The following is a 129,032-nucleotide window of genomic DNA, read 5'->3' on the forward strand; positions in this document are numbered from 1 at the left end:
CCTAAGGTGCAACTATAACTCCCATTCACCTGGTTTCTAGCCCAGCACCCTAACCACTATACCACAGGTCTGCAACCCGCGGCTCCGGAGCCGCATGCGGCTCTTTCAGCCATCTCCTGCGGCTCCCGGTCCTCTGCCATGTGCAGTCCAAAAAAAAAAAGTGGGACTAAAAAAGTTCAACCAATCAATTCAAATATGCAGGGTAGGTGCATATCTCACCTTGGCTCCACTCTTCAGTCAAACCCTGTTCTGCACATGTACGCGCATGTGCACACATTTTTTTGCGGCTCCCAGTTTTTCCTTTTGTGAGGGAACCGGTTCCGAGTGGCTCTTTCACTGTTTCAGGTTCCTGACCCCTGCACTATACAAAACTGGCTTATTGTTCCAACTTTCCACTCTAGGAAGAAGGCAGTGGTAAACCACTTCTGAAACCCTTGACAAGTGAACCGCGTGGATGTGAAAGCAACACACAAAACACACAGCTAGGACGATCGCCCACAAAAATGTCTCCCTACTTGTTGATTGCTCTCAACATCTCTTGGGATTTCAGCGACCTCGCTTTGAGACATCACCAATGTCGCATAAGATTGCTAACATCTCGTGAGGGTGGGCAAAGTTGCGAACGTTTCTATAATCTACACTTGAAATCAGAAATGCCCTGTGAGATTGGATGACCTCATAGATTCCAGCTGTTTTTAATGTTTAAAAAAACGGTTTCAATTTAATGCAACAGGGTAGAATACGTGCACCTCTTTGGTGATCAAAAGATCTTCTTGCAGCAATGGGCATCCTGCTGACCAATTCCTAGTCTAAATGCACACAAAGGAAAAGCTTTTTTTAAAATTTTATTTTATTTATATCCTACTTTTATCATTTTTATAAGCAACTCAAGGCGGTGATCATGACTAATATTTCATTTTCCTATTTTCCCCACAACAACAACCCTGTAAAGGTGGGTTGGAGAGAAAGAAAATGACTGGCCCAAAGTCACCCAATCCGGCTTCCATGCCTAGGGTTGGACTAGAACTCACATTCTCCTGCTGATTGGCCCAAAGTCACCCATCTGGCTTTCATGTCTAAAGTGGGATTAGAACTCACAGACTTCTGTTTTCTAGCCTGAAGTCTTAACCATACTAGAAAAAAAACCTGGCCCTATAAATACACCACTGTATGATGGTAACATATGACTCCATAGCTTTAATTTAGGAGAACTCCTCATATAGCTAATATCCTGGGCTACAGTCCAGGAAAGCATAGGCAGTCATAAATACGCTAACCTCGATAGTGTCATAAAACTCTTGGTCATTTTAAGCTAACATGACAACTCCTTTGAGAAAAAGGGGGGGGGAATGACCTTGAGAGCCATTGGAAACAGCCAACGGGGCCTCAGAGGCTATGCACATGCAAACATTCACACACACACACACAGAGAGAGAGAGAGAGAGAGAGAGAGAGAGAGAGAGAGAGAGAGAGAGAGAGAGAGAGAGAGAGAGAGAGAGAGAGAGAGAGAGACAGACAGACAGACTTGTATACCTCTGAGCAGCAGAAACATTTTCCCTCCATTTTCTGACAGTGCCTCTGCGTCTCTAAATGCAGAAGAGTGATGTGGGGGACTGACTGCCAGCTGGAGAGAGTATTTTTTGGCTGGGGATGGAAACTCTGATTTCCCAGCGGAATTATCTTTTTTGGGAGCGAGGGAAATGGGAAAATAAAGGCACTGCCACCTTTCTCTAGAATTCAGCTGGATGTCTTCTTCTCCACCCACCTGCAAACCCCCCCCACACACACACACATACACAAGCATACACAATCCCCATCTGCATCCCAGCCTACTTCTTCAGCGTCTCACAAGACCTGGGTAAGGGATCAAGAGTGAGGAGGCGACTGCTAGAAGCAGATAATTTATCTCTTGTAAAGCTTCATGTGGTTAAATATAGCTTAAGGCCGGGAGACAGAGAACAAGGAGAGAGAGGAAGAAGAAGAGAGAGGGAGAGAAAGAGAACTAAGCTCCCAGAAAAGAAAGGAGAGAGACAGTGCTTTTTTTGTAAAAGAAAAAGGTGCTGGAACTCACACATGTCATACAACCCGCCTTGCCTACCCTACAAGGTTCCATCCAAAAAAGGTGCCGGAACTCCGTTCTGAGCGTTCTATGAGAAAAAAAGCCCTGGAGAGAGATGATTAAAAAGACCACATGGGGGGAAAAAGCATTTAGGTGCAGGAATATATCAAGGAAATATATGGAATTATCATTATTATTATTGATATTTACATCCCGCCTTTATTATTTTTATTATGTCGTGGGCTCTGATGAGCAGGAACTAGAACACGCAGATGAGTACAGACAAACTCATACTTTATTTAAGCAGAAACTGTACTGAGAGATTGCAGTCACCCTGCTTCAATATATAGCCAGGCCCTATGGTATTAACCAATCGGATTGAAGCTATACTTGCCACCCAAAGTTGACCAATGGCCGGACCAGAGACGTCCTGTCTGGGTTGCTGGAGAGCCGTTAGTTCTCCAGCAATGCACCTGGTGATATTCCAAAAGCCCAGTACATAACAATTTTTATAAACAAGGTGGTGAACATACCTAATACTCCTTCCTCCTCTTATTTTGCAACAACACCGTGTATTGAACTGGCTGAGGGAGAATGGTAGGCCCAAAGTCACCCAGCCAGCTTTTATGGCTAAGACAGGACTAGAACTCACAATCTCCTGGTTGCCAGGTGCCGTAATCATGACTAGACCAAACTTTGTGCCCAGAAAAAAGAAGTTTCTGGAACCAGTATGTATTTTTCATCTCCAAGATAAGTAGCTCTTCACTCCACTTTGAAGTCAGCCATTCTGTCCTTCAACAAAATGAAACATTTCCTAGAGAAGAAGAAAAAATGGAAGAAATTTCTACCCACAAATTGTTCCACCAGCTGTTTGACCATCGGATTTCCCCAGGCGCGGCCCGTGAAACTCTCTCTCCTGTCACATACTAACAGCCCTTGCATGTCAAATGTTAAATATGGAAGATCAGGTTTCAGGGACTGAAATCTAATTGCTGTGGTTGTCAAGTAAAGACATTAATTTTATGATTTAGACTGATATCCTGCCTTTTTTCCAGGCCCTAAAAGGAGCCCTGAGAGATCTCCCAGAAAATCAATTGTAAGAGTATACTAAGCCAGCCACAGGAAAGGTAGTCCTTGACTTACAACCATTCATTTAGTGAGTGTTCGAAGTTACAACAGCAGTGAAAAAGGTGACTTATGACCATTTTTCACAATTATGACTGTTGCGGCATCCCCAGGGTCACATGATCAAAATTTAGAAGGTTGGCAACTGCCTCACAGTTATGACGGTTGCAGTCTCCCGGGGTCATGTGATCACCTTTTGTGACCTTCTGACAAGGAAAGTCAATGGGGAAGCCAGATTCAGTTAACAACCATGTTATTAACTGAAAAACTGCAGTGATTCACATATCAACTGTGGCAAGAAAGGTCGTAAAATGGGGCAAAACTCGCTTAACAACTCTCTCACTTAGCAACAGAAATTTTGAGGTTGGTTGTGGTAGCATGTCGAGGACAACCTGTAATCAGCTCAAAGTCACCTAGGCCAAGGGCAGATTCAAACCCAGCTCCTCCAGTCCCATCCAGTGTCTCAACAACTACAGTCACTGGTTCTCTTTCCAAGACTGAAATCAAGTACAACTGATATAGTCATTTAGGTTGTTCCTCCAATATTTTAAATAATTAAACCTTAAAAAAAGTTACACCTTATCAAGTTGCAGACCTGTACCCTATTCCAGATTGGTCCAAAGGGACTAGTAAGAAGCACTTTACTAGTATCTAGGTGTATCTGGGTGGTGTGAGGTCAAAAAAGTCAATATGGCAGCCAAGACCATGTGACTGAAGCTCCGCCCTGTTTTTACACGCATTGTGGATTTGAGATGTACAAAAATGGGGCCGTTTCCTTCTGTGACCCTGGATTTCATGATCTCAGCAGCAAACCCTTATGTCTTCTGACACTTAACAGTTCAGACACCCGTTTGTGCAGCTGTTTTCATTCTCCCTCATCTGAATCTCGTGTTTCTTGCTGATCCAGTTTTTCTGCTCAGATGAGTATTTGAGCTATAAAAAGCTCAAACATCAGCATATTCTCACGAATCGCCGACATTCATCTTCCTGACACACAGAGACAGTCAGGTATATGTAATATTTTTTTTCAACATGCACTCAACGGCATGGTCTTGATTGCTCAGTTTACCCTGTGTGTGTGTGTGTGTGTGTGTGTGTGTGTGTGTGTGTGTGTGTGTGTGTGATAGGTGAATAGGATGGCAACTTATATGCAACCCAACCCAACTCAACAATCTTTTTCTCAGCTTTTAAAGCTCATAGTCAGGGTTTAGCAACCTGTAGCTCTGAGGCTGCATCAGCCCTTTGGGCTAAATTTTGTAAAATCCTTGATTTATTTCAAGAGTCTTTTGAAAGGAATCCTGTCAACCCAGTAGCCAATCTGCTGTATGACAATTGGAGGGTCTCAGAGGGACAAGGAAAGTCAAAATGGTGGCCCCAACCATGCCATCAAAAGCCCCACCCCTTTTTATGTGTCATGGAGCATGTACAAAAGGTAAAGCTTCAATTTCATGGCTGTGGCTTCCATTTTGTCTTTTTTTTTGATACCCTCCCTGTGGACTCCCCCAATGACAAGGAAGAAAGGGGGGAGAAAAGCAGGGGTGAGCAAAAGTGATGGGGGGAAAAAGAGGACATTCCACCAAAAGTTGAAAAGGAGAAGTATCCTGACAGGAAACATGAGCAGGTGAGCTAAATCCTACTTTATTCTAAGGCTGCATTAACAGAATCTTGCAAGTGTGAAAGTACAAATCTCCCACTGTTAGGTTTTTTTTTTAATTGAAAAGTTTTACAATACATTTTTTTAACCAAACAAAACCCCTCCCAACCCCCTCCCCTCTCCCCAACCCTCCCCAACACCTCCCTCCCTTCCCCCTCCCCCGACTTCCCAGAGCTAAATACAGGGTATAAAATACAGGGTATACAAACAATCATAATCTACCTTATGCAAACAACAATAAGCTACTAAATCTATCGCACTTTAACTCTTATAAAATAACTACAAGCAATATCAATATCACATCCATACTTATTCAAATGCTAAATGAAACTTTTTAGTCCCATATTTATTCTGAATATAATCAATCCATTTTTTCCACTCCACAATATATCTCTGTTGCGAATGGTCTTTCAAGTACGCTGAAATCTTTGCCATTTCCGCCAGGTTGGAAACTTCCACTGTTAGTTTTAACAACCTTATCAATTAAGGTCGGTCCTTCCTAAGTTTCTTTCTCTGGCTATTAAGCAGCTATAGGCTCATCTTCCTTTTATCGGATTGTTCCCTAGCCAGTATCTCTTCCCCTTGTTTCTCAAAGTCATTCCCACCTGAGGCACGAAGAAAATTGGTTTGTAATACAGAACCCAGCTCTGATCATCCACTGGGGAAAAGTTACGGAGATGTTAAAGGTGATGTATAATCTCACCACATAGGGATAAAACTCTCTTTAGCTAGATTCACTAAATGTCAATAGGTTATTTTGTCCCTCAGGTATAAGCAAGGACTACTGAAGTCAAGAATAAAGATGGGTGTTCTCCAAACTTGGCAACTTTAAGACTTGTGGACTTCAACTCCCAGAATTCCCAAGTTAGATATGCCTAACTGAAGAATCCTGGGAGTTGAAATTCGCAAGTCTTAAAGTTGCCAAGGTTGGAGACCCCACATCAAATGGTTCCAGACCAGTTGCTAAACTCTTTCCCAGTCAATGTTTATTTGTTTGTTTAATATCCCACTTTTGTTATTTTTACAATTAACTCAAGGCAGCGACACATATCCAACACACCTTCCTCCTCCTCTTTTCCCCACAACAACCCTGTGAGTTGAGTTGAACTGAGAGAGAGTGACTGGCCCAAGGTCACCCAGCTGGCTTTCAAGGCTAAGAATGGATTTGAATTCATGGTGTCCTGTTTTAGCCCTTAGACCAGGGGTCTTCAGACTCGGCCCTTTTATGACTCAAGGACTTCAGCTCCCAGAATTCCTCAGCCAGACATGCTGGCTGAGGAATTCTGGGAGTTGAAGTCCATGAGTCATAAAAGGGCCGAGTTTGAAGACCCCTGCCTTAGACCAAACTGGCTCTCCCGGTTTGTGTTTCCTGAAGGAACTTTTATTCTGCAATTGCCAGCCACTATTGGCCCAGATCTAGCACTATTTGAACCCAATGAATTAAACATATGCTTCTCCTCGATGGATGGCCAATTGGCTGATAAACAACCGAAGGAAATGAGGTGTGATTTTCTTATCTTGAAATATTTTCGGGCATTCAGGGTGAGGGGGGAAAAAGGAGCAGAATTCCTTCCCTTTCAAACGGGTGAAGATTCACGGCTTAATCAGTTCAGGGACAGATGCAGTACTGAGACAAGCATGAGAGAATCACCACATGATCAGTTCACAGAGTCTCATGATTGTCTCATAAATGCCATAGCTTAGTGGTGTGACAAAACATTGGGCAATTTCCAGGGATGCACCTGCCATCTTCTAAATTTTGTCACCCACCCACCCACCCACCCACCCCACCACCGTGGATGACCATGTTTGACCCCCAGCTGCCTGCCATTCTCTCCTGTAAGAGAATAATATGTACACGGCATTCTTACTTTATTTACTTTATAAATCTCATGGCCTGCCACAAAGACACAAAGACTCCTGGCAGCCAACCAGTTCAACCAGTTCTCTCTCAGGGTTGTTGTGGGGGAAAGAGGAGGAGGAAGTGTGTTGGATATGTTCACTGCCTTGAGTTAACTGTAAAAATAACAAAAGTGGGATAGCATCCATAATAAAACATAAGCAATCCAACACAATACCTGGCATCAACCACGCCCACGCCCGCCCCCCACCCCCAAAGCTGGAAATCTTCAGATGTATCCAGAAGGTGGATAATGTCCGAGCTACTCAAATCTACAAGTCATTTAGGGTGGGGGAAGTGTTGGTCCCTCTGATCTCCTTAAAATGGGGGAGAATCAGCTGCTTCTCTCTGCATGATTGAAAAGACTGAGCCATATCAAGTGGAGAGATGCCTTTCTGCAGGCTGACTGGTGCCAGGGCATAAAAAGTTTTAAAGACTAAATTGCATTGGGAAGCTAATGGGAAAGAAGCTAATGCAGCACCTGCAAAAATGGTGCAAGGCTGCAGGCACTCCCTGGCAAATAATCTTGAGCCTGCTGGCCAGTATATCCAGCATCAACTGAAGCCTCCAGAGGGTGTTGAAAAGCAGCCCCATGCAGAGCATGTTCCAGAAGTTGTGTATGTGTGCACGCCCACACACGGACACATGCATACCTTCAGGTTTCTGTGGAGTCCTGGACACTGCCTAGACTAGCCCCTGCAGGGGTTTTTTTGGCAATGTTTTCAGAAGTGGTTTGTCCTTATCTTCTTCCTAGAGCTAAGAGGGAATGAAGCCAGTGGCATTTTATTTTACAGTATGCCAAGTTTCCTTTTATTAAAAGAAAGGAAGACAAATGGAGGAGGAGGAGGAGGGGGGGAAAGGGAAGAAGGGAGGGAGGGAGGAAGAAAAGGAAAGAAAAAGAAAGAAAGAAAGAAAGAAAGAAAGAAAGAAAGAAAGAAAGAAAGAAAGAAAGAAAGAAAAAAGAAAGAAAGAAAGAAAGAAAGAAAAGATAAAGGAGGACAGAAGAAGAAGGTGAAGAAATAGAGGAGGGAGGGACAAAGGGAGGAAGGAAAGAAGGAAAGAAAGAAGGAAAGATGAAGCAGAGAAGGAAGGAAGGAAGGAAGGAAGGAAGGAAGGAAGGAAGGAAGGAAGGAAGGAAGGAAGGAAGGAAGGAAGGAAGGAAAGAGATGAAGGAGGAAGGAAGGGAGCAATGGAGGAATGGAGGGAAGAAGGAAAGGAAAGAAGGAAAGAAGAGACAAGGAAGGAAGGAAGGAAGGAAGGAAGGAAGGAAGGAAGGAAGGAAGGAAGGAAGGAAGGAAGGAAGGAAGGAAGGAAGGAAGGAAAAGTGATGAAGGAGGAAGGGAGCGATGGAGGGATGGAGGAAAGAAGAAAAGAAGAGACAAAGGAGGAAGGAAGGAAGGAAGGAGTAGGTGAAGAAATGGAGGGACAGTGAGGAAGGAAAGAAGGAAAGAAGAAAAGATGGGAGGGAAGGAAGGAAGACTTTTAAAGTATGGTCAAATTAAGCACAGAGCATAAAGATTATTTGGGTACCCTGCTGCCTCCCCCACTCTAATTTTAGTCCCCCTCTTAAAGAGCAGGAGGGTCCAGGGCGTAGCAGGTGTCACGCAAAGGAAAAAGCAGAAGAGGCTTTCTTTCCCACAAACCCTCATTATTCTCCTCTGAAGGCGCTATCAACCCAGGCCTTTGTGCCTCCCTCCCAGCTACTCCCTCTGGGTCACAGAGGCGTCATTATCGGAGACTTATTCATTCATTATTCACCGCTGGGCTTATGAAACCCTCCCAAGCCCATCTGGCATGACTGGAGCACCGGGTGGGTGTCAGAGAGAAAATCTCCTTTTAAATTATTCAAATATGGCTCAGATGTGTCCCCCCCCCCAACCCAATCAATAGGCAGGGAGGGGGGTTGGGAGACACCCATGGATCACTGTCAGGCTGGAGTTTTCTAATCTTGCCCCATAAGAGCCCTCCAGGGCCTTCCCAAGCCTCACTGCCTCTGCCCGAAATCCAAGCATCGTTCTTGACTCCCGCCGCGAGGGAGGAAAAAAACACAAAACACTCTCTGCTGCTAGTCATGTTACCAAAAACTCAAACCCGTCTGTGCTCAGAGCATCTCGTTTTATTTAGTCTTTTCACACCACCCAATGACCAAGGCTGAATGGCTAGGAATCCATTAGACCAGTGATGGCGAACCTTTTGACACGTGTGTCAAAGGCCCTGGTATTTTGGGCGACCTGCCAGCACTCACCAATACCTGACAACAGCTATTCTGAGAAGCAGGCCCTCTTCTCGTGTGAGGCCAAGGCTGCAGAGGCCTGGTGAAAATGGAGGGTGCTCTTCTGTGGCCTCCGGAGCCTCTCAAAATGACGTATTTCATTTTGGTAATTATTTGATTTCTCTTTATATAATACATAGCACCACATAGGAGGAGGGAGGGAAGGAAGGAAGGAAGGAAGGAAGGAAGGAAGGAAGGAAGGAAGGAAGGAAGGAAGGAAGGATAGCACTTAGACCTATACTGCTTCACAGTGCTTTACAGCACTCTCTAAGCGATTATATAATACATAGCACCACATAGGAGGAGGGAGGGAGGGAGGGAGGGAGGGAGGGAGGGAAGGAAGGAAGGAAGGAAGGAAGGAAGCAAGGAAGCAAGGAAGCAAGGAAGCAAGGAAGCAAGGAAGGACAATAGCACTTACACATATACCGCTTCACAGTGCTTTACAGCACTCTCTAAGCGGTTTTATAGACTCAGCATATTGCCTTCCCAACAATCTGGGTCCTCAGTTTACCGACCTCGGAAGGATGGAAAGCTGAGTCAACCTTGAGCCGGTCAGGCTACTGTTTCCACTAGCACACCCAGAAACATGGTTAAACATTGGAACTTAGAATGAGAAAGAGAGTTATTTAATTCTAAAATAGGGCATTGCAATAGCATTAAGAGTTTCTACCTTGTTCTTCATTCTAACCACTGTGCCACCATGGAAGGAAGGAAGGAAGGAAGGAAGGAAGGAAGGAAGGAAGGAAGGAAGGAAGGAAGGAGAATTTTTTTTTAAAAAAACAAATCAATATGGAAAGAATTGTTTCTTTTGAGGAGGTGTGCATTTCCCAAATATTTGACAGGCCGAGCCAATTTGACGACCATTTTGAAGCCAAAAAAGTATGTAAGAGCAGGAATGGGTACATCTATTGCACAGGAACACCCCTGCACCTTCCAAAGCACCATGTTGGCTTTAGAGCTTAAATGGAGCACATCCCCATCTTGGCAATTTACAGTTAAAATATCCAGCCAAGTTAACCCGCAAATTAATAAAAAGAAATTTAGATGTTGTCGTAGAAGCTGTGCCAGCTGGAATCAGTTTTTCATCAATACCATTACAAGAGGCACCAGGAGCAACCCTCTTCATTTACAACTGGACATCCTACTAGGTAGCTGAGCTGAGCAAATGCAAAAGCTAAGTTAAAGTGGAAGGATCACCCCTTGGTATTTTTTTTTGGTTTTTTTTTTGCAAAGAAGGGGGGAAATAGCCACGGATGGACGCCGTTGCTAGAAGCATGACAACACATGACTTTTTAAAGTCGGAGGTAAATTTATGAAGGATAGGTTTCTCAGTTCTAAAACCATGCCTACAGATAGTCCTCAGCTCACAACCCCAATTGAGCCCCAACTCTGTATTAGTGCAAAAACCCAAAACTTCTTGCATAGTCTTTGCTTCAAATCATTGGGGGGGCCCGAAAGCCCTAATAAGCAGGCATATACATAGAATGAAGGCTATTGCTAAGCACATTGGTTTGTGCTTTAAATTGTAAGCCGCCCTGAGTCTTCGGAGAAGGGCGGGATATAAATGAGATTAAAATAAAATAAATAAATAAATAATTCAGCAAAAGGGTCCCCATCCTCTTCTAGACATATTGAGGCATTGATTCCTAGTACAGACAATCCTTGTTATTCATTGTCCATATTTGCAAATTTGCTTGTTGACAAAAATGTTTTTGTAAACCCCAAATCTACAAGAACTACAGCAAATAACTACAGCAAATAACAAGAACTGCCTGTATGCTCATTTTACAATGGGGCTACAAAACTTTGGATAGCCACTAGATGGCAGCAAGGGGAGGAGGGGACTGTATGCTTTTACTGCCATATAGTGGTCATTTAAATTTTTGCAACCCAGCTCTGGTAGCTCTAAAGTATGAAGAATTCAGCCTAGCTCCATCCATATAGTTCCGTGGTGGCGAACCTATGGCACGGGTGCCAAAGGTGGCACGCAGAGCCCTCTCTGCGGGCATGCGCACCGTCGCCCCAGTCCTAGGCCTTCAGCTGGGTTTTATAAAACCTTTTCGCTTTAGGCCTCCGCCGCCGTGTGCAAGAAAAAAAAAGTTTCAATCAATCAATTTCAACTTCTTGTGGGGGGAAAAAAAGATCTCGCAAAGTTGGAATTGATTGATTAAACTTTTTAGTCCCACCCGGTCTGCCATTACCACTGCAACCATGCCCACCCAAAGGGCCACACCCACCCAGCACCCAATGATACATAAGTGGTTTTTGAGTTGCAGTTTGGGCACTCGGATTCTAAAAGGTTCGCCATCACTGATATAGTTGATCTGGTTCATCTCATCAAATGAGTAAGCAAGAATTGACAAAGCACGTTAAGCCAAAATTAGAACACAACGCATCATGACTTCCAGCAATATGGGAACCCAACAATATGTCATGTGACTGATAATAGCAGCATAAACCTTATTCCCTCGACAAAAACTAGGAAAAACTGTAAGAGACAGATGTTACAAAACAGCATCACTCCTTGGCAAGTACAGACAATTTAGTTTTAAAGCATCTCTGAATAGATTAAACCATTTTAAGTTAAGTCACCAGGGGTTGAGCTAAGCTCAATGGCATCCACCATGACAAGTCTTTCTCCTGGAGAACCTTGGCATCCTGATGGACCCTTCAAATCTGGATAATTTAGTGTGTCATGTGCTTTAGAAAGGAAGAGAGACATGCATCAGCAAAGGCTGAATATTTGACCCCCAGCTGTGAAATGTTACAGGTTCCCTCCCTGCTGTAAAGCATACGGAGAGGCGTCCAATCACACTATTGTGCAAGTAATGTCAGAAACTGACAAGAAAGGTGTCAAGAGAAATCCCTCAGTTAGAAATAACATGGCATCTGGGGATTGAAGGGGGAACAAAGAGGTGGCATCAGGGAAACTATTCTTCATAGTAAGGAGAACAGTTGCAGTCAATAGGAATTATTAGAGGACTATGAACAAAAGTTCATTTAGAACAGTGTTTCCCAACCTTATCCATTTTAAGATGTGTGGACTTCAATTCCCAGAATACCCCAGCCAGCGCTGGCTGGAGTATTCTGGGAGTTGAAGTCCACACATCTTAAAATGGATAAGGTTGGGAAACACTGATTTTAAAAGGTAAAGGTAAAGGTTCCCCCGCACATGCGTGCTAATCGTTTCCGACTCTAGGGGCTCTAGGGGCTCATCTCCGTTTCAAGGCCGAAGAGCCAGCACTTGTCCGAGGACGTCTCCGTGGTCATGTGGCCGGCATGACTAGACGCCAAAGGCGCACGGAACGCTGTTACCTTCCCACCGTAGTGGTCCCTATTTTTCTACTTGCATTTTTACGTGCTTTCGAACTGCTAGGTTGGCAGAAGCTGGGAGGAGTAACAGGCGCTCACTCTGCTACGCGGCACTCGGGATTCGACCCGCCAAACTGCCGACCTTCTGATCGACAAGCTCAGCATCCAGAATTAAAGATTGTTGAAGACTTTACACAAACATTTCTGGATCTTATCAAGCTCACTATCCAGTTCTTCAGGGTGCCGAAATCTATGACTTTGAAAAAGTCTCAAAATGGCAGCACACTAGCTACGTTTCTACTCATGATCCAAGCAGATGGCTGCTTCCATTAATGTTGTCTTCTCACCCTGTCCTGTTTTTTTTCCTTCCATGTCCACATTCCAGGATTCACAAACTGGACCCAACGAGGTCCTGTAATTGCAATTGTTCACCCAGACCAGTGTAATAAATGCTGCAGGGTCTTCTTTCACCAACATCTCAGGATTTTGGTTCAGTAGACTAACTTCGTCCGAGCATGTTGGTTAGCAACCTACCAGCATGTATGCAAAGGTAACAGGGATTTTTGAAGGATTCCCACCTACCGAGCGTCATAAAGGAGATGCTGCTTCACGTTAATGCTGGTCTTATCCCCTGAGAGGTAGCCATAGATTGATCATGAAAGCCCCTAATCCCCTTTTAGACTTTAACTATGTTATGTAGGTGATGAAGTGCTTCCTTAGAGGAAATCTGGGATAATCCAATAAATATGAACTGCATTGCATTGCCTCAGATTTTAGTCTTAACAGAGAGGAAGAATCGATGTTTGTTTTTCCTTGTTCCACTTTATTCTCTGACTAATCATAATATAGTGTGGAGCAGCAACCAAAAAAGCTAATACAATCCTGGATTGTATAATGGGATTAAAATGGGATTAAAATATAAACAAAGGCCCAGAATCAAAATCACGCAACGTATTAGTACCACTTTATAAAGCCCTAGTAAGACCACACCTCAAATACTGCCACCAATTTTGGTCACCATATCATAAAAAAGATGCTGAGAGTTTGGAAAAAATTCAGAGAATAGCAACTAAACAGGGTTGTCAAACTGGTGGCCCACGGGCTGGATGCGTCATCCGGAAGCCGCGCCCACCCCATTGCCGGCAATGGCAAAACCGTCCCGATACGTTGCGCCATGTCACGTGACGTCGCGAGTTTCACTTGTCTGAACAAAGATGATCAAAGGCGTAGAGACCAAAACATACGAAGAACGGCTACAGAATTTGAGTTTGGCTAGTCTAAAGAAAAGAAGAATTAAGGGAGACATGATAGCAGTATTCCAGTATCTGAGGGGCTGCCACAAGGCAAAGGGGGCCAGGTTGTTCACCAAAGCACCAGAGGGAAGGACAAGATGATGATAACTTTATTGTCACTTTGAATGTACACCAATCAGCATACATCAAAATGAAATTTCGTTGCATACAGCTCTCAAAGGGTCACCACCTCCGATATATACTCCTTGTTCGGGGCCAGCTCAAATTTCAGAACGCCCATTTTAGTCTCTAGGGAGTGAATGATGGCAAACAGGACAGATGGAAATGGGGCTCCATGTGGATTAGCCCTCAAATTCGCTTGTATTCTGACAACCTTGCCTTCTTTCCTTTTTTCTGATCCTGACTCTTCCACCCTTTCCTTAAAGAGGCCTTGCTTCTTTTCGCCCCTGGAGTACGCTGCTGCCGCCGCCACCAACTCCTCCAAAAGCCTCTCTCTCTTCCTCTGGGCCTGCCGACAGCCTCATCCAGTTCCTTCGCTCCATAAGCTCCAGGTCCTCTCCTCCTCTGCCTCCTCTGGAAACAGCCCTGATTTGCAGTAGAATCCATCACTGGGCCAGCAGTCAGATCTTGCTGCTGGTAGAACAAATTCAAACAGTGCCAACGACTTTTAACGGTCTTACCAACAGTTCCAAAACAACTAGAAACTCGCCATGCCAGCAAAGATTGTCGGTCGTATGTCATATGTTACCTTAGTTCCACCATGCTGCTCAAACACATTAAAATCTTCCTGATCATGTGGCCTATAGCCCTTACTATCCCTCCCAAAACTATTCGCCTTCAAGAGCCAATGCAGCAGCAGCCATTCCAGGCGCCGCCATCTTAGAAACAATGGTTGGAAACTGACCACAGAGAGAAGCAACCTAGAATTAAGGAGAAGCTTCCTGACAGTGAGGACAATCAACCAGTGGAACAGCTTACCCCCAGAAATCGTGGGCGCTCCATCACTGGAGATTTTTAAGAAGTGACTAGATGTTCACCTGTCTGTGATGGTATAGGTTCTCCTGCTTGAGCAGGGGACTGGACTAGAAGGCCTCCAAGGTCCCTTCCAGCTTTATTCTATTCTAGTATAGATCTCACTCAAGGAAACCAGGCCATCAAAGAACATGGTGGCTGGGCACCATCAAAGCTAACACCAGCCAGAGCATAGAAAACTCAAAGAAATACTGCAAGATCAGAAGATGTGGAGAGATCTGGCCCATAGAATCGCCAAGAGTTGGACCTGACTGAATGGATAACATCATCAGATTCCATCCATCCATCCATCCATCCATCCATCCATCCATCCATCCATCCATCCATCCATCCATTTGCTCTCTGTAAGCCACTCTGAGGGTTAAAATAAAGCTGACAAGACAGTTATAAAATCAATAATAAATTGAAATAGTAGTAACAACACAAATTGGGATTTGTAATGCTGAAGACTAGCTGAAGGCTACACTGGTTTAGAATTTCATAACCCGTATCTGTTGTGCAGTGTTGAACTTCAGGGTTTAGTGACCCTGGTCGAGAATCAGATTTCCTGATGTTTTGCCGACAACTGTGCCTGGCACAGCCAGACAATCAGGTGCCAGGGCACCCGGCTATAAAGACAGGAGTCCAGTCAATTCCTGCTTAGTTTTCTGTGGTAGAAAGTCCACCTTGTCTCCGAAGATACCAGCCAGTTATACAGAATAACAGAAGGTGACCCTATACCATTCCAGATAAATGGCTGCCAGATATTTTCTTAAAAACCTCCAGGATCTTTGAAAGATATGGTTCAGTGGTTCTAAAATCTACATCTTCCAGCTCTTTCAGAACCCTGGGATCTAATTCATCTGGACCTGGTGATTTGATTTCGTCTAGAGTGGAGAGGTTTTCTCTTACCATTTCCTTGCCTATTTTGACCGGTATTCCTAATCTCTCTTTTCATAAAAAAATCATAATAGTAAAGTTGGAAGGGACTTTGGAGGTCATCTAGTCCAACCCCTGCTCAGGCAGGAAACCCTATACCATTTCAGACAAATGGCTGTCCAGTCTCTTCTTAAAAACTTCCAGTGTTGGAGCATCCACAACTTCTGGAGGCAAGTCGATCCACTGATTAATTGTTCTAACTGTCAGGAAGTTTCTCCTTAGTTCTAGGTTGCTTCTCTCCTTGACTAGTTTCCATCCGTTGCTTCTTGTCCTGCCTTTAGGCGCTTTGGAGAATAGCTTGACTCCCTCTTCTTTGTGGCAGCCCCTGAGATATTGGAACACTGCTATCATGTCACCCCTCGCCCTTCTCTTCATTAAACTAGACATACCCCATTCCAGCAGCCATTCCTTATATGTTTTATTTTATTTATTTTTATTTTTATTCCATTTATATCCCGCCCTTCTCCGAAGACTCAGGGCGGCTTACAAGCTTAGCAGTAGCCTTCATTCTATGTATATACCTGCTTATTAGGGCTTTCACACACACCCCAAGCGGCATTATTACAAAGTCAGCTTAATTGCCCCCAACAATCTGGGTCCTCATTTTACCTACCTCAGAAGGATGGAAGGCTGAGTCAACCTTGAGCCTGGTTTTAGCCTCTGCTTTTAGCTACTGCTTTTGATAGTTGCTGGTGAACTTCAAGAAATCTGTTGTTTAGATCCCAATCACTAAAATTCTGAAGTCCAGCAGTTCCCATTAGCCGAAGGCTTTGGGACTAGGGGTTCAGGATCCTATCTTACAATTTGGGGGGGAGGATGATTGTAAAGCAGGAGGGTGGGCTCTATCTCCCCATAAGTAAACACATGTGTCCACTTTCTTGATCCATCACAGACAAAGAATCTTGGCGCCCTAAACTTTAGAACCAAATCTAAGTCACTCAAGACTTCACATCAGCTTGGCACCTTCCAGAATCTTCCGCTCTTAAAGTGTATTTAATTGTGTTTTTAAAAAGCCAATTTGCTGCCATCTGGTACGTTTATATCAACTTGAGTGGCTGGCAATCCTTAGAAGCAATTCAAAGAATTGACATTGTTGAAAAGATGAACAAAAACCAGGCACAACTGCAAATAGAGTAAAAGCAGGCAGATAGAGGCACTGAAACAGGATATAGATTAAAACTGACATGGGTTATGGAATAAATGTCTTCTGAAATTGGAGAGATCTTAACCAGCTGAGGAGAGAAGGGGGGGGCAGAGGGAGAGAAAGAGAGAGAGAGAGAACCTGATCTGTAGTCCAGAGGCCAGGATTTCGTTGATTTAGTGGCAGCAGAGATTAGGTAGTCCTCGACCTACGACCACAGTTAAACCCAAAAATTTCTGTTGTTAAATGAGATCTTCGTTAAGTGAGCTTTGCCCCATTTCACGACCACTCTTGCCACAGTTGTTAAGTGAGTCACGGCAGTTGATAAGTTAGTAATCTGGTTTTTAAGCGAATCTGGCTCCCCCCCCCCCATTGACTTTGCTTGTCAGAAGGTCACATGACCCTGGGACACTGCAAAACCGTCATAAGATACGTGCCAGTTGCCCAGCATCTGAATTTTGATCATGTGACCATGGGGATGCTGCAAGGGTCATCATTGTGAAAAACGGTCACCAGTCACCTTTTCCCAGTGCTGTTGTAATTTTGGTCACTAAACAAATGGTTGTAAATCAAGGACTACCGTACTGAGATGGCTGCAGGTTCCTCCCTTCCTCCTCCTTTGACAGCCCTGCTCTTCCTTGGGTTAATCAGCCAGCCACCCTGGCTATCAGGTCCCAGAGTCACCTACCAGGAATGGGCTGCAGAGATTTGAGCCAGGGGAGGAAGAGATGAATGAGACATGACTAAATGTCTCTTTTCCAGCAATGACCTTCACATCTTCAAATGCAAACAAGAAACCAGAGAAAGCTAATAATACTCCGCTGGGCCAGCCGGGAGTAAACACTCCTCTGCCTTAGCCGGGGAAGCCAGGAGCTCGAGTGACACCCGCCTGGAGCCAGTGGAGGCAGCCAAGAATGTGCTGAGCACGTCTGCAAGCTGGGAATGGCTGCTGCCGCATTTGAAGCCTCAGGGTCTCTCGGTGTTCATTTTCTGCTGCTGAAGAGTTGGCAAACACACCGCAAAAGGCACCACGCTTCGGTATCAAACACACCGCAAAAGGCACCAAGCTTCGGTATCAAACACCGCAAAAGGCACAAGCTTCGGTATCAAACACACCGCAAAAGGCACCAAGCTTCGGTATCAAACACACCGCAAACGGCACCAAGCTTCGGTATCAAACACACCCCAAAAGGCACCAAGCTTCGGTATCAAACACACCGCAAACGGCACCAAGCTTCGGTATCAAACACACCGCAAACGGCACCAAGCTTCAGTATCAAACACACCGTAAAAGGCACCAAGCTTCGGTATCAAACACACCGCAAAGGGCACCAAGCTTCGGTATGTACATTGTCACTTATGGAAATAAAGACTTTGTATGATATTAATCAAATCCATGAAAGTTGAACCTCCATCAATTGTCTTCAGCTGCTTGCTCTCCAGCTAGGAGAGCATTTCCCAGAATTCCTAGGCAGCCTCCCATCCTGAAGAATCCTGGGAATTGTACAGGTGGTCCTTGATTTATGACCACAAACACAGGGCTTTTTTTCTCATAGAACGCTCAGAACCGAGTTCCGGCACCTTTTTTGGATGGAACCTTGTAGGGTAGGCAAGGCAGGTTGTATAACATGTGTGAGTTCCGGCACCTTTTTCTTTTACAAAAAATGCACTGCACAAACATATTAGGACTATATATGCACCTGTGTGATAATTGCATTAGATAACTAGCTACAGATAGCACTGGCTTTTTTCTTGCAGAATATGGGTAGTCCTTGACTTACAACAGTTTATTCCGTGACCGTTCAAAGTTACAACGGCACTGAAAAAGGGACCTAGGGTATTTTGCACACTTAATACCAATGCAGTATCCCCATGCTTGAGAACTGACTCACATTTATGACTGTTGTAGTGTCCCGGGGGTCATGTGACCACCTCTTGTGACCTTCTGATAAGCAAAGTCAATGGGAAAACCAGATTCACATAACAACCGTGTTACTAATTTGACAACTGCAGCGATTCACTTAACAACCGTGGCAAGAAAAGTCGTAAAACGGGACAAAATTCGCTTAACAAATGTCTCACCTAACAACGGAAATGTTGGGCTCAATTGTGTCATAAGTCAAGGACTAACTGTATTTTGCAGCTTTCCGCTGAGGTCTCTTATCCTTAGCCCAGAGGCAGCACTTCCCTTCACAATGTTAAAACCACTTCCATTCCTCTGGAGGATCTTAATACAAATTAACCTTACAAAACTTAAACTAGATAAAGTCCTGACTTGGACGGAAGCTTCTAGAACTGCTGATCCTCACGGTTTTAGCTTTTGCTGGATCCATAACACACACACACACACACACACACACACACACACACACACACACACACAACCTCTAGGCCTTTGGGGTTTGCTGATCTGCTCCACGTGATAGGCTAAAAGTGCCTTGACTGGAGGCAAGATTGATGTTCAGAAAGATAAAGCATCGATTTCCTGTCACTCAGCCTTCAGCTGCCTTGATTCTTCATCGCTGGTCTTCCTTCAGCCAGGAGCTCTGCTGCTCCCCGTTTCTGACAATAGGATTGGTTGCCTGTGACCTTGTGAAAGAAAGATGCCTCTGATTTTGTGTGATGTGTCTAAAAAGAGGGTCTTGGGGTACCTTAAGCCCGAGCGCAAGGGTTATGATGGAGGCGTCTACAGATCTTAAAAGCTGACACCACATAATTCAGCATGTTTTTAAGTGCTGCAGCATCCGGCAATCGGTCACAATCGCAAAAATCGCCAGTCCTGCAAATGTTAGAAATCTTAAAGACATTACAGAGATAACCTGTAACCTGTAAAGGTTTCCTGCCTGAGCAGGGGGTTGGGCTAGATGACCACCAAGGTCCCTTTCAACATCATCATCATCTATTATTATTATTATTATTATTATTATTATTATTATTATTATTATTATTATTATTATTATTATTATTATTATTATTATTATTATTATTATTATTATTATTCCATGGCTTACAACCACAATTGGGACCAGAATTTCTGTGGCGAAGCAAGGTGGTTTTAAAGTGAGCCGTGCCTGATTTTACAACTGTTTGGCCATGATTGTTAAGTGAGGGGCTGCAGTTGTTAAGTGAATCACAAAGCCAACCCAGCTTTGCCTGCTCATGTTGTTTGTCAGAAGCCAACTGGGCAGGGGTAGGCAAACTCGGCCCCTTTTATGACTCATGGACTTCAACTCCCAGAATTCCTGAGGCAGCATAGCTGGCTCAGGAATTCTGGGAGTTGAAGTCCCTGAGTCAGCATTAAAGAGTCGAGGTTGCCTACCCCCTGCACCTGAGTAAAAGTTGTAAATGACAATTGTGACCCAGGGATACGGCAACCATCGTAAATACATAGCGGTTGCCAAGCACCCCACGTGATCGTAGGGATGCTGCAAGAGTCATAAGTGGGAGGGCCGATTGTAAGTCGCTGTTTTCACTGCCATGGTTGTGGTTGTAGGTCGAGAACCTCCCAGAAAAACGTGGGAACAACAAAATCTCACCAGAGGTTGGGGTCTTTTTCTTAAGTCTTGCAGGAGGTCTGTGAAAGATTGCAATTGTGAAATAACAGGTAGTCCTCGACTTGTAACCATTTTCTAGTGACTGGAGTTACAACAGCACCGGAAAAAAGTAACTTAGGATCATTTTTCATACTTATGGCTGTTGCAGCATCCCCGTGATCATGTGGGATGCTTGGCAACCGGCGTGTATTTATGGTGGTGGCAGTATCCTTGGGTCACATGGTCAAAAGACGCTTGGCAACTGCCTCATATTTATGACGGTTTCAGTGCCCTGGCTTCAGGTGATCACCTTTTGCGACCTTCTGACAAGCAAAATCAATGAGGAAGGCTTAACAATTTTGTGTGTGTGTGGTGTGGGGGGGAAAGGTCGTAAAATGGGACAAAACTCACTGAACAACTGTCTCGTTAGCATCAGAAATCTTAGGCTCAATTGTGGTCAAAACCTGAGGACTACCCGTACCGATTTTAAAAAGCCCAGGTTGTATGTTAACACGACATAGCGTGAACCCAACGACTTAATGTTTCAACCAAGGACAGCAAAAATATATTATTATTTTTATTTTTTAAAAAAAGGCACAAACATTCCAGATACGCATTTCAAATAACCAGGGGATTATAACTGAAGAGAGATAATTCACAGCAATCAGAAAGAACTCTAAACCTTTCCAGATCGCTCCAGTCTTGAGACAGCATGCAGCCCCAAAGCTCTGCTTGATAACTATCTTGCCTTGCTCCTTTCAGAAAGAGCAAATATTTGTTTCCACAGATCCACAGAGACAACTGCAATGCTCCCAAAAATGTGAACTATGCGCAAACACAGAAAGGTTTCTCTCAAATGAGCTCAGAAATTGACATCTGCCCAAGGGGGTGGGGGGCTTCAACAAAGTGTTGCAGCGCGGAGGCTACCGTCAGGGTTCCACTCAACCCGCATTCCGTGCCCATGACATACCGGTGACAATCGGGCACTTTTCTGATTGGCCCCCAAGCAAATTCAGACCTTGCTGGACTTAGTGGAGGGTGTTGGATTTATTTTTTTCTTCCTTCAAATGCTTTTGTTTCTGCAGGTTTTTTGGGGTGGGGTGGGGTGGGAGACTTCCCACACTTGTTGGGACAGGGATGCAACAGCCTTTGAGGCTGAGATGACACGTCGTGTTAAGCCGTAATGTGACTTGCTTGTTTGGGGATTAGTGTGTTGTGTGAACCTAGTCATTACAGTTCCTACAGTAAGGTTTTGCTTTGCGATATTTTTTTTTATTGAAGAAATGTTTCAACAGAATTAAAACAGTGGAAACTTGGAATGAAGGAAGAATAAAGAAATAATAAAGAAATAATAAAGAAAAAGGAGGGAGGAGAGGAGAGGAGAGGAGAGGAGAGGAGAGGAGAGGAGAGGAGAGGAAAGGGCCTAAAGAAGCAGCTTCTGATCTTCTTAACAGCAGTTATATGTAGCAGTTATATGTAGATACATTCCTAAACATCACCCTGCCAACAAAAGTGCGTATAGTCAAGGCTATGGTCTTCCCAGTTGCAATGTATGGCTGTGAAAGTTGGACCATAAGAAAGGCTGAGCGCCAAAGAATTGAGGCCTTTGAACTGTGGTGCTGGAGAAGACTCCTGCGAGTCCCTTGGACTGCAAGGCGATCAAACCGGTCAGTCCTAGAGGAGATCAACCCTGACTGCTCTTTAGAAGGCCAGATCCTGAAGCTGAAACTCAAATACTTTGGCCACCTAATGAGAAGGAAGGACTCACTGGAGAAGAGCCTAATGCTGGGAAAGATTGAGGGCAATAGAAGAAGGGGACGACAGAGAATGAGGTGGCCAGATGGAGTCACTGAAGCAGTAGGCGTGAGCTTAAATGGACTCCAAGAGTAGGTAGAGGACAGGAAGGCCTGGAGGAACGTAGTCCATGGGGTCGCGATGGGTTGGACACGACTTCGCAGCTAACAGCAACAACAACCACATTCCTAAAGTACGATGTATGCCGTACAGGACCGTGCAAACGCCACCAACTGTGACTTAGTCAGCAAATCAGGGTTAAAGAAACCATGGCTTGCTGGCTGAATGAATCCAGCTTCAAGATGAGCAGACACCCTGGAATGATTCCATTTCTGAAATTCGCCAGGCATTGCCTATGCGCCTTCCTACCTCTGCTCAAGGAGAAGACACCTGAGCTTAAGAAATCAACAAAATGAAATCTATTGCTTCTGTGCTTAGTTCCTGGGTCATCCAGGATAAGAACTCTGGGTTTTCTACAGAAAAGCTTCAGATTACAAACAAACAAAAACCTCATGGCCCTTCTAAGAAATTAACCATTACCAGAGTTGGCTGAGTACAGAGCCTGGAGGAGCTTGCTAGCAAATCATTAAATAGCATCAAGGGCTAAGAGTCAAAGGAGGGGGGGGAACCACACCTGTGCAGCATCTTGCTCCAGAATAGGTAACGTCTGTTGGCTCTCTGGCTAGCTTGTAACAAAGGCTACATCACCACTTGGACTTAACTGTGACAGAATCACATTTTGATTTTCCCCCTTGACCTTGCCTTCATCTCATTCCTGGCTTATCAGCCACACCATCATGAGAAAGCAGAGTTGCCCTTAGTACTAATTCTGGGGTTAAAGCAGTTTCTGCCTGCTCCTAATTCTGGCACTGCCTCAAGGGAACCTTCCAAACTTTGTTGCCCTTTGTCCACCTTGGAGGGAAATTGGATGGTGGGCAGGATCCTGAAACTGGGCAAAATAGGTAGAAGGGGAGATCAGCAATGGGGAGCAGCAAACATCCTGCTAGTGTAAATGTTAGCTGATGCATGAATTGCCAAGGGTATCGGCAGTAAAGTGGGACAAGTTGTGTCAAGTCCCACCCACAGTGACATCACTGCACAAGGGTCTCCTTTGTGCATCTGCATTGGGTTGCTATTGCAGGATAGGTCTTGTGGAGTGATATCACCGGACGTGCTTTTTGCTGGCGAAAAACAGAGCCAGACCGGTTGGCTTGTTTTCTGCCGGCGATTGCCAATTGCCCACCTAGGCAGGACAAGTAACAACGGATGGAAACTAATCAAGGAGAAAAGCAACCTGGAATTAAGGAGAAACTTCCTAAGAGTGAGGACAATTAACCAGTGGAACAGCTTTGCCTTCAGAAGTTGTGGGTGCTTCATCCCCGGAGGCTTTTAAGAAGAGACTGGACAGCCATTTGTCTGGAATGGTATAAGGCCATGGTGGCGAACCTATGGCACGTGTGCCACAGGTGGCACGCAGAGCCCTCTCTGTGGGCACGCGTGCCATCACCCCAGTCCTAGGCCTTCAGCTGGCTTTTATAAAACCTTTTCGCTTTAGGCCTCCGCCACCGTGTGCAAAAAAAAAAAAAGGTTCAATCAATAAATTTCAACTTCTCACGGGAAAAAAAGATCTCGCAAAGTTGGAATTGATTGAACTTTTTAATCCCACCCAGTCTGCCGTTACCACCGCAGCCACACCCACCCAGTGGGCCATGGCCACCCAATTGGCCAAACACACCCAATGGGCCATGCCTACCTGGCACCCGATGATACATAAGTGGGTTTTGGGTCGCAGTTTGGGCACTCGGTCTCTAAAAGGTTTGCTGTCATTGGTATAGGGTCTCCTGCTTGACCAGGGGGTTGGACTAGAAGACCTCCAAGGTCCCTCCCAGCTCTATTCTATTCTTTTTTGCAGTTCTCATTAAGACAAGGGTCAGCCAAATGCTCTTAGAAAAAATATATATATACTTTGACATGAAGTTGTAGTCCATTACCTTCAACTGCAGTGTAGTATCTAGTAATTAGGGATCCACAACTGTCTTGAAGTAATGTTGCCATAGCCAGCCCTAACTACAGGCCGATGCACCATGAATTTGCCCTATTCTTTGAACAAACCACCAGGAACCAACATGCTCATTTTGTGGCAGGACGTTTACTAAAGTAATTATGCATTGTGCAAACCCAGGAAACATGCCTTTTCTTAGGTGGTGAAAACAAACAACCCTCTCCTGGTTTTGCAGGCTTGGGTGAGCTTCTCGGTCAAGACCGCACACGCTCGGCAAGTTTTGCGGGACAGGTTTTGAGCGGCTATCCCAAAGCAGGAGGAACCAGAGTCTATTTCAAATTTCAGAGGAATGGTTTGTAAAGGATGGATGCACAGGTTTCAGGCTCTCTAAGGCTTTAAGGCCCTCGTTTTGACCTTTAACCCTTCCAAACTCCTGAAAAAAATGGAAAGAGAAGACGAAGAAGAAGCTAAACCTTTGTGCCTTGCACACTTTGGGGCCAGCAACAAGGGACCCTGGCTAATGATAAACACATCTTGATTAATAATAAATGAATGCTGGTTTTCAGCAAAACAGTTATAGAATGCGGTCATATAAACATGGGACATTGCAAACGGCTGTAAATGCAGTTCAGTTGCCAAGTGGGCTAATGCCTCCTTAAGTAACACCAGCTGCCTGCAATTAGTGCAGGTTCGCATCCCACCAGGCTCAAGGTTGACTCAGCCTTCCATCCTTCCCAGGTAGGTAAATGAGGACCCAGATTGTTGGGGGCAATAAGCTGACTTTGTAATAATGCCGCTGGGGTGTGTGTGAAAGCCCTAATAAGCAGGCATATACATAGAATGAAGGCTACTGCTAAGCTTGTAAGCCGCCCTGAGTCTTCGGAGAAGGGCGGGATATAAATGGATTTTTTTTAAAAAAAAGTGTCCAACGTGCAGACACGTGACCACAGGGTGTGTGGGACTGACTGATGGAACTTCAAATCCAGGTCACAAATATCCCCCAGGTAGGTCCATCATAACTTCAACAACAACAACAACAACAACAAAGTTGGAAGGGACCTTGGAGGTCATCTAGTCCAACCCCCAGCTCAGGCTACCTTATACCATTTCAGGCAAATGGCTGTCCAGTCTCTTCTTAAAAGCCTTCAGTGTTGGAGCATTCACCACCTCTGGAGGCAGGTTGTTCCACTGGTTAATTGTTCTAACTGTCAGGAAATTTCTCCTTAGTTCCAGGTTGGTTCATTCCTTGATGAGTTTCCATTTAATCTTAGCCAGTCTCAAAGATTCCCATACTGAACCAGAGAAGGCATGACAACTGTTTCCAGGATTTTCATAAAGAGGCCACTGTACAATGCACGGTTGTGAAGAGAAGATTTTGCTTGCATGTGGCAATTGCTGCTGAATGGAAAACAGATGGGGAGATTGTAAGAAGCAGGTGGCACAGGAAATATCCATTTTCAAACTGACCTGGACAGAAAATTCAGGTTCACCTCTTTTACATTTACAATTTCTCCTCTCTTATGCTCTAGTATTTTCATTCTGTCCTTGGATAATTTCCAATAGCGCATCTGAACTGCAGTCAGAATGCTGTAATTTGAAATAACACAGGACTAAAAAAAAAGTCTTTTCCAGAGCAAAACTGATGTTGATAAACTGTTTGGATCACGGCATCCCTGTCTGATTTCATTTGACGCTTTATATATGCAAAAAATAAATATCAAGTCCCATTTTGGAAACTGATAACTGAAAAACTCAAATATGTCTCAAAAGTCACGTGAAACTGGATTTATATAATAAAATTGGGGCCGCTTTGAATTTTAAAAAAACTACCATATTTATTTGTTTCCCACAAAAGTAGTATGAGAAATCCTTACACACACACACACACACACACACACACACACACACACACACACACACTTGGAGGGTGAAGAGAACCTACAGAGTATATTTCGGAGATATCAAATTGCCTTACATCTTTCTTTGATTGTGTCAAGGAACATAAGACCCAATTTCCTGTAAGCTTCTCAACCTAAGATGCTATATACCGGTATATATCAAATAAAATTTAAATGCCTTTGATGACTGCAAGGATTTCCAGTTTCTTTCCCAGTTAATTTGTCATCTGCCATCAAATTGGGAGTTTCTGCAATTAACTTCACCATTTTACTGTTATAATGATCCATTATACAGGTAGTCCTCAACTTACAACAGTTCATTTAGTAACCGTTCAAAGTTACAACAGTACTGAAAGATGCGGCTTATGATCGTTTTTCACAGTTACAACAACCTTTGCAGCACTGGTGGCGCAGTGGGCTAATGCCTCCTTAAGTAACACCAGCTGCCTGCAATTAGTGCAGGTTCGCATCCCACCAGGCTCAAGGTTGACTCAGCCTTCCATCCTTCCCAGGTAGGTAAAATGAGGACCCAGATTGTTGGGGGCAATTAAGCTGACTTTGTAAGAATGCCGCTTGGGGTGTGTGTGAAAGCCCTAATAAGCAGGCATATACATAGAATGAAGGCTACTGCTAAGCTTGTAAGCCACCCTGAGTCTTCGGAGAAGGGCGGGATATAAATGGAATTAAATAAATAAATAAATAAATAAATCCCCATGATCATGTGATCAAAATTCAGACGCTTGGCAACTGGTTCATATTTATGACCATTGCAGTCTCCCCAGGGTCATATGAACACATTTTGCGACCTTCTGACAAGCAAAGTCAATGGAGAAGCCAAGTTCATTGAACAGTCGGGTGACTAATTTATCAACTGCAGTGATTCACTTAACAACGGTGGCAAGAAAAGTCGTAAAACGGGGCAAAACTCACTTAACAAATGTCTCAGCAGAAACTTTGGACTCCATTGTGGTCCTATCTCGAGAACCACCTGTACTTTTTTTTTATTTTTGTTGTGGTTTTTACTTTAAAAAACCATTTTCCATGTGTTGTTTTCTTTTCAGTAACAATGTATGTATTTTTTAATCGTAATTATCTTGGGTTTTTTTCCCTTTTGGTCATTGGTTTAAAAGCAATAAAACAATAAAAAAAAAGTTCAGCTACAATTTGCCTTTGAAAAGTGTTATTTGGCATCGGCCTGGGGTCAAAGGACACATGAAGGGCTGCGATTCCCTTCCCCCCTCCCCAGACTCCTGGTGCCACCTATGCTTTTTAAATCATGGAAAAAGCATTTGTGTGTGTGTTAAGGGAGCACATGACTTCAGGGGCAAAGTGGAATGTGAGTGGGAAGTGCTAAATGCCTTCGCAAAGACTTCTGCCCTTCCACTCCGCTTTGCCAAGCTGTTCTGTACCAGCCTGCTACCGGCCCTGCAGAAAAGGCAAGGACAACCCCTTTTACAAGAAGGCAAGAGGCTGGAATTAAGCCTGCCAAATTTATGAATACGAAAACAAACAGAACAAGACACGAACCAAGAAACAGGAGCTTTTCAAGCGGTTGCCTTCAGCAAACCAGCCCTCCCACGCATTCCCCTTTTATACAGTTCAGGGCGTGGCTTCTCTCTGCCTCCTTCCGAGGTGCCCCATTGCCTTCCTCTGTTTACTCCTGATTGACTGCCTCCTGCGTCGGGCGTCCTTGAACAGGGCCAGCTGTGGGTCATCTTCATCCACGCTGTCAGGCTCACACAGCTGGGTCTCCGTCGTGACCAGGTGGGAGGGGCCTGGCTGAGGGCTCTGCAGAGCCTCAAGGCCATCATCAGCAAGCTCTTCAACACCCCCCTCCTCCTCCTCTGAGTCGTCCAACCCAACTGCCGAACCCACAGGCTGACCCTGAATCACAACACAAGCATTGTCATCTCCAGCTGTGATTTAATAAAGGCAATGAGCTTGGCTGGCAGAAAAGTGGTGGGTGAAACTGGTGGAAAAGGAATTAAGAAGATTTGACACTAGGAAGAGCAAGATCAGTAGTGGGAGTCCTCAACGTACGACCACAACAGAGCCCAACATGTCTGTTGCTAAACGACAGTTGTTAAGTGAGTTTTGCCCCACGTTACGACCTTTCTTGCCACAGTTGTTAAGTTGGTAACATGGTTGTTAAGTCCATCTGGCTTCCCCATTAACTTTGCTGGTGAGAAGATTGCAAACGGTCGTCACATGACCCCGGGACACTGCAACTGTCATAAATACATGCCAGTTGCTAAGCCTTTGAATTCTGACCATGTGACCACAGGGATACTGCAGTGGTTGTCAGTGTGAAAAATGGCCATAAGACACTTTTTTCAGTGCCATTATAACATTGAACGGTCAGTAAATGAACTGTTGTAACTTGAGGAGTATCTGTAACCATTATTAAGCCATAAATTGATACATTTGGTTTGTCATGTGAACCAACCCAACTATTTTGGTTTATACAATGATTTAAAGCTGAGTCTTATTATAAGCCCAGCTAACTGTGGCTTAAGGAGGATGGAGTCAATTACAGTAGTGATGGGAGCACCATGGGAAGACCTGAAGAACGAGGTTAGAGGCAGATCATCATGGAGAAAATGTAGTTACTAAGAGTCAGCATGTACCGGATGGCACGTAATCTGTCAATTAATCAAATTGTTTTCCACAAACCACAGATAATAGTATTTATTAATATATTCACTATGTTTTCTCATGCTGACTGGAGAACTATGGGACTTGGAATCCATACATCTTAAAATTGGCCAAGGTTGAGAAACACAGCAATAACTTTATAATAAAAGTGGTATTGGTCTGTGTGATTATGGTTTCCTAGTCTGGTCTACCTTGAAGGGGTGACATCTCTTCATTGCTGAGAAGTGGGACTTGGATACGTTTTGAGTACCAGAATACTGAATGGGCCACGTTACTTTGTGAATAAGAAAAGGTAAGGGTGAAATGATCTTTCAGAAATGAAATGAAATGAAATGAATGTTTTGAGTCCACGTCCACTGAAAAAAAAATGTATGGCTTCTGAAAGGAACCAAACTTTTGCAGGTATTTTGTCTCCAAAGAAGGGGCAAGACCAGAAGGGAACTAGTAATGGACAGAAATTAATCAAGGAGAGAATCAACCTAGAACTAAGGAGAAATTTCCTGACAATTAGAAAAATTAACCAGAAAAACGACTTGCCTTCAGAAGTTGTGAGTGCTCCAACACTGGAGGTGTTTCAGAAGAGACTGGACAACCATTTGTCTGAAATGGTATAGGTCCCCAACCTTTCGGGCACCAGGCGCCATGGTACAAAGGTTTTGCCGCAGACCAGAGGGGATGTGGTTTTGAATACTGCCTGCATCTTGAGGATGGAGCTTTTCTTGTTTGTGTGGCCCGCTTGCTGGTCTCTTCCAGACTGGTGCCAGTCCATGGACCAGGGGTTGGGGACTCCTGGACTAGAAGACCTACAAGGTCCCTTCCAACTCTGTTATTATGCATTCTTCATTTGGTATTCTGTTCGTAGACTCAAGAGCAGCGGTGGCACAGTGGTTAGAATGCAGTATTGCAGGCAAACTCTGTCTACTGCCAGGAGTTCAATCCTGACCAGCTCAACTCAGCTTTCCATCCTTCCGAGGTCGGTAAAATGAGGACCCAGATTGTTGGGGGCAATATGCTGACTTTGTAATCTGCTTAGAGAGGGCTGTAAGCACTATGAAATGGAATATAAGTCTAACTGCTATTGCTATTGCTATTCCTGGATTCAAGTAACCAGTCCTGGAAGAGGTTGATGATATTTTCTTTTCTTCTTGTTGGGGGTTCTTCTGCCCTCTTTTTTTAAAAAATTCCTCTGAAGTGAGAGCTGCTTTAGTAGATTTGAATTTTTATCTGTAAGGGCAATAAAGACTTTTCTTATTGTCCGTACCCTGATCTGGGATGGTAGATAAACTCCCTCTGTCATGAGAATCTAAGTTATTATGCCAGCTTCAATTATGGGTTGATTAGAATTGGTTTCCACTTACTTCTTTTGATTTTGCCTCAGATTTCTTTCCCTCGATTGATTTTCGTTTCTCATTCTTATCGCTGCCCCTGATAAGAATCACGAGAAATCTAAGAGGACTGCTTTTATCTCAAGAAGAAGGGATGGCAGAGTCAAGGAAATTGGTGGCTTCCTTCACCCAATTTGCCCTGTCTATTTAGAACTCCCTCTTCCCGCAATTATAAATGAAAGCTGCTTTTGGCCACACAAAGAAATCAAAGATTTCACACACCGTCTTGTTGTGCATTTTCCCCTCTGCAGACCCAACCTGGCCCAAGAGAGCATTTCTCTTCCATGTATTATGGAGTGACATTAATGGGGTTTTAAACAATGCTCTTGGCTTCCAAGGTCAGCCAGTGAGACGTAAATCTCACCCCAGCAGCAAGGCCTACTGAATTCCTGGGGGGAAAGATAACACCACAGTCGCCAGTCCAGCCGCTGACCATATATCACCCAGCATCCTGGGTGGCTTGGGAGAAAAATAACCCTGAAAATGTCCCTTGTTGCTTTAAACCAGGAGCTCTTCATTAATCCAGAAGCCCTGGATGTTGCTGTCGATCCCCAACTTCCCTCCTCTGCTAACTAAAGATGGTGGTCTACAGATTTAGCAAACGAGACAAAGGCGTGTTCATAGCACCTCAGCAAACCTGCAAATTTGTTGGGATTAGAAATCTCAATTAGTAATATCAATACCAGACTGGAAATTCTGTAATTGGAGTCAACACAATTCAAGAATATCTCAGTCTGGAGAGGGGTGGGGTGGGAGGGGGAGGGATGGAAGGATATATATAAAGCAAAATAGGTACCTAAAGCAGCGTTTCTCTCATCCTTAGCATCTTTATGATGTGTGGACTTCAACTCCCAGAATTCCTCAGCTAGCAAAGGTGACCGGGGAATTCTGGGAGCTGAAGTCCGCACATCACAAAGTGGCCAAGGCTGAGAAACACTGGTTTAGAGATATATCTCCAGTCTCCAAACTTTCAGAATAACAAAGTTGGAAGGGACCTCAGAGGTCTTCTAGTCCAACCCGCCCTGCCCCCCATGAACTCTATACCATTTCAAACAATTTGCTTAATAACTGGCAAAAAAGTTCATAAAATCGGGCATGACTCACTTAGCAACTGCTAGCTTAGCAACAATAATTCTGATCCCAATTGTTATCAAAAGTCAAGGACTATTTGTAGGAGACTGTTTCACAAACGTGAAAGGAGCGGGCTGTGGCAGCAGCAAAAATCTTCCCTTGTACCCTATTCTCCTAATGTAGGTTTTTCAGCACATCTAAAACCTCTCAGACCTACAGATAGTCCTCAGCTTACCACCATTCACTTAGTGACCATTTGGAGTTACCAAGCCGCTGAAAAAAGTGACATGACCATTTCTCAACTTACAACCCTTGCAGCATCCCCATGGTCACGTAATCAAAATTCAGACACTTGGCAACTGGCATGTATTTATGATGGTGGCACCGTCCCAGGCTCAGGCGATCCCCTTTTGCAATCTTCTGACAAGCAAAGTCAATGGGAAAGCCAGATTCGCTTACAACTGTGTAATTAATTTAACAACTGCAGTGATTCACTTAACAACTGTGGCAAGAAAGGTCATCAAATGGGGCTAAAACTCACTTAATGACTGTCTTGCTTAGCAACAGAAATGTTGGACTCAGTCAAGGATTACCCGTATTTGAACAGGCTGAAAAATATGTACAGGCAAGGATAAGGGAGGTTATGAAAGCCCCTTCTGAGGCATTTCTAGGAAAAGGAACTCCAGCAGAAAAATGCTGTTGGGTCCCATTTTGTTTTTCAGAAAGGGAAATGACGTCAGGGTTTCACCTGAATAGGAAAAAGAAAGGCACTGGGTTATTCCTGCATTTTCTGGGAAGAGAATGGGATCACAGAGGGTGGGAGGAAATATCCCAGCTGTGGAGAACCAGTTTAGTTTTTAAAATAAACAATGGGGACAGTGAGTTAATTGATACAGAACATTCCTGTCCCTGGCAATCTAAAAATTATAGGTTATTAGTGCATGGACAAGAATATCAACCTTGGTCTCAAGCAAAATCAAGCTTATAATAGCGAGTGCCACACAAAGTGCACTAATCAAACAGGGAGAAAGAAAATAGGGGAACTCAGGCACCACACAGGTTATGTAGAAAGTAGAAAGTAAACACAGGGTTAGTCATAAAGGACTCAAATGTCTGTACACCAATGCACAGAGCATGAGCAACATACAGGGTGAATTAGAAATTCAGGTAAATGAGGGCAGATATGATATTATTGCCATTACAGAAACTTGGTGGAATGAAACCCACACAGCTAAAGGGATTCAAATTATTTAAAAGAAACAGACCAAATAAAAGAGGAGGTGGAGCTGCTCTCTCTATAAGAAATAACTACATCTCTACAGAAATAGAGCACAATAATGATGAAAACTGTCTTGAATGCATATGGGTCAATATAAAAGGGAGAAAAAATGATATTTCCATAGGTGTATGCTATAGGCCACCCAACCAAACAGAGGTAATAGATGAACTTTTTGCTAATCAGTTAACTAAGGCAGGGCTTTTCAACCTTTTCACCCATTGTACCACTTTTAGGATATGGCAACATCTGAGTCCCACCAGTCGCCTAGCAAGATGTCAAAAACTTGATGACCAAAAAAAAAGGGAAAAAGTGATGAAGTACAGGTAGTGCTCGACTTACAACACTTCACTTAGTGACTGTTCAAAGTTACAAGGGCACTGAAAAAGTGCCCCCCCAACCCACAGCCGAGCAAGATACCTGCCTGCCTGCCCGGCAGCACTCTTCCTTCTGTCCGAGGTTTTCATTGTTGTGAGCATTTCTGTTGAGGATTGGCAGTGGGGGTGGGGTGGAGGGGGTGTTTGGTTTTTATTCCACCCATCTGCTGGGTGGTTGCAGAGGTTTTGGTCACTTCACATGACCCTGGGACACTGTGACCGTCATAAACATGAATCAGTTGCCAAGCATCTGAATGTAAATCACAAGACCCTGGAGATGCTGCAACATTCCAGCTGATCGGCGCTTCTTCTGGGCTCAGCAGAAGCACCAGGATCAGCACCGAGCTCCAGCTGGAGCCTCGCGCTGATTCTGGTGCTTCCGCTGACCCCTGACAGCCCTACAGCTCCAGTCGTCTCTCGCTCAGGCTTGTGCAGTGCTGCCAACGGTTCAGCTCATTCCCCTCCCCCGCTACCAGTTTTCTAGGATGGTCACGTACCACCTGCCAGGTGCCAATGTACCACAGGTGGTACCCGTACCATTGGTTGAAAAGCCCTGAACGAAGGTATGTAGGAAGCACATCACAATAGTAATGGGGGACTTTAATTACGCTGACATCAACTGGGAGACAAACTCTGCACCAAGTGGAAGATCAAACAGATTCCTGACAAACCCGGCAGACAACTTTGTCTCCCAAAAAGTAGAGAAGGGAACTAGGGAATTAACCATATTGGACTTAATTCTCACTAACAGAGATGAAATGATAGAAGACGTTGAAACTCCAGGAACCTTGGAGGGAAATGATTATGCAATATTGGAATTCAACATTATGCAAGGACAAGCAACAGAACTCAGTCAAACTAGAGTCTTGGACTTTAAGAAAGCTAATTTCAACAAACTTAGAGACAGCTTGGGAAGGATTAAATGGATGAGACTCCTCAAGCGGAAAACAACTCAAGAAGCTTGGGAAATTTTGAAAAGTGAGATAATAAAAGCCCAGTCTAGCACAATACCAACAAAGAAGAAAGCTCCCCAAAAAACCCAGCATGGCTGCATAAAGAACTCTCTGATAAATTGAAAGACAAAAAGGACAAGTATAAAAAGTGGAAAGAGGGGCACATAATTAAAGCAGAATATCAGCAAATATCCTGAGCCTGCAAAGATGGAGTGAGGAGCTAAGGCTCAAAATGAACTAAGGCTTCCAACAAAAGTCAAAAATAACAAAAAAAAGCTTCTTTCGACATGTAAAAAACAAGAAAAAAAGTTAAGGAAATGATTGGTCCACTAGTGGGAGAAAGTGGCACGAAGGTGACAAGCAATAGGGAGAAAGCAGAACTACTCAACTCGTTTTTTGTATCCATATTTACACAAAGGGTACACAAAGGGTAAACCTATCAAAAACAGTACTGTAAAAAACAGACTAGAAACACAAGTTAAGATAGGCAAGAAAATGGTAAGTGAGCACTTGTCCAGACTAGACAAGTTCAAATCACCAGGACCAGATGTATTACAGTCCAAGATTCTCAGGAAACTAGCAGATCTGATGTCAGAACCACTGAACTATATCTTTCAAAGATCCTGGAGCACTGGGGAACTACCAGAGGACTGGGAAAAAGCTGATGTAGTTCCCATCTTCAAAAAAGGGAAAAAAATGGATCCAGGAAACTACAAACCTATCAGCCTGACCTCAATACCTGAGGAGATCTTGGAAAAGATAATCAAGCAACGAAGCCTGCAATTAGTGCAGGTTCGAGTCCCACCAGGCTCAAGGTTGACTCAGCCTTCCATCCTTCCGAGGTAGGTAAAATGAGGACCCAGATTGTTGGGGGCAATAAGCTGACTTTGTAAAAGTGCCGCTTGGGGGGGGGGCGAAAGCCCTAATAAGCAGGCATATACATAGAATGGAGGCTATTGCTAAGCACATTGATTTGTGCTTCTTAGATTGTAAGCTGCCCTGAGTCTTTGGAGAAGGGCGGGATATAAATGGGATTAAAAAAAAAATCAGTGAACACCTAGAGGCAAACAAAATCATTACCAAAAGCCAATGTGGGTTTATCAAAAACAGATCATGCCAGACAAAACTTATCGCATTCTTTGACCAGGTGCAAAATTAGTGGACCAGAGGAATGCTGTGGATATAATTTACTTGAACTTCAGTAAGGCATTTGATAAAGTAGACCACAACCTACTACTTGATAAGATAGAAAAATGCGGGTTAGACAGCATCACCACGAGATGGATTCATAGCTGGCTGACTGGCCGTACTCAGCGTGTGGTCCTCAATGGAACTACATCTACATGGAAGGAAGTGTGTAGTGGGGTGCCCCAGGGCTCTGTTCTGAGCCCAGTGCTCTTCAACATCATCAATAATTTGGATGAGGGGATAGATGGGGAAGTAATCAAATTTGCAGATGACACTAAGCTGACAGGAATAGCCAACACTCCAGAAGATAGGCTTAAGATACAAAAGGATCTTGACAGACTTGAACATTGGGCGCTATCTAACAAAATGAAATTCAATGGTCCCAGTTGTGGTTGTAAGTTAAGGACTACCTGTACAGTTCGGTGTGATCTTTCAGAAGACAGATCAGTTCTTCCATTGTGAAATATTCATAATATGTAATCATAATCTGTAAAGGGATAGTCGATTTGTCACTACTTGCTGTTCTCTGCACATTCCTAACGTCTGCCGGTGTTCTAAATCAAAGTTAGCTGTCAATCACAAAGCCTTATGTGAGACAGAAAGGCATCTTTACTATGATGCCAAAGGTCTAGAATCTAAAATAGAATAGAGCTGGAAGGGACCATGGAGGTCTTCTAGTCCAGCCCCCTCCTCAAGCAGGAGAACCTATACCATCTCAGACATGTGACTGTCTAGCCTCTTCTTAAAAACCTCCAGTGATGGAGAGCCCACGATTTCTGAAGGCAAGCTGTTCCACTGAGGCAAAACTCACTTAAAGAATGTCTCACTTAACAACAGAAATTTTGGGCTGAATTCTGGTTGTAAGTCCACTACACTACCTGTAGTGTGGTGTATTTAAGGTGCTGAATTAGGAGTGGGAGACCCAGGTTTTAGTTTCCCCCTCAGCTACAAAAGCCTTGGGCCAGTCCATCTATCTCAGCGCAAGAGCCAAGGTGTGGTAATGTTGAAGATGTTGTTTTAGGAGGGAGTGAAGGACCAAGGATGAAGTCCCACTACTTACTCATGGAAGCTCTGTGAATAATTTGGGGTTATTCACCTCTAAACCCAGTGTTTCTCAACCTTGGCCACTTCAAGATGGGTGGACCAACTCCCGGAATTCCCCAGCCTTTAGCTTTAGCTGGCTGGGGAATTCTGGGAGTTGAAGTCCACCCATCTTAAAGTAGCCAAGGTTGAGGAACACTACTCTAATCCAGGGATCTTCAAACTTGGCCCTTTTATGACTTGTGGACTTCAACTCCCAGAATTCTTCAGCCAGACACGGTGGCTGAGGATTTCTGGGAGTTGAAGTCCACAAGTCATAAAAGGGCCAAGTTTGAAGACCACTGCTCTAACCCATCTAAGAAAAAAAATGAAGTCTCACTTCAATATACCAACACGCTCAGACCCACTAAATTGTAACCATTTTGAGGACATTGTCTGGTTGATGGAGTATATGTACATTTGCTAAATGAAATGCTTACAATATTGTATAAGTGTTCTGGCTGTTTATTGTCATTAGTTTCAGGACTGTGCATCTTTCATTCCAGTTTGAATGAGTACTGTTGACCACAATTGTTTACTGAGTTGTGCTTTGCTTCATCCCGGTGGGATTGATGTAGCAAGACCACCTCATCGGTGGATCAATACATATTTGTGTGTGCATTTAATGCTTTCCTGTATAGATTTATAGTTCTGAATCATCTGATGTTTTACATTGCTTTATTGACCAATACCACAAGCTTGACTGAAAAGCTTCTAAATAAATCAAAGCTGGGTAATTTCAAAGACATCCTATGAAAAAAGCAAAGAATCAGATAGGAGAAAGGGAGGGGAAAATCTATAAGTAGCCTGTAATTATGACTAAAGCATTTGAAATACCCCAAAAAGGGCACTTGTTATATTTAAGAAATTAGCATTATTATCGTTTTGGTTTGGTATATATTTAGATCTAAGCGCAACACCATTCATTCTTTAAACATAAAAGAGCCATTTTTGTCGTTCCATTTCCTAAAACTCATTTAATAATAGAGATACTTTCATCTTAGACAGACAAATCCTGAATTCTTGTCACAAGCACATAAAGCTACCTTCTGGAACATTCCTTCCTTCCTTCCTTCCTTCCTTCCTTCCTTCCTTCCTTCCTTCCTTCCTTCCTTCCTTCTCTTCCTTTTTGTTCCTTCCTCCATGCTTCTGTCCCTCCCTCCTTCTTCGTTTCTGTTTGTCTGTCTGTCTCTCTTCTCTCTCTCCCCACCCCCATATAAAAAAAGACCTGATGGCCTTGAAAAGGGGGTCAAGGCCAGGTGTTTGGGTCTAGGTGAATGGAGGCCTCTATCTATCCATCCAGGTTGCATACTGGGGTTATCATGTTTTTAAATGAGATGAGGTTGATTTTCTTATGGATTTTGCCATATGCCACACACATTAGCTGAGTTGTGTGGACATATAAATGCTTGAAATAAATAAACCCTCTGGGACAGACATTCCCGAGAAGCACAAATTAGCATTTTGCATGTGAGGAATACAAAAGTGGAAACGAATGTCTTTTTTAAATGGAGCTTGTTGTCACAGATTCTTTTTTAAAATTACACAATTAGATTGACACAGATTCAAGAGAGATACAAAAGCACTGCACCGAGTGCTTTTTTCATATCCCCATATAAAGGTTGGGGAGATATTTTAGCTTGTTAAAACAAACAAGTAAAAATAATAATGTGGGTATTTCCTATATGGATGGTCCTCAACTTACAACCATTCATTTAGTGACCAAAGTTTCAATGCCACTGAAAAAAGTGACTTATGATCAGTCCTCGCGCTTACAATTGCATATCCCCGCAATTCACATGATCATAATTTGGATGCTTGACAATCGGCACGGAATTGCCACAGCTACAGTGTCCCAGGGCCATGAGATTGACATATGCAACCTTTCTGACAAGTAAAATCAATCTAGGAAGCCAGATTCACTTAACAACCATATGATTCACTTAACAGGTGAGGTGATGGCACAAAACTGGGTGCAACTCATTTAATAACTGCATTGCTTAGAAATGGAAATTCTGGTCCCAATTGTGATTGTAAGTTGAGAACTACCAATTTTCTGTTCTATTGCTATTTCTACACTATTAATATGATAATTTCTATTACAATACACCAGGGGTCTTCAAACATGGCCCTTTTATGACTTGTGGACTTCAACTCCCAGAATTCCTCAGCCAGCATGGATTGGCTGAGGAATTCTGGGAGTTGAAGTCCACAAATCATAAAAGGGCCAAGTTTGAAAACCCCTGCAAAATGTTTGTTCTATATACTACCACAAGTCCCGGTCTTATATTTGGGAGGGGGACCAAAAGACCCATTAGGGCTTATTTTCAGAGGATGTCTTATTTTGCGGCCACCTGCTCACTCCATCCCACGGTCTGGTTGCTCACGGGGCAGAGCACACGTTGCACCGGTGCTGCCATGAGGCGAGGCAGGTGGAGCGGGTGGAGCTGCCCCACGTACCCCACACCTGTTTACCTCAGGGCCTCCACAGTCAGGCCACCCATGCCCAGCCACCTGCCTCGCTTTGTGGCAGTGGCACCAACAGCAGCAGCCCTGTCCACCAGGAGCCCGCGTGGCCACCGGCCCACTTGTTTGGTTGCTCGCGGTCACAATGGGGCAGGAGAGCCCGCGTCACATCGGTGCCGTCACCACAAAATGAGGTGAGGCGAGGCAGGTAGGGGGGTGAGGAGCTGCCCCATGCACCCTGCACCTGCTTACCTCAGAGCCCCCACAGCCAGGCCACTCCCCGCTTGGCAGCCTCCCCCTGCCCATTGAATGACCCAGCTGCCTGCCCACCTCTTCCCCTCTCGAGCCGGACTTCCATGCTACGAAGGATGGGTGGAGGAGACTTGGTACCTTACCTAGTCCCCCTCCGCCATTTTGGAGCCAGGGGGAAGTGACGGCAAAAGGCCGCTGCCACTGCTGCGCATCAGGCACATCCGTCGCAGATCACCTGCCAGTGCCAGCAACCACCTTCTCCTCCACTTGCCACTTGGTTCCAGTTGCCAACTCTCCCGTGGCTGTGTGGGCAGAGCCATGAAGGGGGGCAACCCAAGGGACAATGCAGAGAGCTGTGGTGGTGCAGTGGTTAGAATGCAGTATTGCAGGCTACTTCTGCCGACTGCTTGGCTGCCTGCAGTTTGGTGATTCGATTCTCACCGGCTCAAGGTTGACTCAGCTTTCCATCCTTCCGAGGTCGGTAAAATGAGGAGCCAGGTTGTGGAGGGCAAGATGCTGACTCTGTAAACCACGAGACAGCTGTAAAGCACTTTGAAGCGGTATATAAGTCTAAGTGCTATTGCTATCGTGGTTGTAGTGTTCTGAGGTCATGGAATCAGCTTTTGTGACCTTCCGAGAGGCAGTCAATGGGGAATCCAGATTCACTTAACAACCATGTTACTAACTTAATAAACGCAATGGTTCACTAGCTTGGTCGCTCAACAGTGAGACACTGGTGAAGCAGGCACAGCAGCGCCAGCATTTTCTGCGTTGCATGAGAAAAGCACATCTTCCTTCCCCTGTCCTTACCACTTTCTACAGAGGGACTATCAAGAGCATTCTGTCTTACTGCATTACAGTCTGGTTTGGAAGCATCATTGCTTCAAACAGGAAGGCAGTGCAGAGAGTGGTGAGGATGGCAGAAAAGATTATGGCAGTTCCCTCCCCTCTATCCAGGACATAGCACAGAAGCGTTGCTTGAGCAGGGTTCGCAGGATTGTCTGGGACACTACACATCCTCTTGTTTTCCTTGTTACCTTCTGGGAGGAGGCTCCGTGGTATCCGCAGCAGAACATCCAGATTCAGTCACAGTTTCGTTCCATACAGCATTAACCTTGTGAACTCTCAAGCTTCCTCCTTCCATTATATATTCAAGATGGTCAGTGATTAATATTTATATGTTGCTTATATGTAAGGGTGAAGGCTGTATACAGCATGTTTAACTGTGTGTTATGTATGTGTACACTTTTGAGAGCAAGCAACTAAATTTCACTTTTCATGTGTGCCAATGTGCCCACAGTAAAAAAAATGACAATAAAGGTTCTCTTATCTATCTCTTATCTACCTTAACAAGATAGGTCATAAAATGGGGCAAAACTCACTTAACAAATGTTTCAGTTAGCAACAGAAATTTGGGGGTTAATTGTGCTCATAACTTGAGGTCTACCTGTATTGCCATTAACTATTTCCCACTCTAGTCTATCATTCTCCATCCGTGTGTCAATCAGATCTGACCATGATTAGTTTCAGAACCTTGAGGGGAGGGGGGCAAATCCAGCTGGAAAAAGGAAATTAACAGCCCCCCCCACTGGTTAAACTTTGTCCAGCACAACAGGAAATAGAAAAAATATCTCCAGCAGCCCAAAGTCATGGCAGGATTCCAAGAAGAAAACAGGTTAATGGTTTACCAAGGGCCCAGCGCTTTGCAGGGGGGGAAAAATGCACAAATGCTGATGGTTTAAAAGGACTGTTGCACTGATTGCTCTCTGCAAGTCCTGGTATCAAGTGAACTAGAACAACCTTCCCAATAGGGGCCTTCCGACATGGCAGATTACAACTCTCCCTCCTTTTGAGCTAATAGGACCACCATGTAGTTTCACATGCCTGGAGGTGGTGCACTGGCAGAATGCTACTAAGTTACTAAAAGGTTGATTTGCAGGAATGAAGCCCCTGCGGATTATTTTTCAGTCCCACAGGAGTTGCTGTTAAGACCCAACTGGAGGCAAGATTGTTGTTTGTTAGTTGCGAAGTCGTGTCCGACCCATCGTGAACCCATGGACAACGTTCCTCCAGGCCTTCCTGTCTTCCACCATCTTCTGGAGTCCATTTAAGCTCACGCCTACTGCTTCAGTGACTCCATCCAGCCACCTCCTTCTCTGTCGTCCCCTTCTTCTCTTGCCCTCAATCTTTCCCAGCATTAGGCTCTTCTCCAGTGAGTCCTCATTAGGTGGCCAAAGTATTTGAGTTTTAGCTTCAGGATCTGGCCTTCTAAAGAGCAGTCAGGGTTGATCTCCTCTAGGACTGACCAGTTTGATCGCCTTGCAGTCCAAGGGACCCGCAGGAGTCTTCTCCAGCACCATAGTTCAAAGGCCTCAATTCTTTGGTGCTCAGCCTTTTTTATGGTCCAGCTTTCACTGCCATACATTGCAACTGGGAAGACCATAGCCTTGACTATACGCACTTTTGTTGACAGGGTGATGTCTCTGCTTTTTAGTGTGCTGTCTAGATTTGCCATGGCTTTCCTCCCCTTCTGTCGTCCCCTTCTTCTATTGCCCTCAACCTTTCCGAGAAAGCACATATTACCCATGATATGGATGCTATCTAGGGAAAATAGCAATTGATATCCGGCCATGCTCGATAATGTCTGAATTCATAGATTCATAGAGCAAACGTTATGCTTTGCTTACCCATAGTTTGCAGACTAAGCTATAATTGCTAAGTTCACACAACACGTTAAATTAAAAAAATGAAAGAAGTCTGCATTATGGGGAAACTCATCAAATTTGCAGACAACACCAAGGTGGCAGGAATAGCCAACACTCCAGAAGATAGGCTTAAGATACAGAAGGATCTTGACAGACTTGAACATCGGGCGCTATCTTACAAAATGAAATTCAATGGTGAAAAAAGTAAGGTTCTACATTCAGGCAAGAAAAAATCGAATGCACAGGTATAGTAGGTGGTACCTTGCTCAATAGTAGAAACTGTGAGAGGAATCTCGGACAGTTAGAATAATTAATCAGTGGAACAACCTGCCTCCAGAAGCTGTGAATTCTCCAACACTGGAAGTTTTTAAGAGACTGGCCAGCCATTGGTCTGAAATGGTATAGGGTTTCCTGCCTGAGCAAGGGGTTGGACTAGATGACCTCCAAGGTCCCTTCCCACAGTAAAAAAATGACAATGAAGGTTATATTATTATTATTATTGTTGTTGTTGTTATTATTATTATTACTATTATTATTAGATGACTCATTGAATCCACTCAAAGATTCACACTTCACATGAAACATTGATTGATTGGATTAATTGATTGATTCATTCATTCATGTGTTCATTTATTCTATGCCGCCCGTCTCACTTTGAAACATGAACTCTGAAAATGGCTCTGGGTGGCAGTTTGCTTGATTTTGGTTTAGCATGCTGTATGAACCTCTCTACTGTAATTTGATAATCATAGGTTATGACTTAATGTACTGTACAGACCCAATCAAACAATGGCCTTAATGAATACTATAAAGCATGATTACCTAATTGATAGCTTCGTGTTTTGTACAAACAAGATCTATGCTGTCATTAAAAAATCTTTGAGAATCTTTGTGCTGAATATTCCCCTGTGGTTAAAACTGAGTCATTTGTCTCTTGTTTCTGTCTGATTGGACATAAAGTGCAAGTGCGAGGAATAAACTGAAATTGTTTATCATTGGTCATAATTAAAATAATAACGGGTTTTATGGCAATCATGAATGAGCAGGCGGTGGTCTTCCCATTATGGAAGTTTAAAATATAATATTAAAAAAGAGGGGGGATGACAAAACATCATTTGACCCACATCATTGCTGAGAATTCGAGCAGAATGAATCCTCTCTTTCAGGAACTTAAGACCATAGCAAAAGGTTTTAACTGGGAAGCATGTGACAACATGTTCTCAGTTACAGCAATTATGCATAAAAACTGCCCAAGTAGATCAAATCAAGGTCCGTCTTGCCTAGTAATCTGTTTCCAGCGGCATCCAGCCAAATTCCTGTGCACTCATAAAATAGTACATACCTTGAGCTGAACACTTTGCTTTTGAAATGAACTATTTTGGCTGACGAACCAGAAGGCAGACAAGGCAAATGGAATTTATATTCTGACTATGTCTCCGAAGAACCCCAACAAACTTACACAAGGTAACAATAAGGAAAACAATGATAGCAGGCTACAAATAACTGAAATCAGATGGACAAATGGAAGCATGTTGCATGGATGTGCCTGCTGACTAAACCCAAATGTTGTCACGTAATGAGAGCCGGTTTGGTCTAGCGCAGGGGTAGACAACCTTGGCTCTTTTATGACTTGTGGACTTCAACTCCCAGAATTCCTGAGCCAGCCATGCTGAGGGGAAAGGGAGAGGTTTCCAAGCTGAGCCATGCTGGCTCAGGAATTCTGGGAGTTGAAGTCCACGAGTCATAAAAGAGCCAAGGTTGCCTACGCCTGGTCTAGCAGTTAAGGTACCAGGCTAGAAAGCAGGAGACTATGAGTTCAAGTCCCACCTTAGCCGTGAAAACCAGTTGGGTGAATCTCTCTCACAGCCCAACCCACTTCACAGGACCCTCACTTGACACAGCCACACCTGAAGCCCTCATAAACAGGAGAGCACAAACGCTAAACGCTGCTGAAGATGTTACCTAGCCTGGTAACGAAATGTTTGGAAACCAACCCACAAGCTCGGAGAATGAACCTTGACCCTCATCCTACACCCGAACTACAGATATTTACCACTTTTGCCACCTCACAGGGTTGTCGCTGTGGGGAAAATAAGAGGAGAAAATAGTTGTAAAAATAATAAAGGATGGATATAAATAAATAAATAAATAATCATAGAAGACTCAGGGGTGGGCAACTAAGGTCCTTTATGCCTGTGGACTTCAACTCCCAGAATTCCAGGGCCAGCCATTGAAGTCCAGAGGTTGTAAAGGGGCCATAGCTGCCTGCCTCAGCTCTAACTGAAGAGTGGTATGACCTCCTTAATTTGAGGAAACAAAATTGATGCTAAAAGTTCACCTGTCACAATGCTATTGGTAAACCTGTCAGCCACTGAAGGACAAAGAAGTCACTGGCTTCTATCATCCCTTCCACTTCCAAGTCCAAAAATAATGATTATAGGTACCATCTCCCAAGATTTGTTTAAATATCAGAATGGGATCTATTCAACCATAGAACAGTCTTCATATGGAGATTCTCCACTACTGGAGGTTTTTACCAATAAGCTGAATGGCCATCTCTCCGGGATGATTCAAAGTGGCTTTCTTGCACATTGACAAAAGTCAGGCTACATGATCCTTGTTGTCCCTTCTTGACTTCAGTAATTTAAGATTCTTACAGGGAGGGTTCATGCATCAGCCTGAGCCATGATCTACTCAGTTTGGTTTTGACTTGGTTTGCTGCAGAGATCTAATACAGATCTCTAATTCGATCCTACTGAGTTCAGACCATAAATGTGCAAAGGTCCATCATTTTAATAAGGCACAAATCTGTGTACAAGTTGCCCTCAACGCATGACCACAATTGGGACCAGATTTTCCACTGCTAAGCAACAGAACTCAATTTTATAATCTTTTTTTTGCTACAGCTGTTAAGCAAACCACTGCTGTTGTTAAGTGAACAATGTGGTCATTAAGTGAATCCTGCTCCCCCCCATTGACTTTGCTTGTCAGAGGCCAACTGGGAAGGTCACCAAGGACAATCCTAGGACATTGCAGCTGTCTAAAATGACATGTCACCACCCAAATTTTGATCAGATAACAGTTGGGAGGCTGTGATGGTTGATTCACACTTTTGTATCTTCAACCACTAAACAAATCGTTGTAAGTGAAGGACTGGCTGCAATATTTTTAACAGCCATATAATGTAATATCTGTGATGGATTCCATAGGATGATTATATATTCTTAAGTGTATCAGGCAGTTTTACTGGCTAATCCTACTTTTAATTCTTCAAAGAAGGAGTTGAAACTAGACTAAACTCTACTTAGGAGTATTCCAGGTTAAATCAGCAAGATTAATATTTAATCACTCTCAAGGCACTCATGGCTACTGAGATTCATTGATTTCAGTGAATCTAACCTAAGTCAAGTATTTAAAACTTTCCTTCTGAAGATTTTCAGGGTAATATTTCTGATTCCTCCTCCATTTCATTTTCTCTGCATCCCTGTGAGCTAAATTAGATTCAGATTTCCTAAGCTGGAAAGACGAGCTGAATCCTTATATCATTCTGAAAAGGAAGTCTTCCCATCCCATCCCAATTTTATAGCCATCTTCCGCCACTTCATAATCACTCCCAAGTCCACTCTGAAGGAAAGAAGGCGATTGGTTCAATTCTCAAACTACCACAGTACAATTGGCTGGAATGAGTTGCTGTTACAAACCCACCCTCTTTCTACAAGAGAAGAAAGCAAAGGTACTGGATTGTGGTTAGACAATATATACTGGAAATGCACCCCTGTTCCACACTGGAGGCTGTATTCCATTCCTTTCTCCTTCTCCCAGATCACACCAGGATTCCAGTGAACAGCAGAAGCTGTAATGTGCCATGTAGTACTTTGGATCAGAGTTTGAACAAGTCAGACAAAAACAGCTGTTTCACCACTGAGTCACAACACTATACCAGCTGGGAAGTGAAATCTGAGTTTGTTCCGGTGCTCAGAAAATCATGACAGATACTTAATCCTACCCAGAACTTCTAGGGCAGAGAAAATGCAATTGGGCACCCATCTAGAAGATGATACATATGCTCGGAGTTGCAGTTCAGCAATATCCCGGGAGGAGGCAGGGGGGATAGATTTCCTATCCCTGTTCTAGTGAAAAAGGATGAAGGATGGACAAATTTAGGACATAAAATATATGAAGTTCTATTTGATTTTAAATAGCTCTCTGCTTCTACTTAGGGTGCAAGTACACCGAGAGGCAATGTTGAGATGAAGCTGGTCACTCTGACTGGGAGGAGGAGCAGAGAATGCAGGAGGGAGAGAGTCACTGTAACCCAACATTATGTCATATATCAAGATTGAGAGAGGGCTGTATTAACGGGATGACAGAAATGGGAAAAAACGGCCTTAGGATGACACCTAGTGGATTATATTATGCAGTGCCTTTAAATTAACACACACACATTCATTCCGGGTGTTATATCCAATATAAAAAAATGTACTGTAAGGCAATCAAGGATACAGGTGCAAAGATTTTCATGAATGAATACAGGAAGTAGTTTTAAAAGATCCATTTATTCTATACTCATACCAAAGACTCTGTCTAGGTATCAGCGATATATCTGTTAGATTCCCATATCTTATTTGTAAACTGCCCACAGTCACTTAGGTGAGATGAATGAGGTAGAAATTTGATCAATGAAATAAATCTCTAAAGTGAGTTGTCCGATATATAAAACTCCTTACAGCTTAGTACCATCATGTCACATGGAGTTCTTACATCTATGTGAAATTACATTTATGTGAAATGACATCCATGTGAAATTTGTCTGGTCCTCAAAATCATCAGCAACCATTTGCAATATGATCAACTAATCAGATTGGGCTTTTTTTAGCCAAGGCACCTGATCTTTGACAATCTCTATCCATAAAAGCTAACATCTCTTATCACGTTATTGTGGGGTTTTTTTAAAGACACTCTGATTAAGACACTCTGACTAAGAGTTTTCCCTTCCTGGCTCAGCAATTCTGGAATTTACTGAACAACTTTTGTTGTTCTCCTGTTTCATAGTACAATCCTGTACAGATCATCTCAAAAGTGAGTCCCAGTGAGTTGAATGATACTTATTTCCAGATTAGAATTTGCAACTTTCCAAATTTTGTTTTTAAAGTTACAGAATAACAGAGTTGGAAGAGATATTGGAGGTCTTCTAGTCCACCCAACTCCATATGCATTTCAGTCAAATTGCTGTCCAATCTTTCTTTAAAAACTCCTATGATGGAGCATCCACAATTTCTAAAGGCAAGCTGTTCACTAATTGTTCTAATGGTCAGGAAATTTCTCCTTAGTTGTAGGCTGCTTCTCCCCTTAATTAGTTTCCATCCATTGCTTCTTGTCTTGCCTTCAAGTGCTTTGGAGAATAGCAATAGCACTTAGACTTATGTACTGCTTCACAGTGCTTTACAGCCCTCTCTGAACTGTTTACAGAGTCAGCATATTGCCCCCAACAATCTGGTTCCTCATTTTACTGATCTCAGACTTTTGGAAGACTGAGTCAAACTTGAGCTGGTGGGAATCAAACTGCTGGCAATTGGAAGAATTAATCTACAATACTGCATTCGAACCAGGTTAAATCCCTCTTCTTTGTGGCAGCCCCTTAGATATTGGAATTTGTTGAGGAATGGGAAAGAAAGCAGCAGAGTGGGGCTTTGTATGGGGTTTTATTTTACAAGGGATTTTTAAATGTAAGCTCTTTAGGTAGGAGTCACCAATGTGTGAGTTGGGTGGCTATATAAATTTGTTAAATAGATAAATAAATAAAAGCTGCTGATAACAAAGACAACAACTTTTAATACCATCAAACAACAATATATGCCTATCCCAGGTCCTTAGGATGGAATTGATAGGTGGATAAAAATGACAATTCCAGTCTAGGGATCTGGCTGACTGTGCGATGAACCATAATAATAAAATGATCTATAAAGAGAGAGAGATGCAAGTATATCCCTCTATGGATTTGAATATAATTGGAAGACAAGATTCGACTGAGACTTGTCCATACTCCCCCAGAAAAAAATTAACCTTGTAGGTTCCCAGAAGAAAAACAAGTAGATAATGGAAAAAGATTCCAGATCTGGAATATAGCCATTTGGATACATCCCACCAGCCCCCTCCTTGTCTAGACAGTTTTTAATATGTCCCTTTGAAGGATTATTGAAGCTATAGCAAAATTTGAAAGCCGATGCAGCTGGTGTGGCTGAAATTTAGGACAAAGGAAATGAGAAGAAGAAGAAAAATAAGTCTGTGAAGGAATGAAAAAAATTGCAAACCTTGGGGGTAAAAGGGAAAGGGGTGCAACCTTGCAAACAAAGGAAAGAAATGCAGAATGTTGGCATTTCGGTTGCTAAGGGATGTCACGCAAGGCTTCCAACAAAGAGATAGCTTCTCTAATCCTTGATTTTGCACAACTAACTTTTCAAAATGGAGAAAGGGAGAAAGGGAGGGTGGGAGTTAAGAAAGTAGGCCTTGGTTTTAGCCGAAGCTGAGAGTCAGATCTTAAGAGAATGAATCTGTCTTGGGGACAGGAAAGCTACTCAAAAAATTTCAATGCATAAGCACAAGGACAAATGAAAGAATTTCTAAGTCCCTCTAATGCAGTGTTTCTCAACCTTTAAGATACGTGACTTCAACTCCCAGAATTCCCCAGTCAGCTAAGCTTGTTCTAAAGCACACATGTCAAACTCGCGACGTCACATGACGTCGCGCGACGTATCGGAACTTTTCCCCCATTGCCGGCAATGGGGTGGGCGTGGTTTCTTCGTGACGCATCCGGCCCATGGGCTGGCAGTTTGACACCCCTGTTCTAAAGCAGGGCTCTTCAAACTTGGCCCTTTTATGACTTGTGGACTTCAACTCCCAGAATTCCTCAGCCAGGCACACTGGCTGAGGAATTCCGGGAGTTGAAGTCCACAAGTCACGTTTGAAAGAATAAAGGCTAAGAGAACATATATATTTATAAAAGCATGACAGTGAAAAAAATGACTTCCTCGCACTTAAAACCATTGCAGTGTCTGGGCACTTGGAAACTGACTTGTATTGATGAAAGTTTCAGCATTTTGCAGTCATGTGATCACCATTTGTGATCTTCCCGCTTCCAATAAGCAAAGTGAATTAGGGAAGGCTGGAAGCTGTAAAATTGGGTGCAATCATGTGATGCCCCACTTAACAATGAATTTTCCAGTCTCAGTTGTAATCATAAGTCAAGGACTACCTGTATTAAAAATTCCCTTTCCTGAATGACTGTGCCCCTGTAATTTCCTTGCCATAGAGGAGGTGCAGTGAGTCCTGTTGCAATGACATTTCTATTTGAACTTGTGAAATGTACTTATGTGGCTCCTTATTAAGCAGCCGTCAGAGAGAGTATAATAATAATTTATTGAACATATATATTGCCCAAATCCCAATTACTCTGGGAGGAGAGACGATCACCAGTACATTTACCTCCTATCAAACTATGAACTCACTACAGCTAATTCTCGGGTGACGACTACAATTGAGCCCAAAATGTATGTTGCTAAGTGAAACATTTAAGTGAGTTTTGGCCCATTTTATGACCTTTCTTGCCCCAGTGGTTAAATGAATCATTCAGTTGTTAAGTTAGTAACATGGCTGTAAAGTAAATCTGGCTTCCCCATTGACTTTGCTTGTGAGAAGTTCACAAAGGGATCACGTGACTCCAGGATAGTGCAACCGTCATAAACATGAGTCAGTTGCCAAGCATCCGAGGTTTGACCATGTGACCATAGGAACGCTGCAACAGTCGTGTGAAAAACAGTCATAAGTCACTTTTTTCAGTGCCATTCTAACTTTGAACAGTCACTAAATGAATTGTTGTAAGTTGAAGACTACCTGTATTACTATAAGGGCCCCGATAATTCAGGTGATTCCACGTCATAGCTAACTGGAGTGGTTGGGAATCTTCTCCACTGCTACTTTTATGTTATTTTTAATTTTTATTTTATTTTATTATTAACTCTGTTTTCATTGTGAGTCACTCAGAGTCATGTAGATGAGATGTATGGTCCACACTGCTATTAAATAAAGAATCCAAGTAGTCAAATTTCACTTCGCTGCCCTGACTGAGGGTGTGGCAGCGAGGACGGTGTAATGAATCTGCATTACCTTGAATACCTTCAAATGTTTATTTTTTATTTTATTTTAATCCCATTTATATCCCGCCCATCTCCGAAGACTCAGGGCGGCTTACAATCTAAGCACAAACCAAATGTGCTTAGCAATAGCCTTCATTCTATGTATATGCCTGCTTATTAGGGCTTTCGCCCCCCCCCCCAAGTTTATCCTTTGTTCCTCCTGTGTTTTTTTTCTTTTGAATTCTCTTAATTTCTTTACTTCTCCCAACACCGCTGCTATTTTTTTTTAAAAAAAAGCCCCTGATTTTGCATTCATAGGATAGCGTCACTGCGGAGACCAAAGAATTGCAGGGGACAGGCTCCGCCTCTCGCCCCGCCCTCCGAACTCGGGAGAGCCACTGAGCGAGCTTCGCGCGCCCAGCCAATGAGAGGACAAGGGAGGAAATTCGGGCCCAGGCGCGCAAACCCGGCAGGCTTTGCGGAGCGCCGGGCGAGCTCGGCGGCGTGGAGGGGCGAGCGGGCTGCATCCGCCGGCATCGCTGCGGCGAAGCGTGTCCGGGGCTCGGCGGGCAGACGCTTTAGGACAGGGGTCTTCAAACTTGGCCCTTTTATGACTTGTGGACTTCAACTCCCAGAATTCCTCAGCCAGCATGGCTGGCTGAGGAATTCTGGGAGTTGAAGTCCACAAGTCATAAAAGGGCCAAGTTTGAAGACCCCTGCTTTAGGAGAAGGCGGCTTCTCCAAAAAGCCTGCTTGCCCGGGAGGCTCGTTGACCCGGCAGACCCGGCGGCTCTTTCCCGAAGTCCGGGCGATGCTCCGGGAGTAAAGCGGTGGAAACAGCCGGGTAAGCTCCGTCCGCGTTGGTTGCCCCGAGGTGGCTGATTCCGACTCCGATCCGGGCGCGGCACGTTGGCTTGGGAGTTAAAAGCCCCTCCAGAGACCCGTTTGGGGAGAGGCTGTGGTGGCCCTCTGGCGGGGGGGGATGATGGGATCAGTAGTCCAGCGCCTTGGTTGAACCCAGATCTTGGGATAAGAGGACAAACGATGATTGTCGAGAGCACGGGTCTTCAAACTTGGCCCTTTTAGGACTCGTGGACTTCAGCTCCCAGAATTCCTCAGCCAGGCATGCTGGCTGAGGAATTCTGGGAGCTGAAGTCCACGAGTCATAAAAGGGCCAAGTCTGAAGACCCCTGGTCGAGAGCTTTTTTCTTTTTTCTTTTTTTGCCCTTGATAGGTGGCGTTGCTGTCACCCGAATGTCCCCAGACTTCTTCAGAGTTCGGGGACGCATCATGGCGTGTGACGTTTAAAAAACGCAGGATATGACTCTGGAGTAGTTTTGTTTTTATTATTATTATTGCATTGCAAAGGACCAAACCTGCCTAGATTTTTAGCTTCCCGTGGCCGGGAGACAGAGCACGTGCTTCTGATTTATTTATTATTATATTTATTTATTTATTATATTTTTATACCGCTTCTCAGGACTCAGGGCGATGTACAGGGCAATAAATATAAAAACAGAATACAAAAGTTAAAAAACGATTAAATATAATGCCCAAATTTAAAATTTAAAACAATACTTTAAAACATATTAAAACCCCAACCCTAACCCATCAGACCAGGTCAGATTGCTCAAATAAATACGTTTTTAGATCGCGCCGGAAGGAGCGAAGGTCCTTGCAATCCAGGAAAGATTCTTCTCTGTAGCCCTGAAAATGCATGGAATAAGCCTTTGCTCTGAACATCTGGGCTCCATCTCCCCAAATCCTCAACAAGCACAGACTTTGGGATTGTGCAGTATATGATCGGCAGGGGCAGGGTGAGGGGGGGGGCTGCCAAATTTGTGAGGAAAGCCAACACCAGGGTAGTCTTGACTCTTCTCTTACATGCTTTCCAGGCAATCTCCAGGAGTCAACACTGACTTGAAGCCCCCCCACACACACACAGACACACACCCAAACTCATGAATGCTTCAACTTGTTTGTTGTAGGGAATTTGAGTTGTTCTGATTCTTTTTTTTTACCCTAACCTTATCAAGTAAAGTTCACCAGCCTCCTGTGGTAAATTCTGCTGGACTTACGTTTATCCTTATGATGGTGGGTTGCCGGCCTTTGTGTACAACTAGTGAGATTGGTGTACAGTATAAAAATCTACAGATTCTTAAGTTGCAGGTAGGCTGATGAAATTCCTGCTGAAATGAGGAGGGGTAGAAAGTCTTAAACATCTAGGACAGGGGTAGGCAACCTCGGCCCTTTTATGACTCATGGACTTCAACTCCCAGAATTCCTGAGTCAGCATAGCTGACCCAGGAATTCTGGGAGTTGAAGTCCATGAGTCATAAAAGAGCCGAGGTTGCCTACCCCTGATCTAGGAGCTATATATCTGGAAGGTGTGTTTATAAAAGACCAATATGGCAAAAATGTCTGTTGGTGGAGAGAGACGGTAACTTATAAAAAAAGTCCAATTATTAAAAAAAATGTTCTCTCTGAGATTTGGTTGTATCCTACCCCGAGGCCTCATTATCATTGAACTCGACTTTCTCAGAATATATTGGAAACCGTAAGAATGTTCATTATTGCTGATGTCAACACTTGCTGAATATAGTATGGGAGCTAAGAAAGCGAACATATCTGGGATCAGAACAGTTGCAACACTCCTGCCAAAGTTAAAAGTGAAAAACTGAAAGCTTTCGTGTTGAAAATAATAATAATAATAATAAAAAAAGCAATGAAAAGTTACACTTTTTTGTTTAAGCTAAAATGTTTCAATGTTGAAAACATTGAAAATAAAGTGAAGCAGGATTCAGGAATTCAGAGTTTGTGTTAGGTCAGGGGTAGGCAACCTTGGCTCTTTTATGACTCGTGGACTTCAACTCCCAGAATTCCTGAGCCAGCCATGCTGAGGAGAAATGGAGAGGTTTCCATGCTGAGCCATGCTGGCTCAGGAATTCTGGGAGTTGAAGTCCACGAGTCATAAAAGAGCCAAGGTTGCCTACCCCTGTGTTAGGTGCACTTACCAAGGCACTTCCGGGTTGGAAGGATTAACCGGTGACGTCACCACAAGGGTGATACCTGAGAGGAATCTCCTTTCATATCCCCATTAATGTACCCAGCAAAATGGTACCTATTTTATCTACTTCCATTTGAATACTTTCAAACTGCCAGGTAGGCAGGAGCTGGAGCTAGTGGCAGGAGCTCATTCCATCACGTGGCTGACATTATCGGGTTTTGAACTGCTGAACTGTCGACCTCCTAATGGTCTTCTGACCCAGCCTTCTAACCACATGAGCTCCTCAAGAGTTGATACCAAAGAAGCAAAGGTGGTTGGTAGCTTCAGGTTCTTGTACTCAAGACTGGATAAAGATGGCCGGTGAGCTGGAGAAGTGAAATGGAGCTGAAAAACGAAGAGATGACAAAGTTGTGAAGGATAACATGTTCCAATGACAACAAATATTGGAATAGTTATAGCAGTGGCTTTTCAAAGGGTAATGTATGAATTTGGAAGAGGAGTACTTAAAGATCAGTGCTTTCAAATTATGGCTTGGGAAAGAATGAACAGTAGTGCAAAAAAAAAACCTGCTCGGTTAAAACCTGACTTCTTGAGGAGACAATCTGCACAATATATCAGACGGCGGTTATAACTTGGATGTGGGAGATGGGAAGTTGAGCTGAGAGAAAGGATTAAAGTCAGCAAGATTAAAAGAAGTGGAGAAGTGGATAAGGTTGATAGGATCAGGAACTATACTGCAATACAAGCAAAAGTAACATTCCTGTCAAAATGGCAAGTATTTGTCTAAATCAGGGGTCTTCAAACTTGGCCCTTTTATGGACTTGTGGACTTCAACTCCCAGAATTCCTCAGCCAGCAATGCATAAAAGGCCCAAAGTCAGATAAAAGGGCCAAGTTTGAAGACCCCTGGTGTCAACGCTGCTAACGTCAGATCTTTGACAACAGAGGGAAATGTAGCCATTTTTCACTATTGCTTTTAGAGTTAGTTGATGCTGGGAGGGGGAATGCGGAGATGAAAAGTAGAGAACAACCCTCCCGTTCTCCATACGCGAGCGATCATGATGATTGGTGAGCCAGCCACCAACCCATGCCAAGGGGAAGCCCCAGTCCCACCTGCACAGGTCAAGCAGCTTCCCCGTCCTCGAAGACACCTACCATGGCCTCCAGCCCCACGGGGAGAGACAGCTCCACTCATTGCCTGTTGTGACTCAGGGCCAGCCTGTGGGTCCGACAGCCGGCTCCGATGTATCGGATGACTCAGATGAGGGGGAGGAGGGAGACGAACCGGCTGATGATGGTTTGGAGGCTTTGCAGAGCCCTCAGCCGGGGACCTCTTCTCAGCTGCGTGAGCCCGATAGTGCGGAGGATGATGACCCACAGCTGGCCCTGTTCAAGGACGCCCGACGCAGGAGGCAGTCGAGCAGGAACAAACAAAGAAAGGCTGTGGGACTCCTCGGGAGGAGGCACAGGGAGACCACGCCCTGAGCTCTCAATAAAAGGAGTGTTTGGGGAGGGGCTGGTTGCTGAAAGCAACTCTTCCGCTTGAGGAGTCAAGCTCTAGTGTTTTTGTTAATTGAGTAATAAATCTTGGCAGATGCCTTTTAGCCTTGGACGCTCTCCAGTCTCTTCTTTCTGAATAGGGGTTTGCCTTACTACAAGGCCAGAAGAGGGCTGGTTCAGAACATTGCCCCTCCAAAAGCCCAGATTGCCGCTGGCGAAATAAGAACCCAAGCCATCACCATGACAGCCAAAGCCTGGATCGACATGCTTACCAGCCACCATACAGCAAAGGCCCATACAACAATGGGGGATGTCGCAGTCCCCACAGATGGGAGGCTAGCAGTCGCTGGCGGTGCAGCAACCGAACTGGGGGTGGCTGCAGCCCCTGAATGTGCAGCAGCAGATGGGGGCTTTGCAGCAACCGGGGATTATGCAGCCGCCAGGGAGTCAGCAACCTCTGGGAGTACAGCAGCAGCAGTGGGGCTGTGCAGCAACCGCTGAGGGGCCCACAACTGATAGGAATTCAGCAACAACCTCTGGGGCCACAGAGGGGCCTACAACCGCCTGCAGGTCAGCAGCAGTGGTGGTGGCAAGAGCCCTGCATATGCAGCAATCACTGGGAGGCCCGCAGCAACTGGGGGTGTCATTTCAGCAGCCGTCGAAACCATTGGGGGGGCGCATACAGCAATTGGGGATGCCACAGCCGCCAGCAATGTTGCAACAGCCGTGGGGGTGACAACAGCCTCCAAACGTGCAACAGTCGCTGGGAGGCCTGCAGCAATGGCTAACCAAGATGTTCCTGAAACAGATCTACAGACTGCATGGCACACCAAAACGAATAATCTCTGATGGGGAGGGGTGTGTGCAGTTTACAGCTACGTTTTGGAGGAGTTTTCTTAAACTAATTGGTTCGTCTCAAGGACTATCATCGGCCTTTCACCCGTCTACCATTGGGGCGACTGAATCTGCGAACTCAGTGGTGGAACAGTATCTCCGATGCTATGTGGATTATCAACAAACGAACTGGACTGACCACCTCCTCCCTTTCGCGGAGGTGGCTTACAATAACTCTGCTCACAGCAGCACCAGCTTCACACCTTTTAAAGTGGCCACAGGAAAAGAGTTCAGCCCAATGCCCGAATATCCTCAAGGAACCTCTGCTTCCCAAACTCTTGGTCGATGAGTGAAGGCGGGTGGGGGGAGAAGTCTGGAAAAACCACGAAGACTGCTTTGAAAAAGGCTTCTGAGACATACAAAAACCAGGCAGATAAAAAAAGGGCTACTCAAAGGACATTCCAAGTTGGGGGGAAAGTTGTATCTGTCCCTAAATATTTACAGCTTAAGTTACCTAGTAAGAAGTTAGGACCGAAGTGCCTAGTTCCCTTCCCCATTGTAAAGATCATTAACCCAGTCACAGTAGAACTAAAACTTCCCAGGCTCTTAGGGAATGTTCACCCTGTTTTCCATTGTAGCCTGTTGAAACCTTTTCGGGATTCCACCTTAAGACGACCTCCTAAGGCAGGGGTAGGCAACCTTGGCTCTTTTATGACTCATGGACTTCAACTCCCAGAATTCCTGAGTCAGCTGACTCAGGAATTCTGGGAGTTGAAGTCCATGAGTCATAAAAGAGCCGAGGTTGCCTACCCCTGTCCTAAGAAGTCACCTGGACCTCTCGCAGTGGCAGGACAGACTCACTATGAAGTAAAGTGTATTCTTGATTCAAGAATTTTTAAAGGGAAATTGCAATACTTAGTGCAATGGAAGAGACATCCGTTGTTTGAGGCCACCTGGGTAAAATCTAGCGATGTAAAAGCTGACAGACTCTATAAGAAACACCCTAACAAACCAAGAGGCATCCCCTAACCCGGGGTAGGCAATCTTGGCTCTTTTGTGATTCATGGACTTCAACTCCCAGAATTCTTGAGTCAGCCTAGCTGACTCGGGAATTCTGGGAGTTGAAGTCCATGAGTCATAAAAGAGCTGAGGTTGCCTACCCCTGCCCTAACCTGTGCTTTTGTTTGCGTTACAGGATTTGTTCTTTTTGTAAGGGGAGTGGGGGGCGGATGTCAATGCTGCTAACATCGGATGTTCTTGCTTTGACAACAGATGGAAATGCAGCCATTTTTCACTATTGCTTTTAGAGTTAGTTGATGCTGGGAGGGGGAATGCGGATGAGAGTCCAGCTAGTCATAACAATAATAACTCAGCCATGGGAACCCAAGGTCATTGGGCCCAGAGTTGATAAGAGTTTTGGCGAGCTGGGGTGAAAGCCTGCGGCTTCAAGCTAATTGGGGAATGTGATTGATGACTTTTATTGGAGGAGGGAATTGTGCTTTGTTACTTTGTATCCAGGGGAGGGGAATTTAGTTTTTGGTTTCAACTATGTAGTGCCAATACTTTCTTTCTCGAATAAAAGATTCTTTAAGGTAAACAATGCCTCGAAGTTCTTTTGAAGAGTTTCATCTGTCGGAACCATGACATGTGGTCTAAATAGTATGAGCTGAGCCCAGCTTGGTGCCATCAAACTATTGCAGTGGGATTTCTTTGAAACATGTTCTATATATGCATGGATGTTGGCAAATAGAAATTGTTGGCATAGAAATTTTTTTTTTTTTTTTTTTGCCCAAGATGGCGATGGCCGCAACTTAAGCTTCGGGCGCTCTTCGAGGGCCCCAAAGGAATTTGCTCCGGGAAGCCCTAGGTATGTTGAGGCGATTCTGGGGGTGGGGGAGCTAAAAACAGCTGCTACGTGCTGTCTTCGGTGGCACTGAGCCCCCCCCCTTTGAATTAGCGGCGTTTTAACATCTGCCGGCTGCCGATCTGCCGGCCTCACGATGGCGCCGAGCGCAGCTATACTGTGAATCCTGGATGTCTGCCTTGCTTCTTTTCATCTGCTGCTGGCTGAGCTGATTTCATGCTGTTGCTGGCCGAGGCGACTTTGGGATTGGGGGTTTTTCAAAAGAGCTGCTGGGCGCTGCTTTTCGTAGCGCTGAGCCCCCCCCCTCCGGAATAGCGGCTTGTTGATTCAATCGAGCGGCGCTGAGAACTGAGAACTGCCTGCCGAACTGCTGAGCTCTATTATGGCGCTGAGCGCTGCTTCGCTGTGAAACTCGGGACGTCTGCCTGTTTTTTATCTGCTTGCGGATTGAGGCGACTTTAGGGATTGGGGGATCTTTGAAACGGCTCCTGGACGCTACTTTTCATGACGCTGAGCCTCCCCCCCCCCCGAGCTAGCGGCCTGTTGATCTGAATGAGCAGCGCTGACAATCTCTGCTGACCTGTTGAGCTCTGTTATGGCGTCAATCACCTCTACAGCGCCGTGCAGCCCAGGACGCCTCCCCTGCCTTCTTTCCTCTGCCTGTTCGCCGTGGATACCCTCTGCTTGTCGGAGGGGCAGCGGCGACGACCCCACCGGATGGAGATCCTTTTTACGACCATCTGCTGACCGACACCGTTCTTTGGTGGCGAGGAGCCTCCTTCTTCTCCCGGATGGTGGTTGCAGATTGTGGGCCTGGTCATCGGCCCCGGCGGACATGTTAGTGAATTCCAGGACCCAACATGACTGCTGGGATCACTTCTTTCCGCCGTTGAAGGATGGCTTGGACTGGTGGATGGACATTGGGGAGAGAATGTTTTGTTCTCCCCCCCCCAGACTGGCGGTGTGGGCTGGCGTTGTGAGGATTGACAGAGGCCTGGCCTGCCTGTTTCTTACTTCTTTTGTTGACAGGCAGGCATTACGGCTAGCTCCATACCTGATGGGAACTAAGATCCCCCTATGGATAATCCAGTGTGGACGGGACCGAACCGTGGTGGGAGGACGGTTCTGGACTGGTCAGCGACCACCTCTCTGGTGTGGGAGACCAGTTGGGGTGGGCCTGGCTTAGGACTCCCCTTTTCTCTCTCTGTTCCAGCTAGACTCCTCAGCCGGAGTGAGAGGACGGCTGAGGTTGTCCCTTGGAACTCCATCTCGGGTGAGAGCTGAGATGGCTTTGCAGATTGAGAGATATGCCCACTGGACCTGTTCTTTTTCCATCTTCGTACCATCAATGAACAATCCTTTGGCCATATTTTCAACATCGGCCCCAAGAGACTAATTGAGTGCTATATGATCCATCGTTATTCCGAAGCGGACTTGTATGCCCTTAGGGCGGTTCCTGCCTCATGGGCGCGACCTGTCGCCTGTTTTCATACTCCCCTTAATGACGGGCCCAAGCCTTGGGACTCCGAGAGGTGGTTGGGCTTGGATAGGGGCCTCGAGTTAAGATGCGCTAAGAGGCCCCTGATCAGATTTTTAGCCGGTTATTTTAGGAGGTTAGGGAGGGGGAGGGAGGGGGGGATGGGGAGGGAACTTGTAACCGGCACTCAGTCTGGTCCTGTTAGAGGTCCTGGTGGGACGGGGTTGGGGGAGGTGGCTGCTGGCGCTGGGAATGTGGGGGTGGGGTATCGAATCCCCACGGCGATAGGGTATGGCAGCAGGTGTTTGCGAGGAGGGTCATATCAACATCTGGGATCGCGCCCCCACTATCTTCGAGCGGTGGCGCGCTCCGACCCTCCGGTTAGCACCCTCTTACCCGGGGATGAGGGTGATCAGGCCCCTGAGCTCAGGCTGGTCTATTTTAACGCTAGATCCGTAGTTAATAAAGCTCCCCTCATCCGTGATCGGATTGAGGAGGAATGTGCGGATCTAGCGTGCATCACGGAAACTTGGCTGGGCTCGGAGGGAGGGGTGCCTCTCACCGAGTTATGCCCGCCGGGTTTCCGGGTGCTGCACCAGCCACGGGCTCAGGGCAGGGGTGGTGGGGTGGCAGTGGTTATTCGGGAGACATTGTGTCCCCGGGAGGCCACCATTGTCCAGATGGCCGGGAGTGAGACCCTCCTCTTGAGGTGTCCTCGGGTTCAGTTGGGCTTGTTGCTTACATACCTGGCGCCCAGCTGTGTGGCAACAGCCCTGCCCGAGCTGCTCGACACCCTCTCAGGGTTGGCGGTGGAGTTCCCCAGGCTCGTAGTCCTGGGTGACTTCAACCTGCCATTACTGGGAGGGTCGTCGGAGTTAGCTCGGGAGTTCATGGCTTCCATGACAGCCATGGGCCTGACCCAGGTTATTGAGGGCCCGACTCATGAGGGGGGGTCACACTCTTGACCTGGTGTTTCTGTCTGGACAGTGGTTGGATGATGTGGGAGGGGGTTCTCCGTCCATCACCCCTCTGTCATGGTCAGACCATTACCTCCTGAGGCTAGTTTTCCGTCATGCCATCCCCCGCCGCTGGGCGGCGGAGCCGACCAGGTGGTTCCGCCCCAGGCGCCTAATGGACCCAGATCGGTTCCAGAGGGTGCTTGGGCCTATACCTATCACCCTTACCCACAGCCCAGTCGATGCCCTGGTGGAGGCCTGGGAAACGGCAGCCACCAGGGCACTCGACTGCGTTGTACCCATGCGACCTCTGACCCGACGCAGATCCCGTTGGGCCCCATGGTTCTCTGTGGAGCTCCGGGAGATGAAGCGGCGGAGACGAGGTCTAGAGAGCGGTTGGAGATCCAGCCGATCCGAATCCGACCGATTGCAGTTAAGAACCTTTATAAGGTCTTATCTTGCGGCGATAAGGACGGCGAAGTCTAACTACTTTGCCGCCCTTATCGCGTCCGCAGATAATCGCCCGGCCGCCCTGTTTAGGGTGACTCGCTCCCTCCTTAATCAGGAGGTGAGAGAGGATCCCTTGCAGGGACGAGCCGAGGAGTTTAGTCATCATCTGGCGGACAAAATCGCTCGGATCCGGACCGGCTTGGACTCTGACTGGGCAGAGTCTAATGTGGAGGAATCAGGCGGTCTTGAGCACGTTATCTGGAATGAGTTCGACCCTGTTTCCCCTGATGATGTGGACAGGATCATGGGGAGACTGAGCACCACCACCTGTTTGTTGGATCCGTGCCCCTCCTGGCTAGCTTATGCGGCTCGGGAAGGAACACGAGGCTGGTTCCATGCAGTAATAACTGCTTCCTTGAAGGAGGGTGTCTTTCCTGCCGCCTTGAAGGAGGCGGTGGTGAGACCCCTTCTCAAGAAGCCTGCTTTGGACCCGGCTGTTTTAAACAACTACCGTCCAGTCTCCAACCTTCGCTTTCTGGCGAAGGTTGTTGAGAGTGTGGTGGCGCATCAGCTCCCTCTGTTCCTGGAGGAAACTGATTATCTGGACCCGTACCAATCGGGCTTCAGGCCCGGACACAGCACGGAGACGGCATTGGTCGCGCTGGTGAATGATCTCTGGAGGGCTAGGGACAGGGGTTGCTCCTCTGTCCTGGTCCTATTAGATCTCTCAGCGGCGTTCGATACCATCGACCATGGTATCTTACTGCGGCGTCTCGGGGCTGGGAGTGGGAGGCACCGTTTTACGGTGGTTCTCCTCCTACCTCCAGGGCCGCTCGCAGTCGGTGTTGACAGGAGGGCAGAGATCCGCCCCGAGGTCTCTCATTTGTGGAGTCCCTCAGGGGTCGGTTCTCTCGCCTCTCCTGTTCAACATCTATATGAAGCCGCTGGGCGAGATCATTCGTGGTTTTGGGGTGGGGTATCATCAGTACGCTGATGATACCCAACTTTTTCTTTCCACCCCGAACCAACCCAGTGATGCCCTCTCCGTGATGTCCCGGTGCCTGGAGGCGGTTCAGGTCTGGATGGGGAGAAACAGGCTTCGTCTCAATCCCGCCAAGACTGAGTGGCTGTGCATATCGGCATCTCGGGTTAACCAAGTTATTCCATCCTTAATGATGGGGGGTGAGGTGTTACCCCCCGTCGATAGGGCTCGCAACTTGGGCGTCCTCCTGGATTCACGGCTCAATTTCGAAGACCATATAGGAGCCGTGACCAGGGGGGCTTTTGCCCAGGTTCGCCTGGTGCGCCAGTTGCGTCCCTATCTGGACCGAGACGCCCTACGCACAGTTACTCATGCGCTTGTGACCTCCCGTTTGGACTACTGTAACGCTCTCTACATGGGGCTGCCCTTGAAGACCACTCGGAGGCTTCAACTGGTGCAGAATGCGGCCGCGCGAGTTGTAATGGGGGTTTCCCGATACTCCCATGTAACACCTCTACTCCGTGAGCTGCATTGGCTTCCGGTTGCCCTCCGGTTGAAATTCAAGGTGCTGATTATCACCTATAAAGCCCTACATGGCCTGGGTCCGGGATATCTGAGGGAACACCTGCTGCCGGCATCGCCCAGTGCGCTCCCACAGGGAGGGTCTGCTCAGGGTCCCGCCGGTAAGAGACTGCCGGCGGGTGACACCCAGGGATAGGGCCTTCTCGGTGGGAGCGCCTGCCCTCTGGAACCAGCTGCCGGTGGAGCTGAGAACTGCCCCCGACCTTCGATCATTCCGCCGGGGCCTGAAGACCTGGCTCTTCGAGCTCTCGGGCCCAGACTGAGGAGGAATTTTTAATTTGGGGTTCTTTTTAACTGACTACAGGTTTAATTTAATATTTTTTAATTTGGTTCTTAATTTTTGTATTTTGGATTTTTAATTCCCTGTAAACCGCCCTGAGTCCTCAGGGAATAGGGCGGTATATAAATATAACTAAATAAATAATAAATAAATAAGTAATCAAAAGAATTTCAAGGAGACAGTCTGGTTTGGGGAATTCTCACATCAGTCTGGATAACACATCACACTGAGTTGATAAATTCTCTCAAATGATACAATATACCAAAACCAAGCTTACCAGATAATAGCTTACCACTATATAACCCCAGTCATATTGTGCATAGAATCACAAACCAAAAGTGTAACCTGGCATGTTGATCAGATCAATTTGTATTGTGTTGCTCGGAAAATTGGGTTGAGCAAAAACATGATGTAGGTGTGCTTCTAACAGTGAGAATGGTTGGTATATGGAGGATGAATTGATTTTAATTCTTTCCAGTTTCAGTAAATAGGGAGGTTATACAGATATTTTATACAAATGTATCTCACCACCACATATTTATAGGAGTGTCATCTTTGGGATTGCCTTCATGTAGCCTTGGCCACTGCAATTTAACAAGACTGGGGAGCTTGTTAAAGCTTGCACAGGATTTTTGTTTTTTTGTGTATGCTTCGCTTTGTGAAATGTTTTTAATTCCAGGTTGTCTTTTTGGTAACTACAGTAGGCTTTTTAAAAGCTACCACCTATTCACTGAAAATGAGTCTTGACATGGAGACTGCTGGCAATGTGTACGTTGGTTTCTTTTGTTTTACCCAATTGATGGTGTGAGGTTAGGTTGCCCTTGAGTGCGTGAAATTAAACTGATTTTTCTTGTGGCTAAAAGGGGCAGGCTTTTTGGTCGAGCTATATTTAAATTGGAAAGTGTAGTTTATAGCTCACTAATTCAGCGGTGGCTCAGTGGGTTAGGACGCTGAGCTTGTCGATCAGAAAGTCGGCAGTTTGGTGGGTCGAATCCTGAGTGCCACGTAGCAGAGTGAGCAACTGTTACTCGTCCCAGCTTCTGCCAACCTAGCAGTTCGAAAGCATGTAAAAATGCAAGTAGAAAAATAGGGACCACTACGGTGGGAAGGTAACAGCGTTCCGTGCGCCTTTGGCATCTAGTCATGCCGGCCACATGACCATGGAGACGTCCTCGGACAAGTGCTGGCTCTTCAGCTTTGAAACGGAGATGAGCACCAGCCCCTAGAGTTGGAAACGACTAGCACGCATGTGCGGGGGAACCTTTACCTTTACCTAATTCAGCAGAGCCTTTCACAACTGTGTGCCCTCCAGTTAGGTGATCTTCAGCTCCCAGAATACTGCAAGTTGGCTGATTCAGAAATTCTGGAAAGTTCCTAACTTTTTTATTTGTTGGGCAGATTAAAAATAAGATATTACACAAATACAACCCCCCATGGATCACAACGATATTCTTAGAAAGTACAGGTAGTCCTCGACTTATGGACCACAATTCAGCCCATAAATTTCTGTTGCTAAGCAGACAGTTGAGCTATGTTCCATTTTACGAACTTTCTTGCCACAGTTCTTAAGTGAATCACTGCAGTTGTTAAGATCGTAATACGTTTGTTAGGTGAATCTGGCTTCCCCATTGACTTTGCTTATCAGCAGGTCGCAAAAGGTGATCACATGGCTGGCTGAGGAATTCTGGGAATTGGAGTCCACACATCTTAAAGTTGCCAAGTTGGAGAAACCGTGATATAAACGCACTGGCATACTGTAACATTGTAAAATTGAAATCTGTTAGGAAGGAAGAGTGAGTTTGTTCGGTGTCTGACATTTTGCTAGTACTTTTTATTTACTACAGGTGACCATAGGAATAGCTCTGAACCACGTCTGTTCCGGGCCTGTTAGGAATTTAGTACTTCCTGGTCTGCAGAGTTCAAACTATGAACTTTAAACCAGAACACAAACTTTGAAACCCTGTTAAATGAAATAGGTGGCTACCTCGAATCCCTCTTAACCCAAGTTGGCCGGTGCTTCTCATGAGCTGGCTAAGGGCCGGGGGTCAAAAAGATGGGGAAACCTACGGCTGGGGTTACTTTTTGCCACCGTGACTTCGGTATACACTAACCCCAACATGGCGGTGGGTGCAACCTTCGTTTCTGCTCTGCTGCTCTGTTGACTTTAGTCTGTCTTCTCGTCCTGTCCTGTCAAAATGTTCTTTGATTCCATCCTGCAACCGCTGGAAACTCATGCCTTTGCTTCTCCCCCAGCAGTTCAGGACCTGCTTCAGAAACTTCTGCTTTGTACCCTAAGTGTCCCTCACCGCAGCCCTGTCCAATATTCCACAGGCAAGCTTTTCAATGTGATATTTGCATTCCGCCTCCTGGGAATGTTCAGGCACTGTCAGCATTTCACGCGCATGGCTCCTTGTCTCTCCTTTCGCAGCGCCCAGCCCTGTCTGATGAATGCCTCCGCCTCGTTTCATTTATTTATGTTTGTTTATTAAATTTGTACGCTCGCCGTCAAGCGACAAGCCTCTTGGCCAAATCGGTCCTCTTTGGCGATGCTCCAGTCGTCTGTCCTGTTTGGGAGCACTCGGAGGGGAAGTCCCAATAAAACTGCCCCTTGAGTTTCTCTGCCCAAGTAAGCAGATTCATTGCTTACGTGCTGCATGCAAAACATTGGCTCCCTCTACGTGCCAAATTTTGACGGTTGGAATGGGGTAAGTGATGTCCTTAGCGCCGAGTTGTCTATACTCACGAGACCAGAAGAAGGAAAAAGTTTCTCCAGAATTTTTTACTGTTATCATCAACAGCGGGGACTGGCAACCGAAGGGTGCTTACTTAGAAGTACGTCCAGTTGATCTCAATGGGGCTTCTTTGCTTGTAAGCATGGCTTGGATTGCAGCCTCAGTCTTGTGTCCAAGGCAGAGTTCCTTGTTCTCTGTTTTCTCTTCTGCTCAGATGGGACACCTTCCTTCGTTCCCGGGATTTATCTGTGCCACATCTTGTTTTGAAATACGCCGTGATTGACATCCTGCCTGAGCCTTCCAGAAAGGTAATTCTGTTTTCCTTAAGTAGCAGCGTAGAATTTTTTTTTATTAAAGAGTTTTACAAAAACAAGATTTTTCAATATATCCCCAAATCCCCCCCACCCCAAACCCGCCCACTCCCCCCCACTTCCCAGAGCTAAATACAGGATTATAGTTATAATAATCATATTCTAAATAAAAATTATACATAATATACAATTAACCAAATTCATAATGTGCTTTAACTCCCCTTTAACTTAAATACATACAAAGTACCAACAATCAATAACAATATCCCTTTAAAATCTACTCATAAGCTAAATGGAACTTTTTAGTCCCATATTTATTCTGAATATAATCTATCCATCTCCTCCAAACTGAAATATATCTTTCCTGTGAATGATCTTTCAAGTAAGCAGAAATCTTAGACATTTCTGCAAGATTCGAAACTTTAAACACCCATTCTTCTATAGTGGGCAAACTATCCTTCTTCCAATATTGTCCCACCAGTAACTGTGCTGCTGTTATCATATTCAACATCAAATTGGTTTCTTTAACATCACAATCTACAACAATACCCAATAAAAACAATTGCGGAGAAAACTTTATCTTTCTCTTAAAAATCTTTTGAATGTTCCACCAAATTTTAATCCAAAAAGCTTTTATATTTCTACAAGTCCACCACATATGAAAATAGGTGGCTTCTAAACTACCGCATCTCCAGCATTTAGACTGTAGGTTAGGATACATATTAGACAACTTCTTGGGATCCAGATGCCATCTATAAAACATTTTATAAAAATTTTCTCTTAAGTTTTGAGCCTGAGTAAATTTAACATTTCTGACCCAAATTATCTCCCAAGTGTCCAACGAAATTGGTTCCTGAATATTTTGTGCCCACTTTATCATACAATCTTTAACTAATTCCGTTTCCGAATCCAATTCAATTAAAGCATTATATATCCTCTTTATATGTGCACAATTTAAGTCTCTAATTTGTTTTACTAAATTTTGATCTATAATTGTGATGCCAACCTTTTGATCTAACTTCCACCTAGCTTTCAATTGGGTATATTGAAACTTATGTTTTCTTGTCTTAACTCATCTAATGATTTAAGTAGCAGAGTAGAATTTAAAGAGCCCTGATTGAGGTCACAAATTCCATTAAGCCATAATGTATTGGTGCAATACCAATAGCACTTAGGACTTATATACCACTTCACAGTGCTTTTACAGCCCTCTCTCAGCCAGAGCTTTTCAACCTTTTCACCCACTGTACTACTTTTAGGATATGGCAACACCTGAGTACCACCACTTGCCTAGCAAGGTGTCAAAAACTTGATGAAAGGAAAAAAGTGATGAAGTACAGGTAGTCCTCAACTTACAACAGTTCGCTTAGTGACTGTTCGAAGTTACAATGGCACTGAAAAAAGTGCCCCCCAACCCACAGCCGAGCAAGACACCTGCCTGCCTGCCCAGCGGCGCTCTTCCTCCTGTCCGAGGTTTTCATTGTTGTGAGCATTTCTGTTGAAGTTTGGGAGTGGGGTGAGGGGGGTGTTTGGTTTTTATTCCCCCCACTCCATCTGCTGGGTGGTTGCAGCAGGTTTGGGTCACTTCACAAAACCCTGGGACACTGGGACTGTCATAAATATGAATCAGTTGCCAAGCATCAATGTAAATCACAAGACCCTGGAGATGCTGCAACATTCCAGCCGATCGGCGCTTCTTCTGGGCTCAGCAGAAGCGCCAGAAACAGGGCCGAGCTCCAGCTGGAGCCTGGCGCTGATCCTGGCACTTCTGTTGAGCCCTGACAGCCCTGCAGCTCCAGCCATCTCTCGCTCAGGCTTGTGCGGTGCTGCCACCGGTTCAGCTCATTCCCCTTCCCCGCTACCACTTTTCTAGGATGGTCGCGTACCACCTGCCAGGTGCCAATGTACCACAGGTGGTGCCCGTACCACTGGTTGAAAAGCCCTGCTTTAAGCGGTTTACAGAGTCAGCATATTGCCTCCCCCAACAATCTGGGTCCTCATTTTACCGACCTCGGAAGGACGGAAGGCTGAGTCAACCTTGAGCTGGTGAGAGTTGAACAGCTGGCAGTCAGCCGAGTAAGCCTGCAGTTCTGCATTCTATCCACCGCACCACCACACACAGCAATGTGTGAATTCAGTCATTCTGGCTTACCTAACAAATGCTGGGTAAAACAAATCATGCCTTAGGATGGTGTTGAACTTAAAACGCCACATTTGAACGTTGACTCAGAGTTCTTTTATGGCAGAAGAGATTGAATGGGTTCTAGCAAGAACAGAACCGAGTTAGTGGACTCTCAAAAACACCAAGACAGTTGTGGTCCACTTCAGCTAATTTGTGGGGATTAAACAAGGATACCAAAGCTCCCTGACCGGCTGTTCCGCGGAAGGCATCTAAACCAGAGTTCCCCAACCCTCAGTCTGTGGACCAGCACCGGGCCGCAGCATGCCGGAAACCGGGCCACACAAACAAGCGAAGCCCCATCCATGGGATGCAGACAGCACACAAAACCACGTCCCCTCTGGTTTGCAGAAAAAACTCGCTACAGAACCGATATCGATTTGAGGAACAAATTTGAATCTGCAGATAATGTTCTACTCCAGACTAATCTTGCTTTCCACCAAAAACCAGAGTAGGTTCAGTTAGAAGTTTTGAAGTAGGAAATGACGTTAGTGAGATTTGGTAGCAAGCACCTCCTACAAAGGCGTGTCTTTACGTCCCGTGTAGAAACACGTAAGAAAAGGAGGCAGATTACACGGAATAAGACATTAACAAGAGCACGGCTGGTTTCTGGACCTTGTGCTGCAGTCTTCAGTCCTACACACAGAGTTCATAGATAATAGGGATGGGATGGGAAAGTGAACAAGTGGTCCCCATCTTGCGACCCATAGTGGAGACTGCCATGACGGTTGTAAAATGGGTGAGTCGTGACCGGCCCAATTTTACCACCTTTTTTTGCAGTCGTCGTTAAGCAAATCGGTGGTTTGCTCTGGGCTCAGTTTTGCCAAAACCCAGAAATGGGTGCCAATTTTCAGCCAAACCATTGCAAAATGCTGTCATGGGGGACACTGCAAACGGTCGTAAATGCGGTCATGTTGCCAAGCACCCAAACTTCAGTCATGTGACCACCAGGGGATCCCTGACCACTGAACTACAAATCTGGGTTGTAAATAGCTCCATGATAGATCCTAACCCATAACTTTGACGTCACTAGTGACCAGTTGCATGTTGAGGTCAACCTGTATTCTCTGATATTCAATCCCTTCTACAGAGGTCTTCTCAGACCTGATGCGCTGGCATGCCCCACCTTCTCTGGCCAAAAATTGCCCAAAATACATCCTAAGTAGAGGTGGAAGTAAACCCCAAGTTTGGAAGACAGGAAAGTTTGCCTGTAGACCGATAGGGGCTTAACACAATTTACTTTGCATGACTGATTTTATTCTGAATATGCCTTATTTTTTTTCTCTCTTGGGCAGGTCTCCTCTCCCAGATGGCAGTGTAATTCAGGATTCCTTGACCTGAAGAGGAGAAATGCTGTACAGAAGAGCATTTTCAGTAGGTCTTTTTAAGATGCAAAACCTTGCACTCTTGATTATTATGCAGGATATTTTTATATGTATTTTAAAAAAGAAACTGCAGCTAGAACTGCTCAGTTGGTTTTAAAATTCATCACAATCTGCTCACATGTTGAATTTCATGTGCAGAAAAATTTCCAAATGAAGGAAGAGCCACAGAAATGTTTATACACTGAGCTGTGGATTTTATGCTGATTATTAGAGATTGAAAGGGGATAGGAAGTCTGATGTGTCGGTATGTATCAAGCTTTCCAATTAGATCCTGGAAGTTTGCACTACAATGACCATTGTCCCCAGGTTGATAATCCACCTGGCTATAAGGTATGGTAGGGACAGTAGTCCAGCACACTTAGATAGTACAAGATTTCAAATGGTTGGTTTTATATACATTAAACTGAACAAGGCTTGAGTTTCACTGGGGGTCCTTGTGTGGATTAAAGGGAGGATCAAAATGCAAATACATTCCTGGCAAACGAAGCCATTCTTTGTGCATGAAGAAAACAAATAAAATTTTAAAATTCTGCCACCAGTGTTTTGATCAGTTATTTTGAATCCTTATTATTTCTCATGGTAAGCATACATCATGGTGGGGGACCACTAGGGCTAAATTCCAACCTGGCTGGAGAATTCTGGGAGTTGAAGTCCACACATCTTAAAAGTTGCCAATGTTGGAAAAGACCGACCGAGAACGCCCTAGATATTCTTCCTCTTCATTTAGAACACATGTTGCAGCCTTTAGCATTCTGATCTCCGTCTTTCAAGAGTACATTGAAAACATAGGACATCACAGCATGTTAACCAATCAAGGAATATCCACAGATAGATGCCTTTAAGAAGTTTTAGGTTATTGACGACTGAAAAGATTGTGATTGTAGCCTCCCACAAAGGCGTGCCTATTACGTTCTGTGAGTGGGCACGTAAGAAATGGAGGCAGATGAACTGGACTGGTGACGTTGCACAAAATAGACAACTTTCTTTGCTATTTGCAGATCTCCAGTCCTACATGTCCTGTAGAGCGCGTAAAGATCCCTGTTAGATTAAAATGGATCAAGGTCTGCTTGTTTAATTAAAATGGTCCGATCCCTTTTTGAAGACTTCACAAGCCTTCCACACGCTTCATGTTGAGAGCAATAGAAGAACAGGCTGGTGTTTATTTTTTTAAACTGCCTCTTTTTTTTAAAGGATTGATTGAAAGATAGTTCCACAGTAAGTTCTTTCATAAATCAGTTTCATGAAGCTATGTGTTTTTCCCCCCAGCAGTTTCTGCTTTTCTTGAGTGTGACTGAATTACACTAAAAGATAAAATTATCCTTCAACACTTTCTTGGTGATTCTTTGTACTTTAAAAATTGTTTCCTACTGTCTACTCAGTCAAAGGCGTGGCGTGTAAGAAAAACCAGGAAGAAAGTCAACGATATTTCAAGCACATACAAATATCCAGAAGGAAAATGTTATTTGTTACATGGAACATAGACCATCGTATGCCTGTGGCAGATGAAAGAATTGGGGAACAAAAATTCAGATGTTTCACATTCTTTTACTATTTGATGGGGAGCAAGAAACCAGATTTAATATGAACCATTTGTAAAAATAATAAAGGCTGGATATAAATAAGTGTTTTAAAAATGGTCCAGATCCAGCTGAGGCTATAGAGCAGACATGTCAAACTCGTGACGTCGTCCAATGTATCGGGACGGTTTTGCCATTGCCGGCAATGGGGTGGGTGCGGCTTCCGGATGACGCATCCGGCCCGTGGACCCCTGCTATAGAGCAAGGGTGGGCGAATGATGGCCCCTTTATGACTTGTGGACTTCAGCTCTATGCTGGCTCAGGAATTCTGGGAGTTGAAGTCCACAAGTCATAAAGGGGCCCTTGTTCTGCTATACAGAGAAAAATCCAGGGATTTTCCTCAATGCATCTTGATGGCAGAAGAAGCAAGAATTGGCTTTGCATGTTGAGTACTCCCTCCTTACAACCCCCCCCCACACACACACACACTTCCCAACCACATAACCTTGAGTGAAGCGTCTGCAGTACTAAGGGCTTGGAAAGGCAAAAAATGAAATTCACTCAACCTGAAGCCTGTAAGAAGTCAAAATGGTAGATTTAAAGAATTTTGAGTGCAGGCAGTTTGTTCTACAAACAACCAGCGCTGTGGCTCAGAAATGCACACACACACTCCTTCAGAAATAAAATTTGGGGTGAGGAAAGCTAATGTCCTTGCTGCAATTTAACAGTTGGTGTCAGAAATTCTTGCCGATCCGCTAGAGCAGGGGTCTTCAAACTTGGCCCTTTTATGACTTGTGGACTTCAACTCCCAGAATTCCTCAGCCAGCATGCCTGGCTGAGGAATTCTGGGAGTTGAAGTCCACAAGTCATAAAAGGGCCAAGTTTGAAGACCTCTGCGCTAGAGATCAATAAAAAAAGGCTCAGCCTTGGAACAAAGCAAGGTCATGTTAGAAGCTGAGGTTTAATCTAGTGATTTATCTCAATTAACGTCCAAAGAAATAAGTGATTCAGTACATTGGTTTTTTTTTAAGAGTACAGGTAGTCCTCAACTTATGACCACAATGGAGCCCAAAATTTCTGTTAAGATAGTTAAGTGAGTTTGTACCAGTTTGCAAACTTTTTTGCCACAATTGTTAAATGAATCAGTGCAGTTTTTTTAAGTTAGTAACATGGTTAAGTGAATCTGGCTTTCCCATTGACATTACTGGTCAGAAGGTCACAAAAGGTGATGGTGCTCCCATCATAAATACGAGCCAGCTGCTAACCATCTGAATTTTGACCACGTGATCATGGGGATGCTACAACTGTCGTAAGTGAAAAACGGGTCATAAGTAGCTTTTTTCAGTGCGGTTCAAACAGTCACTAAACAAGTGGTTGTAAGTCAAGGACTAGCTGTGTGGATTTAGGCCGATCTAACTGTGGAGCTTGGTACAGTGAGCCTTGTTTTCTGTTACCTTCCTGATCCACATCTCCCTATTCACACCAAAGGCCTTTCATACTGAATGTTTTCTCCATAAAACTCTTTTCTGACCCCCCCCCCTCAGGCATACAGCACATAAATGAAGGGAAAAGCCCCTCTAATTTGACCCCCAAATCAGGGGCAAATGCAAAAACCACAGCAGGCAGGCTGAATGCGGCCTAGCAGAATTTTCAGGATGCCTCCTCAATCCCTAAAAAAGGCCTGATGGCTCAGCTGAAGAGCCGACAGCCCAGGTCCGTGCAGTGGGGGTGAACTCTTCCTTGATCCTGCCTACGTAACAGTTTGAAAGCATGCAGATGTGAGTTGATTAACAGGTACCACTTTGGTGAGAAGGTAACAGCATTCTGTGTGCCTTTGGTGTGTAGCCATGCTGGCCACTTCACAGAAATTGTCTTCAGAAAACATTGGCTCTCTCGGCCAAGAAATAGATGAGTACCATGCCCTAGAATTGGATACAACTGACAGGGAAATTTACCGTTTACCTCAATTCCTATTTTATTTTTATTTTTATTTTTTTAAAAAAAATACAAATAATGCTTTTTTAAAAAAAACTTCTGCGCTCTTTTTCAGGCATTGCTCCCCAGTTCTGCCCATTTTTTGGAATTCAGTCTTTTGACAGGCTGTTTGAAAGCTGGAGCAGCTTTCAAATTGACTGTAAACTGCTCGTTTTTAAGCGCACATTTGTTTCTTTTGTCGTCATTGCGATTCCAGTGAGTCACCCTAACAGTAAAATGACATAGAAATCCCTGCAATGAGGACTACCTTTTGGTTGTTTATATCAGAAGGCGCTGATGCTGAGTCTTCGGAGAAGGGCGGGATATAAATGGAATTAAAATAAAATAAAATAAATAAATAAATGAAAATTTCTAAAACTAATTAAACCATTTAAATCAGGGGTGTCCCACCTTGGTAATTTTAAGACCTGTGGACTTCAACTCCCAGAATTCCCCAGCCAACATGGTTGGCTTGAGAATCCTGGGAGTTGAAGTTCACGGAATCTTAAAAGCTACCAGGGTTGAACGCCTCTGGTTTAAATCTAAATTTCTAAAAATATTAAACCAGGGGTCACCAACCTCCGGTCCGTGGACCGATACTGGGCCATAGCATGACAGCAACCGCTCCGCACAAACAAGCAAAGCCCCATCCACAGGATGCAGGCAGCACACAAAACCACGCACCCTCCGGTTCGTTGAAAAACCTCTCTCCACATAAGCGGCCCCTGGTGTCCCAAAGGTTGGGGACCTCTGTATTAAACCACTCCTGATTTATAAAAGGGTTTTTCTCCCTCTCCCCCATTCATCACCAAGTGCTAAGACCCCATTCCAAAATCATCAGTCTTTTCACACCCCGTTTATTGGCAGCAGTATATAAAAAACAAAACCCCGTATGTACAATTTTAAGGCGGTGCTGCCCTTGGGGGATCAGCGTCGTCTCTTGGCTGTGCTGGGTGGAGCTGGGGCCGTCCGTGTGGCGGCCCGCCTCTTGCTGGTCCTGGTAGAGGGAACAAGGGGGCTGGAAGCTGGAGACTGACCCACACCGACATCCAGGCGGTGAGCCTGCAAGTCCACCGTCTGCTGCAGAATACCCGTCAGGATGAACTCCGCGTTGGTGATGGGAACTCCTGCCTCCCGAGCTGGTTTGCAGCGCGACAGGTCCTCAGGGCAGGACACCACGATACGTTTCTCCTGAAACAGGGTACAAAAAGGTCAGACCGTCCTCTTTCCCTGTCAAAAGAGTTGAGTCACATTTCTTGCATGGCCCCAACAAACTTCAATTGGTCTGCCTGTTGGAAAACCAGTACGTAGCTAGTCCTCTAGTTCACTTAGTGAAGTAAAAAAGATGTTGAGTACAGGGAAGAACAACAAAGATGATTAGGGGACTGGAGGCTAAAACACATGAAGGATGGTTGCAGGAATTGGGTGTGTCTAGTTTTAATGAAGAGAAGGACAAGGGGGGACATGATAGCCATGTTCCAATACCTCAGGGGCTGCCACAAAGAAGAGGGAGTCAAGCTATTCTCCAAAGCACCAGAAGGCAGGACAAGAAGCAATGGATGGAAACTAATCAAGGAGAAAAGCAACCTAGAACTAAGGAGAAACTTCCTGATAGAACAAAATAATCAGTGGAACAACCTGCCTCCAGAAGCTGTGAAAGTTGAAGTTTATTTATTTTATTTATTTAATTAGATTTTTATAAAATAATGAGTTTTTAAGTTTGTACTGCATTTTCATTGGATTATGAAATGCCCTCCAGGGGGGAAAAAGGAGAAAAGTTGGTACAATGAATTCCCGTTTTCTGTTATTTTCTGGAGGACATTTCACTTATCCTGGTCTTGGTACAAAAGCAATTTGTGAATGCTCCAACACTAGAAGTTTTTAAGAAGAGACTGGACAGCCATTTGTCTGAAATAGTATAGGGTTTCCTGCCTGAGCAAGAGGAGTGGACTAGAAGACCTCTAATGTCCCTTCCAACTCTGTTATTGTATTGTACCATGGCACTGGGAAAAGTGACCTATGACCTTTTTTCACACAAGACGGTCGTAGCATCCCCATGGTCATGGGATCAAAATTAAAACAACTGGCAACTGCCTTGTATTTATAACCGCTGCCGTCTCCTGGGGTCAGGCGGTCCCTTTTGCCACCACCTAATAAGCAAAGTCAGCTGGGGAAGCCAGATTCACTTAACAACCGTGTTACTAACTGAACAACTGCAACGATTCACTTAACAACTGTGGCAAGAAAGGTCGTAAGTGGGGCAAAACTCGCTTAACTGTCTCACTTAACAACGGAAATACTGAGTTCAATTGTGAGTGTAAGTCGAGGATTACCCGTAGTTAGTCAACCAGGGTAATGTTGAAGATGTTGGGCCAGGAGTAGGGAAGACCCACGTTGTAGTCCTCCTCAGCCATGGAAGTTCTCCGCTGAAGTCTGGGCCAGCCACCCTCTCTCAGCCCAATTTATAACTCAGTGTAGTAATAAACAAAAAAAACACCCAACAAAATAACTCACCTTAAATGCTCGAGGCATTCTTGGTAATAAAGTTCCACCACTGCATTTAACGATGTCCTTCATGTACTCTGGTTCTGGCTTCACATTAGGAGTGACGTGGATTTCGTAGCCCTGGAAAGAAAGAAACTCTGGGGTACTACTACTACTACAAGTAGTCCTCACTTAATAACTAGTTACATAGCAACCATTTCAAGTTATGATAGACCCATCTCCCCCTGAGCAGGGGGTTGGACTAGATGACCTCAAAGGTCCCTTCCAACTTTTTGTTGTTATTGTTATGACCCGATTTTTGAAAGTTCTGATGGTCACCCTCCCCCCTCTGGTGACCATGGGATCATATTTTGGGTGCCTGGGCAACCAGCTTACATAGCCATTTGCAGCGACTTACATATGACCACAATTTTTGCCTTTTTTTTCCTGGTTTCCAGCAAAAAAACACGTATAAATTGGATTTGCTTAATGATCACTGCCTTGGCTCAACAACCACATTTGCTCAGTGGCACTGGCATTTGTTTAACAATTGCCACAATATACAATAAGGCACAGTCATGTGTGAGCCACTTAACAACCACAATGACTTACAACTGTAATTCCAGTCTCAAATCATGGACTGGAACGTTTGCCAGGAATGTGGGCAAAAAAAAGGAAGGGAACATCATACCACAGCAGGTTGGCTGCTGATGGACCTAAAGCCAAATTTGCAGCTTTCACCCAACCCGGTCCCCCTTCCCTTTATAGGTGTGTTGCGACTCAAGTCACATTCACCGCAATCCCCAAATACACGGTTCATAGGTGTGGGGGGACTTGTGATTATGGAACTGTTGTTTCACAGGTCTGGAGACCACTAGACGGGAGAAATTGGCTTAGAACAGAGGTGGGGAGCCATGACCCCTTTACGACTTGTGAACTTCAACTGCCAGAATTCCTGACCCAGCATGGCCGGCTCAGAAATTCTGGGAGTTGGAAGTTCACAAATAATAAATTCAAATTGGGATTGCTTTTATTATTGCTGTTCTTGTTGTAATTTGCATCTGGAGCTTTTCAGCAGCGGGGAAAGTTTTAAGTGAAGGGAGGGTACCTCTCCATCATGGCAATGTGGGTGCTGGACACTTGGGGCACCGCCTGGGCTCAGCGCAGCAAATGATGGGCTCACCTGGAACAAGGCGCCTTTCTGCTGTACTTTTTGCAGCGAGGTGGAGAGGCTGAACCGTAAGTTCTTCTCCTGCTCAGGGTCCCGAACAAGGAAGCTGTTTGGTGCCAGGAAAAAAGCATTCTGTCTGCTCTGTGGGATGGAAGCATGATTAGAAGGAAGATCAACCACATAGAAACCTTAGCCACTTTACGACTTGTGGACTTCAACTCCCAGAATGCCTCAGGCAGCCCATGCTGGCGGAGGAATTCTGGGGAGTTGAAGTCCACAAGTCGTAAAGTGGCAAAAGTTGGAGACTCCTGACATAGAGGAACTTTTTCCTTTCCTCCCTGGAAGCAGGTCACATCATTCCTGGAGCCATGAATCAAACCATTTCCAAAACGCTATAACCTGGAGGGCTGTTCTGTACCAGCCTACTACCGGCCCTGCAGAAAAGGCAGGGACAACCCCTTTACAAAACGGCAAGAGGCTGGAACTAAGCCTGCCAAATTTATTAACATAAAACAGAGCAAACAGAGCAAACACGAACCATGAAACAGGAGCTATTCAAACGGTTGCCTTCAGCAAACCAGCCCTCCCACGCATTCCCCTTTTAAACAGTTCAGGGCGTGGCTTCTCTCTGCCTCCTTCCGAGGTGCCCCATTGCCTTCCTCTGTTTACTCCTGATTGACTGCCTCCTGCGTCGGGCGTCCTTGAACAGGGCCAGCTGTGGGTCATCTTCATCCACGCTGTCAGGCTCACACAGCTGGGTCTGCGTCGTAACCGGATGGGAGGGGCCTGGCTGAGGGCTCTGCAGAGCCTCAGGGCTATCCTCTGCAGGCTCTCCAACACCCCCCTCCTCCTCCTCTGAATCGTCCGACCCAACTGCCGAACCCACAGGCTGACCCTGAATCACAACAAGCGCTGCGGAAGAGGCACTTCGTACTATAATGCTTGGAAGGCTCATTAAAGCAGCTGCACCTCCGTATAGGCTCATGATGTTCCAGCATGTCGCCCTTCAGCCGCTGCCTGGGCCTGGCGCACATGAAGTACAGACAGCCCTCGACTTAGGACTACAGTTGAGCCCCCATATTTCTGTTGCTCAGTGAGACAGTTATTAAGTGAACTCTGCCCCATTGTATGACCTTCCTTGCCAGGGATGTTAAGCGAATCGCTGCGGTTAATAACCCGGTTGTTAAGCGAACTTGTCTTCCCCGTTGACTTTGCTTGTCAGAAGGTCGCAAAAGGGGGATCACATGATCCCCCAGAAGACTGCCTTCGTCATAAATGCCATGTCAGTTTGACAAGCTTCTGGATTTTGATCGCCAGACCAGGGGGATGCTGCAATGGTCATTAAGTGTGAAAGTCAGTCACAACTTCCTTTTTTCAGTGCCATTGTAACTTTGAATGGTCGAGGACTGCCTGTAGTTTTAAGGAATTGCTGACGGATGCTGCATTTGTAGAACAGAGGCAATTCTAAAGAGTTGCCGACGGATGCGGACTTTGCACTGCCTCAATCAGCAGTTCCATTCTCAGATCAGTGGCAGTCCCAGGATTGTGCTCTTGGCTGTCCCAGGTTGTTCTCTTTGTTGTTAGTTGCAAATTAGTGTTCGACCCATCGTGAACCCATGGACAACGTTCCTCCAGGCCTTCCTGTCCTCTACCATCTTCTGGAGTCCATTTAAGCTCACGCCTACTGCTTCAGTGACTCCATCCAGCCACCTCCTTCTCTGTCGTCCCCTTCTTCTCTTGCCCTCAACCTTTCCCAGCATTAGGCTCTTCTCCAGTGAGTCCTTCCTTCTCGTTAGGTGGCCAAAGTATTTGAGTTTTAGCTTCAGGATCTGGCCTTCTAAAGAGCAGTCAGGGTTGATCTCCTCTAGGACTGACCGGTTTGATCGCCTTGCAGTCCAAGGGACTCGCAGGAGTCTTCTCCAGCACCATAGTTCAAAGGCTTCAATTCTTTGGCGCTCAGCCTTTCTTATGGCCCAACTTTCACAGCCATACCCTGCAACTGGGAAAACCAGGTTGTTCTCTCCTGGAGGATGTTTAAATGGAAGTAGCTGGATGCAAAGCTTGCAGACTTTCCCTTCCCATTTAGAAATATTCACATTCCGGCACAAAAGCAAATTCATCTCAGCAACTCAGAAAAGACAGAATGTCTCGTCTTCAGACAAGGGAGCTCCTGGCGCTCCTGCCTGAGTCGCTGTTCTGACTAATCTCGAATCGCACAAATATGTAGCAACGGGTTCATATTTACGACGGTTGCAGTCACTGTTCTGACTAATCTCGAATCGCACAAATGTGCAGCAACGAGTTCATATTTACGATGGTTGCAGTGTCCCAGGTTCTTGTGATCACCTTTTGCCACCTTCCGACAAGCAAAGTCAACAGGAAGGCCAGATTCACTTAACAACCAGCTTACTAACTTAACAATTGCAAGTGTTTTTGCTGGAAGCCACAGTTCACTTCCAATTTCCAGTTAAAAAAAAACCCACTGCAGACAAGGGATTCGCTTAACAACCTCAGTATGCTTGCTTTATGACTACCACATTTGCTTAACAACCATCACAAAAAAGGTCGTGAAATTGAGCACAGACGTGTGGGGCACCCCTGGTGGCACAGCGGTTGGGATGCAGTAGTGCAAGTCGACTCTGCCCACTGCCAGCAGTTTGATCCTGACCAGCTTAAGGTTGACTCGGCTTTTCACCCTTCCGAGGTCGATCAATTGAGGGCCCAGATTGTTGGGGGCAATGTGCCGACTCTGTAAACTGCTTAGAGAGGGCTGCAAAGCAGTGTGAAGCGGTATATAAATCTTTGCGCCATTCCTATTAACGACCGGCACGACATACGTCCATAATTCCGGGTAATCAGAAAAATGGATTACCTTCTCCAGCCAGTCGAGGGTCACAATGGGGATTCCTCGAGCCAAGGCGCACAAGAACTTGACCGTGCGACGTACGCGGTCCGTCACAAGGTGAGTGCAATCAAAGACGGATTCTGCTAGAGAACCCCCCAATTCGGCCACGACACGCTCTCCCTCCTCATCAATCACACCCGTGAACAGCACCTGAAAGGAGAGACAGGGGAGATTCAATAAACTTTCACGTTAACCATGCGGTTGCCCCAACTCAAAAGTGGCCATCTTCCCTTGTCCGGGCCCAACCCCCTCCCCTGCTATTCTGTAATACGCAGCCGCCATACCTTGGGGGCGGGGCTGCCAGGCCCAGTGGAGCGCCGGGCACGACTGCCAGAGGAGGCCTTTTGATTTGTCGCTCTGCCTTCTGGGCTGTGATGCCGCGACTTCCTTCCTGAAGACGGAGTGGACAGGATTGGTTCCTGGAGAAGACAGGGAAAAGCGGATCAGTCCTCGATTCTAAGAAGACTTTTTTTAAAAAATCCCATTTATATCCCGCCCTTCTCCAAAGACTCAGGGCGGCTTACAATCTAAAAAGCACAAATCAATGTGCTTAGCAATAGCCTTCATTCCATGTATATGCCTGCTTATTAGGGCTTTCGCACCCTCCCCCAAGCGGCATTTTTTTTACAAAGTCAGCTTATTGCCCCCAACAAAGATCCTTGGTGGAGCAGTGGGCTAATGCCTCCTTAAGTAACACCAGCTGCCTGCAATTAGTGCAGGTTCGCATCCCACCAGGCTCAAGGTTGACTCAGCCTTCCATCCTTCCGAGGTAGGTAAAATGAGGACCCAGATTGTTGGGGGCAATTAAGCTGACTTTGTAATAATGCCGCTTGGGGTGTGTGTGAAAGCCCTAATAAGCAGGCATATACATAGAATGAAGGCTACTGCTAAGCTTGTAAGCCGCCCTGAGTCTTCGGAGAAGGGCGGGATATAAATGGAATTTAAAAAAAAAACAATCTGGGTCCTCATTTTACCTACCTGGGAAGGATGGAAGGCTGAGTCAACCTTGAGCCTGGTGGGACTCGAACCTGCACTAATTGCAGGCAGCTGGTGTTACTTAAGGAGGCATTAGCCCACTGCTCCACCAAGACTCGCTGAAAGAGCACTGCCACCTCAGGCTCGCAAGGCCCGAGCACACCACTCACCTCCTGGAGGGGGGGGCTGCCCACAGACCCCTCACAATGTCTGAGAGCCACACCATCCAGGGACAGATGGCCCTGCTCCACAAAGCCCCCACATTTGTTGGCTTCAGAGCACCAAGACAAGCCAGGTTTCCAGAAACCTTTTTTACCAACAGATCCTTTAATGTAAAACTTGCCAGCTTGCCAATCTTCAAGCCTCGGCTTATGCAGCTGTGTACAGGCAGTCCTCGACTTGCAACAGTTCATTTACTGACTGTTCGAAGTTAACAATGGCACTGAGAAAAGTGACCTACGGCCATTTTTCACACAACCGTTACCGCGTCCCCATGGTCACGTGACCAAAGTTCAACCGCTTGGCCACTGACTCCTATTTATGACGGTCGCCGTCGCCCTGGGGTGAGGCGTTCCCCTTTTGCGACCTTCCGACAAGCCAAGTCGACGGGGAAGCCAGACTCACTTAACAACCCACTGACTAATTGAAAAACTACGGTGTTTCACTGAACAACGGTAGCAAGGAACTACCGTTTGGACTACTGTAACGCTCTCTACATGGGGCTGCCCTTGAAGACCACTCGGAGGCTTCAACTGGTGCAGAATGCGGCCGCGCGAGTTGTAATGGGGGTTTCCCGATACTCCCATGTAACACCTCTACTCCGCGAGCTGCATTGGCTTCCGGTTGCCCTCCGGGTGAGATTCAAGGTGCTGGTGATGACCTATAAAGCCCTACATGGCCTGGGTCCGGGTTATTTGAGGGAACACCTGCTGCCGGCATCAAACGCCCTTCGCCCAGTGCGCTCCCACAGGGAGGGTCTGCTCAGGGTTCCGCCGGTGAGAGATTGCCGGCGGGTGACACCCAGGGATAGGGCCTTCTCAGTGGGAGCGCCTGCCCTCTGGAACCAGCTGCCGGTGGAGCTGAGGACTGCCCCCGACCTCCGATCATTCCGCCAGGGCCTGAAGACCTGGCTCTTTGAGCTCCCGGGCCCAGGCTGAGGAGAAAATTTTAACTGGGGTTTTTAAGTGTACAGGGTGAATTTAATATTTTTTAACTGGTTTTTAACTTTTGTATGTTTTGATTTTTAATTCCCTGTAAACCGCCCTGAGTCCTCAGGGAAAGGGCGGTATACAAATGTGATAAAATAAATAAATAAATAAAATAAAACGGGGCAAAGTTCACTTAACTGTCTCGCTTAGCAAACAGAAATTTTGGGCTCAACTGTGGTCGTATGTCGAGGACTATCTGTACAAAGTGATCGAAAGGGTGCATAGCAAGGAACTGTGGGAGCTGCAGTCACAAGATATCAAGAGAAGGCAGCAGGTTGGGGACGGCTGCTCCCCATTGGTTCATGGAACTTTGGAGACCCTCCCTTTTAAGATGATTGATAAGCATGACCCCGCCCCCCGCTCGGTCTGCCTAAGGCCGCTTACGACAGCTGTGGCTGTCAAGGGCCGGGTTTCAACCAGAAAGGACGTGTGGAAGAAAAGCGCCATCCACCAGTCTAAGCAACTATAGATGTATGACAGGGGTGTCAAACTCAATTTCATTGAGGGCCGCATCAGCATTGCGGTTGCCCTCAGGGGGCCAGATGGGTGTGGCCTGGGTGGGTGTGGCCTACTGGGTGGGCGTGGCTAGAGTGCGTATTGCCTACTGGGTGTGCGTGGCCAGCTCTACATCGTTGGCATCAAGGGTGCCTATGGGGGCCTGGGCAGGAGTGGGACAGATCTGAGGGTCTCTGGCAGAAAGAGGGTCTCTGGGCCAGGGCCAAGGCAGTGGGGGCCGTTCCCTCACTGTTTCCAGGATGGCTTCGCGGGCCGCATGAAACCACTTCGCGGGCCGGATCTGGCCCCCGGGCCTTGTGTTTGACATGTCTGATGTATGAGATCTAGAGGGGGAACGTGGTCCTTCTAAGGATTCAATTAAGGGTCCGTTGCCCTGAAAGTGGGGGGGGGGAGCTTTCTTTGGGCGAGGGAGCTTCTCCTTCCTCTGCATAGATACCCACCTGCCCAGGCTTGGCACTTTTCCCAGAATCCTTTGGGCTTGGGGTGCTCATGGAAGTGCTGCCGCTGCTGGACAGCTTGCTGGCCCGAGTCCTTGGACGCTCCGGCTGCCCTTCTAGCCCAGGACTGGGAGCAAGACCCCTCCTGGCCCGTTTTGTGGCCCCAGGGCTAACAGAGACGGCGGCTGCTACTTCTGTAACCTTGCCGGCAGCCCTGGATTCCCTCTGGGAGCTCCTCGTTCGAGCTTGAGGGACAGGAGCAGCGGTCAGGTCTCCTTTCCTGGCCTTCTTCCTGGGCCCCTCTTCTCCGGGCTGTTCTGGCCTCTCCTTCGCTTCACTCTTTCGTTGACTTGCTTTGCTGAGCTGCCGCAGCCCCCTACGCCTGCTCTCTGGGGCAGCTGGTTTGCTGGATGCAACGACGACGGCCCCAGATCCGTGTTGGCGGAGGCTTCGTCTTTCTGGCAGAGGGGTGGGTGAAGCGGAAGTGGTTGAAAATCGCAGACTGCGCCGCAGCTCACAGGCAGGGGGCGCTGTTGACGCCGGCTCCTCCTGGGCTGGCACCAACACCTAGAGATATCATATGGAGCTCAGGCATCATGCCAAACAAACCGTGATTCAGTTAACCAGGTGGGGGGGAATTTTGAACAAACCACAATTTGTTGACTGAGTTCTCATATCAAACCAGAGTTTACAAATCACGGTTATCTTGTTCTACCCCATGAGACAAAAAAAAACGTGACGGGTAACTTCACCAAATCGGTCCTTGATTTGTGAAGAATGCCAGTCACCCTCAGCCCAACCCACCTCACAAGGTTGTTGTTGTTGTCGTGGGGAAAAGTGCAGAAGGAGAAATATTAGGCATGTTCACTAGCTTGAGGCATTCATAAAATAACTCATTTATAATTATAATATTTATACATAATCATAATCATCATTTTAGCAAATGTCTATCCACTGTAGGATGAAGGCCTCTTCTGCGTGTTTTCAACCAATACAGTCCTCAGATTTCTTTTGCCAACTGGGCTCGCAATACTTGCTGATATATTTTTAGGGATAATTTAATCTTTTTTAATTGTTTTTTAACTTTTGTATTTTGTATTGGATTGATTTTAAAATACCCTGTAAACCGCCCTGAGTCCTTCGGGAAAGGGCGGTATATAAATCTAAATAAATAAATAAATAAATAAATAAATAAATATAAACATGTAAATATGTTTTAATATATATATATATATATATATATATATATATATATATATATATATATATATATATATATATATATATATATATATATATACACACACACACACATATATATATTTGTGTGTGTATGTATATATGTATATATGTATATATGTATATATGTATATATGTATATATATGTATATGTGTGTGTGTGTGTGTATATGTGTATGTGTATGTATGTGTGTGTGTATATGTATGTATGTATAAAGGGACGCGGTGGCTCAGTGGGTTAGGACGCTGAGCTTGTCGATCAGAAGGTCGGCAGTTTGGCAGGTCGAATCCCGAGTGCTGCGTAACAGAGTGAGCACCTGTTACTCGTCCCAGCTTCTGCCCACCTAGCAGTTCGAAAGCACGTAAAAATGCAAGTAGAAAAATAGGGACCACTACGGTGGGAAGGTAACAGCGTTCTGTGCGCCTTTGGCGTCTAGTCATGCCAGCCACATGACCACGGAGACGTCCTCGGACAAGCGCTGGCTCTTCGGCTTTGAAACAGAGATGAGCACCGGCCCCTAGGTAAAGGGGAACCTTTACCTTTACCTGTGTGTGTGTGTGTGTGTGTGTATGTATGTATGTACATATATGTATATATGAGTCCTTTGGGAAAGGGCGGTATATAAATCCAATAAAATAAAATAAATAAATAAATAAATATACTATTATTTATATTATATTATTTATACACACACACACAATATACGTATGTATTTATAAAAATAAGACAGGATGTTAAATAAAGACAAATCTGATGCTTACCTTCTTAGGATTCCTTGTTTCTCTTACTAATTCCGAGTTTTCTTCCACCTGGTCATCCAGAGGAGCTAGAAAAAGTCAAAGGATGAAACAGTCTGGATTGAAAAACACCATTTCAATTTTTTGCCACCAGGGGGCAGAGCAGAGATGCGGACTTACTAAAATACAGACCAGTTTCCCATACATAAACTCTATCTACCACACCAATACATTATAACCCTGGCTTCCTGCCAGAGTTTTTGGCTATATAATTGACGTGACTGGTTGCTTAGCAACCATTCAAAGCTACAATGGACCCTCCAAAAGCTACTTATGATATTGTGCTGAAGTTACTGTATCCCCCACCTTCCAGTCACATGACTCCATTTTGAGTGCCCACCAACTGGCCTGTATTTACAATATTTTTTCCCCAGTTTCCATCCCATAGCAAACAATGTATTCGTGACCAGAGCCTTCACTTAACAACAGTGGCATTCACTTTACTACTGTGGCCTTTGCTTACTGACTGCTGTAAAAATAAAATAAAAAAAAAGTCATAAAATCGGGTCCAGTCACATGAGAGGACCCAATTTACCATGATTCATGACCGTGATTGGCAGAACCAATGGTGGTCGCAAGTCGAGGATCACTTGTACAAAACTCGCGAAATGAGCAGCCTGTACCATGCAGGACTGAGGGTTACATTCCTGTTAGGGACCACCCTCCAATACGGATTTTAGGGTCAGGAGCCCTCAACCTCGGCAACTTTAAAGACTTGTGGACTTCAACTCCCAGAATTCCTTAGCCTCAGTTGACGTCCACAAGTTGTAAAGTTGCCAAGGTTGAGGACCCCTGTTCTAGGTGATGTTTCCCATGCAGCCCTCAATCCTTGGTGGAGCAGTGGGCTAATGCCTCCTTAAGTAACCCCAGCTGCCTGCAATTAGTGCAGGTTCGCATCCCACCAGGCTCAAGGTTGACTCAGCCTTCCATCCTTCCGAGGTAGGTAAAATGAGGACCCAGATTGTTGGGGGCAATTAAGCTGACTTTGTAATAATGCCGCTTGGGGGGGGGGGAAAGCCCTAATAAGCAGGCATATACATAGAATGAAGGCTATTGCTAAGCACATTGATTTGTGCTTCTTAGATTGTAAGCCGCCCTGAGTCTTCGGAGAAGGGCGGGATATAAATGGGATTTAAAAAAAAAAAAATCCAGATTGCGTGTGGCCTACAGGATGCCGATTGCCTATGCCTATCTCGGAAGGAATCGCAAGCACTGCTGGAGCGAAGCTAAAGACCAGTTCCAGCGGACCCGTGGAATATTCTGGATTTACGCTGGAAGACGAAAGCTTCAAGGCTTTCTCTGCCCAAGGAAGGATGAAGCTGTGCCAAAGCAGGAAGAAAAGAGCCTTTGTGCAAACAGCATCTCAAGAACTGGGAGAACAAGAGAAGCCAAAGAGAGCTCTTTACATGTGGAGAAGACAGAAAAAAACTCCAGGCCTGCAAGAGGAAAACGACCCTCCAGTTTAAAAAATATCTACACTTTTGATTGAGAGCAAAGATGAACAGTTTCCAAATCTAGGGCTGCAAGAGCTCTAAAGTCCACCCAATAGCGTTTTAAAAACACAAAGAGAGCAGAGATTAAAACCTCCCCAGTTCTGAGCAAAAGAAAAAAAAATCCAGGATTTTGGATACTTGAGCTATGTACCCAGGCCTGGGACTCAAAATGTATGCTCGGCTTCACTATTAGCAGATTAATCATCACGGGTGATGTTTACGTTTGTATATATTTATTTTGTGGATGTTTTTATCATTTTAGTGCTTTTGAAATTGTTTTAAAATTTTAAGACTCGCAAGCCGCCCAAAATCACTTGGCTGAGTTGGGAGGCCATAGAAATTTAAAAAACAACAACAAAAAAAACAACAAATTAAATTTCCATAAATTACATAATTTGGAGCTTTTGCCATCTGCAACACAACCCCTTGATATCACCCTAAATGTAAATTGCCGCCTCTGGCTCAGTCTTTCTTGAACTTGGCGAATTGAAGAAGTGTGGACTTCAATTCCCAGAATTTCAAGAACCAGGGGAATTCTGGGAATTGAAGTCCACCCACCTTCACCAAAGCTGTCACGGTTGAGAAACACTGCTCTGGTTGATGGGAGCCTTTTCACCTCTCATTCACACCTGAACCATGAAAAATTTATATTTGTAAGAAAAAGAAAAAAAAATCAAACGGGCTGATCAAAGATGGCCCCCACGATGCGTTTCAGCAATGCCCATCACAGAACCATAATCCATTCATTCCCCCCTAAAACCATTTTTCATGCGCTGCCACTCACTTGCCTCACTCTGTCTGAGCATCACCTCTGAAGAGCTTCCGCCTTCTGGGAGCACCACCCTCTTCTCTTCCTGTGGAGTCAAGGACCCCTCGCTGGCCACAAGGGGAATTTGCAGAGAGCAGAGAGGCTGGGTTTCCTCTTCAGAGGCGCCCCCTGCTGTCTGCAAGGAGGACTGCGGAGGGGGCAACTCCACAGCCTGAGGCAGAGGTTTTTCTCCTGGAAGACTGGGGGTGGTCTCTTCTCTCGGAGAAGTTGAAGCCGGGAAATCAGGTTGAGGCACCTGCTCAAAACACCTCTCCTCTTCGGGTTGGTTCCGGACAAGCCGTTCCGGGTCCAGTTTCTTTTTGTCAGCCAAGGCTTCGCAAAACTCTGCTAAGACTTGCTCGGGCTCCTGACAATATGGCTGGGTGGCTTCCAGCAGATCATCTTCTTGGTCAGAACTGTTGTCTTTCAAAGGCAAGCTGGTTACTAGGAGGACAACAAGTGGAGAATAATTGTCTTCGTTTGTTCTTAGGGCCAAGCAGGCCTTCCCTGCCTAATGTCCTTCCAGATATTCTGGGCGACAATTGCCTTGATCGCCAACGTAATGGCATCTGGAATTTCCACTGTAAGTCGTGATGATCGTAAGTCAAAGCACCACATGACCAGATCTGATTTTACTTTATTTTGTAGTGCTCTTTAACTCAACCGCATAGTCGTTAAGCGAACGTGGCGGTCGTTAATACAAATTAATGTATTCCTATCTGCATTTTTTTTTTGTGCAAAAGGCCGGAAATTGGCCAGTAGCAATCCTTGCTGAAAGGATGGGGACCAGAATCCATGTATTTATTTAGAGGGGAATCAGGTGAAGGAAATCTTTAAGCTCTACAAGGATCTTCCTGTTTATCATACTAAGTTACAATCACTCCCCTCCCCGTCTATTAGAAGTAGTCCAGCTACAATTTAAATGGTCCTAAGCCAGGGGTAGGCAACCTTGGCTCTTTTATGACTCGTGGACTTCAACTCCCAGAATTCCTCAGCCAGCCATGCTGAGGGGAAAGGGAGAGGTTTCCAAGCTGAGCCATGCTGGCTCAGGAATTCTGGGAGTTGAAGTCCACGAGTCACAAAAGAGCCAAGGTGGCCTACCCCTGTCCTAAGCAATCATTTCCCTTCTCCTTGACAGTTCTGCTGTCCAGTCACTCTCTACCTCAAGTGACAAGAGGCAGATCAAGTGTGAGCTTCAGGAAACTGGGATCTCAAGGCCATTCTTGATGCAGATGTAAGCCACAGCTGGCCTCCCCAGCTATTGCTGATCTACAATTCCCGGCTTCCCTCACGATTGGGCACTCTGCCCAAAGGAAGTTGGGAGATGAGATCATTTATAACAACTATTGTTTAACATATGCAGAATTGGTGAATTGTTTCTAAATTTCGTTTACCCTTGCTGACCCTATTGTGTCACATCTTTTCAAAATACAGGTAGTCCTTGCTTAGCAACCGTTCGCCGTTATGATGGAACACCCACCCCCCCAAAAAAACTAATTACAATCAAGTTCCAACAGCAGCACATACCCTCAGTCACATGACTGCATTTCGGGCACTTGGTAACTGGCTCACCTTTACAGCCAGTTGCACTATTCCAATCACATGACCACAATTTACTATTTATTTATTTTTTTGCCAGTTTCAGCCTTTTTGGTTGGTTTCCGCAAAAAGCACCCATAAAGGTAAAGGTAAAGGTTCCCCTGCACATGCGTGCTAGTCGTTTCCAACTCTAGGGGCCGGTGCTCATCTCCGTTTCAAAGCTGAAGAGCCAGCGCTTGTCCGAGGACGTCTCCGTGGTCATGTGGCCGGCATGACTAGATGCCAAAGGCGCACGGAACACTGTTATCTTCCCACCGTAGTGGTCCCTATTTTTCTACTTGCATTTTTACGTGCTTTCGAACTGCTAGGTTGGCAGAAGCTGGGACGAGTAAAAGGCGCTCACTCTGTTACGAGGCACTCGGGATTTGACCCGCCAAACTGCCGACCTTCTGATCGACAAGCTCAGTGTCCTAACCCACTGAGCCACCGCATCCCTAGAAAAACACCCATAGGAACACATTAATTTGTATTAATGACCGTCACGTTCATTTAATGACTGTGGCTTTGGATTAATGGCCACTACAAAATAAAGTCATAAAACTGGATCTGGTCATGTGGTGCTTTGACTTATGCCCATCATGACCTACAGCGGGAATCCCAGATTTCATTACATTCATAAGTCAAAGACTACCTGTATAAGCAGAAACATAAACCAACCTATGTGAACCTCAGACAGAAGTTTCTTAATTAAGGAACAAGGCTTTAAATGCTTTAAATAAAGTAAATACCATTCTTTACTTACAGAATCTAAATTTCATTTTTGATGTGGGCCGTTGTGCCCGCAGTAAAAAAAAAATGACAATAAAGGTTATCTTATCTCTTCATTATATTTCTGAATATCCATGACGCCCTGCCAACCCAATCTTTTCTTCTTTGCCCAGATTGCTTTGTAAGAAAACTCAGAAAAATTCCACTAGGCAAAGACCTTTTTAAAAAGAGTATTCTAAACCAGGGGTGTCAAACTCAATTTCACTGAGGGCCACATCAGCATTGTGGTTGCCCTCGGGGGGCCAGGTGGGTATGGCCAGGGTGGGTGTGGCCTACTGGGTGGGCATGGCCAGCTCTACATCATTGGCATCAAGGGTGCCTATGGGGGCCTGGGCAGGAGTGGGACAGATCTGGGAGTCTCTGGCAGAAGGAGGGTCTCTGGGCCAGGGCCAAGGCAGTGGGGACCGTTCCTTCACTGTTTCCAGGATGGCTTCGGGGGCCAAATGAAACCACTTCACAGGCCGGATCTGGCCCCCGGGCCGTGTGTTTGACATGTCTGTTCTAAACAGAGGATGGGGTGTGAACCAATGTCACCACTGCCATATGCTATAAAGACAAATACTTTCTCCCCCACTCGGCATTTCCTTTCTACAAAAGTGCTGTCAGATGTAACTCCTTTAGAACAGGGTTCCCCAACCCCCGGTCCATGGACCAGTACCGGGCCGCAGCATGCCAGCAACCGGGCTGCACAAAGAAGCAAAGCCCCATCCGTGGGATGCAGGCAGTACACAAAACCACACCCCCTCCAGTCTGTGTAAAAACCTCTTTCCCTGTAACCGGTCCCTGGTGCCCAAAAGGTTGGAGACCTCTGCTTTAAAATATAGGTAGCCCTCAACTTACAACAGCTCATTTAGTGACTGTTCAAAGTTATACAAAGGCACTGAAAAAAAGTGAATTATGACCGTTTTTCACAGTTACGACCTTTGCAGCATCCCCATTCTCAAGTGATCAAAATTGAGATGCTTGGCAACTGACTCATATTTTATGACAGTTGCAGTGTCCCGGGATCATGTGATCGATCCCCTTTTGCGACCTTCTGACAAGCAAAGTGAATGGGGAAGCCAGATGCACTTAAACAACCACTACTATTTAACACCTGCAATGATTCAACTTAACAACTGTGGCAAGAGAGGTGATAAAACAGAGCAAAATTCACTTAATAACTGTCTTCTCTTAGCAACAGAAAAATTTGGCTCAGCTGTGGTCGTAAATTGAGGACTACCTGTAACGTCATCTTGAGAAAATGAGATCAGATCCTAAATGATTATTAAGGAATTTTCAGGTAGAATCGATGAAAAGATAAGCAAATGAGAGATTTAGAACAAAGTGCAAAAGAGATTAAACTGATTTTAAAAAATAGATCGTGGACCAAATTCAATGCAAGTAGTGCAACCTAAAAGAATGTATATCCCCCCTTTTGACCCTGTCATCTGGGTTAGCCCTGGACAACAAATTGGGAAAAATCTCCTCTTGTTGGAAAAAAGACTCACCATTCCTGAGTTGACATTTGGCGGGTAGAAAGGGTGAACTGAAGTCAAATGCCTGAGTGGGCTCCTCTTCTAGAGCGTAATCGGAATCTGATACTTAAAGAGAGTAGAAGGGGGAAAAATCCATTATCGTAATACGACATGGCAAAGGAAGAATCGTTCTGGAGGATCAGGATTACGGGTCCACCTAATCTAGAACTGTGTGTCATGCATCGGCCAACCGGGTGTATTCCAGAATCACAGACAGGAAGGAAATAGCCCACATCCCTTTTAAGGAAGCTCAAATAAAGAACGTAGGAGTCACTGATCCTTTTCTAACTGAACTTCCAATTCTAACCATGATTTATCAACTGCCATTCAAAATGCTCCCCGGGCATTCCAGAAATGCCAGCGATTGTACTAGGGTCCTTGATGCTCCCTGAGTTTGGTTGTTTCCTTGCAGACCTTTCATCACCCAAATAGGTAACGTCATCAGCGTCACTGGTGATTGCTTCCAAACTACCATTTAGGAATACAAATAGAGCCTTGATGGATGGAGGCAGGGCCAGAGCTAGGCTGGCATCTAGCTTCCCTCCTTATCTGCCCCCAAAGTCTGTATGAAATCCTTAACTAGGGGCCTAATAACGCTTTCCCACTATTAAAGATGATTAGGGGGCTGGAGGCTAAAACATATAGGGAACGGCTGCTGGAATTGGGTATGTGTAGTTTAACGAAGAGAAGGGCGAGGGGTGACATGATAGCAGTGTTCCAATATCTCAGGGGCCGCCCCAAAGAAGAGGGAGTCAAGCTATTCTCCAAAGCACCTGAAAGCAGGACAAGAAGCAACGGATGGAAACTAGTCAAGGAGAGAAGCAACCTAGAACTAAGGAGAAACTTCCTGACAGTTAGAACAATTAACCAGTGGAACAACCTGCCTCCAGAGGTGGTGAATGCTCCAACACTGGAGGTTTTTAAGAAGAGACTGGACAGCCATTTGTCCGAAATGGTATAAGGTTTCCCGCCTGAGCAGGGGGTTGGACTAGATGACCTCCAAGGTCCCTTCCAATTTTATTATTATTATTATTATTATTATTATTATTATTATTATTATTATTATTATTATTATTATTATTATTATTATTATTATTATTATTATTATTATTTCAGGTCTTATCAAAAATTCAGAGGGCTTCCTGAAGCCGTCGTAACCAATGACCCATCTCTCTCGTCCTCAACCCATTTCCAGGTGTTTACACTTCTCTCCCTGTCAACTGCCTCCTGTTTAATCTTCTCTTTTGTCACTGAAGGCACGTTCACAAAAACCACGGATCACCACTGTGATTACTGCCCATTCTGCTCCACTGATAATAGATGAGGCTTTGCTTCGGGATCGCAAATCCTACATAAGCAACCCATAATACGCACAGGGCCTTAACCTACAGCTCCTGCTCTGCCGTGCCCTAATTACTTCTTCTGCCACTGAACCCTGGAGCCAAACTTCCTGGCTTTTATCCCACTAGGTCAGGGGTAGGCAACCTCGGCTCTTTTATGACTCACGGACTTCAACTCCCAGAATTCCTGAGCCAGCATGGCTCAGCTTGGAAACCTCTCCCTTTCCCCTCAGCATGGCTGGCTCAGGAATTCTGGGAGTTGAAGTCCACCAGTCATAAAGCGGCCTAGGCCTAGGTCAGGGGTAGACAACCTTGGCCCTTTTATGACTGGTGGACTTCAACTCCCAGAATTCCTGAGCCAGCCTGGCTCAGCTTGGAAACCTCTCCCTTTCCCCTCAGCATGGCTGGCTCAGGAATTCTGGGAGTTGAAGTCCACGAGTCATAAAAGAGCCAAGGTTGCCTACCCCTGCACTAGGTCTTTTCTCTTCCAGGTGACCCAGAAGTTCAGCAATGTTTCTTACCTGTAGCTGTGATACCTCCAGCTTTGTCAGCTCTAGGTGACGTGGTTTCAGTTGGCAGGTAACACTGTGTGGCCTGCAAGGACACATCAACCTCATCTGAAAGAAGAGAAAAGTGTGGAAAGAAATGTATGGTGTACATCTTGAGCTTAGTCCCGAGTAAAGAGGGATAAATAACCCAAACAGCATTTCCTACATATTAGACAGTACCAGAAAAGAAGCAATGTCTCTAAAAATATCTCTAGAACCTGCCAGCCTTTGAACGAGACTCTGTTCAGCAGAGGGAAATTATCTGGCCATTATCTTTCTAAAAGTTGTTTCATGCGCAATGTAAGTTTTAAATTATTTCCGCCGGGCCCCCCTCCCCCTTTCTTTCTGTTTAAAGCTAATTTTAAATCACGAAAGAACTCATTGTATAATCTGAATTCAGGTTACGGTAGAACCTTGGTACTCAGCTGCTTTGAAACTCGTCAGATTTGGTGCTCAGCACATTTTGACACAAACATTTTGTCCCGGTACTCATCGTTTGTTGGGTACTCGATGCGCAAGACAGAAGTTGTCGGTGTCGGCTGCCTTCTGACTCACGAAATTATTCCTTATGGGAAAAATCTGTTTGGTACTCAGCGCGCCTCCTAGAATCAATTAATGACGAATCCCAAGGTACCACTGTACATAATTTGTTACGGCAAGTTGTCCCATTTCGACTAAACTGTACTATTAGAGTAGTGGAATTTATACACCTTGCCGAATGAAATCACAAGATTAGGATGGCGGGAGGGGGGGGGAAGTAGCCAACTGCTGTCCCAAAGATGGTTTTTTTCCAAAAAGGCAACTGGGCCTACTTGTTTCGTTTTGTTTTCCTTTAAAACAGCCTTGGTGGAGCAGTGGGCTAATGCCTCCTTAAGTAACACCAGCTGCCTGCAATTAGTGCAGGTTCGCATCCCACCAGGCTCAAGGTTGACTCAGCCTTCCATCCTTCCGAGGTAGGTAAAATGAGGACCCAGATTGTTGGGGGCAATTAAGCTGACTTTGTAATAATGCCGCTTGGGGGTGTGTGTGAAAGCCCTAATAAGCAGGCATATACATAGAATGAAGGCTACTGCTAAGCTTGTAAACCGCCCTGAGTCTTCGGAGAAGGGCGGGATATAAATGGAATTAAAATAAAAAATAAATAAATAAAACGTTTCATTTCTCATCCAAGAAACTTCTTCAGCTTGCCAGAACTGTCCTGGCTTGATCCCTGGCTTGTCAGAACCGAAGAAGCTTCTTGGAAGAGAAGCGAAACGTTTTCAAGGGGGAAAAAAACAACAAGTCCAGTTACCTTTTGGAAAAAGCATCTTTGGGACAACCATGACCTGGAGGATTGGGACTCTCCACAGAAATAAGGAGACAACAATACTTGAAATTTCTCTCTCTCTATTTTCTCCTTTCTCCTTACCATCGGTGTTGCTCTCGTCTGCCGAATAGGAGTCCTCTCTCTCTGTGTCTGTATCTTCACTGTCTTCGCGAGGTTTGAGGGACACGCCGACTCCCAATGCAGGAGAAGCCAACTCCTCTTCTCCTGCCTCAGGTCTCACTGGGATTACTGACTGCCCTCCTTTCTCTTCAAGGGGTTTTCTTGGTAAAGGCGCAGCAACGTCCTCCGTATCCGTGTCACTGTCTTGAGCTGTGGCTTTATCATGACCCGCGGGTATCACGTCCGTGTCGGTATCGCTGTCCTCGTCTCGTAGAGATGTAGGTTTTTCCTCAGATCCGATATCTGGATCCCCCAAATGGCTCACTCTACCTCCTTTGCTGGACCCCACACTGGAGGCTTGCGGGTTCTCCTCTGATTCCGCATCCGGATTACCTGCCTCGTCTTCCCCATCTGTATCACTACCTACGGAGAGTAGGGGCAGGTGGTGATGCCCGGGGTTTGGCAAGGGCTCCTTCCGATCGAAGTCCCTAGGAGACGTGTCCCCGACTTCGTGACTCAACTCAAGTTCCACGCTAGAATTTTTTGTCAGCCCAACCACGTCACCGTGTCCCTCACCCACACGACGGTCATCTGGCACAATCCTCTTGAGGGGGATCTCTTCCCTGTCTGTGCTGTTCTCCTGACCGCCTGAAGAACAGGTCCTCTGAGGACAAGTATCTTCTGAATTCTCCAGCCGCGGTTTAATCACTTCCCCCTCGGTATCATCCCCGTCACTGTCTCCACCGACTTCGTGGCTCTTGGTCCTGCCTGGAGCCTCACCCTTGACGGAGGAGTCTTCGGCATCTGTGTCGACATCTTCACGGGCAGTGGGAGGCAGGGCACTCACACCGCTTTCTGGATTATCCAGAGCCTCCTCCACACCTGTGTCATCCTCCTTTTCCCCACCAAGTCGGACACGGTCTTCCAGCTGCTGGCAGTCGTCTTCTTTTGGGGAAACAGGCTCATGTTTCCCTGGACCAGCGACACGTGGACTTTCCACTTCGGCTTCCACGTCGGTCTCCTCCTCTTCTTTTTCCAGAGAAGTGGAGGGGAGCTTTAACCTGAAGACAGCTGGACTCTCTACGGTCTCATCCGCATCTGTGTCACTGCCCAGCTCAACTGAGGTTTGGGGACAATGGATCCCCGGAGCCACCACTGAAGACTCATTCAGATCAGGCTCAGGGTCCACCTCTAGGTCTCTATCCCTTTTCGATGGGTCCAATGATGCTGGCGCTTCGGAGATGCGGCCCGTTTGGTTTTCGTCCTCTGCATCTGTATCGCTGTCCAAATGAAAGCCTTCCACCAGGCCACGTTCTCTAGAAGCTCCCTCCTCTTCAGCTGCAGGCTCTCCGGAGTCTCCTCTGTTGGAAGAAGGACCATCACCGTTCTCTGTGGGGCCCCGTTCAGCATCCTGGCTCTCAAAGGAAAGACGCAGAGCAGGGCAGGGTGGGCCGATGGCTGAAAGGTCTCTGCTTTCATCATCACTTGGGAAACAAACAGGAAGCAGAACAATTTAAGCTCTCGGTAACTGGAGTTTTGTACATTGCTATCTAGAAACTATTCTCCCAATTAGGAAAATACAGGTAGTCTTCAACTTATAGCAATAGCACTTAAAGCTTCTATACCGCTTCACACTGCTTCACGGCCCTCTCTAAGCGGTTTTACAGAGTCAGCATGTTGCCCCCAACAATCTGGCTCCTCATTTTACCGACTTCGGAAGGATGAAAGGCTGAGTCAACCTTGAGCCGGTCAGGATCGAACTCCTGACAGTCGGCAGAGTTAGCCTGCAATACTGCATCCTAAGCACTGCGCCACCACGGCTCTTGTAACCACAACTGGGACCAGGAATTTTATTGCTAAGCATTGCGGTCGTTAAGAGAGGTATCACATGACCACTCCCAATTTTATGACTTTTGTTGCAGTCATTATGATAACCTCGGCAGTCGTTAAACAAATCTGACTTTCCCCTTGACTTCGTTTGTTGGAAGCTGGCTGGAAAGGTCACAAGTCGCAATCAGGGACCACAGGGAGCGGCAACTGTCATAAATGCGAGCCAGTCGCCAAGCACCCAAATCACGATCACGTGACCGTGGGGGTGGTGCAACACTCATAGGTTTGACTTCAAACTGGTTTCAAACTGGTTTTAAATGAACGGTCGTAAGTCAAGGACAACCTGTTGAGCTCTCCTTCCAATCTCGTATCCATTTGATGGGAGTAGACTACAATGCCTGGTATCCCATATTTTAAACAATTAAAGAAACATCCAAACTAGTTTTCCTTTTTTTTTCTAAAAAAAAAAAGTGTTTCATGCTGGTGATGACCTATAAAGCCCTACATGGCATGGGTCCAGATTATCTTAGAGAGCACCTGCTGCCAGCATCAACTTCCCATCGTCCTGTGCGCTCCCTTAGAGAGGCCCTCCTTAGGGTGCCGCCGGTTAGGGAGTGCCGGTGGGTGATCCCCAGAGGGAGGGCATTTTCTGTGGACGCGCCTGCCCTTTGGAATGATTTACCTGTGGAACTCGGGACCGCCCCCGATCTGCGTTCATTTCGCCGGGACCTGAAAACCTGGCTTTTTGATCTATCTGGCCTGGACTGAAGGGGTTTTAGGTTTTTAATATTGTTTTAATTGTTGGGCTTTAATTAATTTAATTCATTTTAATTTTATATTACGGTATGTTTTTATATTATTATTATTATTATTATTATTAATTTAATTTGTATACCGCCCTTCTCCCGAAGGACTGAGGGCGGTGAACAGGGCAATACATAAAAACAAGATACAAAAATTAAAAATTATTAAAAAGTAATTAAACAACAGTGCCCGTAATAAATTAATAGAGATTAAAAGTAAAGATCCATTTATAAAATCCAACCCCGTCCCATCAGGCCAGGCCAGCTTGTTCAAAGAGATGGGTTTTAAGATCGCGCCGGAAGAAGCGGAGATCGGGCGCCATCCGGAGCTCGACCGGAAGATGGTTCCATAGATCCGGTGCACCCACAGAGAACGCCCTCCCCCTGGGGGCCACCAGTCGGCATTCTTTGACCGGTGGCACCCTGAGGAGGCCCTCTCTGTGGGAGCGTACTGGGCAGAGGGAAGTTGACGCCGGCCGCAGGTGCTCCCCAAGGTATTCCGGACCCATGCCATGTAGGGCTTTGTAGGTCATTACTAACACCTTGAACCTCACCCAGAAGACAACTGGAAGCCAATGCAGCTCACGGAGCAAAGGTGTGACATGGGAGTGTCGGGAAACTCCCAATACAACTCTCGCGGCTGCATTCTGTACCAGTTGGAGCCTCCGAGTGGTCTTCAAGGGTAGCCCCATGTAGAGAGCGTTGCAGTAGTCAAGACGAGAGGTCACGAGCGCATGAGTGACCGTACGTAAGGCATCCCGGTCTAGATAGGGCCGCAACTGGCGCACCAGGCGAACCTGGGCGAAGGCCCCCCTAGTCACAGCTACTATATGGTCTTCTAGGGAAAGCTGAATCTAGGAGGACTCCCAAGTTGTCTTTTATATGCAGCCCTGTAAACCGCCCTGAGTCCCTCGGGAATAGGGCGGTATAGAAAACTAAATAAATAAATAAATAAATAAATAAATAAATAAATAAATAAATAAATTTGTTTTTAATAGGGACTAAGATATCATGATTTCCATATGCTAAAAGGAAGATGTCCTGCCGATGATGAACCGCAGATACTTTCCTCAGATACCACCTGTCGCCTGCATAGGCTATAAATATTTTATCTATTGGATGTGAAACATTTCTGTTTTTATACAATAATCACACCAACTATTGATTCACATTAATCAGACTTTTAAAAATGCAATATCATCCCTCTAGAGCAGCGGGTAGGCAACCTCGGCTCTTTTATGACTCGTGGACTTCAGCTCCCAGAATTCCTCAGTCAGCATGGCTCAGCTTAGAAACCTCTCCCTTTCCCCTCAGCATGGGTGGCTCAGGAATTCTGGGAGCTGAAGTCCACGAGTCATAAAAGAGCCAAGGTGGCCTACCCCTGCTCTAGAGCAAGGTAACTAAACCTGGCAATTTTAAGTCTTGTAGAGTTCAACTCCCAGAATTCCTCAGCCAGCCTGGGAGTTGGACTCTACAAGTCTTAAAAGTTGCCAGGTTTGAAGACCCCTGGGGCTCTGGAACTAGGTTCGCCCCAACCCTGATGGACCTTGAGAATCTGGTTGTGGGCTCAAGCTCCACATCGGTGAGAGATCCTGTTTCCTGGCTGTGCAGAAGGATTTTCATGATTTTCCAGCTGCTCTGTGGTTTTTAGTCCTCGACTTAGAAACAATTTATTTGGTGACCGTTCCAAATTACAATGGCCCTGGAAAAAGTGACCCGCGACCGTTTTTCACACTTATAACCGTTGCAGCGTCCCCATCGTACTGTGATCAAAATTCAGAATCTTGGCAACTGACTCCTATTTATGACGGTCGCAGCGTCCCGGGGGTCACGTGATCAACATTTGCTCCCTTCTGACAAGCAAAGTCAATGGGGAAGCCAGATTCACTGAACAACCATGTTACGAACCTAACAACTGCCCTGATCCACTTAACAGCTGTGGCAGGAAAGGTGGTAAAAGGGGGTCAAAACTCACTTAACCAATGTTTCGCTTAGCCACAGAAATGTTGGCTCAATTGTGGTTAAGTCGAGGACTTCCTGTATTTCTTACCTTGATAAAAAATTGGCAATTCTTTTGTCTCTACCTTGATAGGAACATACAAGAATAGACAAGCTCAGTGTCTTTAATCAACTTTAATCGCTGAGCCCATCGCACACGGACACACCCCAATACAATAAAATACAATAAGCTTATCTAGCCATGTTTCCTGTCTGGCTACCTGGCAAGATGGACACCAACTGGCTGCACCAAGGATGTTGACAAGCCGTGACTGGAGGGCAAAAGTTTCCTCCTGCTGTTGCTACCTAGCAACTATATTAAAGACCGGCTCCCTATGGTTCAGGAAGCTATAAACAGCCATCAATAAGCCACTGATAACTTAATCCTCCATGAACCTTCTCAATCCTCTTTAAAGGTAAAGGTAAAGGTTCCCCCGCACATGCGTGCTAGTCGTTTCCGACTCTAGGGGCCGGTGCTCATCTCCGTTTCAAAGCCGAAGAGCCAGCGTTTGTCCGAGGACATCTCCATGGTCATGTGGCCGGCATGACTAGACGCCAAAGGCGCACGGAACGCTGTTACCTTCCCACCGTAGTGGTCCCTATTTTTCTACTTGCATTTTTTACGTGCTTTCGAACTGCTAGGTTGGCAGAAGCTGGGACGAGTAACAGGCGCTCACTCTGCTACGCGGCACTCAGGATTCGACCCGCCGACCTTCTGATCGACAAGCTCAGTGTCCTAACCCACTGAGCCACCGCGTCCCTTTTCAATCCTCTTTAAAAGCATCTAAATTGGCTGCCATCATCACAACTCCTAACAGCAAAGTCTATAGCTAACTCAGCACTCTAGATCTCGATTCTTCCTCTATTTAGTTATACACTGAATATCATTTAGTTAGCCATAGTTTTTATTGAATGGCTTGGGTCCGGGATATTTGAGGGAACACCTGCTGCCAGCATCAAGCTCCCTTCGTCCAGTGCGCTCTGACAGGGAGGGTCTTCTCAGGGTGCCGCCGGTAACAGATTACCGGCGGATAACACCCAGGGGAAGGGCCTTCTCGGTGGGTGCGCCTGCCCTCTGGAACCAGCTGCCCGTGGAGCTCAGGACTGCCCCTGACCTTCGTTCATTCCACCGGGACCTGAAGACTTGGCTCTTTGAGCTCTCCGGCCCAGGCTGAGAATTTTTAACTGGGGTTTTTATTTTCAGGGATAATTTAATCTTTTTAATTGTTTTTAACTTTTGTATTTTGTATTGGTTTGATTTTACACGCCCTGTAAACCGCCCTGAGTCCTTCGGGAAAGGGCGGTATATAAATCTAATAAATTAAATTAAATTATTGACCTACGAGACAGCGCCACGACCCACTACACCGCCTCCACGTTGTGAGCCCGGGCGCCGTTACCAGGCAGCGGTCGCTTCCCGCACCTTTTCCTGCCTGGCCGAACCGCCGCTCTCCTCCCCCCCGCCCCAGGCTTGGCGCAGCGTCTGTGCCGGTGCAGCGAGGCTGACGGTGCGCGCCTGGCCTGGCTGAGCGGGAGAAGGGCCTGGCGGGCGGAGTCTCTGAGCTGGCGCCAGGCAGAGCAGAGCGGGCACCCCGGCTGAGCTTTGCTCGGCAGCAGTGCAGCCCGGCCAGCCACTCCCTCGGCGCTCTTCCCTCACCGGACCGCGGCCGCCTCGCCCTGAGCGCGTGCTTGCTCGCCGCCTCCACGTTGTGAGCCCGGGCGCCGTTACCAGGCGGCGGCCGCTTCCCGCACCTTTTCCTGTCTGGCCGAACCGCCACGCTCCTCCCCCCGCCGCGGGCTTGGCGCGGCATCTGTGCTGGTGCAGCGAGGGCGCGCCTTCTTTGCCGCCGGAGCTGCCCCGGCTTCGAAGCCCTCTGGCTCCCCTGGGCGAAGGCGACGTCCAGGGAAGGGCGGGTTTGTCTGTCTGTGTGTGTGTGTGTGTGTGTGTGTGTGCGTGCACGTGCGCGCATTCTCTGTTTCACAGCCATTTTATGGGCTGGGATGTGGGGAGCTGGACAGGGGTAGGTAGGGCCCTGGCCTAGCAGAATTTGTGAAGTGGTGGAAGTGTGTGAGCTGTTACCAGAGAGTCTGACCTTGTCAAAGCAAATAACATTTGCCAACATTTGCCTGGCTCATAACACTATAGCACGGAGAATTGAATTGAATCAGTTTCACCCTTCATATTAGTGCAGGTAAGTTTTTTTTAAAATTTATTTAAAATACATTGTGAAAACTCAGCTGTCAGTTGATCTTATGTTATAAAATGAAAAGTATGCCATTTGCAATTAACTTGGCATAAAATAATTCATTTGCATTTAATTGTAATTGTTCAAAGAATGTTCGGAAAAATGTTCGGCCCTCCAGCATGTTCACTTCATCCAATCTGGCCCTCTTTGAAAAAAGTTTGGACACCCCTGCTCTAGTAAATAACAGGTTTGCTTAGTGACCACGGCATTCACTTAACAACCAACCTCATGATTTCTGTTTAAAATTGTGGCCTCAATTAGGATTGTAAGTCGAGGACTATCTGTCATGAATCATTCATCAAAATTCAAACAGAATTCTTTTCTAAAATGTATGCAGTGTGAAGCAGAAGCAGGCCATCCGCCTATCCAGCATCTTGTTTATTTATTTTATATTTTTTATTTCTAAACCATTCATTTTCCTCAAAATGGTCTCTTGAAAATTAACACACAGGGAGTCACACCCAGCCACTGCCCACCCTTACATGCCTTAATCAAAAACATGCTACGCATGAACCTGAACAAACAATTCCATTATCTACTAACTATGGAGAGGTTCATCCTTCCACAGATTAATCTAACTCTTCCTACAATAGACTCTAGACCATGTTCACAACATGCTAAGTTATAATGTGCTTTGTCAGGTTTAAATTTAGCCTATTCTCTCAATCAAAGCACTTTGGTTGGTAAGCCTGCATAGTATTAAGAAGAAATTTTCTGACAGTGAGAACAGTTAATAAGTGAAATGGCTTGCCTCAAGAAATTGTGGGTGCTCCATCAGTGGAGGTTTTTCAAAAAAAGATTGGACAACCATTTGTCCAGAATAGTTGAGTGTCTCCCAATCAGGCAGCGGGTTGGATTAGGAGACCTCCAAGGATCCTTCCAACCCATTATTCTATGTCAGGGATCTTCAAACTTGGCCCTTTTGTGACTTGTGGACTTCAACTCCCAGAATTCCTCAGCTAGCGTGCCTGGCTGAGGAATTCTGGGAGTTGAAGTCCAAAAAGTCACAAAAGGGCCAAGTTTGAAGACCCTGGTTCTATGTTGTAGTGTGTTCCGTGAGCCCAAACAACTGCTATGTACTCCCTACAAATAATGGTTGTAACAAATCATAATTTAACATAACACATGAATCTTGTCTTATATGCCTTTCAAAAATGCAAAAATACTCCAGATTTTAGCCCCAAGGAAGTTGCTACATGACGACTTACCTTTCAGGCACCACTGTGGACGAGGGAGAAAAGACACCGAAGGAAGCCAAACTCGTTTGTCCTTCTCCTACGCCATTTTGGTTAGAGCAACCAGACTCTGTTGATAAAGAAGAAAGACGGAAATAAGAAAAATCAGCATTAAGGCATTTTCTATTCTTTTCACTTTAACGGTGTTTAAAGCAGTGGCAGTGGGAGGGGAAAAAATGCCAGTATTTTCCACAGGAAAATTTCATCCCACATCAATTGCCTTCCTATACATATTTCTTAATGTTTTGGGGAAAACGCACATTAATTGGTCTAAACAGCATCTTCTCTGGTTAAAAGATTAATTTAAATCAATGTATATGGTGGCTGTCCATCTCTCAAATACAAGTCCTTGACTTATGACTGTAACTGAGCTTGGCAATTACAGCCTTAAGTCGCGATGGTTGTAAAGCAGGTCATCATGTGACTGACCCATTATTTTGCCATACCCTAAATCAATACATGTGGCCGACCCAACTTTACAACCTTTTTTGTAGCAGTCATTAAGCAAACAGTGTGGTCATAAAGCAAATCCACTGTTCGCTGCGAGGTGGGTTTTTTCTGGAAACAGAAGTAAACACTTGTTTTCAGCAACAACATCATAAATTGTAGGGGACTGGAGGCTAAAACATATAAGGAATGATTACAAGAATTGGGTATGTGTAGTTTAACGAAGAGAAGGACTAGGGGTGACATGATAGCAGTGTTCCAATATCTCAGGGGCCGCCACAAAGAAGAGGGAGTCAAGCCATTCTCCAAAGCACCTGAAGGCAGGACAAGAAGCAACGGATGGAAACTGATCAAGGAGAGAAGCAACCTAGAACTAAGGAGAAACTACCTGACAGAACAATTAACCAGTGGAACAACCTGCCTCCAGAAGCTGTGGTTGCTCCAACACTGGAAGTTTTTAAGAAGAGAATGGACAGCCATTTGTCTGAAATGGTATAGGGTTTCCTGTCTGAGCAGGGGGTTGGACTAGATGACCTCCAAAGTCCTTTCCAACATTATTATTGTTGTTGAATTTACAATGGACCTACCTGGGGGATACTTATGACCTGAATTTGAAGTTCCATCAGCCACTCCCACATACCTGGAGTCATGTGTCTGCATGTTGGTTTCCTGCCTGAGCAAGGGGTTGGACTAGATGACTTCCAAGGCCCTTCCAACTTTTATTATTATTAATTATTATTATTATTATTATTATTATTATTATTATTATTATTATTATTATTATTATTATTATTATTATTATTAGCCAAGTGACCATGTGACATTGCTAACAGCCATAAATTTGGGTCGGTTGCCAAACACCCTAAATGTGATCACATGGCTGTGTGATTGGGGGGGGGGGAGACAACCATTGTGACTGTGGAACCGGGTCATAAGTACCTTTTTGAGAATCCACTGTAACTTCAAATAGTTGCTAAGTGACCGGTTGTAACTCTAGAACTTCCTGTCTGCGTTATATTGATTTTCTCAATCATGAACAGAAGTGAAACAGAGAAGATATGAAGACCTGGGACATTCCCCACCCTCCTGGGAAACCTTTCCAACTCAATTTTCAAATGTAATTCACAAAGATTAGGAACTTTCTTATGTTTTTTCTACAGGGAAGAATGACAAAATGAATGCCTGGACCCCCACAAAGTTGATTTCTCAGTCAGTCTTACATTCGGTTGTTTTTTGGCTCTCCCAAGAATCAAAGCATAACTTTGCATTCAAAGATCTGGTTGTTTCAGTTGAGGAATTTAATACAGGTAATCCTCGACTTACGAACACAATTGAGCCCCAAAATTTCCGTTGCTAAGCGATACAGTTGTTAAGTGAGTTTTGCCCATTTTTACGACCTTTCTTGCCAGAGTTGTTAAGTAAATCTCTGCAGTTGTTAAGTTAGTGGCATGGTTGTTAAATGAATCTGGCTTCCCCACGACACCCCCAGGACACTGTAACCATCATAAATATCAATTACCAAGCATCCGAATTTTGATCATGTGACCTTGGGGATGCTGCAATGGTTGTGTGAAAAATGGTTGTAGGTTGCTGTTTTCAGTGCTGTTGTAACTTCGACCAGCCATTAAATGAAGAGTTGTGAGTCAAGGAATACCTGCAGTAGAGATCCTGAGGCTGCCAATCTGAACACTGATTCCTTACCGTCTCTTGCTGTCTGGTGCAGGTTGCTTCCTGTCCCAATGATCACTTCCTCCCCTTCCTCTTCCTTGTCAGAATCCTGGACCAGAACTTGCCCAAAGCCTATTCTCCTGCCCGGCGCAGGTGTTTCCTCAATGGCCAGTGCACTGGCCTCCACTCTTTCCTGGGTGGGTGGCACTGCCATGGATTCCTCCAGGGAGTCACAATCGGTATCCGGGACCAGGATGAAGTACTGGCATCCCACATCTCCAAAAACCAAGGTGTCCCCATCTTGGAGGCTGTAGCGGACCTGTGGGATCAAGGCCGCCCGCTGGCGCCGAGTCCTGTTCAAGCTGCCCCGATCGTACAAAAGGTGGGGCCCACGAGAGGAGGGGACCTCGATCACCGCATGTGTTTTGGAAACAGAATTGGCAGGCAAGCAGACGTGACAGCTTTCCAAGCGACCAATGGTGTTCTCGCCAGGGTAGATCCAGAAATCTAGAGAGAGAGAAAGAGAATACACGTGAAGAAAAAAAAATCTCCTTTAGGTGATCTGTTTTATTTCCATTGCAGGAGGGTCAGAAAAAATAAATCAAAATGAAAACCACAACAATGTGACCAAAGGGCTGCCCCTTTTAAAATCGCATTGCAAATGAACATAAACAGGGGGGCGGGGCTTTGATTTGGTTGAGGCTGCCCTCTTGACTTTTAAGTTGGTTCCTCTCCACAGAAACTCTTACTTTCATGGTTCAACCATTTAAGAGATGCATCAAAATCTGTACTCTCTCTCAAGAAGGACCTTCAAGAAAGGAAGCAATCAAGGTTCAAGATCAGAAGCAAAGAGCCCTAATTCCCACATCCGTTTTTCTCACCTGCTAATTAGCCAACAGCCAGATAAGCAAGAATCAGCTCCAGATAAACAAGACCAATTAAAGAAGAAACAATGTCCCCAACAAAGGAGAATATTTGTAGCTCAGGGTTGAAATGAGGGAGCATTGGTGCTCTCTTAGCTTGGTTGTTTTCTTGCAGACGTTTCATTACCCAAACTAGGTAACATCATCAGGGCTGTCCCAAAAAATGTCCCATCCAATCAAGGAAGAAAAAATACCCTATCCAGGCTGGTAAGGCAAGCTACCGCATGTAAACAGCCTACAACTACTCCCCCACACCTTGATGAACTTATGTAGCCTGGAAATGAAACATCTACAGGAAGTGAAGCAAGCAGAGAGAATATTAAGAACCCATCATTCATGCAAAATAGCAACAAGCAAATATGCACAGAACACACTGATATTGTAAACATACCAGTCTTTTTAATAGACCGTGGCTTAGGAAGGAAGCACACTCTATAGCAAAAATACGCTACGATATCAGTAAATATGAATCTGGAGTGATCAATCAGAATGGAGCTGGAAGGGACCCTGGAGGTCATCTAGTCCAAACCCCTGCTCAAGCAGGAGCCCATACCGTTACAGACAAGTGGTTGCTCTTAAAAACCTCCAGTGATGAAGCACCCAACAACTTCTGAAGGCAAAGCTGTTTCACTGTTTAATTGTTCTCACTGTTAGGAAGTTTCTCCTTAATTCCAAGTTGCTTCCTTCCTTGACTAGTTTCCATCCATCGTTTCTTCTCTTGCCTTGGGGGTGCTTTGGAGAATCTGGGACTTGTCTAGCCGCTAGGTCACCTGTAGCTCTAAGGAAGACCACAGGTCCAGAAGGCCTTACCTTTCTCAGGGCCGTACTTGCTGCTCAGCAGATGCAAGCGCCCCACCGGTTTAGGGGTCTCCCCTGCAGCATCAGACCCATCAGTAGAATCGCCTTCTCCGTCCCACTCCAGTAACTGAGTTTGTTCCATCCTGCAATAAAGAAAGGAAATATTCTCCTGCAGAGTGGAAACCTGCCCCACTTCGCTTTATAGATCCGATTCGCCGTTTTCCCTTCCTGGCATTAATCCTTTCCCCGATCTTGGCGATGCCCCCAATTCCTGTTTTTCCCCCCTCCTCCCACCTTATTGGGCAGCCAACTTTTTTTAAGAGGCATGGCCCTTTAAGCCTTAAAGCCGCAGCAGCCCTTTCCCGACTTAACTTGCGGGAAACCGGTGAAGGAGATCTCAGCTAAAATCAGGGGGGAAAAGGAGATAGGGGGAAATTACCTTCCTTGCACCCCCCCCTCCTCCGAGCAACCCTAAAAACGAAGGAGGGCGACCGCTCTTTCTGGACACGCCCCACCTCTCTCGGCAGGAAGGGTTTTCATTCGTCCACTCCGCTGCCGCTTAAAAGCCTTCCTTCTCTCGATTGGACCATTCGAGTCCTGGAAGACGGAGAGTAAACGGTCTGCCCTTCTCCCCGCTTGTCCCAGAACCAATGAAAGACCCAGGGGGAAAAAGATCACAGAGAGGGGAAACGCCAGGCTAGAGAGTGTTCTCATGCCCCAGGAGGATAACCATAGAGTTGCTTTTCAAGGCTAGCCTCTCTTACCGGAGTTTTCTGCAATCCGTTTTTTGTCTCCGCACAGCGGAAGTGGATGCCATTCATAGGAAACATTATTGTTAATAGTATGGGAACCGCCGTAGGCTGCGACTGCCACCCTAAAAGTAAATTGCCAGATCTGGGCTGCAAAATCCGAACGACCGGTGGGTGGCAGCAGAGATGCCAAGTGACCCCGGATTTTTTTTTTCCAGCCCTAAACCAAAAGCCGTACAATTTTCGTGCAAATTTCTAATTCAGATCCTTTTGAGAGGGGAAACCCGATACTTCGTTAAAAGAAATAATGGACCCTTTACATTTTTCATCAAATTTTGTTTACACGTTTAATGTTTCCCCTGAATATGCTTTTTTGCAGTCAATTTAGACTCATACCCATAATTAGATTAGCTAATACCTCATCATCATTATCACCCTCATTAGGTTGGCAGTGTTAGAGATGAAGTTTTATATTTCTTTCAATGCGGAAATCCCTCTGCTCTCAGGCAAATGCATATAATTACAGTGTAAGGTTTTACACTTGGCCTCACAATTGCCCCAGCCTTACTCAGGAATTTAAAAAAAGCCAAAGAAACTCTTGAGTCGAGGTTTCAACAAGCAAACCACTTTTATTTTGATCAAAATAGAGTTGGGTGGCCACATCTCTCTTTGTGGCTGGTAGAGAGATGAAGGCAACAACCAGGAAAGATATCTTCCACCTTTTATACCTTTCCAGAACAAAGACAAAGACCCGGGTCTTGGTGCTGTGGGAAGTCAGCCCCCCAGAGAAGGAAATATTAAAAGGGCAGAAAAATATATTTCTTCAAAAGGATCTTAAAGATGCAGGAAAGCATGCCCAGTTTTTCTTGATAGCCCCAGGTCTCTCTCCCCCAAGCAGAAACCAGTTCTGTACAATGCAGATGTAAAACCAGGAAGGTTGCAGGCCCCCAGCTGAGAGATTAAAAAGACAAAGACACCTAAAATCTACATACCCCAGCCCCAGGGAAGCAGGATATGACCTTTGGACATAATAGGACTAACCCATCACCATCAGAATACCAGAAGGGCAAACCCAGACTCAGCTCAGAATACATGACACAGGAAATGGCCTCAAACAGGAACAGGAAGCAGCTCCAAACAAAAGGCTCCAGAGGGTATAAAAACCCACTCCCTACATGTGTTCAGTCCTTTTTTTCCTGCCAGACCATCTTCCTGTCTGGGTCTCCTCGCCAATAAACTACAACCTTCTTCCCAAAGCAGTTGCCATGTTTATTCCCAGCTTGGATTGAACCACGATGAAGACCTTTCTTCCAACAGTACTAGGAACCAAAAGGTACAGAAAAATAATTCCTAGATGATGACTCATACAAAGCAATCCAGGCTCCATCCGTAACCCCTTACCTTGCTGTTTTCATGTAAGCAATCACCTGTACCTAAAGCATGAAATATTTGCTTTTATATAACTTAATTTCCCAATATAAAGCATCTATAAAGCTGCTTGCACATAAACAAATATACATATATATATATATGGTATCACTACTAATATCAATATTATTAATATCAGCCTTAAGCATAATAAAATCCCCTCAACAGGAATGTATTTTTTACATTTGCAGTGATTCATTCCTTCTTCCTTTCTACCTACCTGAAATTCATGACTCTGGGTAGCTAATGATATTAAAGGAAGTATAAAAAAACAGACAAAAAACAGCAGCAGAGGTAAAAACAAATTCAACAATCACAAATTAGCGTAACCAATGTATTGATTCAGCCACAGCTCCTACCTAAGCCCTAGGCCTGGTTATCTCTTAAAAGTTCTATATCATAAACCTTAAAGAACAGAATTTTACACACAGGCAATACAATCCACTTTTACTTGCTTCCAGCAGTGTGAAAGACAAAGGTGGTCCTCAACTTAGAAGAGGTTTTTTTAGTGACCCTTCAAAGTTACAACAGCACAGAAAAAAGCGACTTATGACCATTTTTCACACTTATGACTGTTGCAATCTCCCTACGGTCACATGATCAAAATTCAGATGCCTGGCACCCGGTTCATAGTTATGACAGTTGTAGCATCCCGGGATCGTGTGATCCCCTTGTGAGACCTTCTGACAAGCAAAGTTGATGGGGAAGCCAGATGCTGTTGACAACTGTGTTACTAACTTAACAACTGCAGTGATTTGCTTAATAACTGTGGCAAGAAAAGTCGTTAAATAGGACAAAACTCACTTAACAACTGCCTCACTTAGCAAGAGAAATTTGCAGAAAGTCGAGGTCCACCTGTACTAATCCTTACAGATCTTGGTGTAAGAGCCGGTTTAGAGTAGTACAGACATGTCAAACACAAGGCCCGGGGGCCAGATCCGGCCCGCGAAGTGGTTTCATGCGGCCCGCGAAGCCATCCTGGAAACAGTGAGGGAACGGCCCCCGATGCCTTGGCCCTGGCCCAGAGACCCTCCTTCTGCCAGAGACCCTCAGATCTGCCCCATTCCTGCCCAGGCCCCCATAGGCACCCTTGATGCAAACGATGTAGAGCTGGCCATGCCCACCCAGTAGGTCATACGCACTCTAGCCACGCCCACCCAGTAGGCCACACCCACCCTGGCCATACCCACCCGGCCCCTTGAGGGCAACCGCAATGCTGATGCGGCCCTCAATGAAATTGAGTTTGACACCCCTGGTGTAGTAGTTAAGGCCTCAGGCTAGACATTGAGAGACCATGAGTTTTACTCCTACCTTGGACACAAAGCCAGCTGGGCGACCTTGGGCCAGTCCCTTAGCTCTAGGAAGGAGGCAGTGGTGAACCACTTCTGATAAACTTTGTCAATAAAACTATAGGGACTTGTTCAGTCCTTCTCCAAGAATCAGATACAATTGAACAGAAGGGGGGGAAAGTGTTGGTATGCTGTCAGAATAAACCATTTGTGATTTATTTATTTATTTATTTATTTATTTATTTATTTATACCGCCCTTTTTCCGAGGGACTCAGGGCGGTTTACAGGGCAAATTAAAACAATACAATATATACAGGTTAAAATAAAATAAAATTAAATAGCCCCCAAATAATTAAAAATTAAAACCTTAACCCAAAACCCTCAGTCCAGGCCGGCAAGCTCGAATAGCCAAGTTTTAGAGAATAATCCAACTTTGGTTAAATTTACACAAGCCAAAAAACCAACCAACCATATGAGGGCTTAGTATATTCTGAGCACCCAGCTATTATTTTGAATTCCTGGTCAAAATGAGGTATTTTGAAGAATTGGAGCCATGATGGAAAATATGTAATATCCATCCTGTTTTTTATTCAGAAAACCACTGATGTTGTAAACTGTAGTGTAATGTAAAATGTGAACCCCACCCTTTTGAATCTGGGAGGGAAGCAATAGTATTTACAGTATATCCCTTTGTGTGTTTTTTAATGGAAAAAGAAAAAGAAAATGGATTCCACAAGAATTTATCTCTCTTATATCAATCAAAACTGGCTTTGCTTTTATAGTCAGGTTAGACATGCTTCATTTCATTTGTTGCAGTCATAAGTGTGAAAAATGGTCATGTGCCTTTGTAATTTTGAAAGGTCATTAAACGAAATGTTGTATGCTGAGGACTTTTCTAATCATTATGTGGAAAAGGGATATCCAACTAATCTTGTATTCTTAGAAAATGTTTTGAAATAATAAAAAGACATAATCTGTTCTGCAGTTTTTCTGTTAAATTTCCAAACCACTGATATACACTGTAAATAAAAGAATGTGATAATCCATTAATCAAATAAATCTTCCAGAATAAAATCAATATGGATAAAATAATGCCTGTCATGAATGGAGCATATGACTATATCAGGGGTGTCAAACTCAATTTCATTGAGGGCCGCATCAGCATTGCGGTTGCCCTCAGGGGGCCGGGTGGGTATGGCCAGGGTGGGCGTGGCCTACTGGGTGGGCATGGCTAGAGTGCGTATGGCCTACTGGGTGGGCGTGGCCAGCTCTACATCGTTCGCATCAAGGGTGCCTATGGGGTCCTGGGCAGGAGTGGGACAGATCTGAGGGTCTCTGGCAGGAGGAGGGTCTCTGGGCCAGGGCCAAGGCAGTGGGGGCCGTTCCCTCACTGCTTCCAGGATGGCTTCGTGGGCCACATGAAACTACTTTGCGGGCCGGATCCGGCCCCCGGGCCTTGTGTTTGACATGTCTGGACTATATCATTTGAACTACCATTGTTTTTTGTTCACCCAAAGGATTAACTGAAATAATTTAATTTAATTTAATTTAATTTATTGAGATTTTTATACCGCCCTTCTCCCAGAGGGACTCAGGGCGGTTCACAGGGCGTAAATATAAATAACAATACAAACATTAAAAGACAATTAAATCAATGCCCAAGTTAAAACAAGAATAATAAAACAAGCCTATAAAAACCCATGTACCCCCATCAGGCCAGACCCGCTAGTTCAAATAAATGGGTCTTCAACCCGCGACGGAAGGATCGGAGGTCTGATGCCATCCGGAGCTCAACCGGCAGTTGGTTCCATAACGCCGGAGCACCCACAGAGAAGGCCCTCCCCCTGGGGGCCACCAGTCGACATTCCTTGACAGGAGGCACCCTGAGGAGGCCCTCTCTGTGGGCGCGCAAAGGGCGGAGGGGAATCGACGCCGGCAGCAGGTGGTCCTCGAGGTATCGCGGACCCATGCCATGTAGGGACTTAAAGATCATAACCAAAACCTTGAACCTTACCCGGAAGACAACTGGTAACCAATGCAGCTCACGGAGCAAAGGTGTTACATGGGAGTACCGGGAAACTCCCAAGACAACTCTCGCGGCCGCATTCTGTACCAGTTGGAGCCTCCGAGTAGTCTTCAAGGGAAGTCCCATGTAGAGAGCATTACAGTAGTCTAGGCGAGAGGTCACGAGCGCATGAGTGACCGTACATAAGGCCTCCCGGTCCAGATAGGGCCGCAACTGGCGCACTAGGCGAACCTGGGCAAAAGCCCCCCTAGTCACGGCCACTATATGATCCTCCAAAGTGAGTCGTGAATCTAGGAGGACTCCCAAGTTGCGAGCCCTATCCACAGGGGGCAAAAGCTCACCCCCCATAGAAAGAGATGGAACATCCCAGGTGTCCCGGGAAGCCGGAATGTACAGCCACTCAGTCTTGTCAGGGTTGAGTTGAAGTCTGTTCCTCCCCATCCAGACCCGAACCGCCTCCAGGCAACGGGACATCACAGCGAGGGCATCACTGGGGTGGTTTGGGGTCGAAATAAAAAGTTGGGTATCATCAGCATATTGATGATACCCAACTCCAAAACCACGAATGATCTCACCCAGCGGTTTCATATAGATGTTGAACAGGAGAGGCGAGAGGACCGACCCCTGAGGAACTCCACAAGCGAGAGTCCTAGGGGTCGACCTCTGCCCCCCTGCCAACACCGACTGCGAGCGTCCCAGGAGATAGGAGGAGAACCACTGAAAAACCGTGCCTCCCACTCCCAATCCCCTGAGACGCCGCAGCAGGATACCATGGTCGATGGTATCGAAAGCCGCCGAGAGGTCTAATAGGACTAGGACAGAGGAATATCCCCTATCCCGAGCCCTCCAGAGATCATTCACCAGAGCGACCAATGCCGTCTCCGTGCTGTGCCCGGGCCTGAAACCCGATTGGTAAGGGTCCAGATAATCCGCTTCATCCAGGACCAGAGGGAGCTGATGCGCCACCACACTCTCAACAACCTTCGCAAGAAAGCGAAGGTTGGAGACTGGACGAAAGTTGTTCAATACAGCTGGGTCTAAGGCAGGCTTCTTGAGGAGAGGTCTCACCACCGCCTCCTTCAAGATGGTGGGGAAATAACCCTCGCTCAAAGAAGCAGATATAACCGCCTGGAGCCAGCCTTGTGTCCTCTCCCTAGCTGCATAAACCAGCCAGGAAGGGCACGGGTCCAATAAACATGTGGTGGAACTCAGCTTCCCCATAATCCTGTCCACTTCATCAGGGGTCACAGAATCAAACTCCTCCCAGATAACATTGACAAGACCGCCCGCGTCCTGATCGCCAGACTCTGCCCAGCTGGAGTCCAAACCGGTCCGAATCCGAGCGATTTTATCCGACAGATGTTGACTAAACTCCTCGGCACGACCCTGCAAGGGATCCTCCCTCACCTCCTGATTAAGAAGGGAGCGAGTCACCCTAAACAAGGCGGCCGGGCGATTATCTGCGGACGCGATGAGGGTGGAGAAGTAATTACACCTCGCCTCCCTCATCGCAGCGAGATAAGACCTAATGTAGGTTCTTAACCGCAATCGGTCGGATTCAGATCGGCTGGACCTCCAGCAGCTCTCTAGGCCCCGTTTCCGACGCTTCATCTCCCGGAGCTCCGCGGAGAACCATGGAGCTCGCTGGGATCTGCGCCGGGTCAGGGGCCGCAAGGGTACAACCCGGTCGAGTGCCTCAGTGGCTGCCCTTTCCCAGGCTTCCACTAAGGCATCCGCCGAGCTGTGAGCAATGGAGGCAGGTGGGGACCCCAGCGCCGCTTGGAATCTATCAGGATCCATTAGGCGTCTGGGGCGGTACCATCTAGTTGGCTCCATACCCCCACGGCGGGGGGTGGCAAAATGGAAGACCAGCCGCAGGAGGTGATGATCGGTCCATGACAGGGGCATAATAAATGGAAAGCCCCCACCAAGATCATCCAACCACCGTCCAGATAAGAAAATCAGGTCAAGGGTGTGGCCTCCCTCATGAGTTGGTTCAGAAATTACCTGCGTCAGGTCCATGGCCGTCATGGAAGCCATGAACTCCCGAGCAAGCTCAGATGAACCTCCCAGGGATGGTAGGTTGACGTCTCCCAAAACTATAAGTTTGGGGAACTCAACCACCAACCCCGAGAGGATATCGAGCAGCTCGGGCAGGGCTGCCGCTACGCGACTAGGCGAAATGTACACGAGCAGCAAGCCCAACTGCGCCCCAGAGCCAAATCTCATAAAGAGAGACTCACACCCGACTATCTGAGGAACGGTGGTCTCCCGCGGACATAAGGTCTCCCTAACGATCACCGCCACACCCCCACCCCTACCCTGAGCTCGAGGCTGGTGTAGCACCCGGAAGCCTGGTGGGCAAAGGTCAACCAAAGGGACCCCACCCTCTGGGCCCAACCAAGTCTCCGTGATGCAGGCCAGGTCCGCATGCTCACCCTCAACTAAATCCCTAACAAGGGGAGCTTTGTTAACCACGGACCTGGCATTCAGGTACACCAGCCGGAGCTCAGGAGGCTGCACATCCACGCTCCCGGAACCTCGGGAAAGAAGCAGAGGGTCGGAGCGCCCCACCGCTTGCAAATAGCGGAGACGGCCCTCCCGGTAACGATATGGCCCCCTGTCTATCCGCCTGCTGCCATTCCCCGTCGTGGGAATTGGTAATCCCACGACCCGCTCATGAGCCCCGGAGACAACGACCCCTCGTTCTCCCCCCGCGCGGTCAGACCCAAGTCTGGCCCGAACTATGGTTGATTGGCCGCCCCCCAAAGCCAGACAACCCCTATCTCCCACCCCTCTCCCCAACCCCGTAAATTTTTTTGATAAGAACATAATCAGGGGCCTCTTATTAAATTTATGTTGCCTGCCCCTGCCCAGCCAACTCTCAGAGACCCAAGGCTCGGGCCCTTCATCGAGGTTAGAATTTAAAGAGGCGGGTCGCACCCAGGCGAGGGGGGCACCCCTGAGGGCGAGCAAGTCCGTGCTAGTATATTGTCGCATGTTAGTCCAGCAAGTCCAGAATAGGCAGTCCCGTAGATGATCATGTCCATAGGAGGGTCGAAGGCCGGAAAAGAAAATATCTGGATCCACACCCAGCTACACTGCCACTTAGCTGGGTGCCCCAGTAAACAGGTCACCCCCGCCCTCTCACGGCAGGTTGCAACTCTGTACCTGGGGGTGGTCAAAGATATACTCTGGGTAGGCATGCCCCATAGAGCTCCCACCTCTATGGGGCTGCAGATGTAAAAGTCAGCCACTCTCCCACCATGGCTGGTACCCAGGACCGACCAAATCCAAAGGGGAGAGGGGGAGGCAGACAAAGTTATATATTCAGGCAGAAGGATAGACGGGCCAAAATGGAAGAAATGGTCTAAAAGCGTCACCGCCGTTAAAACGGTCCAAAAGCGGTATAAAGACCGCCTGTTGCTCCATTGAAGCGGTCCAAAGACGCCGTTGCCAACACAAGCGGTCCGAGGCAGCACAGCAAACATCATCGCCGCTGGGATAACTCTCAATCGCCCTCTCCGCCGCCAAAACGGCCCGAGGACGATAGCGTCACTAAAAGCAGCCTGATGCAGTTTATATTTATATATATTTATATTTAATTAAATTTTTATACCGCCCTTCTCCCGAAGGACTCAGGGCGGTGAACAGGGCATATCTTAAAACTACAAAAGTACAAAAGTTAAAAAAGAATTAAATTATTGCCCACAATAAAAACAATAATATATATATATATATAAATATTAAAACCCTAAGTGATTCCCCATCAGGCCAGGCCAGCTTGTTCAAATAAATGGGTCTTTAACCCGCGCCGGAAGGAGCGGAGATCCGGTGCCATCCGGAGCTCAACCGGCAGCTGGTTCCACAAAGCCGGAGCGCCCACAGAGAAGGCCCTCCCCCTGGGGGCCACCAGCCGACATTCTCTGACTGGAGGCACCCTGAGGAGGCCCTCTCTGTGGGAACGCACGGGGCGGAGGGGAGTTGACGCCGGCAGCAGGTGGTCCCCGAGGTATTCCGGACCCATGCCATGTAAGGACTTAAACACCATCACTAAGACCTTGAACCTCACCCGGAAGACAACTGGTAACCAATGCAGCTCGCGGAGCAAAGGTGTAACATGGGAGTACCGGGAAACTCCCAAGACAACTCTCGCGGCCGCATTCTGTACCAGTTGGAGCCTCCGAGTGGTCTTCAAGGGAAGCCCCATGTAGAGAGCATTGCAATAGTCAAGACGAGAGGTCACGAGCGCATGAGTGACCGTACACAGGGCATCCCGGTCTAGGTAGGGCTGCAACTGCCGCACCAGGCGAACCTGTGCGAAAGCCCCCCTGGTCACGGCTACTACATGATCTTCTAAGGTAAGTCGTGCATCCAGGAGGACTCCCAAGTTGCGAGCCCTATCTACAGGGGGTAAAGACTCACCCCCCATAGAAAGTGAAGGAACGTTTTGAATGTCCCGGGATGCCGGAATGTACAGCCACTCAGTCTTGTCAGGGTTGAGTTGAAGTCTGTTCCTCCCCATCCAGACCCGAACCGCCTCCAGGCAACGGGACATCACAGCGAGGGCATCACTGGGGTGGTTTGGGGTCGAAATGAAAAGTTGGGTATCATCAGCATATTGATGATACCCAACTCCAAAACCACGAATGATCTCACCCAGCGGTTTCATGTAGATGTTGAACAGGAGAGGCGAGAGAACCGAACCCTGAGGAACTCCACAAACGAGAGACCTAGGGGCCGATCTCTGCCCCCCTGCCAACACCGACTGCGAACGTCCCAGGAGATAGGAGGAGAACCACCGAAGAACTGTGCCTCCCACTCCCAATCCCCTGAGACGCCGCAGCAGGATACCATGGTCGATGGTATCGAAAGCCGCCGAGAGGTCTAATAGGACCAGGACAGAGGAATATCCCCTATCCCGGGCCCTCCAGAGATCATTCACCAGAGCGACCAATGCCGTCTCCGTGCTGTACCCGGGCCTGAAACCCGATTGGTACGGGTCCAGATAATCCGCTTCATCCAGGACCAGAGGGAGCTGATGCGCCACCACACTCTCAACAACCTTCGCAAGAAAGCGAAGGTTGGAGACTGGACGAAAGTTGTTCAAGACAGCTGGGTCCAAGGCAGGCTTCTTGAGGAGAGGTCTCACCACCGCCTCCTTCAAGACGGTGGGGAAATTACCCTCACTCAAAGAAGCAGATATCACCGCCTGGAACCAGCCTCGTGTCCTCTCCCTGGCTGCATAAACCAGCCAGGAAGGGCACGGATCCAATAAACATGTGGTGGAGCTCAACCTCCCCATAATCCTGTCCACTTCATCAGGGGTCACAGAATCAAACTCCTCCCAGATAACATTTACAAGACCGCCCGTGTCCTGATCGTCAGACTCTGCCCAGCTGGAGTCCAAACCGGTCCGAATCCGAGCGATTTTATCCGACAGATGTTGACCAAACTCCTCGGCACGACCCTGCAAGGGATCCTCCCTCACCTCCTGATTAAGGAGGGAGCGAGTCACCCTAAACAGGGCGGCCGGGCGATTATCTGCGGACGCGATGAGGGCAGAGAAGTAATTGCACCTCGCTGCCCTCATCGCTGCGAGATAAGACCTAATATAGGTTCTTAACCGCAACCGGTCGGATTCGGATCGGCTGGACCTCCAGCAGCTCTCTAGGCCCCGTTTCCGACGCTTCATCTCCCGGAGCTCCGCGGAGAACCATGGAGCTCGATGGGATCTGCACCGGGTCAGGGGCCGCAGGGGTACAACTCGGTCCAGTGCCTCAGTGGCTGCCCTTTCCCAGGCTTCCACTAAGGCATCTGCCGAGCTGTGAGCGACGGAGGCAGGTGGGGATCCCAGCGCTGCCTGGAACCCGAGAGGGTCCATTAAGCGTCTGGGGCGGTACCATCTAGTTGGTTCCGCATCCCCACGGTGGGGGGTGGCAATACGGAAGACCAGCCGCAGGAGGTGATGATCGGTCCATGACAGGGGCATAATAAATGGAGAGCCCCCACCAAGATCATCCAACCACCGTCCAGATAAAAAAACCAAGTCAAGGGTGTGGCCTCCCTCATGAGTTGGTTCAGAAATTACCTGCGTCAGGTCCATGGCCGTCATGGAAGCCATGAACTCCCGGGCTAACTCAGATGACCCTCCCAGGGATGGTAGATTGAAGTCACCCAAAACTAGAAGTTTGGGGAACTCAATCACCAAACCGGAGAGGACATCGAGTAGCACGGGCAGGGCTGCCGCTGTGTGACTAGGCGAAACGTACACCAGCAGCAAGCCCAACTGCGCCCCCGAACCAAACCTCAAAAAGAGAGACTCACACCCGACTATCTGAGGAACGGTGGTCTCCCGCGGACATAAGGTCTCCCTAATAACAACCGCCACTCCCCCGCCCCTACCTTGAGCCCGAGGCCGGTGTAACGCTCGGAAACCTGGTGGGCAAAGGTCAACCAAAGGGACCCCACCCTCTGGACCCAACCAGGTCTCGGTGATACAAGCCAGGTCCGCATGCTCACCCTCCACCAGATCCCGCACAAGGGGAGCCTTATTAACCACGGACCTGGCATTCAGGTACACCAGCCGGAGCTCAGGAGGCTGCACATCCTCGCTCCCGGCACCTCGGGGAAGAACCAGAGGGTCGGAGCGCCTCACCGCTTGCAAACAGCGGAGACGGCCCTCCCGGTAACGATACGGCCCTCTGTCCATACGCCTGCTGCCATACCCCAGTGTCGTGGGAATCGGCAATCCCACGACCCGCTCCCGAGCCCCAGATGTAACCCCAACCCGCTCTCCCCGAACGCCGTCAGACCCAGGCCTGGCCTGCAACACAGTTGTATGGCCACCCCCCACAGCCAGACAACCACTACCCCCCACCCCCCTCCCCAACCCCCTAAAAAATTTGACTAAAAAATTAACCAGGGGCCTCTTATTAAATTTATATCGAGAGCCCCTGGCCTTACCCGGCCATCTCTCAGGGTCCCAATAATTGGGCCCTTCATCGAGACTGGGGATAGAAAAGAAGGCGGGACGCACCCAGGAGAGGGGGGCACCCCTGAGGGCGAGCAAGTCCGTATCAGAATATCGACGCATACAGTCCGAGCAAGTCCAGAGAGGGCAGTCCAATGGTTAAAAAATCCAACAGGAGGTTCGAAGGTAAGGAGTGGAACATTTGGGCCATCCACCAACCTACTGCCACTTGGTTGGATGCTCCCAGGGGCAGACCACAACCCGTCCTCTCACAACGGGGCGCGAGTCTGCTCCCGGGGATGGTCCAAAATGCCCACCCTGGGTGGGGCAGCACCCATAGAGCTCCCACCTCTATGGGGCTGCCGATGTAAAACAAGCCACTCTCCCACTGTGGCTTGTGCCCAGGTCCGTCCCAGTCCAAAGGGGAAAAAAGGAGGCAGATGGAGAATTAATAAATAAGTTAATAAATAAGTTAATAAATAAGTTGGTAGTCCGCTATGTCGCCGCCGTTGCCACAGCCATCGTCGCTGCCGGTAAAACAGGCCAGCGGGCCTCGAAGACGCCGCCATCGCCATCACCGTCGCTGCCATCGCCTCAAGCAGCCGGAACCCAATGAGTCGCTGTCGCCATGGTCGTCCTCTCCACCGCCCAGAGCAGCCCGAGGACGCCGTCGCCATAACCACCTCCATCGCCGGCAGCGGCTCGAAACCAGCACAAAGGGCAGCCTTGTCAATAAAGTAACAAGCGGCCGTCTTCTCCGCCGCCAAACGGCCCGAAGACGCCGCAGCCGCCAAAGAAACAGCACAGGCAGGTCCACAGCACAGGCAGGTCCAGCACAGTTTGGGGTCAGATGGAAGCACCACCGCCGGCGAGAGGGGCCAAAAGCCCGAGAAACATCGCAGCCAATCACCGGCCTCCACAAGCGGCCCAAATAGGCCAAAAAACGCTGATGCCGCCGAAGTGGCCCATAAACAGATCAAATGTTGCCACTCGGGCCAGGAGGCCCCAGGAATGCCACCGCTTAGTGCTGGTCGCTGAGAACGGCCAGGGCCCACTGCTGCCGTCGTCGTCGTCGCCGGATGCAGGCCATCTCCGCCGTCGAATGCGGCCCCAAGGGACGCCGCTACCAGCGCCAACGCCCACGCCGTCGCCGCCATCGCCGCCGCCATCGCCGCCGCCAAGTCGGACCCACAGACGTCTCTCTCTCTCAATTTTTTCTTAAAAAAAACATCTTGGCATCCAATACAGTACAGTCCTCAACTTACAACAGTTCATTTAGTGACCGTTCAAAGTTATAACGCCACTGAAAAAGTAACTTATGACCATTTTTTCACAGTCACGACCTTTCCAGCCTCCCCAGGCTCTGGTTCTTACTTATGACTGTTGTTGTGTCCCAGGGTCACGTGCTCACCTTTTGCACCTATCTGACAAGCAAAGTCAATGGGGGAAGCCAGATTCACTTAACAACCTTGTTACTAACTTATCAACCGCAGTGATTCACTTAACAACAGTGGCAAGAAAGGTCGTAAAATGGGGCAAATGTGAGATGCTAGCATGTAAAACAGAATGCTCCTCTACCTTTTAAAGTTGTATTTGAAAAATCCCTCTTTCAAATTGCATTTACTTTGCACAACTCCTGTCTTCTTTAAAGGTAAAGGTAAAGGTTCCCCCGCACATGCGTGCTAGTCGTTTCCAACTCTAGGGGCCGGTGCTCATCTCCGTTTCAAAGCCGAAGAGCCAGCGCTTGTCCGAGGACGTCTCCGTGGTCATGTGGCTGGCATGACTAGACGCCAAAGGCGCACAGAACGCTGTTACCTTCCCACCGGAGTGGTCCCTAATTTTCTACTTGCATTTTTACATGCTTTCGAACTACTAGGTTGGCAGAAGCTGGGACGAGTAACAGGCGCTCACTCTGTTACGCGGCACTCGGGATTCGACCCGCCAAACTGCCGACCTTCTGATCGACAAGCTCAGCGTCCTAACCCACTGAGCCACCGCGTCCCTTTTCCTTCACCATATAATACACAGCTACATTGCTTCCTTTTCTTTTCAACCAGAGACAGCAGAAGGTATTTAAATAAAAATTTGGATGGCTCCTTCAAGGCCGGTCTCGCAGGCAAAACGTTTTGAGCTGCTCTCAATAAAATAAAGGGGGAAGTCTTCGATGCAGTGGGAAATCAAATAATACCTATAATGATACCATCTATTCTGGTAAACCCATTATGTCTAGAATTGAAAATTGCTTAAGTGCATCAGTAGAAGGTCTACATTACTCTTTCTGGTATGCAAGCTCTGGAGATGGCATGTAAGTCCATTTTAGAGAGGATCAAATTCCCACAATGATGAAAACCCAGCTTCAAGCGGAACAAATGATACGTATCGAAAGCTATGTTCTGGAAGGAGGCCAAATGGATACATCCTAAGTGCTTTTAAAAGCGCAGAGGAACAGAATGGACATTGCTTGGTGCCTAAATTATTCAGAAGTGAAGTACATAAATGGCCTCCAATGTCAACGCGGCTTTGCTTTCGAATAAGAAATCTCAGCGAGGGCTGGTTTTCATTGATCCGACCTCTCTGTTTCACTCCCACTGCTGACACAGCTCGACATCTGTTTCTGAGCGAAAGAAAACTTTCCAACTTGCCCTTTTAATGTTCACTATCCTTCAGAGCAGTTTACTGTGAATTAAAACATTTGAAGCATCTTTGAGAGCCTTTGGGGAATAAGGGGCTTTTGCCCAGGTTCACCTGGTGCACCAGTTGCGGCCCTATCTGGACCGAGATGCCCTACGCACAGTCACTCATGTGCTTGTGACCTCCCGGCTAGACTACTGCAATGCTCTCTACATGGGGCTGCCCTTGAGGACCACTCGGAGGCTTCAGCTGGTACAGAATGCAGCTGCGCAAGTTGTGATGGGAGTCTCCCGATACTCCCATGTAACACCTCTTCTCCACGAGCTGCATTGGCTTCCAGTTGCCCTCCGGGTGAGATTCAAGGTGCTGGTGATGACCTATAAAGTCCTAAATGGCATGGGCCCAGATTATCTGAGGGAGCACCTGCTGCCAGTGTCAATTTCCCATCGTCCTGTGCACTCCCACAGGGAGGGCCTCCTCAGGGTACTGCCAGTCAAGGATTGCCGGCGGGTGATCCCCAGGGGGAGGGCATTCTCTGTGGGCGCGCCTGCCCTATGGAATCAACTGCCAACGGAACTCCGGACTGCCCCCGACCTTCATTCGTTTTGCCGGGACCTAAAAACCTGGCTCTTTGAGCTATCTGGCCTGGACTGAGGGGTTTTAATGATTTTAAATTGTGATTTTGATTTTTTGGGGCTATATTTAATTTAATTTAATTTTAATTTTATATTGTATTGTTTTTAAATTCTGCCCTGTAAACCGCCCTGAGTCCTTCAGGAATAGGGCGGTATATAAACCGATTTTTTTTTAAAAAAAAGATAAGATGACCTTTATTGTAATTTTTTTTTACTGTGGGCACAATGGCCCACATCAAAAATGAAATATAGTTGCCCGCTCTCAGGACACATACCTAAACATACTACATACAACATACGAATGGACCCACCCCCCTACATATACATAACAATAAAATATTAAATACTGTCCATTTTGAATATATAACTGAAGGAGGAAGCCTGAGAGTTCACAAGGTTAATGCTGTATGGAATGAAACTATGGCTGAATCTAGATGTTCTGCTATGGATACCACAAAGCCCCCTCCTCCCAGAAGGTAACAGGGAAAACAGGTTGTGAACTGGGGGACTGGGGAAGTTTACCTTGCAGTTTGGCATTGTTTGTGTGGAGGGAGAGAAGCCAACTTGGTCTAGCGCACAGGTCTGCAACCCGCGGCTCTGGAGCCACATGCGGCTCTTTCAGCCATCTCCTGTGGCTCCCAGTCCTCTGCCATGTGCAGTCCCCCCCAAAAAAAGTGGCACTAAAAAAGTTCAACCAATCAATTCAAATATGCAGGGTAGGTGCATATCTCGCCTTGGCTCCACTCTTCAGTCAAACCCTGTTCTGTGCATGCGCGCATGTATGCGCATGTGCACACATTTTTTTGCGGCTCCCAGTTTTTCCTTTTGTGAGGGAACCGGTTCTGAGTGGCTCTTTCACTGTTTCAGGTTGCTGACCCCTGGTCTAGCGGTTAAGGCACCAAACTGGGAAACCGTAAGTCCAAATCCCACCTTAGCTATGAAAGTCAGTCAGCTGACCTTGGGCCAGTCACTCTCTCTCAACTCAGCCCCATCTCACAGAGTTATTGCTGTGGGGAAAATAGGAAAAATACTATCTTTGAGATATTTGTAAAAACAATAAAGGCAGCATATAAAGTAATAGGAAACATTTACAGCTTAAACTGTTGTTTAATGTAACAATGCTGTTACATTGTAAAATAATGTATCAAGAAATGTTAACTATGGATGCAGTCGTACTTGCAAGAAATATTAAGACTGGGTTAATGAAAGGCATCTCACACGCAACACTTGCCTGATCCAAGATGGATTGTGTATATTGTCACTTTTGGCTCAGTTGTCACACATTTTAAGCTGCTGCATCAGCTGATATATATATATATATATATATATATATATATATATATATATATATATATATATATATATATATATATATATATATATATATATATATATATATATATATATATGTATATGTATATATATATATATATATATATATATATATATATATATATATATATATATATATATATATATATATATATATATATATATATATATATATACTGTGGATAAGTTGCTTTGTCCAAATTTGAGGATAGGGATGGCTAAACACTTGATGGCTTTTCATAGCAACTGTCATGTATTTCTTGATTTACAGCCTTTTGTTTAGTGATTGTTCAAAGTTACAACAGCATTGAAAGAAGTGACTTACAACTGTTCCTCACCCTTACAATGGTCGCAGAATCTCCATGGTCACATGATCAAAGTTCAGCCATTGGCTTGCAGCAGGGGTCTTCAAACTTGGCCCTTTTATGTCTTGTGGACTTCAACTCCCAGAATTCCTCAGCCAGGCCTTCCCAGCTGAGTTCCGGCAATCAAGGTCAATGGGGGTAAGCTGGATTTTTTTTAACAGCATTGATTAACTTAACAACTGTAGCAAAAAAAAAAGCTCATAAAATTGGGCACAACTCCCTTACCAAGTGCCTTGCTTAGCAATGGAATATCCTGTCCCAATGTAATAGTATTAAAATGAAAATAAAGATGGCCACATCAGATCAGATGTAAGGCCTTCCAAAATAGTTCAGTTTTTCAGAGTTTTCAACAAACGTGTTAAAGCAAAGAGATGCTGGGAAAAAAATACATACTTTGCCAAGATGTTGGGAAAACATGTAGATTTTAAACCTGAACTTTTTTTATTAGGTATTATGCCAGAAAAGATTGATAAACAAAGTATATATTTGATTTTACATGTGATAACAGTGGCAGGAATCATATTTGCACAATATTGGAAAAAGGAAGAAATACCATCAGAGGAAGAAATAATTAAAAAAAATATTAGAATGTGCGGAAATGCAGATTTACTATCAGGTTGTGTGAATGTGTCAAGTGAGAGAGACTGACTAGCTCAAAATGTAAAGAACAGATAAAGTATAATGTTAAATAAAAGATTACAATGCTGAAAACCAATATGACAGAGATTAAGAATTAGTTTGTGCTTGTTTAGGCTACAATATCCTAGTTAAAAAAGAAATCAGAACAGATCTTCTGATCTCCATAGTCTATGTTTTAGCCGTCCCTCCAGCTGTTTCAGTTCTACGTACAGCTGGAGTGACAACAAAAAAGACACCAGAATTTCTAATTATATGACTTTACTTCCTATGATATTAAGGTTTATTTCAGGAAAGAAAACATCCCTTATCCCAATGTTGTAATTTGCTTTGATTTTGTTTTTTAGGGTATAATCAAAAGGGATGTTAATAGGGAACAACCCAGGCCTTGGTGCCTGATGAAAACCACACAAGGTCAGGATAATGAGAGCTTTTGATTTTTCCTTTTTCTTCTGCTCTGAAGGATCCAAAGCACAAAATTCAGGGCTCTTCTGAACCTCAGCAGGAAAATGCCACTGTCATCCAGAATGGAAACTGGCAAGGAACTGTGCCAGCTTAAAGAAGTGCTGACCTCAATTTCAACTCTTACAACTAAGCAGATGGGATCCCCCTCCCTCCCTCCCTCCCTCCCTCCCTCCGTGCGTGCGTGCGTGTGTGTGTGTGTGTGTGTGTGTGTGTGTGTGTGTGAAAGAGAAAGGGGGGGAGAAACAGAATAGTGTTGCTGTCTGTGAAAGAAGCAATGTGTCAGGCGCAAGGAATGAAAAAAAAACGACACCTTGAATTGCCAAGCGGTTTCTTTATTGCTGTTTACTCTTGTGATAGGAATCTTGCCTTACTAAAGCACACTCTGCAAAACTATCAGATATATGAAATATATATGGCATGCCCTCCTTCTGCATACCAAGGACAAGACTGATTTGCCTCTTAGCTGCTTGGGAAGGAGTACACACACACACACACCCTCTTGCAACTCTCAGCCAGATTCCATCACAAATGAGACAGGATGGGAAACGATTCCTTTGGTGCCAGTCGCTTGCAGCAGCAGATCCACAGGTGTCAGGACTGCCACTCAAAAGATCCTCCTCCTCCTCCCCCTTCTGCTTCTCCTAACACTTGGGGTCGGTCAGAGAAGTGAAGAGATAGCCTTGTGGCCCAGTCGAAAAACCCAGTTCTCCCACTTCCCAAAGACAAATGGCCCTGAATGCCAGTGGCCAGGAGCCCGAGGGATGGCAGGATCAGATAGCTACTGGGAACAAAGGGGCTATCACATTGCACTCTTGCCAGAATAAAAATGTTGATTTTCCATTCCCACCTTTGTTGACAATCGGAAATATGGATGATGGAAGCTCAAAGTTGTTATCTTGATATTTAGAAGATACACAGATCCAGTTCAGGATGCATAAATGGATGTTACTCAAAGATACTTCTAATATCTGTTGTCTCTTGGAGTGGTGTTGAGGACCAGTCTTGCTAGCACAATATTAAGGTGCCTAGATGTATCGGTGTCAAAAATATTACCTAATTGGAGACCCCAAATGCCCAGACACCCAGAAGAAGACATGTTCTCCATGGATGTTTCCCAACTTTGGAGCTCTGAGTAGCAGGAAAAAGGAAGTGTTTGTTTCTAAACTGTGCTGTTGGAAAAGAAGGGGGTATGTCTATGTCAGACAATCGTCACACAATATTTAGATTTAATGTAGGTTGCTTAGTCTTCGCTTAACATATTCTGCCAGCTTATCCATTGTGGCTTACAAAACTGCATGTTGTGCAGACCTAGCCCATTGTGATTTAGCCAACCATGGTTAAAACACAGGTTAGTACAATATGTGAACCAGTCCTTAGGATAACTCTCGGCATGCATTTTATCACCTGCTATCTTCAAACATTTCCTCCAAGTACAGGGCGTCCTTGACTTAAGACCACAACTGAGCCCATAATTTATGTTGCTGAGAAATTTGTTAAACGGGTTTTGTCCCGTTTTATGATTTTTCTTGCCACATTTGTTAAGTGATTAACTGCAGATGTTAAATTAGTAACACGGTTGTTAAGTGAATCTGGCTTCCTCCATTGACTTTGCTGGTCAGGTAACAAAAGCTGGTCACATGACCCCCCCCCCCCCGGGGCCCTGCAACCGTCATAAATATGAACCAGTTGTCAAGCATCCCAGTGTAAATCACGTGACCATGGGGAATGCTGCAATGGACATAAGTGTGAAACATGGCCATAGGTCACTGTTTTCGAGGCTGTTGTGACTTTGCTCAGTAAATGAACTGTTGCAAGTTAAGGACTATCTGTATAGACAAAAATACAGAGAAGAGTCTCAAAGAGACAGAAGTTGGAAACAGTTTCTTTCCAAGATCTGAAGTAGATCTGTGATCGTCCCCATACCCAGCAGACTGTCAGCTGTCACTTTATGCTTGTTTGTGCTTCACTACATTACGATGATAGACTGCCATGAACTGTGGGGACAGGGGAAGACAAGGGGGGAAATGAAAGTAAGGGCTGTTATCTCTTTGAGATGCTGCTTCAAGGTCACCTGGCATGCCAGCTGCGTATCAAATTGTGCATCTCGGACTGACCATTACAAAAACTTCCTACCTGAATGGGGCTGGGCTCAATGGGGTAGGAAATGGGAGGGAAATGAGGGAGGGAAAAAGTGAACTGAGGGATTTTGGCGGTGATGCTTAGTTCTGGCTAAGGATCTTTTCTATTTAGAGGTTTAAATGGTGGCAGATCTGACACAGACTTTAACTCCCCTTTCTTTTAATTAAATCAATACAGGCTAAACTCCCATACCGGAAAATATATAGGGTCTTCTCCTAGCATCATCTTTATTCCCAAGAAGACCCTTGGGTTTATTGGCATTCCCAAAACATGAAGAACAGTTAATTATAGCCCTCTGCTGTGCTTGGAAATATGTCCCTTGGCCAGGGCATCTTAAGCAGTTATAATGTCAGGAAGCAACCTCTCCCATCTGCTTTCTGAATACAGGTAGTCCTTGACTTACAACCATTCATTTAGTGACCATTTGAAGTTGCAACATCACTGAAAAAAGGGACTTGTGACCGTTTTTCACACTTATGACCATTGCAGCATCTCCATGGTCACATGATCAAAATTCAGGGACTTGGCAACTGGCGTGTATTTGTGATGGTTACAGTGTCCTGGGAATATGTGATCAACTTTTGTGATGTTCTGACGAGCAGGTGGCACCACCTATTCCATATCTGTACATTTGGTTTTACTTTTTGTTGTTGTTGTTAGCTGCGAAGTTGTGTCCGACTCATCGCGACCCCATGGACAATGTTCCTCCAGGCCTTCCTGTCCTCTACCATCTTCTGGAGTCCATTTAGGCTCACGCCTACTGCTTCAGTGACTCCATCCAGCCACCTCATTCTCTGTCGTCCCCTTCTTCTCTTGCTCTCAATCTTTCCCAGCATTAGGCTCTTCTCCAGTGAGTCCTTCCTTCTCATTAGGTGGCCAAACTATTTGAGTTTCAACTTCAGGATCTGGCCTTCTAAAGAGCAGTCAGGGTTGATCTCCTCTAGGACTGACCGGTTTGATCGCCTTGCAGTCCAAGGGACTCGCAGGAGTCTTCTCCAGCACCACAGTTCAAAGGCCTTAATTCTTTGGTGCTCAGCCTTTTTTATGGTACAGCTTTCACTGCTATACATTGCAACTGGGAAGACCATAGCCTTGACTATACGCACTTTTACTTACCTAAGTATAAAACCTTACTTTTCTTACCAATGAATTTCACTTTGTTAGAGAGGGCCCAGGGTTCAAACTCTCTGCGTTTGGAGTAACATTATCTCCAAATATCAGTTGTAGAGGAACAAGAGTGGGATAAGGGTGTTGGTTCTTGTGAAAAATACAGGGGGTCCTTGACTTACAACAGTTCATTTAGTGACTGAAGTCACAAAGGCACTGAAAAAAGTGACTTATGACCATTTTTCACACTTACGACCATTGCAGCATCCCCATGGTTGTGTGATTTACATTTGGATGCTTGACAACTGATTGACATTTATGACAGTTGCAGTGTCCCAGAGTTATGTGATCCCTTTTTGTGACCTTCTGACAAGTCAACAGGGAAGCCAGATTCACTTAACAACCATGTTATTAACAACTGCAGCGATTCACTTAACAAATGTGGCAAGAAAAGTCATAAAACGGGGCAAAACTCACTTAAGAAATTTTTCACTGAGCAACATAAATTTTGACCTCAAGTGTGGTTGTAAATTGAGGACTACCTTTATATTGACTGAGTTGGACTTTTATTATCCAGCAGGCTTATGTTTCCCCCCCCCACACACACACACACACCAACTTATTGGAAAACTATGGGGAATTGAGCAAGGACAGGCACATGTATAAAAACAAAGAAAGCCCAAAGGAGTGAAGAAGAATCAGGAAAAATGAGCTTAACATGTTCAGAAGGAAACTACTGCTGCTGCTAAAAAACAACAACACTGCAGGGGGCTGGAGGCTAAAACATATAGGGAACGGTTGCTGGAATTGGGTATGTCTAGTTTAATGAAGAGAAAGATGAGGGGGGACATGATAGCAGTGTTCCAATATCTCAGGGGCTGCCCCAAAGAAGAGGGAGTCAAGCTATTCTCCAAAGCACCTGAAGGCAGGACAAGAAGCAACGGATGGAAACTAGTCAAGGAGAGAAGCAACCTAGAACTAAGGAGAAACTTCCTGACAGTTAGAACAATTAACCAGTGGAACAACCTGCCTCCAGAAGTGGTGAATGCTCCAACACTGGGAGTTTTTAAGAAGAGACTGGACAGCCATTTGCCTGAAATGGTATAGGGTTCCCTGCCTGAGCAGGGGGTTGGACTAGATGACCTCCAAGGTCCCTTCCAACTTAGTAGTAGTAGTAGTAGTAGTAGTAGTAGTAACTGAGGGACTTTAAAAGAAAAAGCAATTTAGCAGCTTGGAAAAAGAATATGCCATGAAAATTTATGGGCTGAGGAAACAAAGAGAAATTTGAGCAGAGAGGAAGTAGGTCCTTGGGGAAATCAACAGTGGAATTCTTTGATAGTTGAGGGAATTGATCTTCTCACTAGGCAGTCTCACAAATCAAGAATTACGTGTCTGAATGGTAAGCTAGTTCTTCTTTAATAATTTGGTTGCTTAGGGAAGGGGGCTACATCTGAACTGTTTGGGGACATCCCGCTTTACTTGGCTTAGTTCTCTTGAACACAAGCTATATATATATATACACCTCTACATGGAACACTTTGAAACCCTCGCTCTAGAAAAATCCAACCACAAACCCAAACTCTGGCTCAGATACGTAGATGACACCTTCGTAATCTGGGCACACGGCAAAGAAAAACTGGATGACTTCCTCACACACCTCAATAGCCTACACCCCAAAATACAATTCACCATGGAAACAGAAGCTAACAATCAACTTCCCTTCCTTGATGTCTTAGTCTACAAGAAATCCAACGGCTCCCTAGGACACACTATCTACCATAAAAAAACACACACAAACCGCTATCTGAACGCACTCTCACACCACCACCCAGCACAGATCAACTCCGTAGCCAAGACACTCATCTCCAGAACAAAACACCTAGCTGACGAACAACACCAAAAAACCGAACTACACACTCTCACTAATGTACTAACAGCCAATGGATTCCAAAGAAACACGATTACCAACTTAATCCGAAGAGAGACACCCACAAAAACCCAAGACAGAGAACAAGAAAATGGCAAAGCCCTCCTCCCATACTTAAAAGGGACCACAGACAGAATCAGCAAGGTCCTCCAAAAACACAACATCAAAACAGCATTCTACACAGACAGAAAAATATCCACCATCCTAAGAAACCCCAAGGACATAATTGGCTTAGAAAACCAAGGAGTATACGAAATCCCATGCACCACCTGCCCCACCACATACATCGGACAGACCAACAGAAGAATAAGTGCACGTATTGAAGAGCACAAAAACTCACTCAGAAAAGGAGAACAAACTTCATCCCTGGTCCAACACTTTGAAGCCACGGGACATGAAATTGATTTTAAAAAAACCAAAACTATCGCCAAAATTGAACATTTTAACAACAGAATAATCAGAGAAGCCATTGAGATAGAAAAACGCCCCCACAGCATAAACAAACGAGATGATACCTCTCGCCTACCAACCATTTGGAAACCCGCCTTGATTGACAGACGAGTCCCAACCACCAAGAATGATAGACCCAAAGTCATGATAACACCACATGACATCACCACCACACAACCATTCAAAAAGCAAATCCGAACCCACAATGATAACGAGGCACAACCACAAAACAGAAAC

The 129,032-nt window shown here is 45.9% G+C and overlaps 2 protein-coding genes across 4 annotated transcripts; one reads left to right on the forward strand and one right to left on the reverse strand.

Annotated features, from left to right (window-relative positions):
* The first annotated feature begins 4,155 nt into the window (after positions 1-4,155).
* On the forward strand, positions 4,156-84,919 carry LOC308662206 (uncharacterized protein). Its single transcript, XM_081317768.1, has 5 exons — positions 4,156-4,192; positions 4,698-4,805; positions 64,311-64,404; positions 67,882-67,964; positions 84,366-84,919. The coding sequence occupies exons 2-5, from the start codon at positions 4,798-4,800 to the stop codon at positions 84,682-84,684; spliced, it is 504 nt and encodes a 167-aa protein (XP_081173894.1). The 5' UTR covers positions 4,156-4,192; positions 4,698-4,797; the 3' UTR covers positions 84,685-84,919.
* MDC1 (mediator of DNA damage checkpoint 1) lies at positions 72,303-105,129 on the reverse strand. 3 transcript variants are annotated; one of them, XM_081317758.1, is made up of 15 exons: positions 105,082-105,129; positions 104,655-104,785; positions 102,955-103,428; positions 100,780-100,876; positions 92,677-94,178; positions 91,242-91,337; positions 89,354-89,446; positions 85,473-85,940; positions 83,160-83,224; positions 81,162-81,725; positions 78,307-78,441; positions 77,990-78,172; positions 75,130-75,258; positions 73,977-74,087; positions 72,303-72,653 (listed from the first exon to the last, which is right to left on the reverse strand). In XM_081317758.1, exons 2-15 carry the CDS (start codon positions 104,782-104,784, stop codon positions 72,390-72,392), a joined length of 4,311 nt encoding a protein of 1,436 aa, XP_081173884.1. In that variant the 5' UTR covers position 104,785; positions 105,082-105,129; the 3' UTR covers positions 72,303-72,389. The 3 variants fall into 3 exon arrangements, 2 of the variants coding, with proteins under 2 accessions (XP_081173884.1, XP_081173885.1); XR_014025126.1 differs by having other exon boundaries at positions 72,577-72,653; positions 75,130-75,223; XM_081317759.1 differs by lacking the exon at positions 85,473-85,940.
* Between the last annotated feature and the right edge of the window lie 23,903 nt (positions 105,130-129,032).

Source organism: Vipera berus (assembly GCF_964194415.1).
Source record: "Vipera berus genome assembly, chromosome: 2".
NCBI lineage: Eukaryota > Metazoa > Chordata > Lepidosauria > Squamata > Viperidae > Vipera > Vipera berus.

Coding starts and splice junctions, on each gene's coding strand:
- LOC308662206 (XM_081317768.1), top strand. Junction 64,405..67,881: donor TGCCTGAGCCTTCCAGAAAG/GTAATTCTGTTT, acceptor TCTCTTGGGCAG/GTCTCCTCTCCCAGATGGCA. Junction 67,965..84,365: donor CAGAAGAGCATTTTCAGTAG/GTCTTTTTAAGA, acceptor TGTGGCCTACAG/GATGCCGATTGCCTATGCCT.
- MDC1 (XM_081317758.1), bottom strand. CDS start 104,784: ATGGAACAAACTCAGTTACTGGAGTGGGACGGAGAAGGCGATTCTACT. Junction 81,726..83,159: donor AAACAAGGAATCCTAAGAAG/GTAAGCATCAGA, acceptor TGATATCTCTAG/GTGTTGGTGCCAGCCCAGGA. Junction 78,442..81,161: donor AAAGTGCCAAGCCTGGGCAG/GTGGGTATCTAT, acceptor TGTCTTCTCCAG/GAACCAATCCTGTCCACTCC.